Here is a 144,179-nt window from a genome sequence, read left to right on the forward strand (position 1 = left end):
ACTTATAGCTTTTATATTCTGAATATAGTTTAGTTAGGGGTTATATGTTTAAGAAAAAGTTTTACTTTATACAGCGTTTATTTCGTGGTGTGATCCATTCAGTATACATTTCTGAATACATTCAGTACATCAGTATGGTCTCTCTGAGGTGCATAATAGTTATATGCAGCACGCAAAAACATATCTTTTTGGCTTGTTCAATTAAGAACCTTAAGTAACTGAGTATTGTCTCTCTTTTGCCATAGCTATATCAAGTAAATGAATTGGTATTGTTACATGTTGCCACATTCAGTACAGGCAACATGGTTTCTCTTGTTTTCTATCTCTTATTTGGATCACATTGGAGTACAGCTGCTGAATGATATTTGGAATGCTTTTCAAGCATTTCTTTTCAAGTATCTCTTTCTGTATGCACAGACATCTGGCTGCTCTCCCTTTGAGATTCTCACGGGATGACCTTTCCCCGCCCCATGGGTAAATTTTCCCTTGATACAGGAGGAATATGTCTAAAAGCTAATTGAAATATTAGGGCTTGTTCAAAGAAACGTGTCTTGCACTTCTCCTTTCTCTCCACAGATTCCTACCCATTTTTTCCAGCCTGGTGATTGTCCAGAAGCTTTCCAAGGATCGGAAGCAGACAGATTTCCCCTTTGGCCTTCCCACTACTGTGATCGCTGTGACCAGGCCCGCTGCACTCACTGAGGAGTTTCCTGTTTGGATCCACGCAAGTCGCTTGAAGAGGGTTAACCTAAAACCCCAGAAGCAAGTCTTCTCTGCGCAGATTTCACCTCCTCCAGTGGAACAACATGATGATCTCATTGCAACATTCTACCAACTTTATCATTCTCTTACTGGCAACGCTGCTGCTAGTTTTTTCTCCCTGTATGGATCATTTCTAACTGGGTCTACAGGGATGATGTGTTCTGGATCCATGACACTTTCTGCCCATACCCATCTGTAAATGACACTCCTGCTGTAAACAGCACCCCCGACACCTCTTTGCGAACACGACGTCAAGCTGGACTACTCCCTCGCAAAGGCTGTCCTTCAATTGGAATCCAGAAAAGACCGATAGTATGCTACCCTTTGGTATAATTCCAGTAGTGTGCAAGTTGCCACCTTCTCCTTTGAGTATTGTGACATTGTGGACTGTTCATCAATTGATATCCCAAGGCTGTGCCATTGGTCCTCAGAGATTCCTAAAACTAAAGACATATATATATATATATGTTACTGACTCACGTTGGGGGGATAAGTGTGCATTCTGGGGAGTGGTAGGGTGGAATATTGATACTGACTGGGCTTATAAACTAGAAAATACTCTGAAAAACAGTGGACCAAAATGGTAAATCACTGCTTACTTGTATGACCCTTCATAAGGTTGGACACTGTTATAGGAAAAGTGTTCCTGCATAAATTATTAAGCTTTCTCTTACTATTGACAACCCTAGACCTACTGATGAAGGTATGTACATTATGGACATGTGGTTTAAGGGTGGGTCTAACTCTCCGACCCATCAGTTTTCTTACGGGATCTATCTACCTCCACTCATCCTCTCCCGCCATTTTGTGGGGGCCCCAAAAAATACTAACCCACTGGCCCCTACATTCAATAAACTTACTGACATGATGGCTATTGCCAATCCCACTTTTGAAGATATTGTGGCTGTTGAGGTAGGGTTTTCAGAACGTAACCTTTGGTTAGAATGGATGAAATTCACTGCTGATCAACATAATAAGAGTAATTGTTACATATGTGCTCAAGCTAGACCCCATCTAGGAACCGTACCTCTGGACCTCCCTCCTGGTATCCAACCATGCTTTTTTGGGTTATTTACCAATATCTCCTCTAATTTTACCTATCCCCTTTGTGCACTGTAGTGTTCTAAATACCCTTTGTTGCCAGGACAGCAAAAGCTTGATATTGCCGTTACCACCTATAAGGGTAATTACACATGTCATGTTTCTAATCTGACACAGGGTAGTTTTGTAGGTAATTTACCCCCAGGTTATTGTTCTGTCTTGGCTCATAGGTATGCCCCATTGTTGCTGCATCAGATTTGATATTTACTGGCTTTATGGAGACTTTTGGCTCCCTGTTAAGCTACCCAGCCAGTGGATAGGCCAGTGCACTTTAGTTAAGGTTACCATCCTTCTGCATATTCTTTCTGAAAGGCATCCTTCCTATTCACATGGTTTTTCCTTTTATTTGTCTCGATATACATCTGATCGCATGTATACATAGATGCTATAGGGGTCCCAAGAGGGGTCCCAGATGAATTTAAGGCCCGAGCTCAGGTTAAGGCTGGGTTTGAGTTCCTTATTCCCTTTATTACTATTAATAAGAATGTTGATCGGATTAGTTAAAATTATTATAATCAGCAACGCTTTGTGAACTACTCTAGGGACGCCTTGCAAGGTATTACTGATCAATTAGGTTCCACTTCTCAGATGGTTCTCAAAATCATATGGCCCTAGATATAGCCCTAGATATGAGAATTCTGTTAAATTCTCCTCAGTATTTTATGCTGTTGTACTTTTCTTTCTGACAATATAGGTCCTACTATGGACATTCAGAAATTAGCAGACCTCTTTGCTGAGTTCAAATGTAACTCTGACTTATCTAATTCTTGGGATCAGCACTTTAGTTGAATGCAGGGTTGGGTAAAAGACCTTTTTATTGTTATAATCGCTATTATTATCTGCACTCTTGTTTTTGACTGCTCATGTACTGTGTTATTTGTATTACAGCTCCTAAAAAAAAAAACCCTCCTTGAGAGACATATCTAGAGTATCACTCCCTTCCAGCTCATGCTGTATATTTATGACGTCATTTTCATGACGTAAGAGGGGATTGAAGGGACACGTATCAGAACTTTGGTAATTTTCCTTAGGCATATGTTGTCTAAAGATGTAAAGGCAGGCCCTGTTTGTCTTTCCTTCCTTGAAGAGAGTACAAGGACATGTATGTTTAAACAGAGATGTTGTGAAGTGAATTCAATTGTTTTGTTAAGCCGTATTTACAGACAGATTTAGATTAGAAGCTCTGCTGGTTAAGGCTTTTTCTGACCCTCTGTGGACTTCAATCTCCAGATAGAAAAAATGCTGATGTGTTTAAAGTTTCATGTGACCTTTGTCCATATATGGTTTGTGTTTACGTCACATGCTGACACATGCTGACAAACCTGATTCATATAAAAGATGTGAAACTCATAATAAAATTTGGACATGTTTTGGAAGATGATTTCTGGTCTTTAAGATATGTCTCCAGGTACCTGACTTCCAAATGACAGAGACAGAGAAAGTATGGGGCAGGAATTGAGACCTAAATTCTTTTCACTCCTCCTACCGTCAAACCGGTACCTGAGCTTGCCCACCACCAAATCCTGCAGCCTTCCTTCTTCAGTCCCCCAACCACATTGGCACAACTTCTTTCCCTTGCAAGCATCTCGCATGTGCTGGAAACATGAAGCTGCTTCAAAAGAGGGCAGGACTTGTTACGGGCGATCTCCAGTAGAAAACCAGAGCTGGGGGACAGGAGCAGTTCCTACGGTGCTCACGTACGCGCATAAGAGCCTCTCTGTGAGCCCCTTTGTACCCAGGGTCCGATTCCCATTCACTTCTTTAAAAAAACATTCAGTGCAGCTTGCTGTCTATCTGGGCTGATGCAGCTAATACCCTCACTGACACGTGCACAGGCCGGTAGCATGAATTTCCGTGTATGACAGTGAGTAAATCTAACGCTATCGTAGGAATTTCCGGTTATGACAGTGAGTAAATCTAACACTATCGTAGGAATTTCCGTGTATGACAGTGAGTAAATCTAACGCTATCGGAGGAATTTCCGTGTATGACAGTGAGTAAATCTAACGCTATTGGAGGTGGACATTTTTCATTTGTTTTATTTTTACTCTAGAAAAAGTGAATAAAATATGGAAGATGATTATTGAACAGATAGGCAAACAGGAGGACACTTCGCCTTAGAGTATAAGTAGATAACAAAAAGATATGAGCGGGGTGGGGTGTTTAAAAGGTACTGGATTTGGAGGAGGAAAACAAGAAAAAAAAAACATTCTGCACCCTGTCCCCCCTCCCTGCCAGGCTCTGTACCCTGTCCCTACTCTGGTGGTCTAGTGGTAGGCTGGGACAGCATACAGAGCCTGGCAGGGAGGGGGGGGGGCATGGTGCATAATATTTTTTTTTGTTTTCCTCCTCTAAATCTAGAGTGCGTCTTATGGTCAGGTGCATCTTATGGAGCGGAAAAATATGGTAGTTACATTTTAGCAAAGCCTTCGATAGTGTTCCACACAGACGTCTAATAAATAAACTGAGTTCCCTTGGGATGGGCCCCAAAGTGATGACCTGGGTCAAGAACTGGTTGGATTGGAAGACGACAGAGACTAGTGGCTAATGGAGATTGCTCTGAGGAAAGGGATGTGTCTCAAGGTTCTGTTCTTGGATCTGTTGTTTTTAACATTTCTACAAGCAATATTGCTGGACTGTCAGGTAAGATTTGCCTCTTTGCAGATGAAACTCTGCAATACAGTAGACACCTCAGATGATGTAACTAACATGAAGAAAGACCTAGCAAAGCTTGAAGAATGATCTAAAATTTGGCAGCTAAGAAATGCAAGGTCATGCATTTGGGCTTTAAAAACCTGAAGGTACGGTACAGTTTAGGGGATGAAGAACTTAAATGCATGAGAGAAGAACAGGACTTGGGTGTGATTGTATGTGATGATCTTAAGGTGACCGAACAGGTTGAAAAGGTGACAGCGAAAGCTAGAATGATGTTAGGGTGCATAGGAAGAGGTAAGGCCAGTAGGAAAAAGGATGTATTGATGCCCCTGTGTAATACTCTGGTGAGACCTCAGTTAGAATATTGTGTACAATTAAGGAGACTGCACCTTCAAAAAGATATTAAAAGGATGGAGTAGGTCCAGAGGAGGGCTATTAAAATGGTGTGTGGTCTTCATCATAACGTATATGGGGACCAACTTAAAGATCTCAATATGTATACTTTAGAGGAAAGGTGGAAGAGGGGAGATATGATAGAGACGTTTAAATCCAATCTCAAAAAATATATCAATGTTATTAGCCTAGTGGTGAAGATACCCACTGAAGCACATTTACTAATAGTGGAGAAAAAGCTTCAACTGCATTAAAAAATGCTTTCAATATTAGATGGCAACCCAGCAGGTTATAAGCCAGTCAAATTCTGTCTCATAGGAAAAAAACGCCAACACAAGTACAAAATGCTGTTTTCAAAAATGGGTTAACCCACACCACTGTGCACAAGAAAACAACAGAAGAACGTTTAAATACCTACGTGGCATAAATGTGCATGAGTTGAGTCTCTTTCATTTGAAAAAAAGCTCTGGAATGAGAGGGCATAGGATGAAGTTAAGAGGTGATAGGCTCAGAAGTAATCTAAGGAAATACTTTTCTACAGAAAGGATGGTAAACATGCATGAACAGTCTTCAAGAAGAAGTGGTGGAGACAAACACTGTGTCTGAATTCAAGAAGGCATGGGATAGGCATATGGCATCTCTTAGAGAAGGAAGAGATAATGGTTACTGCGGATGGACAGACTAAATTGGCCATTTGGCCTATCTGCCATCATATTTCTCTATTTTTATCTGACCTGGGACTTTTAATGTGACATTCACTGCAGTAATACTTAGAGTTTCCCTCTGTTCCGCTGTGGAGATGTATATGAGCCATGTGAATCTGTAAAACAAGCTGAAAGTACTGTTTTTTTTCACATATTTGTGTGGTGGGAGGGGGCCAACGACTACTGAGGGTGTATCCCCAAACATTTAAATGGTGCCCCGGACAATTTGTTAAAAGTTTGATTATCTCTGCAGAATGTCCAAATACTAAGCCTGCCCTAAGCCCACCCAAAGCATGCCTCTAACACGCCCCCTTAAGATTTAGATGCACTGGAGAGAAAGTGACCAGAAATACGTCTAGAAAGTCTGTTTTGAGAATGCCCACTTGGAAGTTTTGACTGGGTGCTGGTTTATGCTGTGTTGTAGACATCTATATTTTTTGAAAATGAGCCCCATAGATTTCCTATACTCTTCATGGTGAATTTCACAAACAGATGGGACCACCAGGGCATTACTATTCAAGGAATGTAAGTTCTATATTGGTTGATAAATACTAAGGGACAAAATTGGAGATTTCCTACCAGTCAATTTTAAAAATAAGTAGCAACAATTTGTAACGAATACGATCAGTGCAATTCTTTAAGAAAAGGAGTGATCTGTTCAAATCTCTAGAAGTTTACCTAACTAACCTTGCCACAGAGTTCTGAGAAGCCTGTAGAAATACTACTACAGCGCTACCAGATGCACGCAGTGCTGTACAGTCACAAATAAGAAAACAGTTAAAATGGCAGCAACTGACAGAAAATGCTGGAAAAAAAAAATTAAACCAGGCTGCAATTACATCACAACCAATCAGAAAGCTGCTTTAGAGAAATGCCTTCCATTCAATTGCCATGTTGAGCACCCTTGGGATTACAGTCTGTAAATTAAAGATCCAGCATTGTTCTTTCATCCACAATTTTTTCCTTGTCTCCCCGACATTGATCCTAAAAAATGCATTGTAGTACCACACACTGAAATGTTGGAAAACTATGATCTTTAGCAACACAATGCTCAACAAGTGGCTCTGTAAGTTTCTTAACAGAGACATAGTGCCTGTGCTCAATTAATCTAGTTCTAAGCTGTCTAGAGGTTTGTCCAATATATAACAATTTGCACGGGCACAGAGCATAGATGACATTGCAAGAAGTACAAGAGGTCACAGACTTCGATTTAATATGTTTCTGTGTATTGAAATTTTTAAAAAAAAAAAATCCAGAGGTCGCAATCATCAAAGAGCAAACAGAGCAATGCCCACATCAAGCAATGCCCGCATCACCTACATGACCCCTGAGCCACCCTCATCTGTCCCTCTTTACACCAGATTGTAGCAGAGCATAAAAGATCTTTCAGATTGGTATTATGTTTATATGAAAATAATATCTTTGAATCCCTAAACACTGGAAGAGCTTGCAAAATGTACAGATGTTTTTTAATCACTTGCACCATTCTTGGAGTATGCGTATTGTATTTAAAAATACAGGACACAAAATTAGCCTGCTCAGCCTTCCTTTCTCTATCCAGCAAAAGATGTTCACAATGATTGTATCTCACACATGTTGCTTCTCCCCGCAAAAGAGACTGAGGGTAACCGCTTGCTTTAAACTTTGCCATCCCCTTTTCCGTATTCTCCACAAAATCTTTATCAGAAGAACATATGCATCAATAACGTAAAAACTGAGAAAATTGAATATTTTTATGCATATGCCTTGGATGCATACTAGAAAAATGCAATGTTGTATTATGATCAGTAGGTTTCTGATATAACGTCATTGTAAAACAATTCTGATGATAACAAGCTTGTATATCATGAAACTTCAATATGTGTTCATGGTATTGCATCTCAAAACTGATGGTATAGCGACATCCTTTCAATTACTCCACGAATAATAATAAAGTATCCACTGTTCCCATCCACAGCAGAAATATATTGTCGATATATCTCCACCAACAGTTCACATGTGGAAACCAAGAGGGGTACACCCATTGGCGCTCAAAATTGGCCATAAAAAGATTGGCAATTGAAGGCACAAATGAGGCACCCCTGGCCAGCCCTCTTCTTTGAATATAGTATTTTCCATCAAACAAAAAATAATTGTTTGTCATAGCCAGTGTGGTCAATGCAAGCAAGAAGTCAGAAGGTACCATCTGAGGACGTGGGGCAGTCTCCAACACATTTTGAATCACAATCAAAGCCTCATTCTGGGGGATGTTAATATAAAGAGATACCACATCTAAAGAGAGTAGCAAAAAAGGATGGGATATATCCATCTGAAGCCCATCTGAAAGCTGTAAAAAAATGAGTGCTGTCTTTTACATATGAAGGAATTGAAATCACATGGTCAATCAAGAAAAAACTAAATTGTAAACTCGTTCCAATAAAGAGTCCCATGAAGAAGCGATAGGGTGTCCTGGGGGGGGGGGGGTTATGAATTTTAGGAAGCATGTATAGCATAGAAATCTTGAACTTAGGGCTCCTTTTATGAAGGTGCGCTAGGGGCTTAATGTGCGGAATAGCGAACGAGCTAGCCGCTACAGCCTCCTTTTGAGCAGGCAGCAGATTTTCGGCTAGCTTGCGCTAATCCGGTGCGTGCGATAAAAACACTAGCGCACCTTCGTAAAAGGAGCCCTTAGTGTACTGCAAATATTTAATCTCAGCTTTTGTTAAAAATCCTTGTTTCATCCCTTGCGTTGTCAGTTTCAAAATATCTGCAAAAATTCCATCTGACGGATCATTAGGGACCTCACAATAGGTGGTAGCATCCGCCAGTTGTCTATAAATTTCATTTTTATACTCCGCCATATTCTGCAAGACAACTGTACTTCCTTTGTCTGCTTTCTTGATAACTACGGAGGCATTCTGTTGCAACCCCTTCAATGCCTGTGATTCCTCTGGTGTTAAATTGCAAGGTATCTATGACAGGGACTTTTCAACCACTTCAACTTCCTGCAGGACTAACATTTTAAAAGTCAAAAGGATGGGATCTAGAATGCAGAATGGTGCAGAAAGGGTTACTAGGCCGAGATCTGGTTTAGACCAGGTCAGAGCCTGGAGAAACAGCCAATCAGGGAGCGAGACACACCTGGGGTTGGGGGTGATCACATTACTGCTGGGATAGAAAAGGGAGGTTCCTACACCACTAAGCAGAGCAGCAAAGACAGTCGGTTGCCAAACCCAGAGGAAGCAGCACTCGAAACCTAGCTTGGAGAGGCAGCAGAACCCAACTGAACTAGAGCCACAGGTATGCCCACTGAATAAGGAGATGCAGTGGGAGGAATGGTCTGGAAGTTCTGAGTCTGCTGAATCTATGGTATTAGAAGAGGGCTTGGGCTGCTCTGTAGGCAGTGATAATGATTTAGAAAACAGTTTCCTTAAAGGCTTCATAATTCTTGGCTTCATCTAGCACAGGTTTTCTCACAGAACATTAGCTTCACTTTCCAGTGCAAAGCAGTGCTTTAAAACCCATTCAGGCAGTGTCCATTTCAACAATCTCAGCATTGTCTAAATCAGTGGTCCCCTACCCTGTTCTGAAGGACCACCAGCCAGTCAGGTTTTGGGGATAGCCCAAATAAATATACATGAGAGAGATTTGCATATAATGAGGTGTCAGGCATGCAAATCTGTCCATGCATATTCATTAAGGCTATCCTAAAAAACTGACTGGATGGTGGTCCTTCAGGACAGGGTAGGGGACCACTGATTTAGACAATGCTGAGATTGTTGAAATGGACACTGCCTGAATGGGTTTTAAAGCACTGCTTTGCACTGGAAAGTGAAGCTAATGTTCTGTGAGAAAACCTGTGCTAGATGAAGCCAAGAATTATGAAGCCTTTAAGGAAATGTTTTCTAGTTTGCCTAGAGCAAGCTCACACTGGTAAAGACTTAGTACCAAGGAAACAATACTGTGTGAAGTAATTGGCCAATTAGGCAGTCAGAGGCAAGTCAGTGTTTCTGACGAAAAAAAGACTGTGCTTAATCTGTTTGAGAAAAGTTTATTTCTGTTGGCAAAGGAAAACTGTGTGTTAAGTCACTCATTGCTATAAAGATCAGATGGGACAAAATGTTATATCTTTGGGTGGGATCTACAAGCAGATCTAAACCTGGAATGATCCCATGCACTGGTTTAATATACACTTCTCCCAACCCATTCGTGGTTTCCCTATTCGCAATTTCACATAATCGCAATTTTTTTTTGGGGGGGGGAGGAGGGGAAAAAAAACCATATTTTTGTCTTCCCCCTGGCATCCTGGCCTTACCTGATGGTCTAGCTGGTTTTCGGGGCAGGAGCGATCTTCCTATGCTCCTGCCCCGTGCAGATAGCCATTAGGAAATGGCTGTGGGGAGTTCCCGTATTCTCGAGAGAGACTACGGGAACTCCCCACAGCCATTTCTTAATGGCTATCTGCACGGGAGAGGAGCGAAGGAAGATCGCTCCTGCCCCAAAAACCAGCTAGACCACCAGGTAAGGCCGGGATGCCAGGGGAAGGCGGAAGGGAGGCGGGTGGGTCAGAGCCGGATATTCGCATTTTTTCGCCATTCGCGGTCTGGCTCTGCCCCTATCCCCCGTGAATAATGAGGGAGAAGTGTAGTGTTTAAATCAGTGGAGTGCTTAAGTCATATGGTTAAAGCTTTGAGAGAGACTGCAAGGCTTAAGAGCTGAGAAATTGAGCCAGTGCACTAGAAACATAAACGGCAGATCTAAAGCAAGTGGCTTAGATCTGGCCAGGGCCCTTTTCTCCAGTGCTCATCCTTTTGCTCTTAAAAAAAAGTTTACCCTATTCTCAATTTTTGAGAATGAGAAGAATATGTTCCTCCACTACTGAATTTAAAAAACAGGCGGCTGCGTTGAAAGTAAAATTCCTTCAACGAGGATATCCACCGAAGATAGTTTCAGCAGCCTATAAAAGGGCTTACTACAACCATAGGGAGAGCCTATTGACCCCTAACGACGATAAAACACATAAAGTGTCCTTACATATTCAGGGGATTGCCACAAAACCGTCCGATCCCTTAGGAAACACTGGGAGATTCTAAAGATTGCTGGGGTGTTTCAGGATTTCCATTTACAGATAGCATATAAAAGAAATCGTAACCTGAGAGAAATCTTATGCCCCTCCACTTTCCTAGACACTGATAGGGAGGCTAACAAGACTCATTTGGGTCCAAAGCAGCTAAACAGAACAGACAAATCACCACTCTGTTATCTTCAACTACAAACTACAAAACCTTCAAGAGAGATATTAAAGCCATACTCTTCAAAAAACACATAAAACCTATCCAGCACGAGCAATCCCAACCCAACATCCAACATTCTCTATACCCTTAGTACTCTCTAATATTCTTCTATCTACCAAACGTTATCTAAAACCCCATAATTCACCCTATTCTTATCTCCTAAAGACCTCTACTTCCCGTTGGTAACTCTTTTTCCAACGTTTTTTATTACCTTAAAAATTTTATGTCATTGCTTATTCTATTCCTTCAAATTTTGAATGTAATTCTTGTTTTAGTTTGGATGTAATCCGCCTTGAACCGCAAGAAGACCACTCTGTATCCCTTGATGATGAAACAAACTATCGACCAATCGCCAATCTTTCGTTCCTCACCAAACTTACAGAAAAAGTAGTCTTCAATCAAATTACAGACTTTATAGGAAAAACACAGGCAATACATCCTAACCAGACAGGTTTTAGATCTAACCAGTCAATGGAACATTCATTGATTAGATTGACAACTAGCATTCTATATTTTCTGGATCACCATACGTCTGTTCTGCTTATTTCTTTGGATATTTCTGTAGCTTTTGACACCATTGATCATTCTCTTCTCCTCAATAGACTCACTTCAATAGAGATCTCCGACCTCGCACTAAATTGATTTTGCTCATACGTCACAGATCGCATGACTAAAGTGAACTTCAACAATTCATCCTCCACATTCTTCCCTAATACTTTTGTAATACCGCAGGTCTTAATTCTATCACCTCTCCTTTTCAATATTTTCCTAGCTCCCCTAATGGCACTTGGCCAATCAATTTTATTTACAATATATTCTTATGCAGATGACATACAACTCCTACATCCACTTGATAATGATAACCCTGAAGACATAATCACAATAAATTCAAAACTTGAACAAATCAGTAGTTGACTGAGCGATAATATGTTGGCCTTAAATGTTGCTAAAACATAAATAATGTTATTCCCGTGGAAAGATGGTCTCACTCTCACAAATCCAATAAAGTTAGATAATTCTATTGTGCAAATGGTAACAACAGTTAAAATCCTAGTAGTAATAGACCAGAAGCTAAGCTACCATGACAGATCAGTGCATTAGTTAAAAATTGCTTTTGGAATCTACAGATGTTCAGATCTATATCAAAAGGTCTTAGAACCTGCTACCCTTAATATTCTAGTTCACTCTCTGATTATTTCAAAACTTGACTACTGCAATTCCCTGTATAAAGGCATATCATATACTTGGGATCTTTTAAGAAAATCATCAAACAACTGAGAATCGTCCAGAATGCCTCAGTCCGTCTCATTTATGGCCTCAAGAAATCGGATCATGTGAGCTTGTATTACAAAAAACTACACTGCCTGCCTGCGGAAGCAAAGGTCATCTTTAAGTTTGCTTGCCTTTGCTTAATAACCATAAGAGGTTCATCCCCAATCTATCTGTCTCACCATTTCGAATTTCACAGCAGAACATGTACACATAGTGCTTACTTGTTCACCTTTCCATCCTTGAAGGGCTGTATCTACAACAGATTTCTTGATCTAACACTATCATTTCAAGCAGGCAAATGGAACAAAAGTTTAACCAACTTTATTTCAAATGCACTTTCTTAGCAAACTTTCAGGAAGTCAATCAAAACTTATCTCTTTGACAAATTTCTCTGACTCCATTTCTGCCTTGATGTATTCTAAAAATCTCTCTAGGATAAACTCGATCAATCTTAACATGCTAATGTAATTTCAAAAGTTTTTTGTATTATTGCTGTCTGTATACAGTCTCTTCCTCTGTAAACTGCTCTGAACTATTTGTGGTATTATAGTATATAAAAATTAAGTTATTATTATCATCATCATCATCATATCCCAAAAGGAAATAAGGTGTCTGCAAATAATCCAAAGTATAGCAATAAAAATCATTACAAATTCTAAGAAATTTGACCATGTCATGCCACTCCTAAAATAAGCTCATTGGTTACCGGTTCCTTACAGAATTTCTTACAAACTAGCCCTAACATTTCAAATTCAACAGGCAAAATTACCGGTATTTTTGGACAGGCTTCTTATTCTGCACACTACTCCAAGGACTCTAAGATCTACAAACCAGCAACTTCTTACAATTCCTTCTTTAAAGGTCGTAAATACGAGGCAAACCAAAATCTTCTCAGTTACAGCTCTCCAGCAATAGAATTACTTACCAATTCATCTTAGAGAAGAAACATTAGAAAGATTTAAAAGTTCCCTCAAAAGCTTCCTTTACATTGATGCTTTTGATAAATAATTAAGACCAAATCAACAGATAAACATTACTCTACACCAGGGGTGTCCAACTTGTGGCCCAAGGGGTGCATGTGGCCCCATGAAGTATTTTGTGCAGCCCCGATCAAGGGCAATGCAGTGTTTTCCTCTACTGCCCCCGGGTGTGTACCGTCTTGTCGGCTCCCTCCTCTGTCTTGCTGCAGCATTTGCGCGTTTGTGCGGGCCCAGAAAACATTTTTTCGGCCGATGCGGCCCAGGGAAGCCAAAAGGTTGGACACCCCTGCTCTACACGATCATTATTCTATGATGTTTATAAATTATCCTTTCTAGGCAAACCCTTATCCCTCCCCTTAATGTTTTTCCCTCAATTGTTTCTCTTTTTTAACAAAATTGTAGTTCTACCCTTTTACCTGAATTTCAAGTTAGTTATGGTTTATGTCAGTCTCTTATATGTTTCTATATGCCTATTTTTATTAATGTAAATCACATTGAAATTTTTTATAAGTGTTTTATCAAATTTTAAATAAAACTTGGAAACTTGGAGACAAAACTTTTTTAACAGTAACTCTCAAACAAACAGAAACTAGTTATCTGGCATCCACCAATCCCCATGGGTGCCAGATAACAGAGTGTACTGTATTACATGTGAAGGGGTATTTTCAAAAGGGCATCTAAGTCTGAGTTTGGATGTTTTGGGAAAGACATCCAGAAATCCAGTAGAGAAAATGTTCTTTTTCAAAACTGGTATAAAACAGGAGAACCAAATCCACAAACTCAAAGACGTGAAATAAGGAATGGAAATGTCCTATAAAGACTGGTGGGCTCAATCTATTTCAAAAGTGTCTTTTTATTCATCCAAAAACTCAATGACTCAACATGTACATGTTTCAGCCAACATTGCCTGCCTCAGGAGTCTTGTGAGTCTTCAAATTGATATAAATCAATGTATCCACTACTGAACTAAATTCCAAGTCGTTGATATAAAACTGTGAGTAATCAAATAATATGACAAAGTCACTGGAGCCAAAAATGGTAGGACAGAATTTATGATTGTAGGAAGAGTTAATGAGCATCTTTTGCATCGTGTGTAAAGGATAATTTGATTATAGTTAAGAAGGAAACCATGTTATCATGTTGGGGGTGATACTTGATGTGAAATTGACAATGAGTATGCAAGAGGCAAGAATAGTTCATATGCCCAGTTGAGAACAGTGCTTACTGGCTGGGATTTTTGGGAAGTATTACAGAGTATGGTTATGTCAAAATTCGATTACTGTAATGCTTTATATTTGGATATAACAGGTATCCTGGCACGAGCTTTGCAGGTTGTACAGAATTCTGCTGCTCGCATGTTGATGGGGGTGTCAGGCTTTATCATATCCCCTTTATTAAAAAAGCCTCATTGGCTTCCAGTATAATTTCATATACATTATAAGACTTTGAAATTGGTCTATCATGAAATCTATGGTAAATTACCCAGGTATTTCAATGACATTTTGCAAATACGAGATGTGATTTAAAAAAAAAAATAAAAAATACAGTGAATGCTGCTGCTGAGCTCTATCCAACAGAAAGGCAGGGATCCTTAGTAACCTTAGTAACAATGTGTGACAAGTTTCAACTTGTTTGGTGCAGTTGATCATGAGCTACAGTTGAGAGAAGGTGTGTTTTAAAATATGCCATAAATTATAGATCACAAAAAAACATGAAATTTTGTTTTAAACTGCAAAACAAAAATGCTAAAGAAACACACAAAATATTAAAATTAGTTTATGGTGATGCTGCAATGAACATGAAGATGGTTTACAAGTGGTTCAAGCAATTTTGTAATGGTTGTTGTTAGCCCAGCCTTAACTTGCTGGTCTTACCAATGTCAGTAAAGGCCTATGGGAGATCATATCAGTTTATATCTGACCTTGGGGCATGTCAGTGCAGACAGCCTCAGAAAATTACATCTAAAGTATCAGCGAATAACAAACCTGAGATTCTAAAGATGTGCTAAGGTCTGGTACTTAAGATACTAGCCCCAGCTAAATGCTCCTACACAGAATTCACATACATTAAGCATCAGGCCAGACTAGACTATTTATCAAGAAGATAGGCTACTTGAATGGGACAAAGAAGCTAGAGACTAATCCTATCTACCATTCCTGTGTTACACCTTCCTTATCAATTAAACTAACCATTGTTTCAAACAGTTTACAAATTATAAACTAAAAGACAGTAGCGTACCAAGGGTGGGGTGGGGGTGGGGGGGCGGTCCGGAAAATTCAGTGGTGAATTTGAACAGCTTCCTTTCTCCCTCCCTGCCCCTTACCTTCGTGGCCGCGAGTCTAAATTACCTTCTTACAGTAGCTGGAGTTGCGTGTGGCTGCCGTAAAGGTCATCTCTGACGCAACCGGAAGTTGCATCAGAGACGATCTTTACTGCAGCCATACAGCAGCCGGCTGCTGTATGAAGGCAGTTTAGACATCGCCGGCCACAGGGCAGGGATGTTTGTCGGACCAGGCCTGTGGTCCAGGGGGGGGAGGAAGAAAGCACCACGAGGTAAGGGGCAGGGAGGGAGAAAGGGAGGAAAGGTGGGGTGGAGAGGAAAAGACGCTGAAGGGAAATGGGTAAAACAAAGGGGGGAGAAGGACGCTGAAAGCACACGGGGAAGACAGGGGGGTAAAGGACGCTGAAAGCACATGGGAAAGATAGAAGGGGGAGAAGGACACTGAAAGCACATGGGGAAGACAGAGGGGTGAGAAGGACGCTGAAAGCACATGGAGAAGACAGAGGGGGGAGAGAAAGATGCTGAAAGCACATGGGGAAGACAAAGGGGGGAGAGAAAGACGCTGAAAGCACATGGGGAAGACAAAGGGGGGAGAGAAAGACGCTGAAAGCACATGGGGAAGACAGAGGAGGGAGAGAAAGATGCTGAAAGCACATGGGGAAGACAGAGGGGGGAGAGAAAGACGCTGAAAGCACAAGGGCAAGACGGGGGGGAGAAAGACGTTGAAAGCACATGGGGAAGAGAGAGGGGGAGAAGAAAGATTAAAGCACATGGGGAAGACAGAGGGGAGAAGGACGCTGAAAGGACATGGGGAAGACAGAGTGGGGAGGACGCTGAAAGGACATGCACCATGCGACTTCTAGTCAAAATGACCATGAAGGTTTTTAATCAATTCAGGACATCAAGGCAACCATGACAGCACAACTAGAGACACTCGCAAAAGACGACTTCCAGAACTGCTTCAGAAAGTGGCAAGAACGATGGGATAAGTGTGTTCAAAGATAGGGGGAGTATTTTAACGCTGATTAATGGAAATGTGTCTTTTACTGTAATAATTTATTTTTTTAATTTAAACATTCATTGTATTTTTTTTTTTTTTTTTTTACCACACCTTGTATATAAGCCAGAGCATATATTGAGGTCTGAAAAATGCATATTGTTGGATGTGGGAATAAGAGGAGAGATACATTATGAAAATACAGCCCAGCAGAGCATGGAGTCAAGGAAGTGGCTAAGGCTTGATGACCAGTGATGGAACAAGTGAAGAAGGATCCAGGTGGTGGGGACCCAAGAGGCCAGGGAGTGAGGGACTGGTGGTGGCCCCACAAGAGGCAGCTGGAAGAGCTGGCACAGTCCAAGGCTAAGGGGGTGAGATGGCTAATTTGCGGTGGGACCGGCAGGGCCGGTGGTGACTGGTTGAGAAACTGTTCATGACACCGACAGCTGTTTAAAGACTCCTTGTGAAGCAGCCTGAGCGACGCTGGGAGCACTGGGAAAGATCCAAGGGGCATCCAGTGGAGGGACTGGCTGGGAAGGTGGCAACCGGTGGAGTGACTGGTAATTGGCAATGGAAGCTGACGAAGATGGAGAGGGCCAATGGAGGGTCAAAGCAAGGACTTGAGAAGACCTGGAGGAAATGGAGTCCAGAGAGAATCTGGGAAAACTACGGAGTTCAGGGAGTTCAGATAATGACAAGGAGTTGGGATGACCTTGTCATGGATTTTAACGGAATGTGAGCTGTATGTGTGCGTAATCGTGTTGAATGCCGGAAGTTGCCTGGGGACAGATATGTAATGGGTAATACCGCTCAGCCCGGTCACATGATGACAAGGGTGCACATCCTTTACAGAGTAATGCTTAGTGTTAAATTTTTCTAGTGCATAATTTGGAGCAATATTTATAGAATCTGGCCCAAAGGGGGAAATTCTACAACTGGCGCCTTAAACTTAGGCACAGCTAGGTGCTCTACTGGTGAAAAATGTCATCTTAAACAGCATTTTACTATACTTTTGAAGAACTTACCGGTGCCAGAATTGTACCTCCAGAGGAGCCTATCAGCGCCTATCTCCACTATAGTCGTGACTAACGCCGGAAGTGGCATTAGACACTAGTAGGTACCTCTGGAGATGCAATTCACATCAAAGATAGGCTCTGGAAATGTAGGCCTTGGAAACCCCAATCTACATTTCTAGCTCCTATCTTTCCCAGGAGATCCTGACAGTTGGTAGGAAGAAAATTGGTAGGATCTGCCTACCAATTTTTGTCCTACCCTGTCAGAAATGGCAAAATTTAAAATCTAAATAGTCCACAGCTTGCCATCAGCTAATTGCAACACGGGAATCCCCGATCAGCTGAGTGAACAGGACTCCCTGAAACTGCAGCTTCAGGGAATCCTACCAGCTCAGCTGATTGGGGATTCCCCTGCCGTGATCAGCTGAACCAGCAGGGAAATTCCCGATTCCTCTCTATCTCCCTCCCTCCAATCCCCCATCACTCCTCCAAAGAGAGCCACCTCCTGTCAAGTCTGACATCCCACCACACACACATCTGCCATCCCCACACACACTTCCACACCCCTCTGCATTGGAAAGGGAAAGGACTGCCATTTTGAAGAGGTGACTATTGGCAGGAGGAGTGGGCAGGAGAAATTTTTCATCCAAAGGTACAGGGATATGTGGGGATGTCGGGGATGTGGAGGGGTGTCAGGGGGTCCTTGAAGGGGCTTAAGGCCCTGGGATGCACTGGGCAGGGACTGTCTATTGAATGTTAAAATGTACAACGATCGCTGCATACGCCTTTCAGCACTATAGAAATTATAAATAGTAGAAGAACCAGTGGGATGGGATGGGGGCTTGTACAGTATACTGCCTTTTTGTAGTTATACAACCACACTCAAAGCAGTTCACATATATACAGGTACTTTGTATCTGGGGCAATAGAGGATAAGGTGACTTGCCCAGGGTCAAAAGGAGCAGCCCTGGGATTTGATCCCACTACCTTTGGGTACAGAGACAGCAGTTCTACCTGTAGGCCACTCCTCACCTCCATTAACAGAATGCCTGCACAAAAACTAAGTTTTTAACTTCTTAAACATCAGACCATTACTGCATAAATAGTAGTGGTAGTAGTAATAATGTACTGGCATAATGTGCCACATCTCTCCCTCCCACATCCAGCAAAATTACATTTTCAGACCACAATGAATGACCTGGCCGATACTGATGTAAGACTGTATTGTAATACTAGGGCAGCCTTCCATACACCCAATGATGCAAGAGTATTTTACATGAAATGCTTCTAGTAACCAATGCAGCCTTTTCAGGACCAGCAAAATGTGAGCAACCGTGACATACCCATCAACATAATGTTTATGTTTAAGTTTTCATAGGGTTATCAGCCATCCGGATTTACCCGGACATGTCCTCTTTTTAGAGGGCATATCCGGAAGGCTTTTCAAAACCTGGCACTTTGTCCATGTTTTGTAAAGCAAATCGCAATGGAAGGGGAATGCATGGATGCCCTACCAATCAAGACAAGCAGACTGAGGGGGTGGGGCTAAGGGCAAGGCTGGGGTGTGACGTGGGCGTAATGGGCGGAACTGAGGGAGCGGGACTAGGGGTCCGGATTTTACACACATAAAATCTGGTAACCCTAAGTTTTCATTGGATAAAGGCAGGCTACAACACAACATACACAATTATATAAGCTCAAATGGAGCAATTAAAACAATAGCAGCGGGGCACAGGTAAATCAGTTTGAGTTCAAGGCTTGGCTTAAGAGAGAACATTTTAGCTTCAATTTAAATGACTCAATGTTTTGTTGAGATTTCAATGCTAATGGCAGTTTGTTGTACTCTGAAGGGCCAGCTACAAGAACGCACCAGTTCTTGTGATGTCCAAGCGCAAATGTCTCAAATTCAGTATGGCAAGCGCTCAGGCACTCGCTGAACACAGTACCAAATGGCACAAATCATTGCAGAGCATCACACAGGTAAAGTCTTGGTATAATCCCAAATGAACTAGCAACAGCAATTTAAATTTGATTCTCTGCACTACAGGATGCCAATGCAGCTGTCGCAGTAAAGGTGACATATGTTCATAGGACAGTCTGGAGATCCCTTACTTTGCACTCAGCTTTCACTAAAGAAGAGTCATATACTGGTTTGCTTTGCTAATGTCTTTGGTTGTGAAAATAATTTCTAAAATCCACACAGATTAATTCAATGCTTGACTAACGTGACAAAATATGGATTGACTTAGTTGTGGCTTATTTTTTAAAAAGTGCCCAAATGTTACAATATCTAGTTTCCTCTAAGTCAACATACACACACCATTTTTGGGACTATCAAAACCATGCCCAGAACACATACCCTCCCCACTTTGACTATATTTGTCCCACAATAATTTTACATGTACTGTGAATATCACTCAGGAATTCTAAAGTTACCTGTTATTTTATTATGGTATGTAAAATGTTAATGTTTTACAAATGAGCCCTGCCTGGGGAAAAAATAAAAAATAAAACCCAAGCTAATCCTCAAAACAATGCTAAATACAATTAAAAGCACAAAATCTGTGGCAAACTTATTTTCTCGTTGTTTTAACTGTTTATTAAATTTTTAGAAAAAAAAACAACTAAATTAAAGGGCAAACTTATTTTCTGTCATAAAATCTAATAAAACTAACTACTGCATTAAAATTTAAGCTAATGTTGCCTGTTTTTCTTTAGCTGGGAATACTTTTATCCAGAAATAGAGGAAGTAGAACTGACCTGCCCCTTGCTATTGGAAAATTCATATTGAAGCACCACCGCCACCATGTGGAATGTGGGCAAAGGACTCCACTGTAGTCTAGAAGGAGGTATGTTGGAAGGAAATACTGGTGACTCATACCTGTTGATCAAAGAGGCCCATAGGCTTCCCTCTGACCTGGTAATGGTCCTTATATGGAAACAGGAAGTTGCATCAGAGGGAAGGTTCTGGGCTGGCTTGAGCAATGGGTATGAGCTACTTCTTGCTGCTGAGAAAGAACCAAGAGGACAACAGAAGAGGGGGGCTGGCCTCGAAAATAGAACAGTACAAAAGAAGAGGCTAGAGCAGGGCTGCCCAAGTCCGGTCCTCGAGATCTACTGGCAGGCCAGGTTTTCAGGATATCCACAATGAATATGCATGAGAGAGATTTACCTGCACTGCCTTCTTGATATGCAAATCTCTCTCATGCATGTTCATTGTGGATATCCTAAAAACCTGGCCTGCCAGTAGATCTCGAGGACCGGACTTGGGCAGCCCTGGGCTAGAGAGATGTCAAAACCAGCCAACAGTTACATTTATTTAAAACATACTGTAGGTCATAACATATAAAGCCCCAAGAAATGGAATCCTAGGAAAGTCCCAACCAGGATCCAGGTTCGGCAACTTTTGTTCTTGTATGGATAGCAGCCCATGCACATTGTAATCTGGTGTTTGCATTTTCTGCCGTTAACTACAATACTTTTTCAAGCGGTATTTTACTGATAACCACCGTGTCATCAGATCAAAAGTAATGCTAAACATCACTATACAATCATGAATCATTAATGACATTCTGTCACAATCTCTCCTCAATTAGATTTCAGGTGACATTCAGTATTGAAAAATTGGATGATATTATAGACTAGATAGACACAGATGTTAAAGACTGAGGAAAGCACCAAACCCTGAGGTACTCCAAAGCTTACATACTGTCCCCTGAGGAAGGCAACTTCAGTTGTCAAAATCTGGATCCTGGTTGGGACTTTCCTAGGATTTCATTTCTTTGGACTTTACATGTTATGATCTATGTTTAAAATAAATGTAACTGTTGGTTGGTTTTGACATCTCTCTATTTAAGGGAGTGTGCCTCCTGATATTTCAGGTGTGCCACGATACACTGGTGAGAAGGAGAATCGTCCACGCCAGCTGACTGCCTACAGGACGTGGCTCACGTGGTGAGAGGCATGTCCTGTAGGAAGTCAGCCGGTGCAGATGACTCTCCTCCTGGCTGGCGTTTCTCCTCCTCTCCCTGCACCTTCCGGATCCCTCCTCTGAAGCGGGTCACAGCCAGATGGGCCTCCACACATGCGCAGACGTTGACGCGATAACATCACGTAGGTGTGTGACGTCATTGTGTCAACATCTACACACTTGCAGGCAGGGCACTGGAATTACTGTGCCGCCGGCCAGAAAGTTTGCGAGACACTGCTCTAGCCTCTTCTTTAGTACTGACAAAGAACCAAAGTATTTACAAGGTATGGAAGAGTAGAGCTGAGAGACACCATGGAGGAGGGGGGGTAGTGGGAGGGTGTAGGGTTACCAGATGTCCGAGTTTCTCTGGACATGTTGTCACAAGCCCAGCACTGCAGCTAGCCTTGTTCCTGCTAGAAAACAGAAAAACTTAGCCCTGAAGCTTAACAGAGCTGATCAGTGCAACACCTCTCCAACTGGCAGGGAGCAGGACTTTGTTTCTAGAGAGATTTCCCAACAGCAGGAGCCTGGGGAGGAGTGGGAGCAGTTTGAGGACAATCACTCCTTTAAACCTAGCATAGCTTCCAGGAAGACTCAACCTAAGAAACAAGATCTAAGCCCTTTAGGCACACACCTGTTGAGGCTGATTGAAGAGCAGGAGAGCTCAAGGAAAGCTGAAGCCTGCCCAGCCCCCACACAGGTGTGGGCATGGCTCTCTCAGAGCAAGGCAGGTAGAGCAGAGCAAGCCCAGGAGAGTTAGTGCTGAGCTCAAAGAGGAAGCAGACATATGGCTGGGTGCTCCAGAGTCAAGGCAAGGGAATGAAATTGAAATGCAGGATTTGGAAGATTCCTCATTGCTGAACCAGCCAAATGAAGCCATGGACTTTTGCTCTGAACCGTTGGAAGAACGGATAGAGGAAAATTAAGTTTTCTTTTTTCTTTGAACTGCAATGTGTTGTTGAATGAAGGAACTAGTGCTGGCTGTGGGAGAATTTAGAGGCACATTGCAGGGAAAATCTACCCTGTTTGTATGGACTTTGAACTGTGGTTTTTTTTGTGCTGTTTTTGAAAGCTCAGCCACTGAGTGTTATAGTGGGGATGGTGGGGTGAAACCACGTAAGATCCACAGGGTTGGGATTGCGGGGCCAGTTTGGCTGGTTTTTTTGATAGTGGATTCAACAATTCCCCAACCCCACCAACTTACTAGAGTTGGGAGGGGCTGCCTGATTAAATCCAGGCAGACCAAGTGTGCTTTGCTAAGACAAATTGACTTTTGACAAGACTGTGAAAGACTCACCAATTATTGTTTTCCTTTTTGCCCAGAAGAAGCTGGTGAGGGACTAACAATACTTACCCTGAGGTAGGGTGTGAACAGCAGTATGCTGACTTAGCAGTCAGAAGGACTGTTGGGCTTATTGCCAGGACAAATGCGCTGTTTGCCTTTGTTTGCTGCTGTTCTTTGAACATTTCGAGCGCCAGGACAAATGCGCTGTTTGTGTTTGTTTGCTGCTGTTTTTTTGAACATTGGCTACTTTGCTAAATAAAGCTTTCTTATTTGGACCATTGGAAGAAAGAGAGCCTTATTATATTGGGAGAACTCTGCTATTCTGACTACTATTTTCTCCTTATTACTATTATCCCAGCAGGGCTTTCAACCTTTGAAGGCACGCCAGAGTCTGTATTTTATGCATTGCCCGGTAGCCTTCCCCGAATCCGGTACCGGGAGTGTGACAATGTCCTCTTTTTGAGGACTGTTGGGAGTCTGGGTGGTTTTTTTATTTTGCTACTTTTGTCTGGGGAAACCGGTCATCTAGTAACTCAACAACAGTTTGCACACCTATCCGGAGTCCCTTCCCCTCCCTAACCTCCCACCCCAGCAAGATCGGTGATTGCTCACCATTCTTCCCAGCGGTGCTGCTGTAACTCTTCAGGCTGATGGCAACATGTGTAAAGTAAAAACGCTGCCTTTGGCGTCCTGGAATCTATCTATCTGCTACTGCTTCCCACCTATGCAGGGGCAGGAAGCAGTAGCAGAGAGAAAGCTTCTGGGTGGCTGATGGTGGCATGTTTACTTCACTCATGCTGCTGTCGGCCTGAAGAACTACAGCAGCACCACTGGGAAGAATGGTGAGCAAGTGCCGGAGAGGGAGGAAAAGCATGGGGAGGGTAAGAAAGGTGTTGAACCGCAGGGAAGGGGAGGAAAGAGGAGTGATTCTGTAACCGCCATCGTCGCGTGATTGACACGTGATTGGCAGCCACTTTGACAACAGCACCAGTTGGAGAATCCGGCCCCTAGTGTCTGCCAATTCCATTAGTGCATGCTAAGCTTTAGAAAAAGTGCCCCTAAGTCTTAGCTAAAGCCCTTATTAGATTAGGTAGTAATCTAAGCTCATAAAAATCTGTGAAAATGTTAAATGTGGTTAAACATAAAGCAGCATATTGTATTAAATTCTAGGGTAGTGGTTCTTAAACTTGTCCTGGAGGACCCCCAGCTAGTCAGGTTTTCAAGATATCCCTAATGAATATGCATGAAGCAGATTTGCATGCCTGTCACCTCTATTATATTACATTACATTACATTACGGATTTCTATTCCGCCTGTGCCTTGCGGTTCTAGGCGGATTACAATATAGAAATTATCTGGGCAGTTCCAGTAGAATTACATTTCAGGATAAGGGTAAGTTACAGGAACAGTAAAGGATTATGATACTTCAATTTCACAGAAGATAATACATATCACAGAAGATAATACATATAACAGAAGATAATACATATCACAGAGATAATACATGTCAACTGAATCAAGTTAAATCGGGTGTAGTGTAAAAGAGTTACAGTACATTCTGGATCACAGACAAAGAGATACTATAGGTGGGTGTTTCCAAAGGCGTTGATTGGGGACTCATTGGGTGGTGGTTAGAGTGATGGGAGATATTTTTTGAACAGTAGTGTTTTTATTTCTTTACGGAACTCTTTTATGTCTGTTGTTTTGGTCAGAAGTTTTGAGATGTCAGAGTCGATTTTAGCTGCCTGTGTCCCCAGAAGGTTGTCGTAAAGTTTCTTAAGATGAGTACCGTTGAGAGGTGGGTAGGTGAAAAGGTTCTGTGTTCTCCTTCTTCTGGGTGAGAGGTAGTAATGAAAACGGTTGTTTATGTAACTGGGTGCCGTGCCGTGGGTTACTTTGAAAATGAGACAGTAGAGTTTGAATTGTGTTCTTGCTTTTATTGGTAGCCAGTGAGATTCTAAGTATGCATTGGTAATGTGGTCGTGTTTGCTGAGTGAGTATATGAGTCTGAGGGCTGTGTTTTGGATGGTCTGTAGTTTTTTTATTGTGTTGGTAGAGCAAGGTAAGTAAAGGCTGTTGCAGTAGTCTACAATACTTAGCACAAGGGATTGGACAATGATCCTGAATTGGTCTTTATTAAAGAATTTTCTGATTTTTCTTAGATTTCGCATTGTGAAGAATGCTTTTTGGGTGATTTTATGGATTTGTGTTTGCATTGTGCAGCATCTGTCTAAATGTATACCTAGGATTTTGAGGGAGCTCTGTATTGGGTATTTGATTGAGTTTACTTCCAGTTCAGTTAGGGATGGTTTTTTGTCCTTCTCTAGTAGTAAGAATTTAGTTTTGTCTGAGTTCAGCTTCAACTTATGATTTGTCATCCATTTTTCTACTGTTTCCAATGTGGTTTTCAGGTGTCCTGTGGAGATTGGGTTGTGGATGTCTAATGGAAGGAGGATGGTTATGTCGTCTGGCTTGGGGTCCCCAGGACAGATTTAAGAACCACTGCTCTAGAGGGTAAAACTAACTGACCTGTATTTTCCAGTATTTTTATTTACTTTGACTTTCTTGAAAAGGAGTCGCATGTCTGTGTATTAAGTCCTTCAGAACCACTTATAACTCTAAATAAGTGTTGAATAGATCAGGCATTTGACATGTTAGAACTTCCCTAAGTTCATTTTCAGTTGCTGGTCCAGTCAAATGGAATAAATTATCTGTGGTGCTGATCCAGTGTTCCCTCTAAGGTGAGCGCATGAGCGATTGCTCACTATTTTCAGTGGCGTTGCTCATGCGCTTTCTCCTGTCGCTCACTCGAGGGTGAGGTGAGAGGAAGCGGCGGCGGCCTGTATTTTAAAGTTGAAATATGCAGCGGCGGCTCCTCTCAAGATCCCTGACTGCATCGGACTTCCGACGCAGGTGGAGATTCATGAGAGGAGCCGCTGTCATGTCTTCAGTGTCATATGGGGGGTGGGGGCGGTCCGCCCTGGCTGTGCACCCGCCCTAAGGCTGCAGTCGGAGAGGAAGTTCGGGCCAGCCAATCGCTGCCTGGCTGGGCGGAACTTCCTCTCCGATGGCAGAATTGACGTCGGGGGAAGCAAAGAGAGCTTGGGACAGCCGCGGCAGTGGCTTTGGGGCCTGTTTCCCCCGATGGTTGCAGCGGTGGCTTTGGGGCCTGTTTCCCCCGATGGTTTCAGCGGTGGCTTTGGGGCCTGTTTCCCCCCATGGTGGCAGCAGTAGCTTTGTGGAGGGTAGGGAGAAAGAAAGGGGCAGGCACAGAGACAGAAGGGAAACAGAAAAAAAGAAAGGGGGCATCAAGAGGAAAAAAAAAGAAAGAAAGGGCAAGGAGAGAGGAAGAAAAAGTTGGGGGAGGGAATGAGGTCTGAAGGAGAGGAAGCATACAGGCTGAAAGAAGGGAAGAAAGATTGGATGCACAGTCAGAAGATGAAAGTGCAACCAGAGACTCATGAAATCACCAGACAAGGTAGGAAAAATGATTTTATTTTAAATTTAGTGATCAAAATGTGTCTGAATTTATATATGCTGTCTATATTTTGCACTATGGCCCCCTTTTACTAAACCGCAATAGTGTTTTTTAGCGCAGGGAGCCTATGAGCGTCGAGAGCAGCGCTGGGCATTTAGGGCAGTTCCCTGCGCTAAAAACTGCTATTGCGGTTTAATAAAAAGGGAGGGGGGTATATTTGTCTATTTTTGTATGGTTGTTACTGAGGTAACAATGCATAGAGTCATCTGCCTTGACCTCTTTGAAAAAACCCCAGAATAGGAATCATAATTAACATTTTCTCAGCGTATAATGTGCTTTGTGTGTTTTTTAATTTTATTGTTGGTAGATCATTTTGACTTGGTCATTTTAAAATAGCTCGCAAGCCCAAAACGTTTGGGCACCCCTGAGCTAGAGCGTTGAAGCTGTGTATTTCTATTTTATCCCCCCTTTTACAAAACTGTGGAGCGTTTTTTAGCGCCAGCCGTGGTGGTAGTAGCGCTGATGCTCAGAATTCTATGAGCATCAGAGCTGTTACCACCGTGGCTAAAATCCACACTACAGTTTTGTAAAAGGGGGAGGGGTTAGTTTGTGATGACATATTCCATACTAGGCGAAGGTGTTTTCTGTGTTCTGTGTGTTCGAAAGACACGGTTTTCTGTTAGGATTGACATTGTAGGATTGATCTGTGCTGGTCTGGCTTGTTTAGTTTTACAATGGGTGTATTGATGTACTGCTCACTGCAATATTTAAGATGCTGCCTTTTCCTAGGTACTCATGTGTGACGTGTGGCTTGTTACTAAAAATCATGTTTTTCGTACAGACGGGGGGGTGCCAAAAAATGATGGGCCCTGGGTGTTACATATGCTAGGTACGCCACTGTATGTAAAGATACCAGAAAGCTGGCGAAGCAAAAACTTTAAGTAAATTGTTATTCTTCTAAGTTTTGAGTATTTAACCCTCCCACAATCTCACGGGCACTCGTTTCAAGTTTCAAGTTTATTGAGATTTTGATTTAAGCGCAATATCAAATATTTTCAATGCGTATAACAAAAATAAATTTGGGGAAATAAATTAAACCATTTGAATCATATCCATAGATGAATAAAATACATAAGGAGTACAAGGATAAACTACATTTGTTTAAAAATGCGTCCTCCGCGCCTGCTCATAAATTTGTGGAGTATGTAACTTGTCGCTCATGCATATTTTTTTTTTGCACACACCTCATCAATCCTTAGAGGGAACATTGGCTGAGACTATTGGTAATGCTGCCTTATTTAGGAAATAACTGAAAGCACCATTTTTTTTTTTACAGTGGCATTTCCAGTTTAATAACTATTAAACTGTAGCACTGCTCCCAACGTAGAATGGCTTCTGTTGTTGATAGGAAGTACTTGAGGTGATCAGTAAAACTTCTCACTGACAGTCTGTAAGATGGGATGTGCTTTATGTTGTAAGAATATTTTACTCTGTGATTTTAATGTTTGTGCATGCAAATTGCTATCTGCCTAGAACTGTGGATGGTGGAGTGGAAACATTTTAATGTATAAATTAGTAATATCTGTACATGAATCCTAACCAGCCCTATTGATTGATCCACTTCTAGTTTACCTAGCTCCACTCAAACACAATTTTCTGAAAATTGTGCTGATTTGTATCACTATCTGTGGGAGCTTTCTGTAGTACTAATTTAAGTCCTTCCTTGGCGAACACTGAACAGAAATATTTTTAAGCAATTCAGCTTTCTTCTTGTCAGCTTTAAAATATTTCTTCTTCACATCTGACATGTAGGATGTCTTTTACTAAACTGTAAAGCAGTTAACATGGGAGCACAAGAGATCATCCCCTTTGTGTTTTCCTTCCCTGTTTTTCTATATACAGTGGTACCTTGGTTTACCAGCATAATTCGTTCCAGAAGCATGCTCATAATCCAAAGCAAAGTTCCCCACAGAAAATAGTGATAACGCAGACGATTCATTCCACAATCCAAAAGTAGCTATAAGGAACTGGGAGGAAGTGGCAATGGGTGGCCCAAGGGTGGGTACCTGTCTGGATGATGCCCAGGTGCCGCAACCCCTTCTACAGTTTGTAGGTAGCCAGGCGCTGGCAACCCTCAGGGTCCCTGTACAGTTGCAGGCAGCGCCGCTTCAGGGAGATGCCTCTGTCGTCCGCTAGCCTTCCACACCACGTTGGAGTACCTCCAAGCCCACGTAGCCGAGCGCTGTCCCACATGTGTGTTATGTATAAACGCACATGTCAATGTGAGCGTAATCGACGTGCGTGCTTACATGTGATACGCGCGTACGCGCTCGTTTATTGGGACGACGCTCGTCTTGTGAGTCAAAAGTTTGCTGGAGTGTTTTGCTTATCAAGCAAAACACTCGCAAACCACGTTACTCGCAAACTGAGGTTTGACTGTATATATTGTAGTTCACCCTATGTTCCACACTTTCATGTTACGTCCTAACACAAATTTATTTTTGTTTTATAGCTATTTTAATATTTTATATAAGCCGCTTAGACATCTTTTTGATAGGGGGAATATCAAATTTTAATAAAATTTGAAAACTTGGAATTAGCATGCAACAACCTCTACTATAGAGCCATGCTCACAGTTAGAGGCTTGATACATAGAGAGTAGTACTATTAAGAGGTGCATAGATTTAGTTGCTAGTAAAGTACCTATTAAAAGCCTATTTTATTTATTTATTTTAAAACTTTCTACACCGCCTAACACCTAAGCGGTTTACAAAGTAAACATACACAATCATGTATACACACATAATCAGTAAAACATTATCTACTCACTCCTCCAAAATTGTCTAACTTACTAAAACTAACATATGGCTAATAAGACTTCAGTAAAACAGATTGTCAAAATCTGAAACAACATCACTACCTAGTAAAAGGCTTTCACAAACAAATATGTTTTTAGTTGTTTCTTAATAGACATCTTGTCTTTACATAGCCTCAAATATCCTGGCAAAGCATTCCATTTCAGAGGACCTGCCACAGAAATGACTGTTGCTTGTGTCTTTTTGTAATGAGTTTCACCAAGCACCTCTATTGATAGCCTCATGGCAGATTCTGATCTTAACGTTCTAGAAGGTATGTAATGTTTCAATATCTGCTTTAAATATCACAGTGTTACCCCATAGATTGCTTGTTGGAAAAATAATGGAAGTGTTGCTGAAAGAGAGGATAGTTAACTTCCTAGAATCTAATGGGTTACAGGATCTGAGGCAACATGGCTTTAAAAGGCAAACTGTGTCAAACGAACCCGATTGAATTTTTTGATTGGGTAACCTGAGAACTGGATCAAGGACATATGCTAGATGTCATTTACTTAGATTTCAGCAAAGCCTTTGAGACGGTTCTTCATAGGAGGCTGTTGAATAAACTTGATGGGCTGAAGTTAGGACCCAAAAGTGGTGAACTGGATTAGAAACTGGTTGTCGAACAGATGCCAGAGGGTGGTGGTTAATGGAAGTCGCTCAGAGGAAGGCAAGGTGAGTAGAGGAGTCCCTCAGGGTTCGGTGCTGGGGCCGATCCTGTTCAGTATATTTGTAAGTGACATTGCTGAAGGGATAGAAGGTAAGGTTTGCCTTTTTGAGGATGATACCAAGATTTGTAACAGAGTAGACACCGTGGAGGGACTGGAAAACATGAAAAAAGATCTGCACAAGCTAGAGGAATGGTCTAATAGCCCTTATGGCTGAATGGCACCTATATAGTAATAGAGTTGGGTTTTGGTGGGCTCACAATTTCCATCATAAGTGTTCTGGTTAGAGTGGATTATGGGCCTTGGTCCTCTTCTCTATGATTCACGAGAGTTAAGAGAAGACAGAGGAACGCAGAGACAAAGACCAACATGATTAAAAAAGTTGAAAAAGATTGTATTTTTAATTTTGAATAAAGTACAAAACTCACAACTGAAAGTCTGATATATCATAGGGAAGAAGGTGGAGCAGTGCAGAAAGGAAGGGATGCAATTATAGCTTGCTATGGCCCTTACTGCACACAGCAGGCAACCGCCTAGGGGAGGGGTGAAGCTAGGGGTGGGCTGGGATGGAACTGGGGGCATGGCCATGTGTCCTTTTTTTTGTCTTCACAAATATGGTAACCCTATTTCTACCTCACTCCTCTCTCTCTATGCCCAATTTTCCTCTTTCTTCCTTTCCCCATGTGCACTCTTTCCCTCTCACTCGCACAATCATGCCCAACAATTTTCCCTTTCTATTCCCTCCCTATGTCCCAAGTTAGTGCCCCCAGGGCTGCACTAGCTTCCTTCCTTCAGGGCTGTCCAGCTGGGCTGCTCCTTTTGCCTTCAGCGGCACTTGTTGCAGGGATGCACGGGTAGATCCACCGCTGCAAGTGCAAGAGCCACTGCCCATGTCCCTGCAACACATGTCACTGAAGGCAGGAAAGAGAAGTCCACCTCGAAGGAGGTAACCGGGATCCCCCTCTGACCTGTAAGGCTTCTCTCCGACGTCAGCTCTGACATAGGAAAGAAGTCTTCCAGGTTGGCTTCGATGGAAGGGGGCGGGCAGGAAGGACATGGGATCTCTGGTGGTGGTAGCCATTAAGGAGGAAGGGGGGGTGCAGGAGACCCGCGCAGTGTCATATACCCCCAACAAGTGACTCGCATACCCCTAAGGGTGTGTTGAAAAACTCTGCCCTGAGGTGCCTCACTGCCCTGATGGAATGTCTGTATGGCCAGTCTGTTAAGATGCTGGACCCTCCCAGCTTGATTTGGACATTTTGAACAAGGACTTTTCTGTATTCGAAAATGGCCAAAAAAAGTTAGACGTCCTAAGGGCCAAAACATCCAAATAGGTCATTTTCAAAAAAAAGTTGGATGTCTATTGGTTTCGAAAATGGTTGCGAGAAACGTCCTAAGTCGGACTTAGATGCACTATCGAAAATGCCCCATGGAATCTTTAATGTCACATTGGAATTTGAATAGCTCTTCTATTATGATTGTTTGAATAAACAAAACGGTAGCAGAAAAATCAAAGGCTATAGTCAAAGTACAATGTCTGGACTTAGGAATACTCTCTCCAACCACGAGCAGGTAGAGTAATTCTTTTGCTTGGTAAGCTTTATAACTCTTAACCTATGGTCGTTTCCCATAGGTATCCTTATTATATAGTCCATTAACAGCACCCTGAATGTTTCTAAGCCTGAAATGCCAAAAGCTATTACAGACCCTCCAACAGACAATATATCTCCATCCCCCTTGTACCATGTAACCAGACAACAGGCCTGCAAACTGCTCAGCTGCAACTGTTCCAAGTCAAATAATTACAACTTGTCAGAAAGAATTAATTTTCCCATTTCTCATAAAGATGTGTAAAAATTACCATGTTATTATACACTGACATTCTCTGGAGGCAGACACAAAATTTAATTTTGAATTCTTTCCGCATATTAAATTAAATTCATAAATAAGAGTTTAGGCATTCACTCGGAAGCATATGTTCTTTGTGAGTGAAAGCCAACATGCGCCTGGCTGTAATGGCTGTTGTAATGTTTTAATAGCTCGCTTCTTCTAAGCACCAATAAATTTACATGATCATAACAGTCGTGGGCATACAAGAAGCCCATTACTGTCTGGGCACAGGCAGCAGTGTTAACAGGATGGAAAAATGGAAAGAGAAAAAAAACTCTTAAATAAAATTAGGCAACTGCTCTCATCAGCTGCTTCATGATTGAATTTTTAATATTGTGGTCAATTGGTCAAAACATATAATGGGATAAAATATTTTAATGTATTTAGAACCTGAATCTTTGGTTGGCACACAGAATTCTTTAATGTAGTTTAGGCAGCCATGATAGGAATTCATTTTAAACAAACAGATAATATATTTCTGAATGCTCAATGTTTGCCTGTTTGCTTAATTAAAACAAACAAGCTAGAAGTGGGTGGGGTTTTACTCTTTATTTCTTTGGAAATTACTTTCAAGGGGGAAGGTAGATCTGTGTTTCCAGGAGTAAAGCAAAGCTGCAGGTTCACTTTCTGCTTCTGGTGGGAACAAAGTGATATTTCACAGGTACGCATACATACATATGTATCTGGTTGAAAGTTACAAGTGGCTTTAATTTCCCAGCTTTGGGAAGCAAAGCTATATTTAGGAGTTATTTTAGTAAAGGTGTTTCTTGACTTTCAAAATGTTGAAAAACTCCAAGCATTTTTTAAAAAAGTGTTAAAAGTTATAAAATATGCTGCAGGTTACTGACAGGGCCGGCGTTAGTGGGAGCAAACAGGGCAGCTGCCCTGAGCCCCGTGGCTCAGGAGGGTCCCCTGTAAACCGGCATGTCTTCTCCCTTCTATATGCACCGTCTAATGCTGTCCTTATCTTCCGTCGCTGACAAAATCCTTTTTTTTTTTTTTGTGCAGGAGGTTTCTCCAGCCGCGGCAGCTGCTTCCCCTGCTTTCCTCTGCCCTGATCCTCCCAGGCGGAAACCGGAAGTGGCGTCATTCCCAGATTGGGCAGAAGGAATGCAGCGCTTCAGCTTGGCTGCCGCGGCTGAAAATCCCCTGCAGCAAAAAAGGATTTTTCAGCGATAGAAGGTAAGAGCAACATCAGACCGGCGTGGATAGAAGGAGGAAGGCATACGGGTGTGGAAATCCCCGTACAAGCTGCAATTTTTTTTAAGTAGAAAGAGGGACTGGGGGGAGGGAGTTAAAAGAAATGCCAGACTGAGTGTGGGAGTAGGTAAAGGGGAAGAGCTTATGGGAAGAGGAGGAGGGAAGGAGGGGAGATATGGTGGACAGTGATCTGAAAGGAGAGAAGAGAAATAGAGAAGTTGGATGTGGGGTGGAGTGAAGGAAGTGGAAAGTTACTTGAAGAGATAACTGTTGGGAAGAGAAAGGGAGAGATTGTGAACCTGGGGAGGGAGGGAAAGATAGGGGGAGGCTAGTTGGGAAGAGAAAGGGAGAGATGGTGGACCTGGGGATGGAAAGAAAGGAGAGAGGGAGAAATGTTAGGTCTGGGGATGGAAGGGAGAGAGAGATGCAATATCTCTCTTTCCCTCCAACTCATTGTTCAGCATTAAGGGGGGAGGGATGAACACAACAATAGAAGCGAGAGGGAGCAAAATGTTGGACCATGAGGAAAGAGGAAGAGAGTTGAACCCATGAGAAAGGGAAAAAAATCTATATGTTAGAGACAGGCATAGTGAGGGAAATGGAGCAACAGAGGACAAAAAAACATGAACAACAGACACTGGAAAGAGAATTAGTAAAAGACAAAAAGCAGAAAGAGGAACTGGGATCAAGATGATGGAAAAACAAATTTTCCAGACACCAAGGTAGAAAAAACTGTTTTATTTTGAATGTATTAACTGGAATATTTTATCTTTGGGATGTGTTCATCACAAATAATTTTTATTGTACACTCCTCTCTCCATATTTGCGATGGTTATGGGCAAATATGGGTAGCCGCAAATACGGAAAAACCGCAAATAACTTTCTCATATGTTATTTGCGGGTTTCTGTTTAAAACCCTCAAGAATATGATAAAACTGCAAATAACATATGAAAAAGTTATTCGCCTTCTCCCCCTGCCTTCCCGGGTCTCTCCTTAACCCTGGCCCCGTCTACAGAGCAGGGGAAAGAGAGAAGCCTACCACCACCTCCCGTTGCATTGCTCCAACCCCTCCCACCCCACCAAGCTGCCACTCTTACCTCCAGCCTGTCTTCTCAGAGCCGCAGACCCAAATTCCAGCGGTGCTCACGTGACGGTCTCGGCCAATGGCTGGGTGGTGCTCCAATCCAGGCCATGGCAACAGGAACTCGAGGGGCGGTGGCAACTGCCGCTGCCTGGCGTGCAAGGGTCCTGGCGAAGATGAGCTGCGGTTGCACTTGGCCAGGTGGAAATGAGGCTTTAACCCACCCCTTTGAAATGGCAGATATATGCACCCCTTTACTTGATTTGGAATAGGAGTTGGTGGCAGTTGTATAAATTTTTGTTTCTAGTTGTATAAATTGGCCATGGATGATGTAATTTGGGGGGAGGGGCCAGCACGCTAAAAACTGCGACTAGTCGAAATCACGGGTACCGAAACCATGAATAAGAAGGGAGGAGTGTAGTCAGTGGCATAGCCATGCAGCTGTTTTGTGGGGAGGGGCTGGAGCCCAAAATGGGTGGATGGGCACCAAATATTTTCCCCACTTGAATGCAAAATATAAATCCTTGAGCTGGTGGAGATCCCCAAGCCCTGGCAACTGAAGAGCTCTTCCTCCAGTCTGGCAACCAGAAGTCTCCAAACTTTGCAGCTAATGACAGTATCCTCAAGCTGCCAATTTTTTAATGCATACATGAGAGCCAAGTGGAAGAAGGAGGGATAGAAGGCAGTGGCTCTGTAATACTGCTGCCAGCTATAGAAAGCTCTGGTCACTGGACCTGAGGAGGGGGAAGGATGTGGTCATCAGCTGATGAGGCTTGGGGATCTCCACCAGCTATATCAAGGGAAATGTTCATTTTGAGGAGGCCTAAGCTCAAAGTGGGAGGCTCAGCCCCTTCTCATGGTTATGCCACTGATTGTGTTCAGTAGAAAATGAAGTTAATTTTTTGGGTTTCCAGTTCAGTTTTGGTATTCATATTTCTAATTTGTGATCCATTGTTCTGTATTTGGTGAAGGTCTGTCTGTGTTTTGTGTGTGAAAAAGTCATTTAAAGATGGCTGGGGAGATGGATAGGTAGAAGAGGGCCTCCCTCCTTAATTTCTGCCCTGGGCCCCTTTATAACTAAAATTGGCCCTGGTTACTGTACATAGTTTAGTAGCCTTAAAAAGGCTTTAAGCACCTTAGGACAAGATGCTGAGGCTTGGTCAAGAACAGGTCCTTTCATTTTTGGCTCTGGCTTTAAATAATCCATGACTAGAGGCCAGCCCAAATTGCTTTTTTTGCCTTTTCAGCTAAAACAAAAACTGCTACTGGTCTGGACAAGCACATGGGATTTCTTAGAGAGGAGAGAAAATAGTGTATGCTGAGGAGAGGCAGACTGGATGGGCCATTTGGTCTTTATCTGCCATCATACGTTTAAAACTGAAAACTCATTTTTGGTTGTTTGAATGTGAATCAGTGAAAAAATCTATGGATTATCAGAGTTTACAGTCTACATCCATCCCTCTGCTAAACCCACAGAGGTACATAATTGAAACAGAAATACATCTCAGATCATGCCTAAATCAGCACTTGGACGACCTAAAACACAGGTCATCCAAGTGCCAATAATCGAAACGGGTTTTAGACGTATCTAGAGACAGCTTAGGCCTTTTGACTGCCTCTGTGAGCCCAAAGTGAAAAAGGACGTTTTTGGAGGAGTGGTTAGGGCGGAAGGTGTGCGGGATGTGGGCCAACCAAGCTTAGTTGTCCTGCAGTAATTATCAAAAGTTTGACAAGACTGCCTAGACGGAACTTATACGTTGTGACGTAGGCAATCTAAAAACAGGTCTAAGTGCCCAGAAGATATCTAAAGTGACCAGATAACCACTGCAGACACAAAGTACAGACCCCCACACACTCCCCCAGTGATCACTGACCCCTCCACACACACAGCCATAAAAATCGGAATAAAAATGTGCAAACCTGACTCCAGAACATCAGCACCTGGCATAGGAAAGCCTAGTAGAGCTGCACAGAGGTGGCTTAAGTAGTCTAGGGGGGTGGACTAGTGAACCATAGAGAAGAGGACCCAGGCCCTTAAGCCACTCTAACCACTGCATTCATGGTGAAAAATATGAGTCTACCAAAACCCCAAAGCCTACTGTACTGCCATATAGGTGGCACCTGCAGCCATAAGTGCTATTGGGGTGGTAGACAGGTGGGTATAGTAGGCTTTGGGGGGCTCACCATGACCTGCAAGGGTGTTGTGAGAGGTTTATGTGGCACCCTTTTTGTAAAGTTCACAGCAGTGCCCTGTAAGGTGCCCCTCTACTGTGTTGCCATGTCTGGGTGGCCATTTCATCTCTTTGCTGATCCCTCCCACATCCAAAAGTTTTTCTAGGTGTTTTGGACTTGGACTATATTTTGGACGAGAATGCGGTATAAAGATAGATGACTTGGTGGTCTGCACGATCAAATGGCTAGACTTATACTTAGACGACTCACAAAAAAAAAATTTTGGACGCATTTTTCAAGAATGGACTTTAGACGCTGCCAACTTTGGGCAACTAGCGCTCTAGGCCCAAAACGGACTTAGATTTTTTTTTTTTTTTTTTAAATTATACCACTCACAGTATTCAAGTCAGAATATAATGTAAATCATGAAAGGTCTCCAAGCAAACCTTCATATACATGAACTGCAGCTAATGAAAACTGAAATTAAAAGCAATGGTGCTTTTACAGTGGCTGACTTTGGGCCACCTTCAGAGTGACAGCTGACATTATAACTCCACATAATTGCATTAATTGCTATCACAGTCGGGGAAAAAAGAAGACTACAAAGAGTAGATTTCTGCCCACCCCCCCACCCCACCCAAATTACCTGGTGTAGTCAGGAAAGCAGCTATGCCCTAGTCACAACTACCATTTTGAGATAAAGCAAAAGTGGCAAGGGATTGCTCCTGCCCCAACTAAATCCCTAGACCATAAAGGATTGTAAACTAGGCATTTGAGGAGGGATAACTCATGTTCGTCAGTGCTGCCCGATTTGCCAAAGGCCTGCATGTTTCCCCCTTCTCTCTAGCATCCTTCGGCTTCCTCTCTGGCCTCCCGGTCTCACCTTTAAAGCTAATTACAGCAGCCTGCAGATGATCGCCAGTGGGTAAAATGATTTTATTTTCAATATGGTGATTGAAATGAGTTAGTTTTGAGAATTTATATCTGCTGTGTATATGAAAAATGAATTGAAAAAATTGCATTACAGTTAGTAAAGGGGATGGGATCTGGGGCAGAGCTTGGGTAGGCCTAGGGAGGTCTGTGGTTGGGGTACTCAGTTGATATTTGTTAGATTTAGGGAGTACTTAGCTTGAAGTAGTTGAGAAACACTGCTGCAGTCAATCAGCTGTCACCACTGCCTCTCCTTCTCTCCGGCCCTCTTCCCTGCTGGCACTCCCTACTGGCGTCTCAGGGGCCATCTTGAGGGCCTCTGCACATGTGCAGATGTCATCACGGCAACGTCCGCACACTTCTAGGTGCCTCAAGCCATGGCCACTACCTTTAGTATGCCCTGGCTCAAGAAAGTTTGAGAGACACTGTTTTAGGGGATAAATTTATACATTGGATAGTCAGCCTTTATTTATCTCCTAAGGCTGTTATAAAGATTAATGGGGGTTACGATGAAACATTTTTATTAGAAAGAAGAATCTGTACCACTGCTTTTTGCCCTCGTCATACAGCCATTGGTACAGTGCATTAGAGACAACCCTGATAATAAGGGATTATTGGGGGGGGGGAGGAGACTATAAAATTTCACTATTCACAGATGATCTTCTTACAGTGACTCAGGTATTACTCTCCATCCCTAATTTGCTGACTGAACTTACCTCTTATGGGAGTGTTTCTAGATAAGATGGAAGCTCTGAATATAAATGTTTCTGATAGAAAATTGTCTCACATAAAGGCTAATTTTCTGGTGGGTCCGCTCCTCCCTAAAATATCTGGCCATTCATATCCCCGCCAAGCTGGAGGAGCTCTTTCAGGTTGTGTTCCTTTGATTAAAAGGTACACTTGGACCTGTCACATTGGTACAGGGAGGATGAAATGATAAAAATGAATATTCTACCCAGGTATCTGTTTATTTCAGTCCCTCCCTCTGGTTATTCTGAGAAGCACCCTTAAGCAATGGTGACAAGATCTCACTAGATTCATCTGGAAGGGTAAGTAAAGCACAGTTACTTACCGTAACAGTTGTTATCCAGGGACAGCAGGCAGATATTCCCACATATGGGTGACGTCACCGACGGAGCCCCGCAGCGGACAGCCTCGAAAGCAAACTTGCTTGAAGATCTCGAACTTTCGAGTACTGCACCGCGCCTGCGCGCGTGCCTTCCCGCCCGAACTAGGGGGCGCATCTCCTGAGAGGATCCTCAGTTCAGATACCTAGCCAAGAAGCCAACCAGGGGAGGTGGGAGGGTTGTGGGAATATCTGCCTGCTGTCCCTGGATAACAACTGTTACGGTAAGTAACTGTGCTTTATCCCAGGACAAGCAGGCAGCATATTCCCACATATGGGTGACCTCCAAGCTAAGTAAAAAGGGATGGAGGGAAGTTGGCAATTTACGAAAAAAGATTTTGCAAAACAGATTGGCCAAAATGGCCATCCCTCCTGGATAAAGTATCCAGACAATAATGAGAGGTGAAAGTATGAACCGAGGACCAAGTGGCAGCCTTGCAGATTTCCTCAATAGGAGTTGATCGGAGGAAAGCTACAGATGCCGCCATAGCTCTAACTTTATGGCCCGTCACTCGACCTTGCAGAGGAAGACCAGCCTGAGCATAGCAAAAAGAAATGCAAGCAGCCATCCAGTTGGAGATGGTACGCTTCGATATAGGACGACCCAATCTGTTTGGATCAAAGGATATGAAAAGTTGAGGAGATGTTCTGTGAAGCTGAGTGCGTTGCAGGTAGAAAGCCAAAGCACGTTTACAGTCCAAGGTATGAAGAGCCGCCTCTCCTGGGTGAGAATGAGGCTTTGGAAAAAATACAGGCAGAACAATAGACTGATTGATGTGAAATTCTGAAACAACTTTAGGCAAGAATTTAGGATGAGTACGGAGAACAACCTTGTCATGGTGAAAAACTGTGAAAGGTGGATCAGCCACTAGCGCTTGTAACTCACTGACACGACGAGCAGAAGTGAGGGCGATCAGGAACACAGCTTTCCAAGTGAGATACTTGAGATGAGCTTTGTCAAGTGGTTCAAAAGGAGATTTCATAAGTTGAGCTAAAACAACATTGAGATCCCAAACCACAGGAGGTGGTTTAAGAGGAGGATGGAGATTGAGAAGTCCTTTCATAAAACGAGAAATCATAGGATGTGCAGAAAGGGATTTTCCATCCAAAGGCTGATGAAAAGCAGCTATAGCACTAAGGTGGACTCGGATAGATGTAGTCTGAAGTCCAGATTGAGATAAATGAAGTAAATAGTCCAGAACTGATGTCAATGAAGCAGATCTGGGTGGTAAATTATGTGTAGAACACCAAGCAGAGAATCTTGTCCACTTTTGACCATAACATTGTCTAGTTGATGGTTTTCTGGAAGCAAGTAAAATATCTTGCACGGACGGAGAGAATTGAGAAAAGTCTGTTAAAGAGAAAGGTACCAAGCTGTCAAATGTAGAGACTGTAGATTGGGATGAAGCAAAGATCCTTGATTCTGCATGAGTAGAGAAGGAAATATTGGTAGAAGTAGAGGCTCCCTGGTGCTGAGTTGAAGTAGAAGGGAGAACCAAGGTTGCCTGGGCCACCGAGGAGCTATCAGAATCATGGTGGCATGGTCTGATTTCAACTTGACCAGAGTCTTGAGAATCAGAGGAAACGGAGGAAAAGCATAAAGGAACTGATTCCTCCAGTCCAGTAGAAACGCATCCGCTTCGAGACGTTGAGGAGTATAGATGCGGGAGCAAAATTGAGGCAGTTTGAAGTTGAGAGGTGACGCAAACAGATCTATCTGCGGAGTCCCCCAACGAGCAAAAATTTGGCGAAGAGTAGGAGAATTGAGTGTCCATTCGTGAGGTTGTAGAAGACGACTCAATTTGTCCGCCAAACAGTTGTGTTGACCCTGAATGTAAACTGCTCTGAGGAAGATGTTGTGGAGAATCGCCCACTGCCACAATTTCAGAGCCTCTTGACAGAGGGAGTGAGATCCCGTCCCTCCCTGTTTGTTTACGTAATACATGGCTACTTGATTGTCGGTACGTACTAGAATCACCATGTCGTGAAGTAGATGCTGAAAAGCTTTGAGAGCATAGAATATCGCTCTGAGTTCCAACAGATTTATAGGACACCTCCGGTCTGCTTGGGTCCAGAGCCCCTGAGTGCAAAGACCGTCCACATGGGCTCCCCATGCATACATTAACGAGTCGGTTGTGAGGACCTTCTGATGAGGAAGAGGGTAAAACAGTAAACCTCTTGAAAGATTCAAAGAGAGCATCCACCAACGGAGAGACTTCTTTAATGAAGGAGTGATGGAAATCAGTCGGGTTGGTGGATCCACTGATTGTTGCCATTGAGATGCCAGTGTCCATTGAGGAATGCGAAGATGAAGCCTGGCAAAAGGAACCACATGAACTGTAGAAGCCATGTGACCGAGCAGAACCATCATTTTCCTTGCTGGAACAGTGGAAAGTTGGAAGAATTGTTGAGAAATTTGAAGGAGTGCATCCTGACGTGGTTGTGGAAGGTATGCTCTCAGATTGATAGTGTCCAGAGTTGCTCCTATGAACTGGAGAGACTGAGAAGGAGTCAGTTGAGATTTGGGAAAATTGATGTGAAATCCCAGACTTTGTAGAAAAAGAATAGTCTGTTGGGTCGCTACAATAACCCCTGAAAGAGAGGGAGCCTTGATGAGCCAGTCGTCTAGGTATGGAAATACTTGGAGACCCTGGTTGCGAAGAGCTGCAGCCACAACCACAAGGCATTTGGTGAAAACTCTGGGGGAAGAAGCCAGTCCGAAGGGGAGAACTCTGTACTGAAGATGAAGATTTCCTACTTGGAATCTGAGGTACTTGCGAAATGCTGGATGAATAGGGATATGAGTATAGGCCTCTTTGAGATCGAGGGAGCACATCCAATCCCCTTGATCCATCAAGGAATATAGAGTTGGCAGAGTGAGCATTCGAAATTTCTCTTTGACTAGATATTTGTTGAGAGCTCTGAGATCCAAAATCGGTCGCAAATCCCCCGTCCTTTTGGGAACTAGAAAATAACGGGAGTAGAATCCCGAGTTCCTTTGGGAGAGAGGAACTTCCTCCACTGCTCGCAGGAGAAGAAGAGCTCGAGCTTCTTGGAGAAGAAGAGGAAGATGCGACTGATTTGAAAGACACTCTCTTGGATGGCGATCTGGAGGCACCTGAAGGAGTCGAAGAGAGTATCCCTCTCGTATGATGGTAAGTACCCAGATATCTGATGTTATGAGCTCCCATTGATGATAAAATGTGGACAGGCGACCCCCTATGGGGAGGGGAGAATTTGGAAACAGAGAAATTTGAATGCTCAGGTCGAGATTGTCAAAAAGACTGAGCAGGCTTGGTGGCAGCAGGGGTCTGAGACTTTTGTTGTCGTTGTTGTGGAGGAGGCCGACGAGCAGGAGGTCTAGAAAAAGCAGGAGTTGATTTCTGCGGATAGCGACGTGGAGTTTGTTTGAAACCTCTAGTTGGTACAGGTTTAGGTTTTGGACGAATGAGGGAAGCAAAAGAGCGTTCATGTTCTGAAAGACGCTTTGTAGCTGCCTCAATAGAGTCATCGAATAATTCATTTCCTTGACAAGGAAGATTAGCCAATCTATCCTGAAGGTTAGGATCCATGTCCACTATCCGTAACCATGCTAATCTACGCATGGCTACTGCAAATGCCGACACTCTAGAAGAGAGTTCAAAGGCATCATAGGAAGCTTGTAGCATGAAAAGTCTCAACTGAGAAAGAGTCTTAAGGATATTTTTAAATTCTGATAGGCGATTGGTAGAGATGTCTGGGTAAAATGAAGATAAAATCTTTAAAAAATGGTTGAAGTAGGACGTAAATATGTAATTATAATTAAGAACTCTATTTGCCATCATAGAGTTCTGGTATAAACGACGTCCAAACTTATCCATGGTACGGCCTTCCCTACCAGGAGGGACCGAAGCATAGATTTTGGAGGGATGTGCTTTCTTCAATGATGATTCTACAACTAGAGATTGATGAGAAAGCTGAGACTTTTCATACCCTTTACAGGGGACCGTTCTATAACGAGATTCTAATTTGGATGGAATAGCCGTGATAGAATAAGGAGTTTCCATATTGCGAGAGAAGGTTTGCTGTAGAACAGGAGTCATAGGTAATCTGAGTGACTCTTTTGGAGGATGGGGAAGCTCCATATCCGCTAAGTACTCAGGAGTATATTTTGAGTCTGAATGAAGGTCTATTTTGAGAGCTTGGCCCATGTCAAAGATAAATTTGGCAAAAGAAACTGATTTTGGATCAGATGTGTCCTCAGGAGAACCACTGCGTGATTTATGTTGAACTGAATAGGATGGAGAAGCCTCTCTAGAATATGGTGAAAGGTCTGATTCCAAACGCAGAGTGACCGAAGAAGCTGCACTATGAGTTGGAGTAAGAGAATGCTTCCTTTTCAAACTCCTGGAAGGAGAAGTAGCAGGTGTACGAGTTACAGAATGAGTCGAGGTATGTGTAGGACTGTCTCGACGGACTGGCTTCGACGGTGTTCTGGATCGAGAAGGGCTTCGAGTCGAGGCTCGTCGAGATCCATGCTTCGACTTTGACTTCGAAGAACAAGGTAAAGAAGCCTCGGTATCCAATGTCGAAGACTCCCTCCGAAGCTTAGAAGTAACAGGTCTTGAATGCTTCGATCGATGCTTCGGAGGAGGTGAGCCCGGAGAAGACTCTGATGAAGAAATGTTCTTCGGTGTCCGGGATCGGCCTCGGGAGACTGGAAGCTCTGGTTGAGTGACAGGCTGATCAGTCCGAGGCAAGGTCGAGGTCGGGACCAATTGAGCTACCAAGGAGGAAATCTGAGTGGTAAGGATAGATTTCAGCATGTTCTCCAGCATCGGCACCGAGACAGAAGATTCTGACCTCGTAGGTGCAGCAGTACGCTCCGAAGAGGGCGACCTCGAAGGTGAGTATTCCCTTATCTTGGAGGTACGCTTCGAAGGTGTACGTGCCGAGGACTCTGGTGGCTTCTTGGATACGGCACCTGAAAGGGAACTCGGAGACTTACCCCCCGTAGAAGACTTCGTGGATGGCGTCGTCTTCGAGGCAACCGAGGCAGAAAAGGTCGAGGCCTTCGAGACCGAAACTCCAGCCGGAGTCTGGGTCGAGGCCTTCGAGACCACAGGTGTCGAGGTCGTCGGAGTCGAAGCCTTCGAGACCGGAGCAGCCGCTACGGTCGAGGCCGGATCCGAAGATTGCTCCATGCCAAAAAGTTGAAAAAATTGAGCACAACGTCGTCGAAAGGCCCTTGGAGTAAGGGTGAAGCAGCGATGACAATCTTCTGGAGAATGAGAAGAACCCAGGCACTGTAAACAACGGCAGTGGGGATCGGTGACAGAAATCACCCGATTACACTGTCGACAACGTTTAAACCCGGTAAGAGGCCGGGACATGGAAAAAATAAAGTCCGTGTCGAACGAAGGAGCCTAGGCCTAGGCCCAAAGCTCGACGACCGAACAAAAAAGAAAAACAATATTATTATTATTTTATTTTTTTTTGAAAAGAAAAAGAAAGGAAGAAAGAAAGAAGCACAGCGACCGACTTTTAAAAAAGAAACAGCCGCGGTGATGAGAAGGCAATTGCTGCAGAGAAAGAGAACGTGTCTTCTTGTCTCCGCGGAATTAAACGAACTGAGGATCCTCTCAGGAGATGCGCCCCCTAGTTCGGGCGGGAAGGCACGCGCGCAGGCGCGGTGCAGTACTTGAAAGTTCGAGATCTTTAAGCAAGTTTGCTTTCGAGGCTGTCCGCTGCGGGGCTCCGTCGGTGACGTCACCCATATGTGGGAATATGCTGCCTGCTTGTCCTGGGATAAGGCCTTGATCCCAATCAACCGCTTAGTTTTCATTCTATTGTTTGTATCATCTTAATTTCTAAATTGCCAGAGGCTTGTGGCTAATCAATTTACTACCACTGGCTTTTACAAAGCCATAGAAAAAGTTTCTACCATAGCCTGGCGAAGTAAATGCACTGACACTCATAGAATTCCTTCTATTTTTGGCAGTTAGGTGTAGCTAGCCAGATGCTGAATAGCCGCTTGGCTGGAAATTCAATGCTGGTGTCAGTTTCGAACATGCCCACTTGGACGTTTTGACTAGAAAGATGTCCAAGTGCCGGTTTATGCTTTTAGACATCTGTCTTTTATGAAAATGAGCCCCATAGGTTCATAAGGTTAGCTGAAAACAGAACACATATTTAGGAGCCTAAATTTAGGAGTTCACAATAAATATTTTTGGTTTATTTATTAAAGTATGACAAATACATGATATGTTTTAATGAATTATAATGCTTCAAAGAGATTGACACTTATACAGAACACGGCGGTCCGCCTGATTTTTTGGGTCGAAAAAATATGACCATATTACTCCATTTTATCGACAGTTGCATTGGTTGCCGTTCGAGGCAAGGGTATTGTTCAAGTTCGGTTGTATCTGCTTTAAAGTGTTGTTTGGTATGGCGCCTATTTATCTGTCTTCATTCTTTGAACGATACAAACCTAATAGTATTACTCGAGGGCAATATTTATTTGTCCTTCTGACTATCAAGTCGTGTTGTTACAAGAGATTTTTTGATAAATTGCTCGGTTTTCAGGCAGGTAAAATGAATGTATGGTTAAGTACTATTATTTTTCAGGCACACTCATATATGTCTTTTAGGAAACTACTACAAACTGATTTATTTGACAAATTTATAAACTGATATTTTATAAATTGATAGGTAAATATTCTCTGATTTTACAGTTAGCACATTTTATTGGATATTAATGTTTTTTATCAAATTGTATTGTATTCATTGATTGTATAATTTTTTAATGTATGTGAACCGCCTAGAACTATGTGTTAGGGCAGTATATAAAAATAAAATTATTGTTATTATTTTAACATCTGCAATTGCTGTACCAGGCATAAGTATGGAAACATCCCAGAATTGCTTAAAAGTAATATATTCACAGTTATACACCAAAAAGATATTTGCGTTCTGAGAATTTAGCTTTACTGAAGACATCTGTGAACCCAAGACTTGTTGAGACCGGTAAAATGACTTTCTGCTGTGCAGGAGTTAAGTTATGGAACTCCTTGGTGGGTCTGATTCGAAATTGTTGTGAAAAAGGCAGGTTTAGAAAATTCCTTGAGATGCAGCTATTCATAGATGCCTTTTTTTTTTTTATAGCTATTTTGGAAAAGTCGATGAACTATCCATGCTCTTTATTGTCCACATTATGGTATTTTTCTGAGGACTGTTTGTATGTCTATTTTATCACGTCTATTTTGTTATATATTTGTTTATTAAGTATTTATTTTAAATATTGTGCATGTAAATTATGTAAACCGTTTAGTGTTAAACGGTATATAAATTGTTTTAAAAAATATACATAGACAGCGGAACGCTGTTTAGTTTGGGGGGACCCAGAAGCTCTGCCCTAGCCCCAGCGGAATCCTATGGCACAGCCCATCACCAGCTCCTGACTCCATCTCCTACCTCCTCCCAGCGTTGTGCTTTAAATCTTTGGGATAGCCGCCGTGCAGTGTCAATGAGCAGGCCTGCCCTCATAAGTAGAATGAAGGGTTCCGGGGCAGGCTTGCTCATTGACGCTGTGCGGCGGCTATCCCAAAGATATAAAGTACAACCTTGAGAAATAAATGGCAGGGTGGGCACCAATCGTTGACCGCCAATTTTTGGAGAGGCCATGGCCCCTGCAGCCTTACCCGTTCGACGCCTATGATAAATATAGATATATGAAACACCATGGGGTCTTTTTACTAAGCTGCAGTAAGCACCAGTGTGTGCTTACCACAGATTAAAAAGGCACTGCCGCGGGACACGCTCAGGCATCCTGCGGTAGTTGGGGATTGGTGCTCACTTCCCATGCAATAAAAAATAGATTTAATTTTTTTTTAGCACAGAGGCATGTTTGGAGACGGAGAGTACCGTATTTTCACACATATAACGCGCACGTTATACACGGTTTTTACAAACCGTGCATAACCTTGCGCGTTATATGCGTGAGCGCGTTTTACAAATTTTTTTTACATAGTTCCCCCCCGACGTCCGATTCACCCCCCCCCGCAGGACCGCTCACACCCCCACCCCGAAGTACCGTTCGTACGCACCCGCACCCCCACCCCGAAGGACCGCTCTCACACACTCCCACCCGCACCCCCACCCTGAAGGACCGCTTGCACCCCCACAGCCTCCTGACCTCCCCCCCCCACTCATCATGTAGAAGCTCCTACCGGTGTCTGCTCCTTCCTCTTGGCGGTCCCGGCCCTTCTGTGAGCCCTGCATCTGCGCTGCTTCGTCTGACATCAGAGAAAGGGCGGGACCGCCGGAAGACGAAGCAGCGCAGACGCAGGGCTCACAGAAGGGCCGGGACCGCCAAGAGGAAGCAGCAGGACACCGGTAGGAGCTTCTACATGATGAGCAGGGGTGGTCGGGAGGCTGTGGGGGTGTGAGCGGTCCTACAGGGTGGGGGTGCGGGTGCGGGTGGGAGTGCGTGAGAGCGGTCCTTCGGGGTGGGGGTACGAGCGGTCCTGCGGGGGGGTGAATCGGACTTCGGGGGGGGGCATCAGGCTTTCAGGGTGGGGACAGGACTTTAAGGGGGAGAGGAGAGTCGGGGCGGGGGAAAGGAGAGTCGGAATGGCCAGAGGAGAATCGGGGCGGGCGAAAGGAGAGTCGGGCGGCGACGGGAGAGTCGGGGCAGCATGCGCGGTATACGGGTGTGCACGGTATACGGGTGTGCGCGGTATATAAAATTTTTTAAACATATATGTCGGTTTCCCGCGCGCTATACCCGTGTGCGCATTTTACACGGGTGCGCGTTATCTATGTGAAAATACGGTAGGTATACAATGTGCTAATCGGTTAGCCTGGGAGTCCTTGCTGCCTATTAAGTAGATAGGTAGGGACTCGTGTGTTAATGGCCACACGCTGCCATTTTAAAGCCATGCTCTAAGTGGCCTCAACAAGTGGGAAACCCACTTGCTAATAACAGCGCAGGCCACTTTTTAGCAAAGCTAAAGGGCCCTTATGATTTTTGATGTCTTTAATTCTTTCTTAGGATGCTGTTCTAGTTATTTCTGAGCCATGGTCTGGTGCTAGGTCCAACAGGTTTTACAGATTCATGAACACATGTATGGAAATATATCCAAGTTACAGTAAATGTTAGCCTATAAACTATGGGGCTCATAATCGCAAGAGAAAAACATCCAAAAACCGGCCTAAGTCGGCACCTGGGACGAACATTGTCAAAATACGTCCAAGTGCCGATAATAAAAACGGGTTTTGGACGTACTTCTAAACAACCTAGGCCTTCATAGTGCCGCTGAATGACCAAAGCCAAAAGGGGCGTTTCAGGAGGCGTGTTGAGGGCGGGATTTGGGTGGGACGTGGGCTGGCTTAAACTTAGTCATACAGCATATCTAACCGAAAGTTTTACAGCACAGGATCGACGGAACTTGGACGTTGTGACTTAAACCTTTTAAAACATGGTTTAAGTCACAAAAAACCCACCTTAAGTCACCAGATAAGCACTGAAAACACATAAAACAGACCCCTACACACTACCCCAGTGATCACTGGACCCCCCCCCCCCCCAAACCTCGTATAAATCGTAATCACACCTTTAAAATTCAGCCTCCAGACCATCATCACCTGGCAGCCTGGCATAGGAAAGCCTAGTCGTCCAGCACAGAGGCGGCTTAAGCCATCTTGGGGATGGTTAGGGACCCAAGGAGAGAAGGATTCATGCCAATAAGCCCCTGTAATCACTGCATTGATAATGAAACGTGCACTTCCCTATACACCCCCAAACCCTTTTCTACTGGCATATAAGTGGCTCCTGTAGCCATAAGGGCTATTAGGGTGGTAGATAAGTGGGTCTAGGAGATTCTGGAGATGGTTTGGGGGCTCACCATGACCTATAAGGGAGCTGTAGTGAAGAGAAGACATGGCATCCTTTTTGTGAAGTTCACAGCAGTGCCATGTAAGGTACCCCATTATTTAGGTGCCATGTCTGGGTGTTCAGTCCCTCACTTTGCAGACCCCTCCCATGTCCAACAAGGTTTGTTCTATGCGTTTTTGACTTGGACGAAAATGTGGTATAAAGATGGACAATTTAGCAACTTGGACGATCAGATCGACAGGGCGTATAGTTAGACGATTTTCAAAACAAAAAAATTTTTGGACGTATTTTTCAAAAATGTGTCCAAGGCTGTTTTTTACTTTAGACGACTTGCGACTTAGACAAAAACGGACTTAGACGTTCCTTTCGATTATGCCCCTCCATGTATTTACTGCCTGTACTGATAATATAAAATGTAGAAGAGAACTTCATCTATTAAAAATATAGGTCAGAACACTCGCATCACAATATACTCTCAACAAAACTAGATATCATATCCACCTACAACAGAACAAAATACACATATGTATTTGCTGGTTAAAAGGCCTGCTTAATACAGGTTAAGTCTGCTTAAAAGCCTATACAAGTTGATTAATAGATTTTATCCTGAACGTAAACCCTGACGTCTCTTTTCATATTTACATTAGAATGGCATATGCTATATTCAATTTACATGTTTGCAGAGACAATACTATAACACCAAAGAAAACAGAGCACTTAAACCATTCTGCCGTGGAATTAAGAAAAGCAGACAATAGTAGTGAAGTACGGCAGACGTTAACAAGGAAAACTAATCATATCTAATTAGTGTTCAAATAATGCTTCCATTTGAAACGGGCTCTGTTTTATTACACAAGCATTCTTGAAGCAGAGCACACTGCGCTATAAGAATCTGATGAGTTAAACAGAGCAAAACGCTCTGATACCCAATGTGGGGCAAAACCTGACAAGGAGTGGCTGTTATTACCAGATGTCTGGACCATCAAGGAACCCCATGCTGTTTACTGCAAACAGCAGGCTATCATTTCAACCTTTGTTGTTACTACTGAAGCCCCCCATTGAGCTTTCAATTTAACAGTATCCGAGAGCAGGCAGAATACATTTCTTACAATATGCCCTTCAGTTCAGAGACAAATTCTTTTGAAATCTAACCTCTTATAGCATAATAGTTATTTGTTGCTGTTTTCTGTGTTGTATCACAACACTGCCGATTGTAAGAGGAATGGCTGCCGTTCAGTGTGTGATCATTCTATACCAGACCTAAGGCAAATCTACAGCAGGGCTGTCAGATGCTTACAGCAAATCTAATTATACTCATTTGAAAAATCGGTATCTTAAAAACTGCATCAAAATCAGGGAGGGGGGTGCATTTTATTTTCACGAAGGAGGCTCAAATAGAAATTTTACTTTCCCCCTCCCGTAGAAGAACCTCATCTGGTATTGCAAACTGCACTATGAGTTACAGTGAACAGAGCTTCTATAAATGGATTATCAAACGGGGACAAAAAAATTAAATTACTTTTTATTTTTATAATGCTCTTTTGAAAAGAGCTGACGAGAGGAGAACTTGGGTTAATACAGGTAAGTTTTCACAGGAATTTCCAAAGTCTGTGGGTCCCAGAAACTTAAAAAAAAAAAAAAAAATAGCACAACGGGCTGGATTCAACAAATGGTGCCGATATCAGTGGCTGCCTAAAAGACAACCTCCGATCGAGTGCTAATCACACAATGGCGCCGTTTGTAGTATCGCAGCTGCTTCAAACATAGGCGCCGTAAATGTAGGCCAGTGTTTGAGGCCTACATTTCCGGTGCCTATGTATGACATGAATCGCGTCTACAGTGGCGCCTGAGGTTGTTTCCGGTGTTAGTCGTGCCTGCTTCAACTTTAGGCATCCTTAGTCGCCGCTGTAAATGCGATCTAGGTGCTTACTGGCACCTAACTTATGGTGGTGTTTACAGAATATGAGCTAAAATGCTTGGCAATGTACAAAAACATTAAGGGCTTCTTTTGCCAATAAGTGGCACGCTGAATGCGAAGAAACCCGCTCAGTTTCCATGAGCTTCTTCACGTTCAGCGCATGCTCATCAGTAGCACTGCTTTGTAAAAGGAACCCCAAAAGAGGAGCCTATTCTATAAAGCACAGGTGTCAAACTCAAGGCCCGCGGGCCAAATCCGGCCCGCCTGATCGTTTTATGTGACCCACAGTCCGATGCCCCCAGTGTTACCTTGTGGCCGGCTCCCTCCTCCTCACAGCCGTAGTGTGCACAGAGCCGCGTGCAGTGGCCCCTCGCACATCCAACACCTCATCCAGAAGCATTCCCTCTGACGTTGCGATGTCGGAGAGAAGTCTTCCGGTTCAGGTGCAGGACGCACGAGGAGCCGCTGCACACGGCTTCGTGAGGAGGAGGGAGCCGGCCACAAGATAACACCAGGGGGCATAGGACCGTGGGCCGCCTAAAACGGCCAGGTTGGGGCCGGCCAGAAGGTGAGGCACAGCATGGAGGGAGGGAGGCATCAAAGGTAGGGGGAAGGATTTTATTTTCAAGTTAGTGTTTGAATTGTGTCAATTTTGAGCATTTTAAACTGCTGTCTATCTTTTGCACTGCTCAGGAAGAAATACATTTGTTTCTTTTTCTCTGGGGGTTGTACTGCATGCAGAATCTTGAATCTTAGGGTGTTTTTTAAAAATATATTAGTACTTTGAGTTTTTGATCCCGTATTTGCACAGGGGTTATCTGTGTTCTGGTAGGAATGAATGTTGAGAAGCATACAGTGTGCTTTGTGTATCTTAATTTTGTGGTTAACCATTACCATTATATGTTCATAAGATCATATTGTGTGTGTATATATGAAAAATGAATGGAAAAAATATTAAATATGCACATATGTATGTAAGTTTGAATCCCAGCCATTCTTCACCCTGCAAACACACCCTTGCAAACATTTGTTATATAAGTTAAGCAGCTTTTATTCAGAATAGTGCTTAGATGGAGATTGTTGCTGTTTTCCGGGTCTCTCCATGTCTGGGTAGGTAGAACCAACGTTTCAGCCATCATGCTATGGCTTTTTTCAGGGTATGCTGTGAGGTCTGCAGTTTGTCTTTATATATATAGTGGATTGGCTGATCTGATTGAGAACAGGGAGGTCTGTTGGTCTGATGAAAGCCACAGCATGATGGCTGAAACGTCAGTTCTACCTACCCAGACGCGGAGAGACCCGAAAACCAGCAACAATCATAACACCAGCCACGGAAGCCTAAGAGAACAGTGCTTAGGTGGAATTTTGGCATTTATGCACACATAAGCACACTGTGTGACAGTACACTTTTGGTCAAAGTCTGCTTCATATGTAAATGTTTGCTGTGATGCAAAGTCAAGCACCAGGCCCATGGTAAGCTATAATTGCATCCTATATGACTTGTTCACTCTATCACCTCCTGCCAAATTTCCACCCCTTACAGAGGGAGAAGGGTTTTTTTGGAAAGGGAGATGGATGCTCTTTGTGACAGAAGGGATCTTCTGGGGGGAGGCTTTCAAGAAGGGAGTGGATGCACATGGTCCGGGGGGGGGGGGGGGAGGGGGTAGTGGCACGGGTGCATAGGACATACATCTATAAATTTAAATTAAATCTCGGAGCTGAGACCTTGATGCTTCTTCCTCATCCCTCCAGTATTTTCCCCAGTGAACTTCCAGATCCGCACTAGCTTCTTCAGAAAATGATTTACTAAGACTCCTGTTCTCTGACTGTCGATAAAGAAACAGATGATTACGGTACATCACAGTCACAGAGGTGCCAAGGGTGAACCACCCCAAAGAGTGAGATTTACCGTACCAAGGAGTGAGGTTGAAAGCCAAAAGTGTGAGGCTTTTCTGATGGTACGTCTAAGATATAAATCCAGATTTAAGTGTAGCATTGTTTTACAAATTAATTAAAGCAGCTTAAAATGATATTGGCTTTTCTTTGAAGCCTCTGAAAAAAACAAAGTGAGGAACAATTTTCGTAACTTTTTTGAGCTGAAAATTGCCTTCTACCCAATAGTAAAATGTATGTACATTGGTGTCTGAGCACCAGGGCAAGGGGAAGCAGTCAGCAGCAAGGTGTACTCAGATTTCTTCCTATTGGTTAGACCATTTGGTTTATTTCTCTAAGGTTTCCTTCTCATAAAAGCAGTGATTAAGATTAGTGCAGTGGCACTGAAACATATTTGTTTGAAAAAAGCTGTGGAACTGACTAAATGAACCTTTACATCGTGTCTATAAAACTGAATACCATATTTTTCGCTCCATAAGACACACTTTTTCCACCCCTAAAAAGGGGTGGAAAAGTGGGTGTGTCTTATGGAGCGAATACACCTTACCCCCTCCACCCCCGGTACCTTTTTAAAGTTGTGGTGGTGGCTTTGGTAGCAGAACGACACGACAGAACTTCCCGCCTGGTCCCGCGCCAATCAGTGATTGGCTGATGTCAGATACCGGGGGACTGCGGGCGGGCGGGCTCCTTCGGGCTTCCCAGCACCAGACCAACCCCCCTGTAGAGGAGAAAATTTTTTTCCTTGCTTTTTTCCTCCTCTGCATGGGGGTGCGTCTTATGGTCTCAGTTTCACCTTAAAGAGAACTGAATTGTGCACACATGAGAGAAGCACTATTTTTGAGGCAACTCAAAAGGCATTCAGCGCATGAAATCCCAGGTTCAAGTGTCAGCAGGGGAGTTAACCTATGGAGCGCAATTTAAGTATCCCTGCATCCCTTATGCTTTGTGCAAGCATACAGACTTTGCTAAGGTTCATTTATGTAGAAAAATGTAAAAAAAAAAACCTGTTTTTGCTGAACAAATAAGTACAGCTCATCTGTAGTAATTTTTCCACAAAAAAGTGCCCATTACATAGAGGGGAGTGTGTGGCGCAGTGGTTAAAGCTACAGCCTCAGCACCCTGGGGTTGTGGGTTCAAACCCACGCTGCTCCTTGTGACCCTGGGCAAGTCACTTAATCCACCCATTGCCCCAGGTACATTAGGTAGATTGTGAGCCCACCGGGACAGACAGGGAAAAATGCTTGAGTATCTGAATAAATTCATGTAAACCATTCTGAACTCCCCTGGGAGAACGGTATAGAAAAATTGAATAAATAAAATAAAATTTTTTTAAAAAATGGTGTGGTAAGCCCCCAATTATGGAATACTGTCCCAGACACTGTTCATCTGATCTCTACCTTTTTATCTTTTTGCAAGAGTTTAAAGGCCTACTTGTTTCAAAAGGCTTTTTAGGTTTAGAGAACTGTTTTATTGTTTTTAGTTTTTGAATTTTGGAAGACATTATATTAAGTAATTTAAAGTATGCCATGTTTATGTAAACTTTTTATGAATGTTATTTTGTAACCCGCATGGTTTTATGATATGCGGGATATAAATGTTTTAAATAAATAAAATAGACCCCAAGATCCCCTCCTCCAGGCAGAACCTCAAATCCATAATGGCCCAAAGAAAACAATGCCCTCCCCACTTCCCCCACCCAATCTCAACTGGGAAATAAATATTTTAACCTCCTCAAAGCTCTGTCCCTTAGTATCTTTAATTTGAGGATCTGACCACTCTGACCATTCAAAGTGGTTTCATACAGGTACTTGAAACATTTTCCCTCTCTACCTCGTGGGCTCACAATCAATCTAATGTAGAGATGGGGCAGGCCATCACCTCAGTTTAATGTTGGTAAGGGGTGAGGCTTGGGGGGAGGGGTTTATATCATTTTAGTCCCTAACTGGAATGAAGAAGGAGCACAGGACCCACAGGGACATGGGCTCCAGGTAACCTCGAGTTCAGGCTACTAGGCCCTGTTGCGTAAAGGCTCCTTAAAAAAAAATATCTCATTGCATTGCTATAGCCTGGAATGTGAAAAATATGAGCAGTTTTTTCTAAGGATGTAAATCAGCCAAGAGCCCATTTGCATTTAGATTTCACTGAACAGACAATAATCTGCAAATATTTTTGCAAGTTAGTAAATCTGGCCCTAAATTTGCATATTGACAAAATTATTCATTGTCTCATTTATTTATTTATTTATTTTTTATTCTCTACTAGAGGGACATATGCTCTTAGAGGTGGCTAAGGAATCCAAATATTTTTCCTCTGACTAGATTAGTCATAATGGGGCCCTTATACCAAGCTGCGTGCTTAGTGCTACACAAAAGGCCTTATTGTGGGGCACGCTCAGGTGTTATGCAGCAATTTTGGGATCGGCACATGCTCCCCAAATGCTAAACAACCAAAATAATAACAATCGGTATCCTTTTACCGAATGTTGCGCAAATGATTAGCAGTGCTCTGAACATAAAGAAGCCCAGTGGACTAGAAATGGGCTTCTGCATGTTTAGCAAGCCACTAATTAGTAGCACAGTTTTGTTAAAGTTCTTTATTTTATTTAGCCGCCAAATGGGGGAGGAATTGGGGGTGGACAGTGGGCATATTCTGTGCTACAGTCAATTCTCTTAAGTGAAAGTCAGTCAAGCGCACACTTCAGTTATCCGCAGCCTACCACCACGGTCCCGTTTTTTTTTACATTAAAGTCAATGGACATAAACTATGGATAATTGCAATTCTGATAAGCACTGATGTTATAGGTCCCACCTCTATGCGTTCACGTCACATTCATTCCAGTTAAAAGCAATCATGTTCTCACGTTGATGACCTACGTGTTTTGGATCAGCAGTCTAGGCCTGGCCAGGTGTTTGAACTTTCAAAATTGCACCTTGGCGACTCGTGGAGAAAAACCTTTCTTTGGATGAACGTGTCGATGTCTAAAGAGACTTGACCAACGGGAGAGTCAGGTCTCTATTGCAAAACATTACAGCATTCATCCTAGACAGATTTCTCGGATTCACAAAAAAAAGCAAGCCATATTGAAAGATTGGTTAAAAAAAAAAAAAAGCAATCCTACCAGGAAACGGAAAAGAATTGGGAAGGCTGGAGACGTTGAACAGGCGTTGCTGGCAATGGTTTCCTGAAGCTAGAAGTCGTCAACTGCCAATCAGTGGGCCTCTGATGGAGAAAGCAGCACAGCTATCCGAAGAACTGGGCATAGAAGACTTCAAAGCAACAAACGGATGACTAGAAAGGTGGAACGTTCGTAATGGCATAAAATTTAAGAAGCAGCATGGTGAAAAACAAGACGCGGATGAGTTTGGGCAAACTCGAGGCAGTCAGGATTTATGGTGGGAGTAACTTATCAGCTGGCTCACTTTCATCCACATGTTTATTCATACCTTCAAAGAAATGAAGCGAATTGGTGAGATGAGACCTCCCTTCGCTCTATGCTGACTCTATCCAATTAAACCATGTTCGTCTACATGTTCCACAAATTTATTCTTTGCAATAGTTTCAACTATCTTGCCAAGTACTGAAGTCAGCCTTTTTGGTCTGTAATTTCCCAGATCACCCCTGGAACCCTTTTAAAAATATTGATGTTATAATGGCCACCCTCCAGTCTTGAGGTACTATGAATGATTTTAACGATAGGCTACAGATTATAGAATGGGTCACAACACTCCAAACAAGGATTTAAGTTTTAAATCAATGCATTTAATTTCAGTATGCACTTTTGTCTCTGTTTCTATAAAGATCTATAAATCTGTGGTGTCACACTTGGAGCTGTACCACATGGAACAACCATTGATACCACTCCTTACACAATTTATGCAATGTGCTTTTATCTCTGCTTTAACAAAACTTTCTATATTCTCCCCAAGTAGAGAATAATACAGGTACAAATTTGTCCCCACAGAATTGATATGCATCCCCGTCCCATTCCTGCGAACTCTTTCCATATCCCTGCAAGTTTTGTCCTCATCTGTACAAGCCTCAAACACTTTAAAATCATAAGTGTACAAGGCTTGTGCAGATCAGGATAGTCAAGAAACAAAAAGTCGTCTCTCAGTAAATAGCATGCTAGTTAGCACGGGTTCAAGACAAGATGGCAGTGTTTTTAACAAAGGTATATTTAGTAGTAAAAGAATCGTTTTCAGGTGTTAAGCTCTGGGGTGAACATTATGGGCTCCTTTTACTAAGCTGCAATAGCGTTTTTAGCGTGCGCTGAATTGCCACGCGTGCTAAACCCGTGCTATGCAGCTAGAACTAACGCCAGCTCAATGCTGGCATTAGCGTCTAGCGCACGTGGCAATTCAGTGTGCGCTAAAACCGCTATCGCAGCTTAGTAAAAGGAGCCCTATATTGTTCTGCGTGTGGTATCAATAAAAAAATATTTTTAGTTAGTTTGTTTTATGAATTGATTGACTTTTTTTCTTCCCCCCCCCAATGAAGATCCATTGTGGATTGAATCGCCCACATATAAGGGGACGTTAGCAGTTTTGAATCTATATCGGTGCTGGTGTGGTTTGATCCACCCAAGATAAGTGTTGCCTTTCCATGCAGGGATGTTTGAATCCTTTGTGATATAATTGTTTCTCCAGCAGTTTTTCAAACATTGCAGTATTGTTGCTTATTAATAATTGGTACGTTATATATTTTTTTGGTTCATGTTTGAAAAATTTTTAGTGCAACAAAGTTGCTCTATCTTAGAGACCAGTGATTAGGTATATTTTTAAAAATAAATTGTAAGGGGTGGGAAGGAGGAGTGGGCATAAGTGATTAAAAGCAAGGCTTTAGGATGTGAACTTGAAATGACATCCAGGTCATAAGAGGTCCTATGATCTGATGTCCTACGATATGATATGGCCACCCTCTATTATAAGAAACATGTTTGATGAGAATAGTGTATGAAATATGGAAGTTTGTCAGTATAAATTTAGTTGAACCTTTTGGGTAAGTCAGGATTTTGTCAGTAAGTTATAGCGATCATAAGGAAGTACATAGGAATATCATTATAAAATAATAGTTTATGATCATCTTTTTACCCACTTTTTCTATACAGATTAGGTTAGAGCTTGCAGGGATGGGGCAGGAACAGGGATTGAGATAGATCCCATGAGGATGGGGACAATTTTGTCCCTGTGTCATTCTTGATGCCCAAGTTCTATAAAAAGTGCTAAAAATTTCATGTGCAATTTTGGCTATGTTCCCAAATTGTTCTGCCCCCAGCAGCCTTACTCTGGTTGTATCAGGGCTCCAAGATATGCCTTATATAATTCAGTAATTTCACAGAACTTTATTACTGTAGCTACTTTTTGCCTGGATATGTGAGCTAGGCATTGTGGGCAATGTAGTCTCACACATGCTGCAGCCACCCTTGCTCACCTGTACAAACTGTGTGTCTAGTGGTCTTTCTCTGGCAAGATTTCCCTTTTCCTCTCAACTAAGCTTGTACTTCTTTGTCTCATTTCTCACTTCCTGATCATTTCTATATCTTTGCCATGACAAAGTCAGCTAGGTGTGACCTTTCTTCTGCTACCTGGGGGCTAAGTTCTGTCTCTATTGGTCTATCTCTTGCTCCCCCTCCCCTTGCCTTGGGTGCTCCTCTCTGTCCCTTTGTTCTGGGTCATTTGTACTCCTGCCTGCATCAGCTACACATGGCTGACAGTGACACCTCTATTCATCACATTCTGTAAGCATCTCGCCTCATGCAAGAATAGTTTGCATTTCTTTCCTGGTACCTACAATACTTCATTGTTCTGCCTTTTCCTCATCCCTGCTCTTCAATCTTCTCCCTATTTCTACATCAGATTGAAAACAAGAAGCCTGTGTCCAGAGGCTGCCAACTTTTGTGAAACTTGCTAATTGTGAGTATTATGGCAGGGAGTAGGGATAGCAGGCAGCTGGACCCTAATCCTCAGCACTGCACCAGCTGATCAGTTTACTGGAGTAGCCAAGGGGATTGCAAACTCAAAAAGGAAAAACAAAACACACGTGTAAAAAATAAAAGACTTTTATTCCCAAACTCTGGGGTGTTGAAGCAAGTGTAACCAAGTTCAGTCCAGTGCTTCCACCATGCAATGATTTATTCAAAACAACAGTCTCAAAAGAAAGCATAAACTTCTTGTTACAAATGAAAGGCAAATTGCTTCAAACACAATCTATACTGCAGACACAGGATTACTTTTCCTTTTAATTCCACTTTCAATTCAGCAACTTGATTACAACTCCCATGAGTCTTAGGTCCATAAAATATGGTGGCTTTCTGCCAAACTTTATGCATTTACTCTTCAGTATTTCACACTAATACACATTCAAACTAATACCACATTCATTCCTTATTTTAGTCCCCTGACTCCCACTGCATTTCTTCATCTCCCAACAAGCTTATTGTATCACATTCCCCTTCACTCATGTCATCAGTCTGGCTGAATATCACTTTCCCCAGATAAAGAAACTAGGTTTATATCTTGCCCACCTGCTGCTTGGGTTAAATCCTGACCAGACCTTTCTATAGAGCTGGGTTTGGAAAGTATCCTTGCCAGAAGTCCTGGCTTAGCTTTGGTTACTCCAGTAGCATGACTTCCTGAGGATAATAGGCTTCTGTCCTGTGACTTCTGTGCTGTATCGGGAATGAAGCTTTTGTTGGGAATGGAACTGGTCCTCTTTAGCTTCTGTTCTCTCGTCTGTTTATTTACAGCTGCAGGGATAGCTAGAGTTCTCATTGGCTGTTCCTTAATTAGCCTGCCTGCTTTTATTAAAGCTTTCCACAGTGTGTCCTTAGGTGTAATTGTTTCTACCCCACCCCCCTCTCTGGTCTTTACCAGGAAAAACTGGGCTTTGGAATAAATTGCTGACTCACAGGCTTCTCACCTGAAGGCAAATAAGTTTTTGTTACAGGGATATCTCTGACTTTTGAAACCTCATGTTTAACCTGAGTGACATTCTTACTGGGCTTCTCTTTAGTGACAGGGTTTGGCACAGCCTGCACCTTAGGCAATTTGCTGTCTTCGTGTTTTTACCTATCATAGTACGTTCACTATATTTACTCAATAAAGTATAATTCAGAAAATTATAAGGGCTTTCTGCTTGTGTATTAGTATGCTTAAGGTTTAACTTTCTGATAAGTATATCCTTATGTCTAGGACATAGCTGTGCGATATCAGTAAAACCAATTGTAAATGCAATTTAATTGAATACCAAGTCAATTAGAGCTAATAATTGGCTTCCTAACAAAACAAGCAATTATTGGTGCTAATCATAAGCTATGTGCATAAATTTAGGTGTGGGATCCATAACTAAATTATATACCTGAATCAAAAAAGGGTGGTGCAGTGATGGGCAAGTCATGAGTTGTTGGGGTTGTACTTTAAGTTCTGCACTTATTTATAGAATAAGGGCATCTGTTCCTAAATTTGGGTGCAGTCATTTGTACCACATTTTGTTGGTGCAAATTGCCACACATAAATTTAGTTGTGGTTCCTGGGCATTCTATAAACCATGCTTAACTTTAGCAGAACATATAGCTTATAGAATAGTACATGGAAAGTGACGTGAGTTGAAAATGCAATCAACGAAACAGAGAAAATGATGGCAGATAAAGACCATATGGCTCATCCATATCATTCACTATCTTTTCCTCCCCCTCAGAGATCCTACATGCTTGTCTCACAATTTCAGATACCATCTTTGTCTCTACTGCTTCAAGTAGAGGGTTGTTCCACAGATATACCTCCCTTTCTGTAAAGAAATATTTCCTTAGATTACTTCTGTATCTAAACTGATGTCACTTTCAGCACGAATCACTTAGAAGCAAAAGAAAATAAAAAAGTATATATCCTGCTGGACCGCTTAGAGGCCACATTCTCCAACACTACTAGCTTCATCAAGGTACAACAGATAAGTGTTATGAATTTTTAAATTTGCATAGAGTATACTAGTAGCGTTTTGTGGTGTATTAGAAATAACCAGCACAATATTGTACATCTGATGGGACGGAAAGGTGGCATGATGATCCCATATTTGTTCTCTTAGCAGTTCTGACTGTGCAGGAGGCAAAGGACACTGAGCACTTTTCATCAGAAGAATAATTTATTTAACTTTATAATTTAAATTGATTATTTATTGAAATAATATGCTGGCATAGTGATTAAAATCACAATTTCAGATACCATCTTTGTCTCTACTGCCTCAAGTAGAGGGTTGTTCCACAGATATACTTCCCTTTCTGTAAAGAAATATTTCCTTAGATTACTTCTGAATCTAAACTGATGTAAATGCACAGTTTTCCACAGGTCAGTGGCCTCGTTTGTGTGAAAGCTTGCTAGAGATGCAAATTAATTCCATATTAAACTCTTAAGAAATTTTGCTGTGGGGAAAATCACTATATTAAAAAAATAGTTATGAAATCTTTTTCACATACTTATTTTTGATAAACTCCTGATGGTATGAGGAAGGACCTAGCAAAGCTTGAAGAATGGTATGAAATTTGGCAGCTAAGATTTAATGCTAAGAAATGCATGGTCATACATTTGGGCTGCAAAAACCCGAGGGAATGGTACAGTTTAGAGAATGAAGAAATTTTGTACACAGAAGAGGAGTGGGACTTGGGAGTGATAGTATGTGATAATCTTAAGGTGGCCAAAAGACAACAGTGAAGGATGCTAGGTTGCATAGGGAGGGGTATGGCCAGTAGGAAAAAGGAAGTATTGATGCCCCTGTATAAGGCTCTGGTGAGACCTCATTTAGATTATTGTGTATTGCACCTTCAAAAAGATATAACAGGATGCAGTCGGTCCAGAGGAAGGCTATTAAAATGGTGCATTGCCTTCATCATAATTCTGTCCAAATTGGAATATTGCACATTTAGAATATAGTGAAAACATAAAGTGGAGCCATTCCATTAATAATTTTATATATCAGACAGCACAGTTTGAAGAAAGTCCTAGTTTTTATGAATAGCCAATGAAGCTGAACATAACGGAATAATCCTACCAAATTTCTCTAAAGAGCAGGTGAAACGGATTGCCATATTTTGTATGCTTTCTTATCAGTCTATGAACACCCTAGATAAACTATAATAGAACTCATAACTTTTTTAAAAAATTAGCTTTTCCATTTTACAAGGGATTAAAATCTAAAAGAATTTTCTTTATATTATTTTTCCTTACATGAGTTTTTTTTCCTCTGGCTTAGAATCCTTGTCTCTTGTGATGGCAGTGTTGCACAACAATTAAAGTTCATTTTTAATCAGAATGCATGCATGCAACAGATGATGAGGGGGCAGAAATTGAGAAACAAAGCAGAGTTTTTAAATCTTTCTCCACATTTCTTATGCTCCTTTTTCTACATATATAATTACAGGTGGCTGTTCTGTCTGACCAGAAAACCTGGAAGGTAAATCAGAAGAAATGGAAGACGGTTTAGAACTATCTCTGGAGTTCCGGAATATCTGAGTTCTTTTGGTTGATGATGACCCATCAAGGATCAAAATGTTAGTAATCTCCTCCCCTCTTTCTCTAAATCATAACTTCCTCTAACTCATCATTTATTTGATGACCTTCCACCATCTACCTTTGTCTTGATCGCAGGATGCTTTATTGATTAGGGGGCCCTTCTAAGTTGCGATAAGCACCAGTGCATGCTTACTGCAGTTTAAAAGGATTTACCACAGGATTAACTCAGGCATCTTGTGGTAAAATTTCAAACTGCGTGTGCAAATTGCATGCTAAAGATATATTATTTAAAATTTTTTGCAGAAAGGCCATGTTGGGGGGTGGAGAGTAGGCATTTCTTTGACAAGGTGATAGGGCCATATGGTGTACATCCAAGGATACTAAAGGAACTTAGAGAAGTGGTGGCTCATCTTTTCAATGCTTTTCTACAGTCTGGAGTGGTACCGGAGGAATGGAAAAGGGTGAATGTAATCCCTCTCCACAAAATTGGAAGTTAGGAAGAGATAGGGAACTTACAGGCCTATAAGTCTGACTTCTGTGCTAAGTAAATTCATGGAAACGCTTTTAAAACAGAAAATAGTGAAGTTTCTGGAATCCAATGGATTGCAGTACCCAAGGCAACATGATTTCACTAGAGACAGATCTTATCAGACAAATCTGATCAATTTCTTTGACTGTGTAACCACAGAATTAGTTACAGGGAGAGTAATAGATGTGGTGTATTTAGATTTTAGCAAAGTCTTTGACAGTGTTCCACACAGGCGTCTAATTAATAAATTGTGTGTCCTCGGTATGGGACCGAAAGTGATGGACTGAATCAGGAACTAGCTGAGTGTAAGGTGGCAGAGGGTAGAAATCAATGGAGATTGCTCTAAGGAAAGGGATGTTACCAATGGTTAACCAGTGCTGCTTTTGACCATAAAGTGCTTCTCTCCTAAAATCTTAAAATAGAGTCTTTTATCAATAATAATATTTTTTAATTATTTTTTTGCTTTTTTTCTGTTAATTCAAAAATTTAAGATGAATACAAATTAATATAAGCATGCAAGAGTGTTTTTTTAGAATTGTGATAAGAGAAAATTACACATTCAAAACAAAAAATATCTCCTAAGTGCTAGACTCTGTGTGGAGCAGAGTAAAACATGCAGGCTCAGTGCAACCAGCCATGCTCTCTTTACCCTGGTCAAATTAAATAAATTCTTTCTTAGTCTTTTTCCCTATACTGCTCCTATTCTGTGAAATTATCTGCTTAAATTCAGGGGTGACATCCCTGAAAATTTATTACCATGGTATTTCAGCTCTCATATTTAGGCAAGTCTGCAAAAACATGTACTTCTCAAAGTTTCTTCAGGGTGCCAACATCTGGTACTGTCTTTTTGTCCTCACACATTCCACAAACCTTTTGAGTGCATCTGTGTTTTCTTTTAAATTCCTTCAGATTCATGACAATCATATAGTGAACATTATATTATAACTCCTTCATGGTGTGCTTCAAGGTTCAGTTCTTGGGCCTGTTCGTTTTAACATTTTTGTAAGTGATATTGCTATAGGGCTGTCTGGTAAGGTTTGCCTCTTTGTGGATGATATCAAAATTTGCAATGGAGTAGACACCCCTGATTGTGTGAATAACATGAGGAAGGAACATTGAGGAATGGTCCGAAATGTGGCAGTTAAGAAATGCATGGTCATGCATTTGGGCTGCATAAAACTGAGGGAATGATACTGTACTTTTGTACATGAAAGAGAAGTAGGACTTAAGTATGTGATAATCTTAAGGTGACCAAGCAGGTTGAAAAGATGAAGGCAAAAGCTAGAAGGATGCTTGGGTGTATAGGGAGAGGAATGGTCAGTTAAAAAAAAAAAAAAAAGGAGGTACCGATGTCCCTTTATAAGACTCTGGTGAGACCTCCATTTAGAATACAGTGTACAATTCTGGAGACCGCACCTTCAAAAGATATAAACAGGATGGAGTCGATCCAAAGGATGGCTACTAAAATGGTCAGTGATCTTAAGCATAGGGCATACAGAGACAGACTTAAAGATCTCAATATGTACACTTTGGAGGAAATGCGAGAGAAGAGAGATATGATAGAGATGTTTAAATACCTATGGGGCATTAATGCGCATGAGGCAAATGTCTTTCATTTGAAAGGAAACTCTGGAATGAGGAGGCATCACATGAAGGTCAAAGGGGAGGGATTCAGAAGTAACCTTTGAAAATACTTTTTCACATAAAGGTGAATGCTTGGAACAGCCTCCTGGTGGTGGTGGAGACAAAAAGTATATCTGAATTCAAAACAGCTTGGGATAAGTACTCTGGATCTCTAAGGGTGAGGAGGGGATAGTGGATGGCATGTTTGGCAAGACTAGATAGGTCATACGGTCTTTATCTACCTCCATTTTTCTATGTTTCTATGTTAATCAGTGCATCTACATTACTGTGTGCTAACTGATTGGCCCAGGATTAACACATGAGCCCTTACCACATACAAAACAGTTGTTGGTAAGTTTTCACATGCTAATTTTATTTACTAGCCACATACTGATTTCAACATTTAGTGAACGACCATTAATTCAAATAATGGAAAATCCGGAATTTGTTGTTGTGGAAAAAAGGCTTTGGCACACGGGAAAGACCCATGTAAAGGCACATTAAGGCCACTTTCTACAACAGTTTAGTAGAAGGGCCCCTTAATGCAGGACTTACTCAATGAGAACGACACGGGGATAAATTTGTCCCCTCTGGAATTCATTTTCCCATCCTCACCCCGCGAGTTCTTTTCCTGTTCCTGCTTCATTCCTGCAAGCTCTGTCCTCATCTGCACAAGCCTCAAACACTTTAAAATCATAAGTATTCAAGGCTTATGTGGTTAAAGCAGAGCTTAAAGGAATGGGACAGGAGCGGGGACAGGAAAATTGAGTTCCTGCGGGGATGGGGACAAATTTGTCCCCATGGCATTCTCTATTACTCATCTGCAGTATGTTCCTGCAGGTTACGGCCTCCTGTGGTAAACTAGACCATGGTAAAATGGAAATCCCTGATAACATCTCTTGATGAACTAAAAGAGAGTAAGTATAACAAATTCTTGCCAGTTTTCTGTTATGTAATAAAAAAAACAACTATATAATGAGCTTACGCCACAGAGAGAGTTTGACGAAAATAAAAGAATAAAAATAATGGAGGTTCTCCGTCGAGCCCCCTTCCCTTGTTTGAAAGCAGACTGAAAACTCACCTTGCATCCTTGGATGCAGAGAAGGCCTTTGATTGTGTGGAATTGACCTTCATGTATCAAGCAATGGATTGGTTTTGGTATTGGTTCTGGATTTATACAAATGATTCAAACCTTGTATAGTTCCCCTTTTGCCAGACTATGGGTTCCTTTTACTAGGGTGCGCTAGCGTTTTTAGCGCATGCACAAAATTACCGCTTGCTAAATTGCACAGTACGCTTCTAGAATAACGCCAGCTCAATGCTGGCGTTAAGGTCTAGCACGCGCTATTCCGCGCGTTAAGGCCCTAATGCACCTTAGTAAAAGGAGCCATATATATTAATAATACTTTTTCAGAATGTTTTCATCTGGAGAGGGGCGTTAGACAAGGATGTTCATTATCTCCTTTGCTTTTTGACATTGTACTGAAACCCTTATTATTGACTATTCAACAGGCAGAAGAGATACAGGGTATTCCTTATGCAGGTCGGGAATATAAAGTCTCTGCATATGCAGATGATATTTTGCTTCATTTGAAGAATCCTGAAACTACCATTCCACATTTACTAGATTTGATTAATAGATTCAGAAAATTTTCTGGATATAAAATAAATTGGAGTAAATAAGAGGTTCTTCTGCTAAATGTAGACTGTCCAAAAGGATTATTTGGCACATTCCCTTTTCTTTGGAAGGAAGAGGGTATAAAATATTTAGGCATTTGGCTTCAGAAAACATTGGAAGAAACGATGAAAGTAAATTAAAGATCCTTATTGCTAAAGGTCTCAGAAATGTGTGAGCAATGGAACCCATTACATCTGTCTTGGTGGGGGAGAGTCCAGACGGTTAAAATGATGATTTTGCCTGTGGTTTGTTACCAAATGGGTATGTTGCCAGTTTATTTTCAGGGGTCATTTTATAAGAAATTAAATTGTATTCTTACTAAATTTATTTGGCTGGGTAAAACTGCTCAAATTGCTTTAGTATCTTTACAAAAAACAATTGCGGCGGGTGGGGTAAATTTTCCCAATTTTTATAGGTATCATCAGGCCTATATACTACGTCAGGGTATGTATTGGATCCTCCCCAAGCTCATGGAAAATCTCCCTGATTGGTTATATTTAGAGTGGCAATTGATGTCCCCATTACGACTGTTTCATGTGTTGAGTATCGGATTACCCAGATATGTGAAGGACAATAGTATTTTATTTAATACCTGGAAAACTTGAAATTTATTAACAAATTAACAGATATTCCAGTAGAGACATCCATTTATCAATCTTTATGGCTAAACTCCAAGATTCAAATTGGCAAGTCTGGGATATTCTGGAAGCAATGGATGCAGGCAGGTATACGTACACTAGAGGATGTTACATCAAATGGGAAAATGCTTGATTTTTCACAACTGCAACAAACATTTGGTATTGCTAAGTCTCAAAATTAAAGTCTCAAAATTATAAGTGGTTGCAGTTGAAGCAAGCCATTCAGAAGGGGTTCCCTGATTGGTAAAATTTAAAAAATCATTATAGTTTGCAGGTCCTTTCCTTCAAGACAGATTTTTTAGGACATCAGGCTGCCTGGTGGTATAAATTAATATCTGATTTCTTGAATAAAAAAACAAAATCTAGTCTCAGAGACATTTGGAGCATTGAGATAAAGCAGCATGTTCCTGCATCTTGATGGCCACGTATTTGGACTTGAAAGATGAGATGTACAGCATCTATGAGACAAACACGTTTTTTCTTGTTACATAGATCTTTTTGGACCCCGGTTAGGTTACACGGGTTAGATAGTTCTAAATCTAATAGATGCTGGCACTGTCATCTAGACATTGGGACACTGGATCATCTGTTGTTCTATTGTCCTTTGATACTTAACTTTTGGAGGTCAATAGGGGTAAGATCAGTGGCGTACCTAGCATGTGTGACACCCGGGGCCCATCATTTTTTGGCACCCCCCCATCTGTATGAAAAACATGATTTTTAGTAACAAGCCACACGTCACACATGAGTACCTAGGAAAAGGCAGCATCTTACATACTGCAGTGAGAAGTACAACAGCAATACACCCATTGTAAAACTAAAGCCAGACTAGTACAGATCAATCCTGCAGTCAATCCTAACAGAAAACCATGTCTTTCGAACACAGAAAACACCTTCGCCTAGTATGGAATGTCATCACAAACTTACCCCTCCCCCTTTTACAAAACTGTAGTGTGGATTTTAACCACGGTGGTAACAGCTCTGACGCTCATAGAATTCTGAGCATCAGAGCTGCTACCACCACGGCTGGCTCTAAAAAATGCTCCACAGTTTTGTAAAAGGGGGGATAAAATAGAAATACATAGACAAAGGTTAAATTGAACCAGCAAGAAGCTGGACTCTGCATACAATGCAATACCACAGAAACAGTGACACATCCTAAAGCAATAAATAAATAGAAATCCTAAAGCAATAAATAAATAGAAAATTTTTGTTCTACCTTTATCTTCTCTGGTTTCTGCTTTCCTCATCTTCTTGTTACTCTCTTCCTTCCATCCACTATCTGCCATCTCTCTTCCCCTATGTGGCATCTTCTCTCCTTCTATGCCCCTTCCAGAAACTGTATGCCTCCCCCTTCCATCTCTCCTTTCACCCCCATTGATCTGGTATATGTCTCCTCTCCTTCCCCCCTGCTCTGGCATCTCTCTCTCCGCTCCCTTCCTCCTGTTCTTCCCTGGTCTTCCTTCTCAATTTATTTTCTGCCTCTGTCTAAATTCTTTTTTACTATTCAGTCCTCAATTTCCCTCTTTCACTGTGTCTACCTATAGCTTGCCACCTCTTTCCCTCACCTATTAACTAACTCTATCCTCTTCCCTCAATCCTGCATGTGCCCTTTTTTTCTTTCTCCTCCCCACTTCCTTCCAACATATGCTCCCCCTTTCCTTCACACTTCTATTCAGCAGCTGTCCTTCCTCTTCCCCACACTTCCATTCAGTGTCTGTTTCCCTCTCTCTTCCCCTTCCATCTACTGCTCACCCTCTATCTCGCCCCTTCCATATACTGCCCTCTGTGCTCTTTCTATCCAGTGTGCACCCTCTCTCTCTCTCTTCCATATGGCATCTTCCCTCTTTCTATGCTCCTTCCATAAACTATCTATCCCGTGCCCCTTCTCTCCTTTGTACATGATTGATTTTAACTCTGTCACCTTTCCGTTTTTCTCTCTCTTTCACCACCCCCTCCCCTATGCTCTGGCATCTCCCTCTTCTCCTTTCTTTCCTTCCCACCTCACAGTCTGGCATCATCCCTTCCCTGATTTCCGGCATCTCTCTCCTTTCCTTTTCTTCCATCTCTCCCTCCCCCTCCATGCTCTGACATCTCCTTCTTCCTTTCCCCCTTCCTTTTCCCATGATCTGGCATACCTTCCTCCTTCCCTCCATGCCCTTGCGTCTCTTCTTCCCTCCAAGCCCTGGCATTTCCTTTCATTCCCTCCATCTTCCTTCAACATTCTCCCCAATTCTCTCCCCCTCTGCTCCCTTTCCTCCTTCTGTCACCCAAGGCCTGGTGTCCTGAACTTCATCGGGCAGCAGCAGCATTCACAATTCACTGCTGTTGCCCGCTTCAGGCCTTCCTCTCTGTCGGGTCCTGTCTTCATGAAAACAGGAAGTAGGCAGGACCCGTCAGAGAGGAAGGCCTGAGAGCCAGCAACAGCAGCGAATTGTAAAAGCTGCTGCTGCCCGAAGAAGGTAATGGCGCCAGGCCTTGGAGCACCGAGGCAGACTGCTTCTCCCCCCTCTCAGCCGAACCCCCGCTGACCCTCCTATCTCCCCCCCAAGTGAACCTTTCTGACCCTCCTAGCGAGAGCAGCAAACCTCCTTCCAGTAGCGTTGGCTGCTTTGCGGCTTTCTCCTGCCGGTGAAGCGTCACTGATGACATCAGTGACGCGGCAGAGGGAGAAGAAAGCCGTGAAGCAGCCAACGCTACTGTAGGGAGATTTTCTGCTCTCGCTGGGAGGGTGGGAGCGTGATAGGGACCGGGCCGGCTATGCACCCCCCCTAAGGCTGCACCCGGGGCGGACTGCCCCCCCCCCCCCCCTTGGTACACTACTGGGTAAGATTAACAACATATTGGAATCATCATATATGGAGCATTACTACATGTTAAGCCCCCTATGGATCGATATAAATGCTGTCTTTTCCTTATCATGCAGATAAGCCATGCAGATGGTTACCCGAAATTGGAAGAATTCTGATCATCTAAATTTCCCTTTCTGGTATCTGTGCTCCAGCTATATAGGTATGAAAAAATGAATGCTTATAGTTTGGGGCAAAGTAATTTATTTAAATTGGTTTGGGACCCGTTGACATCTTATATTACTTCACTATAGTAGGTCTTTGATTATGAGTCAGTTTTTGTTTATTTTCGTACACATCCAGGGAAGGGTGGGAGGGGGGGATATTTCTATCCTAATTTTGACCTTTGAGTATTTACACTTGGGGAGGATAGGAGGATATTATTAATTTGAATAGGGTAAGGTTATTGGGAAAATCTATGTTTCTGTGTTTTATTGAATAATCATTGGGTGGGAGAAAATGGTTGGTTATTTATGTTTGTAAGTTGAATGTGCTTTTATTAACTTACTAGTCTTTAAGCCCGTTACATTAACAGGTGCTAGAATAGATGTCTGTCTGTCTGTCTTTCTCTCTCTCTCTCTCTCCTTGGTCGCTGTCTGTCTTTTTTTCTTTGTCTCTCTCTCCTTGAATGCTATCTGTTTTCCTTTCTGTCTGTCTCTCTGGCTCCATGGCTGTCTTTTTTTCTTTGTCTCTCTCTCCTTGAATGCTGTCTGTTTTTCTTTCTGTCTGTCTCTCTGGCTCCCTGTCTGTCTGTCATTCTTTCTGTCTGTGTCTCTCCCTGGCCCCCTGTTGTGCTATGCCTGCCTGCTCCATGGCCCCCTTCTGTTTCCTCCCCCCTGCCAGAGCAAAACATGATTGCTGTCTGGCCCCCAGCACAGCTCCCCAAAGCAGACCTATTTCCCTCTCCCCATGGCCCTCTGACTGCCTGTATTGCTCCCGTTCTTACCCTCACTCCATCCCAGATTCCTGGTGTCTTCTGGCCCACCGGCACAAACCGCTACCACCGCTGCTGCTCCTCTTCAAAGCAGCCTGCTGAGGATTGCGGCCGGCTGTAGCGAACCTCGCAGGCCACTCTCCATTTCGGTAACACATTCCCTCTGATGCGATCGTGTGGGATGAACACAGAGGATCTAGAATCAGAAAATAATAGTAAATATTGAAGAACTAAGGCCAGTACTGGGCAGACTTGCACAGTCTGTGTTTGTATATGGCCATTTAGTTGAGGATAGGCTGGGGAGGGCTTCAATGGATGGGATGGTGTAGATAGGCTGGAGTGAGCTTTGACGGAGACTTCAGTAGTTGGAACCTAAGCACAGTACCAGGCAGAGCTTTGGATTCTTGGCCAGAAATAGCTAAGAAGAAGAAGAAGAAAAAAAAAAATTAAATTGAATCAGGTTGGGCAGACTGGATGGACCATTCGGGTCTTTATCTGCCGTCGTCTACTAGGTTACTAGGTATTTGATATTTTTAAGTATTGTATTTGTATTTTATATTGTACACCGCCTAGAATTTTGATTAGGCAGTTTATCAAATTTTAAATAAAATTGGAAATTCAGAAACTTGGACACATCCCCCATCACTTTGACACTCTTCACTCCTTCCCAGGGTTCTTCCTCAGGCCACAGCTAGGGAAGTCTCTCCCTCAGGCCCTCTGCCTGAATGTCTTCCCTCTAGGACATTTGAAATCCTCCATGCCTGAGTTCCAACCCCCATCCCTCCCCCCTAACTCAGCAGTAACTCTTCTGGCAGTTTAGTGCTACCTGCTAGAGCATATTTTAACTGCCATGTTGGTGAACTTGCTCCCTCTTCTGTATAGAGGTATAATTGCAGTCTCGGTGAGGGAGTACCCTTTGCTTCCTCACAAGCTGTAAGTCATACTCTTGCAGGTCTCAAAATTCTGAGAAGCTTTAGAAATGTATCCAATTTAGTATATTCAGTTACTTATTTCATACCTGGGACAATGGAGGGTTAAGCGACTTACCCATACAGCAGTGGTTTTCAACCCAATCCTCAGGGACCATCTGACCAGGTTTTCAAGGAATCCACAATGTGCATGCATGAGACGTATTAGCATGTACTTTCTTCATTACATGCAAATATCTTTCATATATATTCATTGTGAGTACCATGAAAATTTGACTGACCAGTTGGTCCCTAAGGACTGGATTGAAAACCCATACTGTACAGGTACAATAGCTAGGGTTACCATATTTTGAGCCATAAACCCCTGTTCTGCCTCTGGCCCCGCCTGCCCAGGTCCCGCTCAGTTCTGCCTCCAGTCCCACCTCCACAAAGTCTCCTTTCTTCTTCCCCGATGGTCTCCGCGCAGATGTGTGTGACATCATTCATGCATTCTCAGAGGCCCTCCAGATGTGGACAGAGCTCATTGGGGTGTTCCAAAACCCGGACAAACTGCTGGGTTTTGGAAAACCGTCCAGGCTCCTGGACAGTTCTGTAAAAAGAGGACATTCCGGATTTTCCCAGACGTCTGGTAACCCTAACAATAGCAAAGAACACACATACAATCTTTTCTTCTACCCTATGGACGCCACACTCTGTTACTGTCAGCACTGAATTGTCATCAGCAATTAGACTGCACTGGTTTATTATCTGACACATATTGTAATAACGTGTCATAGGAGGGTAACGGACATATCCATCAGTCAAGCCACAATACTTCTTATCACCACTGAGTTTCAAGCAGTCAGAAGGCTAAGGCCAGGGCAACATTTCCATCACTGAAAAGAAAAGAAAGGCAACAGTAGAAGATGGGAGTGGCATGTTTTACATATTGTTGTTTCGGCAAAGAACACAGTGTGTCATAACAAATTACTGTTAATTTGCAACACCGATATTGTTAGACTGGGAGCAGCAAGCCATGTTCGCAGAAAAAGCTTGCAAGCTTTCATAATGAAAGGGCAAATAGCCTCACTACAGCCGCTTCACTCAATTAGTGGGAAAGGCTTTTAATGTCGCCATATTCAGCTAAAGCAATTTTGATCACTCAGAGTCAATTCTCCATTTAGAACCAGCAGAAAGTTTTATTTAATACAATTCATCTAGAAGAGTTCTAACAATAACATGATACGTGACAGCCTCGGGTTCTACCTAAGTAACAATAAAATAAAAACAGTTCAAGTGACAGAACTTATACCAGTAAATGAAATGTGAAAATGATTGTGTATTTCTACCTACATTACATGAACAGTAGCAATATGAACTGTGCCACTGTATAGTTTCTTTTGGTTTACTCCTAACATATTTTACATTGCCTAAATCTGTCTTTTTTTTTTTTTTTTTTCATTTACAGTCTTTTCATCTGTCAGAAACATAACCTAAAATACCACAGGTTTAGCAGCTTTCTTTTATCAAACTTTCTGCTAAAAGAAAGCTCCATTAGGTTCCTTTTTGTTTTTAACAGACTTTTTTTTCCCAATTATTCCTGCTTTTTTAGATTTTCAAATCATTCTGAAGCATGGCTAGGATTTGGCACCATGGGCCTTCATTCACAACTAGCTGGGGATTTCCCCCTATTTTATATTTGCCCTCCCAACTTACTTTATTTCAGTCATTGTATTTATAGTCCTCTACTATGGGGTGTGCGTTATGACTCCATGGCATTATCAGCCAATGAAGTCTAACCGAGTTGCTAGTTGAACACTTCTTTCAAGAATCCTTCCATCATGGTTCCCATTTCTGGCCACTAGTTTGTCAGCATTGCATAAATCCTGACCTCCAGGAACTGTGAACTTTGTCTCCTCAACATACCCAGCCTAGGCATACCATAAAAGTTACCTGAAAAGTAGCTTATTTGTTCCAAGGCCATTCCAGGTATGAGATATCTAACAATTTAGAGATGTGCATTAATTAGCTTGCATTGGGTTTAAGGTACAACATGCTGAGTGCAAAATCAGTTTCACATACATTAAAATTGAGGGATGGGCAGGACAAAAATTTTTATTTTGTTTCCTTTTCCATGTTGTTCAAGGTATTATTTGTTTAGCATCATGTTGGAAGTCTTTGTTTTTATTGCAGAGCTAAGGGCATTAAGACTGCACACACTTTCGGAGGAGTGCTCACTATCACGCGTGCAGACCTCCCATGCATAAGGGGATAGTGTGCATTTGTGGTAGAGATTTGTAGACCTTTATCATAGTACCTTGCTTGTTAATTGCTTCCAGTGTCTGCCTGCTTGCTAACCACTGCCTTGTCTGCTGCTGGTGACCAATACCCTTTCCTCTTCTGCTGCTGCTGCTGCTGGTACCTAGTGCCTTGCCTGCTGCTACTGGTGTCCACCGTGTGCCCACCCAGTGTGCCCTGTGTGGGAATGGGAATAGGAATCGCCTGAATACTAAATGTGCCTCTGGGCACTTTCTGCTCAACTGAAGGAAATCAGCAGAATTAGACTGCAATATTCAATGACTAGTGTTTAAGCCCGTTACATTAACGGGTGCTAGAATATATGGCTGTCTGTCTTTATTTATGTCTCTCTCCCTGCTCCTGTCTCTTTCTTCCTTTCTTTCTGTGTCTCTCCCTCCTGCAATTTCTCTCTCTCTCTCCCTGGCACCCTTTGTCTGTCTGTCTTTCTTTCTGTCTCTCCCACCCCCCATTCCCTTCTCTCCCCTCCCCCCCCCCCACTTTCCTTTGCAGAAGCAGCAGTGATATTTCCCTTCCCCTCCAGATCCCTGTGAAGTAGTAGTAGCAGCATTTTCCCCCACCCACCCCCCATTCCCTTCTCTTCCCCCCCCCAACCACTTTCCTTTGCAGAAGCAGCAGCGGTATTTCCCTTCCCCTCCAGGTCCCTGCTGAAGCAGTAGCAGTATTTTCTCCCACCCCCCATTCCCTTCTCTCCCCCCCACTTTTATTTGCAGAAGCAGCAGTGATATTTCCCTTCCCCTCCAGATCCCTGTGAAGTAGTAGCAGCATTTCCCCCACCCCCATTCCCTTCAATTCCCCCCCCACCACTTTCCTTTGCAGAAGCAGCAGTGATATTTCCCTTCCCCTCCAGGTCCCTGCTGAAGCAATAGAAGCATTTTCCCCCACCCCCATTCCCTTCTCTTACCGTGAGCTGCCCTGCTCCGTTCGGCCCCTCCCCTTCCCTTCTTGCGTGCTGAAGGTTCTCTGCTGCGGCTGAAGGTTTTTTTTCGGCGGCTCTTCTCACGATCCCCGTGGTGGCTGATCCTCCTGTTCAAAGCGGCCTGCTGAGGTTCGCGGCCGGCTGTAACGAACCTCGCAGGCCGCTCTCCAACTCGGTAGCATGTTCCCTCTGACGCGATCGCATCAGAGGGAACGTGCTACCATGTGGAGAGCGGCCTGCGAGGTTCGTTACAGCCGGTCGCGAACCTCAGCAGGCCGCTTTGAACAGGAGCAGTAGCAGTTGTTGCGGGAAGGGGAGGGGAGTCTGCGACGTGCAGGCCGCTGTGAACAGGAGCGGCAGTGGCGGCAGGACCATGAGCCCTCCTCCCGCCATCCGCCGCCAGCGCCACTCCTGTCGCCCGATGCACCTAACTGGCACATACGCCTCAAGCCGCGGCCACGGACGGACACAGCACACATGAGGTCCCCACAGGAGATGAGGCGCCGCTGCTAACAGCCAAGGTAGGTGCTGGGAAGAAGGCTGGGGACTCACGCATGCGCACTCCTGCGACCACAGACCTACAGCGCATGGAACACGCAAATAGGAGTGCGCATGCGCGAGTTAGCCTTTTATTATATAGGATGGGCCAGCCGACCAGAGTGTGGCAGGCCACCAGCCTTTAAATGGGTCATGGTCAATATTCATCCAGGACCTGCATAAGATACTTTTGAGGGTCTTGGGAGAATATCTGTTGGGACCCTGGTGAAGCCTGGAGAAGAGACGGCTCAGGAGAGATATGATAGAGGTCTATAAAATATTGAGTGGCATGGAAAGGGTAGATATGAATCGCTTGTTTAATCTTTCTAAAAATACTAGGTCTAAGGGGCATGTGATGAAGCCACTATGTAGTAGATTTAAAACAAACCAGATAAAATATTTCTTCACTCAACTTGTAATTAAACTCTGGAAATTGTTGTCAGAAAATGTTGTGAAAACATTTAGCTTAGCAGGTTTTTTAAACTCTGGATCGTTTCCTAAAACAAAAGTCCATAAGCCTTATTAAGATGGACTTGGAGAAATCCATTGCTTATTCCTAGGATAAGCAGTATAAAATTTGGTTTACTCCTTGGGATCTTGCCAGGTACTTATGACATGGGCTGGCCACTGAGCCTGATGGACCTTCAGTCTGTCCCAATAAGGCAATTCTTTTCTTCTTATTGTGACACCCCATAGTGGCAATGTGATGCAATTACATTTATCTGTATATCCAATTACTGTTATCTTTGATTCAGAAATAATGAAACTCCTCAGTAATTATATCTCACAGTCTCCTCATACAAAGCCTGCTAGTATATATCAGGAATACTGACTGGAAACAGCTCTGCACTATAGAACCTCTTAGAATTCTAAGACAAGAAATCACTCTTAAGGCTTTAGACCAGGGGTGCCCACACTTTTTGGGCTTACGAGCTACTTTTTAAATGACCAAGTCAAAATGATCTACCAACAATAAAATTAAAAAAAAAACATAAAGCACACTGTACGCATAGAAAATGTTAATTATCATTCCTATTCCAGGGTTTTTCAAAGAGGTCAAAGCAGATGACTCTATGCACTATCACCTCAGCAACAACCATACAAAAATAGACAAATATACCCCCCTCCCTTTTTACTAAACCACGATAGCAGTTTTTAGCGCAGGGAGCTGCGCTGAATGCCCAGCACTGCTCTCGACGCTCATAGGCTCCCTGCGCTAAAAAACTCTATTGCGGTTTAGTAAAAGGGGACCTTAGTGTAAAATATAGACAGCAGATATAAATTCAGACACATTTTGATCACTAAATTTAAAATAAAATCATTTTTCCTACCTTGTCTGGTGATTTCATGAGTCTCTGGTTGCACTTTCTTCTTCTGACTGTGCATACAATCTTTCTTCCCTTCTTTTAGCCTGTATGCTTCCTCTCCTCCAGACCTCATTCCTTCCCCCAACTTTTCCTTCCTCTTCCCTGCCCTTTCTTTTTTTTTCTGTTTCTCTTCTTTCCTTCTGTCTCCCTGCCTGCCCTTTTTCTTTCTTTCTCCCTGCCCTCCCCCAAACCACTGCCACTGCCATTGCCATCGGGGACCAGGACCCAAACGCCACCAATAACAGACCCCAAGCTCTCCCTGCTTCGGCCAACCAGCATTCATATCCCCGACGTCAATTCTGCCGTCGGGAAGAGGAAGGCTGATCAGCCCAAGATCGTGATCAACCTATTGGGGGAAATGCTGCCGGGTCCTGCCTTCGCGGAAACAGAAAGTAGGCAGGACCCAGCAGGAAGAAGAACAAATGCTTCACTAACCTGTCTCCCGCATTAGCCCGTAGCGAACGCTTGCTTCAGGGCTCTCAACATGTGCGTGCCGGCTTCTCTTCTCCCCCCCGCCCCGGACATAACTTCCGGTTTCGGAGGGAAGAGAAGAGAAGGCGGCACGCACATGTTAGAGCCCGGAGCATAAGTTCGCTACGGGCTGAAATCTCCAAGCCGGTTTTTTGTGGGGTTTTTTAATGTTCAGCAGCAGCAGATGACAGCTGGGCGGACCGCCTAGCTAAAAGGCCCTAGGGAGAACACTGGAGAGGAATGCTGATCGGCCCGTAGATCAGGACGGCAACACGAGTCTATCACGCGATCGACTCACGTTGCCTTCCTGAGCTACTGGTCGATCGCAATCGACGCATTGGGCACCCCTGCTTTAGACCTTCAGTTCTCAAAAGAACATGTGAGCTTTCAAAAATAGTTTCAGTTCTCCAAGCTTCACACAACTGTGTATACTGGTTAAGGTCTCAACAGATTAGTAATAAGAAAAGATTGCAAGAATGCACTCCAGCAGAAAAACAGCTGAATACAATATTAAATACAAAACATTTGCTTTAAACACCAAAAATACATATTAAGCAGTTTGAGTTGAATCAGTGGTCTTACACAGTGAAGGGATCAAAATTCTCTATTTCCTTGTACTTAATACTTCTTTTTAGCAACAGGCATTTGGAGTTATTCTTCTAATTTGCTTTTATGCCATATTTCACATTAACATACAGGAAGTATATCTATTTGATTCAAAAAGGTACCTTTTTTGATTCCCTTACATTTATACAACACAAAACATCCAAGTGCACAGTTCTAGTACCTGTGTTGGTTCTGGAGAAAATAAGATTATCGGTGGCCTGGTACACCTTTTATCAGCACCCTTCTACTATGTAACAAGCTCTTCAGAATAGAGGATGAGAAATAAGTTTATGACACTGTCACTGCACAAACTAAATAGACATGTTAAATACCCAATATAAAGGGAAAAAAACATCAGAACCCCACCCACACCACCTTGAATAGAACAAAGTGTGGGAAAATTACCTGGGGTAAGTTACCTCATCGGCATGAAAACGTTATATTCCCTTATATTGCTCCATGTCACCTTGAATACTGTGTGCAATTTTTGTCACCATAGCTCAAAAAAGATATAGTGGAATTAGAAAAGGTACAGAGAAGGGCGACAAAAATGATAAAAGGGATGGGATGACTTCCCTTTGAGGAAAGACTAAAGCGGCAAGGGCTCTTCAACAAGGGGAAGAGATGCTTCAGGAGTGTTATTATAGAGGTCTATAAAATACTGAGGGCTGGATTCTCAAAATTTACCGTGCCATTAACAATGGTCGCTAAACTGGTTCCAGCCAGTTTAGTGTGCCCGTATTTTACGTGCTGATTATCAGGTCGGCTCACTGGTCTTTTCTAAGCATCCTAGCAGACTCCGACTCTGTAATGCAAATGTAGTACAAGTTCATTCATATTAAAATGGTATTACAATGAGGTCATTAATATTAAAACAAGCACTCCGGGCGATTCTCTAAAGAGTCCAGGTGATTCTCTAACCTAGGGATCTCAAAGTCCCTCCTTGAGGGCCGCAATCCAGTCAAGTTTTCAGGATTTCCCCAATGAATATGCATTGAAAGCAGAGCATGCACATAGATCTCATGCATATTCATTGGGGAAATCCTGAAAACCCGACTGGATTGCGGCCCTCAAGGAGGGACTTTGAGACACCTGCTCTAACCTCATTGTACTACATTTGTAAGCAAAATTTTCTGACAGGGTCTGAGCTGTTGTAGCCTTATTTTCTGGTCAGTGCTTGAGCACTGATTGCTCAGGCACTGACAGGAAAGTAAGACTTGACAGCTCAGACCTTACCACAAAAAATCCCCTCCTGTCCACAAATGTTTTTTAAAAAAAGACCCCTGATTCCTCCTTTCCTCCCACTGATCTTCCCCCAGGGCCTTTTGGTGCTCTCTGTTTGGCAGGAGAAATGCCCACTCCCTCCTGCTGCTGGGGTCCCCCGCTTCCCAGAGAGCCCCCCCCCCAAAGGACAGCAGGAGGGATGCCACCCAACGCCCCGTACCTTTAAGTCGAAGAATGGCCAGAGAGATATCCACTCCCTCTGGCCAGTGGGTCTGCCTCTTCAAATGTACTTGGAGGGGCCTAAGGCCCTAATTGACTTTGGTACCTAAGTTCCCTCCCCGCCTGGTGAATCCTGGGATAGGGGAGCCCTTAACCGCCTGAGCCAATCAGGCCCCTCCTAGAGCATCCCAGGATGCTGCTTTACTAGGATTTCACATAATATCTGTAGCTGTCATAGAGGCTGGTGTCAGCCTAGCATTATGTCCCATAGACCTCTGCTAAACAACAAGAAAAATCCAACAGTGTCTGCTGTACAGAAACAGCAAGCAAAAACAAAAGAAACTGCAGACAATATGTACAAGATGCAGGTTATGTTTATTTTACCCAATATTAAATGCGGTAACTAATACCATCTTTTTACAAACCAAAAGATTCAACATGGTCCGTGTTTCGGAAAACACACCTTCTTCAGGGGTCCATGGTAAGAAAGGTAAACAACAAACCACAATTTAAATGGATAACGAGCAACAGCCTGTATTTACAATGAGCCGATAATACAGCACAAAATGGATACCGGAGCAAAACGAACATATACCGTACATTAGCCATTTGGCTAGCATAAGTGTTCATGTCTAAAATTAGGTACGGAACTGTGAACCTATGCTAATATTCTATAATGGAAGTAATAGAATAGGAAATGCTGTTATTAAATTTATGCTTGGCATGCATCATCTCAGAACCTAAATTTTAGCAGCCTTTTGAGAATTTACCCCTAAACCTCTTCTTGCTAATGTACATTGTTGTAGGTCAGGAAAAAAAAAAGGTTTTTCTCCTATGAAGATAATGTGATCCATTCCTCTCATTTTTATCAAACATTTCCTGGTTATCCTAGAATATGCAGAAACAAGCAAATTCGTAATATTTCTGGGTTTTTTTTTTCTAATTCTCCTCTATATGCTGGAAATTTACTCCATTTTAGGATATTGGTTCACTCTTTTGCAATGACTACAAGACTAAGCCCCTCTTTTACTAAGGTGTGCTAACTGATTACATAAGAATTGCCGCTGCTGGGTCAGACCAGTGGTCCATCGTGCCCAGAAGTCCGTTCACGTTGCGGCCTTTAGATCAAATACCAGTGCCCTGAGTCTAGCCTTACCTGTGTACGTTCTGGTTCAGCAGGAACTTGTCTAACTTTGTCTTGAATCCCTGGAGGGTGTTTTCCCCTATAACAGCCTCTGGAAGAGCGTTCCAGTTTTCTACCACTCTCTGGGTGAAGAAGAACTTCCTTACATTTGTACAGAATCTATCCCCTTTTAACTTTAGAGAGTGCCTTCTCGTTCTCTCTACCTTGGAGAGGGTGAACAACCTGTCTTTAACTACCAAGTCTATTCACTTCATTATCTGAATGTTTCGACCTCTCAGTTGCCTCTTTTCAAGAGAGAAGAGGCCCAGATTCTCTTGTCTCTCACTGTATGGCAACTCCTCTACTCCTTAACCATTTAGTCGCTCTTCTCTGGACCCTCTTGAGTAGTACCGTGTCCTTCTTCATGTACAGCAACCAGTGCTGAACGCAGTATTCCAGGTGGGGGCGTACCATGGCCCGGTACAGTGGCATGATAACCTTCTACGATCTGTTTGTGATCCCCTTCTTAATCATTCCAAGCATTCTGTTCGTCCTTTCTGCCACCGCGCATTGCGCAGATGGCTTTATGGACCTGTCGACCAGTACTCCCAAGTCTCTTTCCTGGGGGGATCTCTCCAAGTACTGCACCAGACATCCTGTATTCGTATATAAGATTTTTGTTACCGACATGCATCACCTTACACTTATCCACGTTAAACCTCATTTACCATGTCAGGGCCCATTTCTCAACCGTGTTTGTCACATTGCAGGTCTTCGCAATCCTCCTGCGTACTCACTACTCTGAATAACTTTGTACCGTCTGCAAATTTAATCAACTCGCTCATCATACCAATTTCCAGGTCGTTTATAAATATGTTAAGAGCACGGGTCCAAGCACCGAACCCTGCGGCACTCCACTCATGACACTTTTCCAGTCCCAGTATTGTCCATTTACCCCCACACTCTGTTTCCTATCCGCCAACCAGTTTTTAATCCACGTATTTCACCCTCGATTCCATGGCTCGCAATTTTTAGATGTGGTGTTCATGAGGGACTTTGTTGAATGCCTTCTGAAAATCCAGATATACAATGTCGACCGGGTCACCCTTGTCTAGCTGCACTTCTTTGAGGGAGTAAACAGGCAGAAAGTTCATCAAGCAAGATCTTCCTTTGCTGTAGCCATGCTGGCTTGTCCCCATCAGATTGTGTCCATCTAGGTGATCATTGATGCAGTCCTTTATCAGTGCCTCTACCATCTTTTCCGGTACTGAGGTCAGACTCACCGGTCTGTAGTTTTCCGGTTCTCCCCTTGAACCTTTCTTGAAGATCAGTGTAACATTCGCCATTTTCCAGTCTTCTGGAATCCTTCCCGATTTGATCGACAGATTGGCTATTAGTTGGAGCAGTTCAGCTATAGCCCCTTTCTGTTCCTTGATTACTCTCGGATGGATGCCATCCGGTCCCGGGGATTTATCGATTTTAAGCCTATCAAACTGCCTGCATACCTCTACTAGACTGACTGTCAACCCTATCAGTTTCCCGTCTTCATTTCCTATGTATAGCCTGTCGGCTTCCGGTATGTTGTATTTATCCTCTTCGGTAAATACAGACACAAAAAATGTGTTTAGTTTGTCAGTGATGGCTTTGTCCTCCTTTAGCACTCCCTTTATTTCATGGTCATCCAACGGCCCCACCGCTTCCTTCGCAAGTCGTTTCCCCTTAATATATCGAAAGAACGGCTTGAAGTTTTTTGCCTCCTTGGCTATTTTTTCCTCGTAGTCTGTTTTGGCCCCTCTTACTGCCTTATGGCATCTTCTTTGATGTTGTTTGTGCTTTTTCCAGTTTTCATCTGTTTTTGATCTTTTCCATTCCTTAAACAATGTCTTTGTGTCTCTGATCGCTTCCTTCACCACTACAGTGAGCCTCGCCGATTCCTTGTTCTTTTTTCCTCTTGGATCTCTTGTTGATACATGATATATATAGATTTTGTGCTTCGATGACTGTGTCTTTAAAAATGGACCATGCTTGCTCTAGCGATTTTACAGTGCTTATCCTCTTCTTAATCTTCTTCCCCACCATGAGTCTCATCACTTCATAATTTCCTTATCAGAAGTTCAGTGCCGTGGCCGTCATTCTGGATCGATGTTTTGCCCCTGTGTCCAGGTTGAAGTGGACTATATTGTGATCACTGCTTCCCAGCATCCCTTCTACTTCTACGTCTTGCACCGGTCCTCATAGTCCATTTAGAATTAAGTCCAGGTGAAGAGCCTCCCCTGAAATCCCCTAACATATTAGGCCAATAAACACAACTAAAGGCCTAAGATGGCTGACTAAAACTGTCAAGCCTTTGCACAATCTATGTTTGCTGAAATCAGCAAGCCAAGCGAAAAATGAGCGAGTGAAACGAAACTTATTCTTTTACATGGCAACTAGTGTCACATTTGCAGTAATGCCAGGGAAGTGGATCTAAGAAGGATGAGAACATGTCTTAACCAAGAATATAAAAATACATTATTTTGCAAGAATACCTTGTGACAAACAGGCTTTTACTTGCCGATGGCTTGAAATTGCTGACATGATAAATTAAAACGGCATATGCGAGAAAAGATAGATTTTCTGGTAAACAGGACATGCGTATGGTATGACACAGATATTATGAACCAGTTAATAAACTGATAAATGTAATGACGTTTGTAAGTGACCAATAAAAACTAACAATATGATATGTGCCAAGCTGTCAAGAATTGTATAAGAGACAGTCTTGGTGATTGTGAAAACAGGACAGACATCCAGGTATACTCAAGCGCTTGAGGCATACTATCTGTCAGCTCCATATACTGTAAGATTTGTTCTTGTAACCTGTTATTGATTGTTAATAAAATAAATATATATTAATTATAACAGCATATTGAGTTTCCATGAAGCCAGTGGTATTGAAAGGCCGTAAACAGGCGGCTTTTCAGAATGTCGTCCAGTTGCCCACGAAGTGGAATCCTTCTTCCTCACACCAGCGCCTCATTCACACGTCTGCTTGTAGCTCCGTCTGCCTCTTCTCGTCGGTCCTGGGTACTGGAAGGATCTCTGAGAACGCTACCCTAAGCGTTCTGGTCTTCAGCTTCCCTCCTTGCATCAGGAACTGGTCCTTCAGTCCTTCTCTGCTGTAGTTCCTGATGCTCACATTGTTTGTCCCCATGTGGATCACCACTGCCGTATCTTCCTCTTCCACACTGTCAATGATCCTGTCAATGTGGCTCATTATATCTTCTATCTGGCTCTCGGTAGGCAGGTCACCAGCCGATCCTTTCTTTCTCCTGCTATGTGGCTGTCAACTTGTCTGATGATGGAGTCCCCCCACGACGATCGCTGTCCTCTCTATCTTCTCTTGTCTCTCCATCCGCAGGTCCGTGTCCCTAGTGTATGTCCGTCTCTTCAGCTGAAAGTCCGTGTCCTCTGCGCACTTCCATCTTCCCTCATCCTGGTGTTGGCTTGCACCAGACTTGTCTTCCTGTGGGTTCCCTCTGCTGTTCCAGGTCTCGCTGCTGTGTCACTATAGGTGTATCTTGGCAGTTCTACTGTTGCTGGTGATTCTCCATGGCCTTCCTGTGTGCTTCCTTGATGAACTTCTCTAACTCCCGGACTTCTTCCTCAATGGTTTCCTCTGTCTTGAAGTTATCTGCCTCTCTGTCTTCCTCCTCCACTACTCGAAGTGCTTCTAGTTCCAGTATTCTGCCTTCCAGGAGTCTGACTTGTTTCTTCAGGCCCTCCAGTTCCTCTCACTGAGTACATACATAAAACCGCCTCCCAGAGAGGAGGTAGTCATACATATGGCAAACGGTTCAGAAAACTGGGTAGCTCAACATCCTGCTTCTGTTAGCTGCTTCCATTGCTGTCCTCTCGCTGGTCTGCTGTCTGAAGTGACTTCTCCTTGTTTCCTTATGTAGCGTCTTTGATGTTACTGTGAAGTCCCTCTCCTGATTTTAAACCTGCTACCCTTGCTGCTTGTTGCTTGTGTGTAACTCTGTCTGCACTGGTTGCCCTCTGCTCTTCTTTGCAGTGACTCATCCCTGCTTAAGGCCCTTTGCAAATGCGCTCTCACCTTCGATGCGCACCAAATGGCTGAGTGCCATTGGCCCCTCCCCTTTTAAGTAGGAGCTCCAGTGGATGACGGGGGGTGGGCGTAGCTACCTCTCACCGATGCCCCTTTCTCTCTCCTGCCTCTTCCCCTCTCCTGTTCTCTCCTGCTTCTCTCTCCTTGTGCTACTCCTTTCCTGCCTCCTGCTTGCCTGCCCAAGCCTGATTAACTCAGCTCCGTTAGCCCCTTCCCTTTTATGGAAGAGCTCGGTGGATGATGTCGGAGGGTGGGCGGAACTACCTCTCGCCGATGCCCCTTTCCCTCTCCTGTCTCTTCTTCCCTTCTCCTGTTCTTTCCTGCACTTTTCTCTCCTGCTTCTCCTTTCCTGCCTCCTGCTTGTCTGCCCAAGCCTGATTAACTCAGCTCCATTGGCCCCTCCCCTTTTAAGGAGGGGCTGCGGTGGATGACGTCGGGTGTGGGCAGAGCTACCTCTCGCCAATGCCCCTTGCTCTCTCCTGCCTCTTCTTCCCCTCTCCTTTCTCTCTTGCACTTTTCTCTCCTTCTGCTTCTCTCCTGCTACTCCTTTCCTGCCTCCTGCTTGCCTGCCCAAGCCTGATTAACTCAGCTCCGTTGGCCCTTCCCCATATAAGGAGGAGCTCCGGTGGATGACGTCGGGGGTGGGCGGAGCTACCTCTCGCTGATGCCCCTTGCTCTCTCCTGACTCTTCTTCCCCTTTCCTGTTCTCTATTGCTTCTCTAATCGGTTAACGTACCTTAGTAAAAGAGGGCCATAGTTCTCTAAAAACACCTGTCACATCTTCCTATATAATAAAATGTTTTGGTATGTATATGTGTTATTGTGCATACTTCTTTTGAGAATAGGCCCTGTTTCACCTTGTATGCCGTTTTAACATCTTCATCTTTGCCTAACTGGGTTACTTCACGAATTCTGATGTTGGATCTCCTCTGCCAATTATCAAGGTCAGAGCGTGCTTCAAGTATTACGGCTGTCACCAGGGAAGATCATTTGCTCTAGTTAATTAATGATGGGAAACATCTTGTCTCCAGTTCAAGCCAATTATTAAATCTCTAGAATTCTGAGTAATAGCATTCACAATTAACCTTAAACTAAAAAAACCTATGTCAAGCCATAGTGGTATATGCCAGGAAATGTATGAACGTATAGGTGATAATTGTATAAAGACATTTTTCATGTTTCTGTTAATGTATATGTATAAAATGCCATTTTTTTTTTAGTTAACCACCCATTCACATCCATGTAATGACAAGAACATGCAAATTTGTAGTAAAGGAAAATTTTGGATGGATCAAGGGCAGAATCACAATTGACACATTTATGACGTGATTCTATAAATGACACCTAAAAGTTAGATACCAAGTTGGGTGGAGTTAAGCACGATCCTATAAAAGTTAGGCGCACTTTATAGAATTGTGATGCCTATAATGGGCTTAAGCAAAATTATGTGGTCAATAACTCAGTAAGGCAGGAGATTAAAAAAAAAAAATAGTAAGTTCCCACAATACATATATTATACTTGATAGCGGAACCAGTCAGAAGTGGCCATTATCTGTTATTGTTTTATACAGACAACTTTAAATCCACAATGCTTCATCATCGGTCCCAAATATTTCATAAATTCATCTTAGAAACATAGAAACATGATGGCAGATAAAGGCCAAATGGCCCATCCAGTCTGCCCATCCACAGTAACCATTATCTCTTTCTCTCTCCGAGAGATCCCACGTGTCTATCCCAGGCCCTTTTGAATTCAGACACAGTCTCTGTCTCCACCACCTCTTCTGGGAAACTGTTCCATGCATCTACCACCCTTTCCGTTAAAAAGTATTTCCCCAGATTACTCCAGAGCCTATCATCTCTTAAAGTCATCCTATGCCCTCTCATTGCAGAGTTTCCTTTCAAATTAAAGAGACTCGACTCTTGCGCATTTACATTACGCAGGTATTTAAACATCTCTATCATATCCCCCCTCTCCTGCCTTTCCTCCAAAATATACAGATTGAGATCTTTAAGTCTGTCCCCAGGATGTTGCTTCATATAATGTTATCAAAAAAAATCATAACTTATCTGCTTAATCATCCAGGAGAGCCCCTGCTGACATAGCTATGTTTCACTCACTGCATCAGGACATAGGGGTTATCACTCCTTCAAACCGTGTCTGCTCTCCTTCATTCATAGTGGGTTTAGGCATTGGTAGGCATCCTAATCTTAGGTGCACCCTATTTATGCCAGAGTTTTCTTGGCCTAAATAAGTGCGATTAAGTTAGTTGCCTCCTGGCGCCTACATGAAAAACCCACCCACAATCCACCCCTGCCTCAGAATGCTGTTATTTCTAGCACATTTTTATATTATAATAAGAAAATCATGTGGTGATTTTCATACCTACAGAAACTGCCAACAATCCTTATCCCCTCTATCTTACTCGGAAAAACAGAAAATCTTCAGTAAAATAATAGATAGTCAAGTTAGCAAATACCTTCAATCATGCCATCAAAACACCAACTAAAATGCATATTAGCCGGAATTATACATATGTGTTGGAGTATAAAAATCTAATCTGACACTATTTTTCGGCCTGATTGAAGTTGATGCATTTTACATCCATATGGCATTGAGTTAATCTGTTTTACATTACATTTGCATCATTCCACTTTCTCTTTGTGGACTTTTCTGTCTAATTTCTCCCTTTCCACACCTATCACCATGCTGGCAGTCATTATGCAGACACAAACTTCAGTTAAGCTTTGCAAACTATTCTAGCATAAGTATTATACACTGAGACATCTGGCATCTTTCGAAAAGCAGGAAAAGCAACTCAAACCCTGTGGCTTGACTACTGTCATTGTATAGCAGCCAGGAAACTTTAATCTTCTTATAAATACAGGTGTCTTCTGTGCTGTACCAACACATTGCTCCAAATTTGGCTTAAATATCTCTACATTTCAATTGCTGATAAATCCATTTTCACAATAAGAATTTTTCCCTTTTATAGTAAGTATGGTTATTTTAGTTAATCTAATCTATTCAAAGTAGTATTTGTATCTGACATAGAAGATAAAGAGCCCCTTTTACCAAGCTGAGCTAGAGGTTTATAGCACGCGCCGGCACAGTAAATGCTCCACTGCTCATAGAATTCCCTTGAGCGTCAGAGCTGTTAACTCACCTGCCCGCGCTATAAACCTCTAGCACAGCTTAATAAAAGGGGGGCAGTGAAGTCCATTTACAAATAGTGCCTTCAATAAATTGGGAAAATGTAAATGTTTTATAAAGAATCCATTATAATAAAACTCATAGCACGCATGTGCAGTTGAAACTCCGTGCGTCCGTGATTCCTGCCTCCATGCACCCGCATGCGCAGTAGGAGTCTGCGGCAGTTTCATTCTCATGCGTATATGCGGCAATGGCTTCCCCTCTCCCACACCCCATCCAGCCTGCGCCTCGATGAATGGCAAATGTCCAGGCCTCTAGGGGTCAAGGCACGGCTGCCAGGCACACAGACCGTGTGTGGAATATGACCGCAGCTCTTCACTGTTGTGAAGGAGCTGGAGGTAAAAGGGAGAACAGCTTGCCTGAGAGAGACAGGGGGAGGTAGAAGTAAGGGAGAAGAGCTACTTCTGGATAGGGGGGAGGTAAAAGGAAGGGAGAAGGGCTACTGCTGGACAGGGGAGCAAGGAAGGGGTGTTGCTGGATGGTGAGGTAAAAGGAAGGGAGAAGGGCTACTGCTGGACAGGGGAGCAAGGAAGGGGTGTTGCTGGATGGTGAGGTAAAAGGAAGGGAGAAGGGCTACTGCTGGACAGAGGGAGCAGGAAAGGGGTGCTGCTGGACAGGGGGGAGAGAGACAGAAAGAAAGAAATGCCTAAGTCTACACATCTATTCTAGCACCGTTAATGTAATGGGCTAAAAAACTAGTTTTTTTAATAAAGCCACTCCAGAATAATGTGACCAGAATTTATGTTTAAGTTTATCAGAGGTACTGTTTGAATAAGTTTGGCTAAGTTACACACAGATATCAGATTTAAAAACATCTTCAAAAGCTAGTTTTAAAAGTGCAAATGTTCTTTTGACTGGATAGAGCAGTAATGAGAAGCCTCCAAAACATGAATCCCACATGAAACAAGCTGGCTGATAGTCAGCGCTATTTAACTGGCCAGAAACGGTGCTGACTGGTTACATAGCTCTTACCTGGCTTAGGGGTCCTTTTACTAAGTTGTGCTAACTGATTTAGTGCGCGCTAAAGATTAGCGCATGCTAAATGCTAAGGTGTCCATTATATTCTATGAGTGCCCTGAGCATTTAGCTTGCGCTAATCTTTAGCGCACAGTAAATCGGTTAGCGCACGTTAGTAAAAGGACCCCTAAATGCAGATATTCAGTGTGAGATAACCAGTTATCTCGGCTAAATATTCATAGGTAATGGCTAAAATTTAACCAGCTAAATCAAGCAATAACCAGCAATTTTCAGCACTGACTAGCCAAGTTTAGTGGCCAAATTGGGCTGCACAAATAGCAGTCTTACTTTGACCACTATAAACGTAATCAGTCAGCACTGAATATTGACATAGCTGGTTAAGTTTATGACAGCCCAAAAAAAAAAAAAAAGGATATTCAATGCTTGTCACTGGAAATGGCTCAGCATTGAACATCTGCAGTCACTGATGACCACTGGAGTTAGCTGGCTTGTCTCCTGGAGTCTGAATAAAACATAACATAACATTGTTCTTATAAACCACATAACCGTAAGTTCAATGCGGTGAACAAAAGATTAAAAATAACATAACCTAAGGATGATTTAAATTAGTTCGCTAAATATTTTGAAAAAAGATGAGTTTTCAATTGAGTTCTAAAGTGCTTGTAAGAGCATGCACTATGCAACAGTGGCTTAAATTCCCTGTCATAGAAAGCAGCCTGAAATGCTAGTGTATGTTCCAAGGATTTCTTGCTCATACAACCTTGAGCAGATGGAAAATTAAACAATGCATGTGATTCTCTCCTATATTTATGGAATGCTATGAGAAATCTATCGGTCACATAGTTTGGAGCAATACCATACGCAACTTTGTAACAAAGACAACCCAGCTTAAACAAAACATGCGCCTTCACTGGTAGCCAATGCAATTCACAGTAGAAAGGAGTCACATGATCATATTTTTTTAGATCATAAATTAATTTGACCCCCGTATTTTGAATCAGTCTAAGCCTAGCCATCTCTTTCTTGGTACATGTCAAATAGACACTGTTACAATAGTCGAGAAGACTTAGAAGTAACGACTGAATTAAAAGTTTAAAGGCCGGAAACTCAAAATATGATTTTATGGTACGCAGTTTCCACAATGTGTAATAACCCTTTTGCACCACAGCATCTACTTGCTTTTTCATGGTCAAGTGTTGATCTATAGCAACTCCCAATCGTTGGATTGATCTTATAGAGTGTTGAGCCCAAATCTTATAAATTTTTTGCTTCTTCCTTCAACATCTATTGTTGCTTTTAGGTGCCATTGACTCGTGTTCAAGTCCTAGCGACCTGATGAATTACAGATCTAAAAAGAAACCGATTTTGTGCTAGGCTGCTAAGGTCCTCCAGTATCATCCCCATGTTTATTTTCAATGTGTCCAGCCATCTGATTGCAGGTCATCCTCCTCACCTGGTTCCTTAGATCTTCCTAAACATGATGTCCTCCAATGGTCTCTCTCTCTCTTCTGATTATGTGACCAAAATAAGACATTAATAACTTCATCATTTGAGCTTTGAGTGACATTCATTCGACTGTGTGACTCACAATAAACTATGGAGAACTCTAGCGCAAATGGAAATACTCGAATACATAACTCAACTGGTAAAAAGCCTCTATGAAAATCAAGAAGCTGCACTAAATATGGCAACACTGATTGGTTTCCAGTACAAAGTGGTGTCAGGCAAGGATGCATCATGTCATCTTACCTGTTCAATCTTTATGGCGAAGCCATCTTCTATTACATATAATTAAAGTTCCCCCCTAAATGTTTCCTTTCTTTCTTTAAAGATTGTAGTTCATCCCCTTCACCTTCCGTACCAGTCATGTATTAGACTGTATAGAATTTGAATGTAATTGTATAAAAGAGTTTTGTTTTGCCCCCCCTCCCCCCCACTTTTTAAAATGTTATACGCATTGAAGCTTTTGACATTGTGTACATAACAAAAATTTAATAAAACTTGAAACATGCATATTCATTGTGGATATCTTGAAAACCTGACCTGCCTGTGGCTCTTGAGGGCCGGAACTGCCTACCCCTGGTATAGACCAATATTAATGCATGGCCACTAATTCAGAAAATGGAAAACTGGCTATTTTCCAACTGCACTAGAAAATGGTCTTAGCATATGGGGAAGACCTGCGTAAGGGTACGTTATCCTGCAGCTTAGTAAAAGGAGCCCTTAGCACAGGGGTGGGCAATTCCGGTCCTCGAGGGCCGGAATCCAGTCGGGTTTTCAGGATTTCCTCAATAAATATGCATGAGATCTATTTGCATGCACTGCTTTCAATGCATATTCATTGGGGAAATCCTGAAAACCCGACTGGATTCTGGCCCTCGAGGACCAGAGTTGCCCACCCCTGCCTTAGCAAGTTCTTAGAGAAACCCTCTAGTGTTGAGGTATACCCATTTTCACACAGTGGACGGTGTCCTGGTTGTATTAATTGTTGAAAAGCATGATAAAAGTAGGGGAGGGGTAATGGACAAAATAGTCAAAATTATAAGAGAGGAGTGTGCCTAAAGTGACCTTGACAGTAAATATAGTAAACCATTTACTTCTAGAAGAATGAGCTACTGTATTACAGTATGGACTAGACTTAATAAAGCACACTCCCACATTAGCACCTACTAATGCCATTATTAACAAATAGGTTCCATTGCATAAAATGTACCCTGCAGTAAAACATACACATGAATTAACACAGTAGGACTCTTTAGTCATTTTAAATCATAGCAGGACATGCATGTATTTTGCATTCATACACTGCACCCACTGTTGCTGTGTTTTGCATCTTCATTATCCTTGCTTGCTTGCAGTATTATAGAAAAGGTAGTGACCTCACCATCTGGATGTAACTTTGCAAATACAACATCATTCTAACAGAGAAGCATACAGTAGCAGGGGGCTAATGCATGAGACCATTTAGTTCAGCACTAAATAGCACCAGTTTGATCCTCATTTGCTAAATGTCCAACTGAGAACTGCAACTCGAGGACGTTGTCATTGCTCAAATGGGTAGCTGGGAAAAAAAATCAAAACATCACAAACCCACGTAAAAAATAAATAAATAAAAGGTTTTATGAAGTCTTTCTGGATACATTGTAGTTAATAAAACTTAGTAATGCCCTGCAGTTATGAAACAACCATGAGATGTTTCATTTATAACTATATTATTACTGTCTATTGCAGGGGAGGGCAGCTTTGATCCTGAAAAACCAAAATAGGTCTAGTTTTCAAGATATTTATCGTGAATTGCTTGAGATGCGCTTGCATACAGTGGAGGCAGTACACATAAATGTGCAGTATATTATGCTTATATATTTCACCCCCTCCTTTACAAAGCCGCACTTGTGTTTTTAGCACCAGCCACGGCGGTTACAGCTCAGATGCTCATAGGAATTCTATGAGCGTTGGGGCCGTTACCGTAGCGCTAAAAACACTAGCACGGCTTTGTAAAGGAGGGGGGTCAGTTATCCTGAAATCCAAACCAGTCTGTGACTCAATGCCGGTGTTGTTCAAAGTACTTAAGGCCTCTTCTATTAAACTGCACTAGCAGTTTCTAGCACAGGGAGCTGCGCTGAATGGCCCGCGTTGCTCCCGATGCTCGTAGAGTTCCTGTGAGCTTCGGGAGCAATGTGTGTCATTCAGTATGGCTCTCTGCGCTAGAATCTTCTAGCGCAGTTTAATAGAAGAGGGGGTTAGTCAGAGTTCTTAAGTAAAAATAAAAATATTTTCATTCATTCAATTTTCTATACCTTTCTCCCAGGAGAGCTCCGAACAGTTTACATGAGTTTATTCAGGTACTCAAGCATTTTTCTCTATCTGTCCCGGTAAGCTCACATTCTATCTAATTAATGTACCTGGGGCAATGGGGGTTATTAAGTGACTTGCCCAGGGTCACAAGGAGCAGCATGGGTTTGAACCCACAACCCCAGGGTGCTGAGGTTGTAGCTTTAACCACTGTGCCATACTCACCCTCCTCAAAATAATTGGGGGTTTTTTTTAATACTTAAGTTAAAGTATAGTGAAGAACACATGAAAAAATTTACTTAAGTAAAAGTAAAAAGTTTATTGTCTAACTCTTTGAGTAACTTTTGAGAGTTATGAGTATCATAACTACAGTGAATGCAACTATTAATGCTTTTATCTCAATAATTTTATTGCTGTACAATGCAATCCACTTTGCTTTAAGTAAAACTAAATTTTGAGAATGATTGTCACTCATGTAAGTGTGCTTCTGAATCATTATTAAACTAGCACAGCTAAAAAGTTTCTCAACAACTGTGCTGGCAGAAAGTGGATTGCTCAGTTTGAGTAAAAAGATCTTTCAAATCAGGCCAGGCTGCAATATTATTGCATTATTAGCCAGGCTGACTCTTCACCCAAACCTTTAATATATAGGGTGATTGATTATGCCCTCATTCTGAACCAGGACTAGCTTTCCACACAAACGTTGGGTTTTACTAAATGGCAGTAGAGGTTTTTACCTTGGGCCAGTGAGGTAAACGCTTCAGCGCTCATAAAATTCCTATAAGAACATAAGAACATAAGAAGTTGCCTCCGCTGAGGCAGACCATAGGTCCATCCTGCTCAGCGGTCCGCTCCTGCGGCGGCCCATCAGGCCCATTGCCTGAGCAATGGTCTATACCTATCTATACCCCCCAATCCCTTTTTCTTCTAGGAATCTATCCAAACCTTCTTTGAAACCATTTAATGTTTTCTTGTCTACAACAGCCTCTGGAAGCGCGTTCCATGTGTCCACCACCCTCTGAGTGAAAAAGAACTTCCTAGCGTTTGTTCTAAACCTGTCCCCTTTCAATTTCTCCCAATGCCCCCTTGTGCTTGTGGTGCCCCTTAATTTGAAAAATCTGTCCCTGTCTACTTTTTCTATGCCCTTCAGGATCTTGAAGATTTCTATCATGTCTCCTCTAAGTCTTCGCTTTTCCATGGAGAAAAGTCCCAACTGCTTCAATCTGTCGGTATATGGGAGATTTTCCATTCCCTTTATCAGTTTAGTTGCTCTTCTTTGTACTCCCTCAAGTACCGCCATGTCTTTCTTGAGGTACAGCGACCAGTACTGGGCACAGTACTCCAGATGCGGCCGTACCATTGCACGATACAGCGGCATGATGACTTCCTTCGTCCTGGTCGTAATACCCTTCTTAATGATACCCAGCATTCTGTTTGCTTTCCTAGAGGCTGTGGCGCATTGCGCCGATGCCTTCAGTGTTGCGTCTACCATCACTCCCAGGTCTCTCTCCAGGTTACTAACCCCTAGTGGTGTTCCCCCCATTTTGTATGTGAACATCGGGTTCTTTTTCCCCACGTGCATGACCTTGCATTTCCCCACGTTGAAGCTCATCTGCCACTTTTCGGCCCACTTTTCCAGCTGCGTTAGATCCTTTTGGAGATCCTCGCAGTCTTCCTTGGTTTGAGCCCTGCTGTATAGTTTGGTGTCATCTGCAAATTTAATGACTTCACACTTAGTTCCCGCCTCTAGGTCATTTATGTAGATATTGAACAAGAGCGGTCCCAGCACCGACCCCTGCGGAACTCCGCTCGTGACCCCTTTCCAGTCTGAATAGTGGCCCTTTACGCCAACCCTCTGCTTCCTGTTTGACAGCCAGTTTTTGATCCATCGGTGGACCTCCCCTTGTACCCCGTGGTTCCATATCTTTTTAAGCAGTCTCTCGTGCGGCACCTTGTCGAAGGCTTTTTGGAAGTCAAGGTAAATGATGTCTATAGATTCCCCTTTATCCACCTGGCTGTTCACTCCCTCAAAGAAGTACAATAAGTTTGTGAGGCATGACCTACCCTTACAGAAGCCATGTTGACTCGGTTTTAGCTGCCCATTTTTTTCGATGTGCTCACAGATGCTGTCTTTAATCAGTGCCTCCATTATCTTTCCCGGGACTGAGGTCAGGCTCACCGGCCTGTAGTTTCCCGGGTCCCCCCTTGCGCCCTTCTTGAAGATGGGCGTGACATTTGCTATTTTCCAATCCTCCGGGATCTCTCCGGTTTTTAAGGATAGGTTGCATATCTGTCGAAGTGGCTCCGCTATTACGTCTTTTAGTTCCTTGAGTACCCTTGGGTGAATGCCATCCGGACCCGGTGATTTGTCGCTCTTTAGTCTGTCAATCTGCTTGAGTACATCCTCTTGGCTTACCTCTAAATCGACCAGCTTATCGTCTTGGTCTCCTATTACGATTTCCTCGGGTTCCGGAATGGTGGTTATATTCTCCATCGTGAAGACTGACGTGAAGAACTCATTTAACCTGTCAGCTATCTCTTTCTCTTCTTTTACAACTCCCTTTCTGTCTCCATCGTCCAATGGTCCCACTTCTTCTCTGAGCATCGGAGCATTCACCTCGCCAGTCCATGGTAGAAACCTCTAATGCCGTTTAGTAAAAAGAGCCCTAAATCAGTTCCTTATAGCTTCTTTAACTATATAAACAACTTGCCTTGAGTTTAGCCTCCCAAATGTTTATCCCAATGCACACTGCATTTGACCCATTGGCTATAGGGTAAGCTGTCTTATAGGAAAATATTAGTTGTAGTTATAAAAAAATATTAGCTGTATCTTAACCATGGAAGTACATGGCTTTGGTTACCAGACATTGGGATTTCCCAGCACAGTGGGTTGCCACTAGGATGTTTATGTCTTCAAATACTCAGGTGCATTAAGCCCTGCTGCTAACTGCAGCAGTCTTGTCTCCTGAAGATGCGACTAGCGAAATACCGTTGAGTGTTGAGCAAGACAATAGAGAAAGTTTTCATGAACTGTGAAACATCAGTATAGAACTGCAAGTGAACTTTAAGACAGTCAGTTTGTGACTAGAGATTGATAATGTTTATTGACTGAGCCAATTCTTAACGGCTATAAGATTCCAGATAAAAAAACTGTTATCTGGGATCTTTGACCCAGTTTTCACTTTTTGCACTTAGCACTTTGATTGTTATAGTCCTGTCGGGGGTGACTATGCGATGATTTATTGATGCACTTTGAAGTTGTATGTATGTATTTAACTGATGAAATTTTAATGAACTGATAATATTATATATATATATTTATTTATTTATTTATTTCGATTTCTATCCCATTCTCCCAGAAGCTCAGAACAGGTTACAAGTAGAAATTCACAATCGATTGAAAACAGACTAGTCATGACAACAAACAGGTTACAGTAGACAATAATGGAGCATATTCTAGAGACCAGACTGGTCATAGCGAAGAGTACTAGGAGAAGTATATTGAGGAGGCAGTTTTAATGGCCCCATTGGCGGAAGAGGAAGGTCTTTACTGCTCTGCGGAAGGTCATTAGTGAGTCTAGCGACCTGATCTGTGTGGGTAGTCGGTTCCATAGCTGAGGTAGGAAATGGCTGTAGGATCTTTTGTACGCTGTACTCATTCGGAGGGATCTCCCTGTGGGAATGCTGAATCTTTGTTCTGTTTTGGAGCGCAGGGGGCAGTTAGGAGTGTATAGCTTGGATGCTACATAGGCTGGGGTTTTTTGGTAAAACTCTTGTGTGTCATGACCAGGGCTTTGAAGATGGATCACTTTTTGAATGGTAACCAGTGAGCTGCATAGAGCGCTGGAGTAATGGTGTCATGGTAGCTGAGGTTATATAGGAGTCAAATTGCTGAGTTTGGGACTTTTTGGAGCCGTTTTAGATCTCTTGCAGTGAGGCCATTGAATAGGGAGTTGCAGTGGTCTAATCTAGAGAGTACATAGAGATATAGCAGTTGGGCTAGGTAGGGTTTGATCCTTCGCAGTTGGCGTAGGTAGTTTAAAGATGTGGAAGCTACCTGCGAGACATGGGTGGAGAGGGACAGGTAGCCATCCAGTATAATTCCAAGACTTCGTACCTGGTCTTTTGCTGTTAAGGGGGTGGATTCCCAGGATAGTGTTGGACGAGTGAAAGTAGTGTTCTTTTTCCTGATCCAGAGTAGTTCAGTGTTTGAGGCATTCAGCTGGAGTTTATATACATATATATATACCAAAAAACTATTCCAAATATTAAAAAATCTAACTAACACCATACCTATTTGACCACTAACAATAACTCCTCCCCTTCAGCCTCCCTCCTAGCTGAACACTTCAAGAATAAAATTACAAACACCAGAGCTACTCTCATTAGTAACCCAACCCACCTACTTGAAGTCACAATACTCCCCACAGAAAATGAATCTTGTGCTGCAGACAGATCTTGGTCCCAATTCCCTAAGATACATTGGACCGAATTCAACAAACTCTACAATAAGTACAGCCACGCATCATGTGAACTCAACCACTGCCCGCCATATCTTCTGTCATCAGCGAGCACTAAGTTCCGTACCTTACTCCTACACTGGATACAAACCATGCTCACAGATGGCATTTTCCCGAATGACCTCAGCGAAATCATCATCACCCCAATCTTAAAAGACCCAAAAGGACCAACAGACATTTCATCCAACTACAGACCAATAGCCTCAATACCTCTATATATCAAACTAACAGAAGGATTAGTAGCCAAATTCCTCACCAACTATCTCGAGGACCATAACTTACTCCATCCCACGCAATCCGGCTTCAGAACTAACTTCAGCACAGAGACACTACTAGTCTCCCTTATCGACACAGCAAGACAACACCTCAGCATTGGAAAAAAAAATGCTGCTCATACAGTTGGACCTGACGGCGGCATTTGACCTGGTAGACCATAACATCCTACTGCAAATCTTGGACTCAATAGGCATCTCAGATAAAGTATACTTATGGTTTGAAGGTTTCTTAAAATCCAGAACATACAAAGTAAAATCAGACAAAGAAAAATCCAAACCTTGGTCCAACCCCTGCAGCATTCCACAAGGGTCCCCACTGTCCCCTACTCTCTTCAACCTATATACGTCCTCTCTTAGTGTTTACCTGAACAAACAAGGCCTATCCTCTTATAGCTATGCTGATGACATCCCCATCCTCATTCCTTTCGACCAACCAATGCTCTTAATGTCAGACACATAACTCTAGCTACAGTTACGACTTGGATGGAAGACCACAAACTGAAACTCAACCCAGACAAAACTAAATTCATCCTCCTAGAAAATAACAAAATCCCAACCATAACCAACTTAGAAATCAACTCTATCAACTACCCTTTGCAAACCACCCTAAAACTTCTAGGTATGACTATTGACAGAGGCTGTACCATGCAACCACAAATTAACAAAACAATACAGAAATCTTTCGCAGTTATGAGAAACCTTAGACAAGTCCGAAAATTCTTCGAAAAAACACAATTTCAGCTCCTAGTACAATCTCTAATCCTAAGTATCCTAGACTATTGCAACATCCTCTACCTCCCCTGCCCTGCAATAATGATTAAACAACTACAGACAATTCAGAATACAGCTCTGAGACTCGTCTATTCATTGAAAAAACATGATCACATTACTGAGGCATTCATCAATTCTCATTGGCTTCCAATCCAGGAAAGAATACAATTTAAATTCTACTGTATACTATTTAAAACTATAAATGGAGACAACCCAACCTACCTAAACAACCGCCTCATCCAAACCACCTCTACCAGGCATAGAAAAACACACACCCCATTCACTTACCCCCAATCAAAGAAGTAAAACAGAAAAAACTATACAACGGACTACTGGCCACTCAGGCAGCGAAGATAGACAACCAAGTCTCCAACATATTGACAACAACCCCAGACTACAAGATGTTCAGAAAGGAAATAAAAACTATACTCTTCAAGAAATCCCTTAATAAAGCTTATTACCATGATAAAGCTTAACCCCCCCTCTTACCATCCCCTCCCTAACCCCAGATCCTACTTTTCCCTCTCTTGGAAACCTTCTCTGATCTAACGTTGTAACCCTTCTTCCATAACTCCTTTTGTAATCCGCGACCCCTTTGCGACCTGATTGTTCCCCGACCCAATCAGCACCCAATCTGATCAGTGCATGCAAATGAGGGAAATGGCATGCAAATTTTGTAAGGCAGCGATTCACTAAACAATTTATACAAAACCGATTGGGCTTGCCAATCAGAAAAGAAACAACTGCTGAAGACCAGTCGTTTCTATCCATCCTGGCCGACTCTCCTGCCCTTTAAAATCACAGACTTGCAATGCTTTTAGCAGAATATATAAAAAAAAATTTTTTCCTGTTTTATATATTCAGCAAAGTGCATTGCAAGCCCGTGATTTTAACCCGACAGTGTCACCCCCTCCCCAAACCAAAAAAACCTGCCCCCCCTCGCACTGATGCCTGCTCCCTCCGTCGCCACTGCTCACCCACTCCCTCCCCGAAGTGAAGGAATATGACAGGAGGGATGCCAACTCCCTCCTGCCATCACAAACTCGGCCAGGCCAATCAGGGATTTCCATAGACTCCTCCTTAAAGAAGTCCCTGATTGGCTGAGGCACCCCAGGCCTCTCCCAAGGGAGAAGCCTGAGGTGCCTCAGCCAATCATGGCCTTAGGCCCCTCCAACATCACGTGATGGCATAAGGCCAGTATTGTGTCACGGCTGGCAGAGCAGTAAGAGCAGGAGGACTTTGCGCTTCCTTCTGCTCCCGAAGATCACGGGAGGCCTGAGGAGCAGGAGAAACTGGGCACCCCTCCTGCTCCTAACATTTTTAAAGGGAGGGGGATGGGTTCGGCCTGGAACCGAAAGGGGGTGTCCCTTGGGTGACAGAAGGGCATCGGCATCCCTTCTGCCATTTGGTTTTGGGGGTGGGGGAAATAGTTTAGATGGCAGGAGGGAGTGGGAACCCTACTAACATAATTTTAAAAGCGAGTTACACAATTTGTTCGGGGAGGGAGGGGAGAAGGGGCACTTATAGGGAGAGGGAGAGGGGTTAATTTTTTATTTTTTTTTTAATCAGGCTGATATTTTGCATGTGTAAAACACACAAAATATCTGCCCGATTTAAAAAAAAAAATTTTAAAAGCTGGCAGAAGCCCTGACAGTAGTAACAGGAGGCTGCTTCTCCTGTCACTACTCTGAGGGCTCTAGTGATCCATGCAGTCAGTTGGGGGCTTGTCAACTATCATCCCCATTTACATACAGGCTTTTTGTGAATTCGTCGGCCTGCATGCAATCGGGCATGGATCAGACACAGAATCGGGGGTTAGTCAGTCTAGCCTTTTATGAAAAATTTAAGGCTAATTAGAAAATTTAGTTTCATTTATGTATAATTGTTAGAAAAATATTGGTGTCATATCTATATTATTTGAATGTTTTGATTTGTGCTTCATAAGTATTATGTCTCCCTTCTAATATGTATTATATCTTTCTTATTTGAATTTCAATGTTTATATAACTGTTTCATGCCAGTCCTATTACAGCATTAAGTTTTAATTTGCTGATTTTGACTTTACCTCATTCATTGTATTTATGTTTATATTTATTCTTTTTACTACTGTTATGCTATTAACAAAATTGTAAATTTTATGTTGAATTATACCTGCTGTACACCACCTTAGGTGAATCGCTTCATAATGGCGGTTAATAATTTTCCCAAAAAGGGACACAAACTGGATCTAGTTTTGATCCTGTTAGACATATCTCTATCTCCAATTATTTGTCCCCCTTCAACGGTATCCTGGTCTGACCATTTTTTAGCTAAGGTCTCATTAACCATCCCTACATCTACAGTATGTCTTCCCATTTGCCTATTCCCACCATTAAATTGAGTAGCTTATCTAAAATAGATGCGTAGCAAATTTCACCATCTCTGATTGAATTCCCCAATGAGTTCAAGACATTAAAATTGGATGCTTAGAAATTTTCCACAATACTTTAATAAATGCATTAGACAAAGTAGCACCTTTAAAATCTTGGATTCCTTCTATATCGTATTCTCAGAATCCTTAGTATCATTTATTGCAGGTAATAAGAAGACAACTGAACACATATGGAAAAAATCTAGATCTAACATTAATCTTACTAAATTCAGAATTATCCTTTGAAATTATAGTTTTCATTTAAGAAAGGCAACATCTCAATATTATCATCAAACCCATCCAAAGAAATATATTCCATTTTTTGCACCATCATTTTGAAACCTCACAAACCCTCCTCTTACTCGGGACCAACAGCTGAAACTTTTGCACAATATTTTACTACCAAGATCATTGATTTACAGCAAGCCTTAACTTCTAATTCTACTTCTCAAATCTCTTCATCAACATTGATTTAGGATACTGGGGGCTCCTTTTATCAAGCCGCGCTAGCGGTTTAACACACGTAATAGCGTGCGTTAAACCACAGGCTGCGCTAGCCGCTACTGCCGCCTCTTGAGCAGGCAGTAGTTTTTGGCCAGTGCGGAGATTAGGGCGTGATGAAACATCGCACATGTTAACCCCGCTAGTGCGGCTTGATAAAAGGAGCCCTAGGTTTCCCGATACTGAAGTTTCAATTCATTTTGTAGGTGATTTGACATGGGCTTCTTTTCAACAGAAGACTTTATTTTCTTTGTCAAAAATCTTTGTTAACATAAATAAAACCTTTTGCTCTTTGGATCATTTTCCATCTTCTTAGCAAGAGCAAAAGGTTTTATTTATGGTAGCGAAGATTTTTGACAAAGAAACTAAAGTTTTCTGTTGAAAAGAAGCCCATAGACAAACGGGAAGACATATGGTAGATGTAGGGATGGTTAATGAGACCTTAGCTAAAAAATGGTCAGACCTGGGTACCGCTGAAAGGGGACAAATAATTGGAGATAGTGATATGGCTGACAGGATCAAATTAGATCCAGTGTGTGTCTCTTTTTGGGAAGATTTATTAACCTATTAACAAATTATACGAGGACGCACAACATATATGTTCATATAATGAGTCAAAATGTTGTGTGATCGTGGCACCGAGGTACCCCCCACTCCTCTTCAAACCCAGCATACACCCCAAAAGAGGGAGAAAAACCTCATACTAATGTAGCAGAGAGACAGATAATCGCTGATCTTGAGAAAAAACACAATACCAGCAGCCGACTCTCCGACCCGCACAATACCCTCAAGAGAGCATTGCTACAGTTCCAATCCAACAAGATCAAGAGGTAAGGAACCTCCTCTCACACAAACACCACCAACATAAAAGCAATGGCAACTCACACATCTAGGTTCATACTGGTCCTCTTGCTGCTCTCCCTGTTCCTAACAAACTGGAAACTAGCAGGATACCACATATCTCCGATCCCAACTGTGACAGACAAGTCCAACCATCCAGGAAACTTCTCTCCCCCAGAATACTGATATCCTGCCCATCGGCTACCCACGAAAGCATTCCCCCTATCTGGGGAAAAAGGCCACCTCCAAAGCCCAAGACGACAACTCAAAAACCTTGGACACTTCCAAGAAACCTCCTCCATCCAAAGATTATCTCCACTCCTCACACAAAATTTACCTCAACAGCCTGTGCTTACATGAACATAAGATCAATTAGCCCAAAGGCAGACCTAATCAAAGACTGGCTAGTTAAAGAATAACTAGGTTGCCTCTTCTTAGCCGAAACCTGACTAACCTCCGACTCAGACCCATGCATAACTGAATTCTGTCCCAAAGGATACAAACTAGAACTAGTCGGTAGACAAAACAAGTGAGGGGGAGGACTAGCTATCCTAGTAAAAAACAACCTCAACCTAAAAGTCCTAGATAAACGCTCCTCCCCCCCACCTGGACCTTCTAGCCTGCCAAATATCCGATCACACACTCACAGGTACCATGACATGCCTTCTTTGCTACATTACACCAGGAAAATGGAACGCCTCCAAACACGAACTCGAAAACTTCATCTTCCAGAACTCTCTAAACTCAACACATAACTTGCTCCTCAGGGACATTAATCTACACCTAGAAGACCACACCTCTAAACAAGTCAAAGGTTTAATCTCATACCTCAATACACTATCCTACCAAATTCTTAACCCCGAACCCTCGCACGAAAAAGGCCACCAACTCGATATTGCAGCATACACAACCCAAAACTCCCTCACACCAGATATCCACATCTCTAACGGTGCCTCGCACCCCTCTTTCTGGTCAGACCATTACAAATATACCTTCAATATCAACTGGGCACAAAACAACAACAAACCCGAACCCCACAAAACCTCCTTCAAAACTCGCCAAAAAAATCGAACCCACCACATTCTGGGACAAAATAGACCCCGCAATAGGCTCTACAGATCCTAAAGAATTCATATGCCACTGGCGTACCTTAAGCGAAACAACACTGAATGAGCTAGCTTCATTAAAACCAAAAAACAGAATCTGCAGGCCATCTGACAAATGGTTCGACACCGAACTTCTCCAACTATAAAGGCACTGTAAACATCTCGAAAGAGCCTGGAAAAAACAGAGCCAAGAACAAACCAAAGTAGCATGGAGAAGCTTAATCAAACAATATAAGCTCAAACTTAAGGAGAAACAGAAAGCCTACTATTCCAAACTAGTTGGCACTGAAGCCCCAGACACAAAAATGCTCTTCAAATTAGTAAAGAACCTCACTGACACCAAACCTCTCCTAGCCACTCAAGGAAACCACCCACCAACAGCCTCCCAACTAGCTGACCACTACAAAAGCAAGATCACCATAATCAGATCCACCTTCAATAACTCACCAACCTACCTCCACGAGATAATAACTAAACCTACAATAGAAGAAGCCACAGCAGCCGACATGACCTGGACCAACTTCCCACTAGTTCAATGGTCTGATATGGACCATCTACAAAAAATACAGCAAAGCATCATGCGACCTGAATAACTGTCCCTCATATCTCCTAACAACCACCACCCCTAAATTCAGAGCCAACCTCATGCAATGGATTCAAACCACACTCACGGAAGGTCAATTCCCACTTGAACTAGGTGAGATTATAATCACCCCACTCCTGGTCTAACCCCTGTGGAGCTCCACAAGGGTCACCGCTGTCGCCCATGCTCTTCAACCTCTTCATATCCTCCCTTGGTATCACTCTAGATACCCTAAACATAAAATCTTTCAGCTACGCAGATGATATAACCATACTCCTCCCCTTCGACACCCAAGACCCCCACCTCATTATGCAACCTAAAAACTACACTGGAAGCAGTGGAAGAATGGATGTTAGACCACAAACTGAAGCTGAACTCGGACAAAACAAAATTTCTATTACTTGAAAAGGACAAAACCCCAAAATAACAGAATTAGAAATAAACGTCACCAAATACCCCATACAGCCCTCTCTCAAAATCCTTGGAATGTCGATAGATAGATTCTGCACAATGCAGGTCCAAATCAACAAAACTACTCAAAAAGCATTTTTCACCATGCGCAACCTACGAAAAATAAGAAAATTCTTTGACAAAGAACATTACAGGATCATAGTCCTATCCTCTACCTACCATGCCCCACAATCTTGATAAATCAACTACAGACCATTCAAAACACAGCCCTCAGACTGATCTATTCACTTGGAAAATTTGATCATATCATCAATGCCTACATAGATTCACCCTGGCTATCGATAAGAGCTCAAATTCAATTCAAATTTTACTGTCTATTATTCAAAGCAATAAACGGAACTGTACCCACCTACCTAAACAACCGCTTAAATCGAAACCGCACATCCAGACGAAGAAGAACCCAGATCCCATTGTCCTACCCACCACTCAAGGGAACTCAACGCAAGAAGATTTATGACGGCCTCCTAGCGACGCAGGCAGCGAAGCTGGACTCCTCCATCTCCAACCTGTTGACAACTACAAGTGACTTTAAATCATTTCGAAAAGAAATCAAAACTCTGCTATTCAAAAAAATCTTTCCAGTCTTCTTATCCCCCCTCCATGCAAATTTCCAGCTGACCTCCTACCCCTCTTCTGATATTTCCTCAATGACTCTATCATGTAACCAGCCACTAAACTGCAACTTCCCTACATGTAATCCTCAAATCTCCACCCTTCCTTCAATTTCGCCTCAGAGCCTCTACTATGTATCCAACTCCTAAATTGTAACTTCCTGGAAATGTCCAGCTATCTTCTGATGTAATCCGCTTAGAACTGCAAGGTACAGGCGGAATAGAAGTCACTAATGTAATGTAATGTAGCAGTATAGAACCAAAAGGTATAAATCAAAACTGCTTTAAATACTTTCACTGGCAAAAAAAACTCCCTCACAGAACAGGTTTAGAAAAGGGCAAAGTCACCTGGAGGCACGTTCAAGGACTTAGCTGACAAAAGACGACTTGAGCTCCAACACTGACATGTCTTCTCCAGTCTTCCCAACAAGCGACCTTGTTTCACCAATGTTTGGCTCATCAGGGGAACAAACAATACAGCCTTGAAAAGTGCAACCATGCTGAGACCAGCCCCAGGGGCTGCACTTTTCAAGGCTGTATTGTTTTAAGACTGGATAACTGGATACCCTGACAGAAGCAGAAGGATCATGGAAGGGCAACTATGGTATATCATGTTTTGAGCAGGATGTTGAGCACAGTTATTTTTGTGATTTTCTTTTTCACAATTCACAATCTGATGCTTATATTATAGCATGTATTTTGGCACTTATACCTTTGTAAGGTGGATCGATGGCTGGATTGAAAGACTTTGACAGAGTATCTAGTGGATCTTATTCCTGTGTACCACAAATATATATTTATTCAGGTTGTTCTAAATATATTTCCTTTTTATTTTCCCAAATATAGCCTGAATATCTAACTTTAAGCCACTGACTTTGGCTTTTGCCCACTATTCACACTTCAGAAGCCAAGTTTATACGAGCAAATCAAGTTCAAATTAGCAATGTTAGCAGACAAAATAACAAGTTAACCCGTTCCATAGTTACCTTCTATGTGAATTATTAGGTGGGAAAAACAAGATGAGGTAAGAATATGTATCTCCTAAGAGCGGAAGTGATAACAGAAATTGAGTATTTAGTTTATAAATATGTTTTAAGCTTTTAGCATTTCTAATTATAAATCAGCTTTGATGATAAAGATCTTATTCACAACTACATGTAATCACATTTCTGTAAGTCTAAATATATGACTGCCATTTTCAGTAACACACTAATAATTTCTGCTTTAATTTTATGGTTATACATTTTTGTGAAATTAGTAGAAACATTTTCACAGCTATAAATTTAAAATTTCTCCTTCCATTTATATTCTATAATGATCATATTTCTTTTATCTTATTTCACTACTACTAGCCAAAAGTACTTATTTTACAAAGTGAAATCAACAACAAAATCCCCCCTAAAATATTATAAATGAGTGGCTTGGATTGATAGTACATCTTTTCCTTGATATCAATCCTGAAACAACTGGTTTCACTAATTCCTTCCATGCTTACGTCTGGCCTTGAATTACCTCCTGACAGGCCTCCCATGTGCTTGGAGATGAAAGTATGTAATGGGGATCTGTTAATTAACTAGAAGCAAACTAGTGGTGGGGATCAAACACTGGATGCATCCTAAAATCTCCCACAGAGAAGATGAAATGCAGTCCAAACTTTAAAGACTTTCCATCATTAGCTGAGACCTTGGCTGCTCCTAGCTCAGACCCCTCCTGTTTCTGAGAACAATGAGGACAATGATGGCAGAAATGAAATAGCACAGTGAGGGACAAAAGAATCGGCTATTTGCCCACAGAGAAATATAGAAGACTGAAGAGAGAGAACCCGCCTTGTTTCAATGGCTCCTGTCTATTTTTAATTAATTTATGGATGCCAGGGACTTGAATAAACAGACAGTACACCATTTTATGTACACCCCGCCACCCCACCCTCAACAGAAAAAGAAAATTGTTGTACTAAGCCTGATGGGAAAATGATGTTGCTTTCCTTTTGTTTAAACTAATAGTTGTAAATGAAATAAATAGAAAATGACAAAAGGTTAGACTGTTTATTCATTGCTTGGAATTTTGGTTCCAAATAGAAGAAAACTAAGGAACCCTTTACTAAAGGGCAGTAAAGTTTTGCAGTTACAAAATCTTCTGTAGCAACTGTTGGAGGTGTTCCTAGCAGCTGCCCATAGTGCTACTTGCAGAGGGAAATCCTTTATCATGTGTTAAGTGCATTGATAGAGTGGACATACTTTGGCCCTGATTCTATAAACGTCGTCATTGAACACAGTTGTCAGTCACCTGCTAGGCGTCCTTTAAAGAATTGCGCCTAGCAGCAGTAGACATTGAAACCTTAGGTGCACTCCCGTTCTGTCAAACCACACCCAAAATTCACCCTGAATCTGCCCTTATCCATGTCCTCATCATCTCACTTCTCTCAGGCCTTTCACTTAGACATCTCGCTCCCCTCCAATCCATCCAAAATTCGGCTGCACAACTCATTTTCCATGAGAGCCACTATGCTCAAGTTACCCCTCTCTTAAAATCACTCCATTGGCTTCCCATCCATTTCTCAATACAATTCATACTCCTCTTACTGACCTACAAATGTACTCATTCGGCTGCCACTCACTATCTCTCTTCACATATCTCTCGCTATGCACCCCCCCCCCGAGCTCCACTCAGTTGGCAAGTCCCTCCTGTCTGTACCCTTTTCTTCCTCTGCCAATTCCAGACTTCGTCCCTTCTACCTTTCTGCACCATATGCTTGGAACAAGCTGCCCAAATCCCTGTGATGGGCTCCATATCTGGCAGTGTTCAAGGCCCAGTTAAAAGCCCACCTCTTCGAGACTGCTTTCAACTCCTAACTCCTCTCACCTTGGATTCTGCATCCTTAACCTTATCTGTCCAAGTTAGATTGTAAGCTCTTCTGATTAGGGACAATCCATTAAATCTCAAAATGTACAGTCCTGCATACACATTTCAGCACTATATAAGAAGCGATAAATAGTAGTAGTAGGCACCTACCAGCTAATTAATTTTTGTATTATTTTTAATGGTGCTTTCAGTTAACGGTGCTAATAAGCTAATTAAGAAAATTAAGTTAGGCACCTAGATTGGGGGACACGCCTAACCTTAGGCATCATTTATAGAATTAGAGCCTTACTGCCTTCTTGAGGTGCCCTATCTACAACAGTTAACATGGTAAATTCCTGTGCACTAACAACAAGAAGCAAGCCACACTCATTAACTTCCCATAATCCACTGCATTCCATGCTATGGAAGTAATTCTATAAGTAGATGCCTCCATTTAGGCATTCAGAGACTGTGTGGTAAGCATGTCTGTGATTTAGATGCCCAGAGTTAAACTAACCTTAAGCCTAAATGTGGCAGGGTTGTGTGTAACTTACAGTATTATGCAAGTTACTCACAAGGTGGAAGTCCTGCCAAAGTCCTGCTCATGTTTGGCCTTATGAATGCCCCCCCCTCCCCATATGCATTTAGGACCAGATTCTATAAACAACATCTAGCGGTGCCTACATTGTAGGAGCTGCTTGACACGGATGTTAATCAACCGCTAGGCACAGTCTATAAAATCCTACATAGTGGCACTTAGGCATGCTTATGCATTTCTAGGCAGTCTGGAGGAAGGCAATAGAATATTAAGCCAGGTGTTACTAAACCTAATTTACTGGTGTTTAACTCTGACGCCTTGTAATGCCTATGTCATCCAAGCCTAGTCTCAGACCCTAACCACGCCTACTTGTTAGGTAGGAGTCGTTAAGTGTTGGAAGGCACCACTAGGCACCGTGCAGAATTCCACACCTAACTTTTACATTTAATCTTTTTAAATTATTTAACTAACTTCAATGGCACGGTCAATTACCAGGCCATTTAAACTAAGTGATTTAATTTAGGTTAGATTTATGTTTATTATTCATTTGATACCCCACCAATGCAGGTGGTCATGGCGGTTTACAATAAATACATAAAAATGACATCGCTAGGTGGCCTCAATTACATATATTGTAAGCACGCTCGGCATGATTGTCAACCATTAGGCGTCATTTATAAAATCTTGCCTAGTAGTGCCTAAGGGCTAGATTCACTAACCTGCCTCTCTGTGCCCAATCCATGGAACATGCCATAGTGCAGCCCCGCTTTAAACCCACGGGTTCGCACTGCAAGAAAGGTGACGGAGATCCAGAATCAGGGCAGCAGAGAGCAGGGGAAAGTGGTAATTGTGAGCTGAGTTTAGCAACGGCATTTTGGGACTGAGCAGGGCTGGGAGATCGGGGCAGAGAGCAGGGCAAGATTGGGGCAGAGAGCAGGGCTGGAAGATTGGGGCAGAGTGCAGGGCAGCAATGGAGCAGGAGAGTCGGCAGGGATGTGTGCGACTGGTGCCCAGCAGTAGCTTCTTCTGTTGATCGGCCAGCCCAGTTGTTGTCCCAGATTTGTTTAGTGAATCGTGTCCCGGCCTACTTTGAATGCCGTTTCCCCTCATTTGCATGCACGGATCAGAATCGGAGTGGCACAGAGATTAGTGAATCATGTCGGAGGAAAATCGGGTCGCAAAGGGGTCGCAAACCGATCGGTACACGATCGGTTTGCTTAGTGAATCTAGCCCTAAGTGTGCTTAGGCATCACTAGACGCCCTGGAGGTAGGCATGGATATATTAGGCCCAGTTTTACCAGACCTAATTTACTGGTGCCTAATTCAGATGCCTAGTGACACCTAAATCAACCACACCTATTCTCCTACTTTTCAGGTAGGCATCATTAGGCATCGTCAGTTGCCTTGACTTAGGTGTCGCTAGGTGCCACATGGAATTCCGCGACTAACTTTTAAATTATTTTTTAAATTATTCCATTAACTTCAGTGGTTTATACCATTTAAGCTAATTGATTTAATTTAGATTAGTCACAGATTTTAGTTAGGTGTCACTAGGCATCCTCAATTACGGCACCTATCAGTACCTAACCAGGACGCCATTTATATTATCAGGCCCTAAGTAACTTATGTGACTACTTGTAGAATAGCAGGAGCTCTGCTGGCACGTGGGTATGTATGTATGTGCTAGCATTTTAAACATTTACTATGCAACAATTACTATTTTGAAGATCGCAGATTCAAAGTGCATTGCAAAAGAACATCATCATCCCCAATCATAGGATGTTCTGCAAGGCTCAGTTCTTTCTCCCCTTCTTTTCAACATCTTCCTTGCTCCTCTTTTAACCTTAGCCCAATCAATCGGATTCACCTCTTTTGCTTATGCCGATGATATTCAACTTCTACATCCCATCAACCCCTCAAACATCTCTGACATTCTCAACAAACTATACAAAATCAGTAACTGGCTCCGAACAAATAAATTATCCCTTAATGTAACTAAATCTCAAGGCCTACTCTTCCCAGCAAAAAGTAATGAAACCCTAAAAGGGCAAATCTGTCCAATTCAAATGGAATCCAAAATAAAATTGCTAGGAGTCATCCTTAATAAAGATCTTACATATCACAATCAAATCAGTTTAGTGACCAAAAAATGCTTCTATAAACTCTGCCTCATTTGTTCCATAACTTCAGTACTTGACACCGCCTCTATTCAAACCTTAATCTACTCACTAATAATCTCTCACCTAGACTATTGCAATTCTTTATACTACGGCATTACTCAAAAAGAAACACATCGACTACAACTCATCCAAAATTCTGCTATCAAACTAATCCATAAAGCTAGAAAGTATGATCATGTCTCTCCTCTCCTTCGAGAAGCACACTGGTTGCCAATTTCACATCGCTTGACATATAAAACTCTTTTGCTTGTTTCCAAAATCTAACTTACCCGTTCTCCAGTTTTCCTCGATAAACACATCATTCCTTTCTCCTCATCTAAGTCCCTCAGATCAGCTGATCAAAACCTGTTAATTGTCCCTTTGATTAAAGATCTTTTTATGGTGGGGCGCTGTGGAGCCCGATGGAAATGGCAACTTGAACATCGTGCTCCTTATCACAGAATTGATATCAGTGACTTAATCTGCGAAATCTGCACTGCACTGCTTAAAACTACATACACACTTGTAGTGTTCGTGCTTCTCCTCTTGCCTGTCTCTTCTTGACATCATTTCAGCAAATAAAGTGGGGAAAAGGCACAAGCCAGAGCCTGCTTCCCCATCTAAGATGCCATTACCGCTCTCTGACGACATTAGCACAAAAGAGCTGATGGAGAACATAAAGGCTGTGAAAGAATTGCTGGTGGAAATGAGAACTGATATTGCTTAAATGAAAGAAGATTTGGCCTCCCTGAAATAATTCCTCTACAATCCAAGCTAAAATGGAGTCCAACACCAATTGCATTTCTGACCTCAGGAAACAGATGAACCACATTACACTACTGGAACGGGAGATGCAGGACGCCGGTAATCGTTCCCGTCGATGTAATGTTTGTATACTCGGCCTACCTGAGGTCATCACGACAATGATTTGATTAACTACTTAACCACTAACCTGCCTAAAATGCTTGACATCGTCTTCACAAAGGATTTTGAATCAAAAGAGTCCATCGGGACCCCTCACATAAAATCTCTGGGCAAAAATATCCGAGGCCAGTAGTGGTCAAGCTTCTGCAATACAAACAAGCCATCGACATCTTGCAAAAGGCTAAGTCTAGTGCACCCATTAAGCATGAAGGTCACACTTTGCTCTTTGTTCTGGACCTACATTAAAACATTGTATGTCATCGGAAGCAACTCCTTTTATATCGGCCCCAGTTGAAAAGCATGAATGCTCAAGTTGGCCTTCTTTTTCCAGCTCAGATAAGGGTTACCTTTAACAACTAAACAAGAGATTTCCTAGAACCCGCGGACCTAGCTGATTTTCTAGAACAATCCTCTCTTATATCTATCAACAAAATGTGAGCAATATTATTAGGACTTGGGCCTAATGCATGTATATCTCGGGTCCTCAACACATGGGTGCCTGGGTGTTTTCCTTCTCTTGCTTTTTGAGACATTGATGTTCTCACTGATATGTGGTTATTATGTGCATAAATATGATACTTTTCTCCTTATTTAAACATTATTACATTACTTTTATTAATGATATGTGGAGGGTTATGGTTCTATTACAAACATACTATGCCATTTTTTATCATATCCTTCTTTCACTCAATAGTGGGGCTGCTTTGTGCTTTAATATCAGGTCTACCTGACTCCTTGTTACCTCTCTTGTTGCTCCCTCCTGGCTTCATTTTCCCACGCTACGATATTAGCGCTGTTTACACAGTTATGGTCCCGTCTTAGTATGGCATAGAAGCGCTTTCTGCGACTTATTGTATTGCTTGCTATGATTATTATTGTTCCTGTTGCCCACTCTTAGGCATTTCTGTCTGTTCTCGATATTGATTGTCTCGGATATGGTACAATTTCTGCATACATTTTCATGCATGTGTGTCTGCTATCTTTGTAATTGCACCTTCATCTTTTCTCCTCTTGTTATATGTCCTATGGTAATTGTTATATTACATTGCTGATGAGCTATTGTTATCACGCTCTTCTGTATACACGACTGTGCTCATGTTGCCTGGTTTAGCATTGTGTCTGGGTTATCTGTTTTAGTGCTTTACTATGTGCTATGTCATGTGATGGTAGTACCCTTCTGTATAATCTCCTCTCTATATGGTGTGGTCATGCCATACCTCTCTCATGACTTTTTCTCATTCTGTGGGTCTTACTATACTTGGATTACTGCTTTCTATTTTATATTACGTACTCCACTGTGTGTTCACAGGATTACTCCCCTACTTCTAATCTGGCTCTCATTGTAATGTACGGTACACTTTTCAGATTTTTTATGCTATTCTACTTGATTATTTTTAATGTAATCCATGTGTTCTCATTTCTTTGTGCATAACCTTACTGTGTAATTTGCCTGCTCGCACTGGTGCTTGTATGTCACATATAAGCTTACTATACCTTGGTTTTATTTCCAATAATCACTATACATGTACTTATATGTTACTGGTCTTCCTTCTACTAACAATAACTGGTTGTTACTTGTCAGCATTCACCATTATGTGTTATCTAGACCACTGTTCTTCAACTGCTGGTCCGCGGACTGGTGCTGGTCCGCGCAGGGCCGGCAATATTGGATTGGGGCCATCAGCAGTGTCTAGGCTGCAACGGCGATGAGCAGCATCGGCGGCTCCCCTCTCCTGCAACGCAATTTAAATTCGGCAACAGGCTTCCTCACCCCGGCATCAACAGCACTTCAGATCGGCAACGCGGTGCTCAGCTTCCTGTTTCCACCCAGGCAGTTCGAGTCAGAAGCAAGCTTAGGACTGAGCACCCCGTTGCCGATCTGAAGTGCTGTTGATGCCGGTGGGAGAAGGAGGCCCGTTGCCGATCTTGAGTGTCATCGTGGGGGGGGGGGGGCGCATTGCCAATCTTGTTGCCAAATCGGAAAGAAAGGTGAGAAGAAGGGAGAGAGATGAGCCTGTAGTGGATGGAGAGATTGAGAAAAGGGGGCAGATGATGGAAGTGGGGAGAAGGGGCAAATGATGGAAGTGGGGGGAAGAGAGAGAAAAGGGCAGATGATGGAAGTTGGGAGAAGGGAAAGCAAATGCTGAATGGAAGTGGAGAAAGAGAACACATACTGGATGGAAGGAGGGATAAAGAAAAAGGGCATATGCTGGATGGGGGAAGAAGATAGAGTTAGTGAGATAGTGGAGTGGTGAAGGAAAGGGCATGCTGTGGGTAGACACAGTGAAAAGAGGGAAACTGAGAACTGCATAGTAAGAAAGAATTTAATTTAGATGGAGGCAGAAAATAAAGAAGGAAGACCAGAGAAGGAAAGGGAAGAGAGAGAGGAGAAAGAGAGATGCCAGAGAACGGGGAAGGAGATAAATTGTGGTTCATTGATCTTCAATGAACCACAATTTATCTCAAAAATGATTATTCCATATAACTCCGCACGCTCCCTACGATCATAAGAACATAAGAACATAAGAATTGCCACTGCTGAGTCAGACCAGTGGTCCATCATGCCCAGCAGTCCGCTCACGCGGCGGCCCTCTGGTCTAAGACCAGCACCCTAACTGAAACTAGCCCTACCAGTGCACGTTCTTGTTCAACAGAAACTTGTCTAACTTTGTCTTGAATCCTTGGAGGGTGTTTTCCCCTATAACAGCCTCTGGAAGGGCGTTCCAGCTTTCTACCACTCTCTGGGTGAAGAAGAACTTCCTTACGTTTGTACAGAATCTATCCCCTTATAACTTTAGAGAGTGCCCTCTTGTTCTCCCTACCTTGGAGAGGGTGAACAACCTGTCCTCATCTACTAAGTCTATCCCCTTCAGTACCTTGAATGTTTCGATCATGTCCCCTCTCAATCTCCTCTGTTCGAGGAAGAGGCCCAGTTTCTCTAATCTTTCGCTGTACGGCAGCTCCTCCAGCCCCTTAACCATCTTAGTCGCTCTTCTTTGGACCCTTTCGAGTAGTACCGTGTCCTTCTTCAGGTATGGCGACCAGTGCTGGACTCAGTACTCCAGGTAAGGGCGTACCATGGCCCGATACAGCAGCATGATAACCTTCTCTGATCTGTTCATGATCCCCTTCTTTATCATTCCTAGCATTCTGTTTGCCCTTTTTTGCTGCCGCTGCACATTGTGTGGACGGCTTCATCGACTTGTCGATCAGAACTCCCAAGTCCGTTTCCTGGGAGGTCTCTCCAAGTACCGCCTCGGACATCCTGTATTCATGCATGAGATTTTTGTTACCTACATGCATCACTTAACACTTATCCACGTTGAACCTCATCTGCCATGTCGATGCCCATTCCTCGAGCTTGATTATGTCACGTTGCAGATCTTCGCAATCCCCCTGTGTCTTTACTACTCTGAATAACTTCGTATCATCCGCAAATTTAATCACCTCGCTCGTTGTACCTGTGTCCAGATCATTTATAAAGATGTTAAAGAGCACGGGTCCAAGCACCGAGCCCTGCGGCACCCCACTGGTGACGCTCTTCCAGTCCGAGTATTGTCCATTTATTCCCACTCTCTGTTTCTTATGCTCCAGCCAGTTTTTAATCCACATGAGTATTTCACCCTCAGTTCCATGGCTTGCAATTTTCCGAAGTAGTCGTTCATGCGGAACATTGTCTAACGCCTTCTGAAAATCCAGATATACAATGTCGACTGAATCGCCCTTGTCTATCTGTCTGTTTACTCCCTCAAAGAAGTGCGGCAAGTTCGTCAAACACGATCTGCCTTTGCTAAAACCGTGCTAACTGGTCCTCATCAGCCCGTTTCCGTCAAGGTGATCAATGATGCTGTCCTTTATCAGTGACTCTACCATCTTTCCCGGTACAGAGGTCAGACTCACCGGTCTGTAGTTCCCCGGATCTCCCCTCGAACCTTTCTTGAAGATAGGTGTAACATTCGCTACCTTCCAGTCTTCCGGAATCTTTCCCAATTTGATCGACAGATTGTCTATTAGTTGAAGCAGTTCAGCTATGATCCCTTTCAGTTCCTTGATGACCCTTGGATGGATGTCATCCGGTCCTGGGGATTTATCGCTCTTAAGCCTATCAATCTGCCTACATACCTCCTCTAGACTGACCGTCAATCCTGTCAGCTTTCCGTCTTCATTTCCAGCATATAGCCTGATGGGTTCCGGTGTGCTGTGTACATCTTCTTCGGTAAATACAGATGCAAAAAATGTGTTCAGTTTGTCAGCGATTGCTTTGTCCTCCTTTAGTGCTCCCTTTATTCCATGGTCATCCAACGGTCCCACCACTTCCTTTGCAGGTCTTTTCCCCTTAATATATCGAAAGAACATAAGAACATAAGAAGTTGCCTCCGCTGAGTCAGACCATAGGTCCATCCTGCCCAGCGGTCCGCTCCCGCGGCGGCCCATCAAGCCCATTGCCTGAGCAGTGGACTATATCTATCTATACCCCTCAATCCCTTTTTCTTCTAGGAATCTATCCAAACCTTCTTTGAAACCATTTAATGTGTTCCTGTCTACCACAGCCTCTGGAAGCGCGTTCCATGTATCCACCACCCTCTGAGTGAAGAAGAACTTCCTAGCGTTTGTTCTAAACCTGTCCCCTTTCAATTTCTCCGAGTGCCCCCTTGTACTTGTGTTGCCCCATAATTTGAAAAATCTGTCCCTGTCTACTTTTTCTATGCCCTTCAGGATCTTGAAGGTTTCTATCATGTCTCCTCTAAGTCTCCGCTTTTCCAGGGAGAAAAGTCCTAGCTGCTTTAATCTGTCGGTATATGGGAGATTTTCCATTCCCTTTATCAGTTTAGTCGCTCTTCTCTGTACTCCCTCAAGTACCGCCATGTCCTTCTTGAGGTACGGCGACCAGTACTGGACACAGTACTCCAGATGCCGCACCATTGCACGATACAGCGGCATGATGACTTCCCTCGTCCTGGTCGTGATACCCTTCTTAATGATACCCAACATTCTGTTTGCTTTCCTTGAGGCCGTGGCGCACTGCGCCGATGCCTTCAGTGTTGCGTCTACCATCACTCCCAGGTCTCTTTCCAGGTTACTGACCCCTAGTGGTGTTCCCCCCATTTTGTAAGTGAACATCGGGTTCTTTTTCCCCACGTGCATGACCTTGCATTTCCCTACGTTGAAGCTCATTTGCCATTTTTCGGCCCACTTTTCCATCCTCCTCAAACTTACTATCTATTCCCTCCTTGAAAATTATCGGCACTAGAAGAAATGACATATTTTCCGTTATAGCCCCTACATTATGGAATTCCCTACTAAACTATATAAGAAATGAAAAAGACCTATTATCGTTCAAGAAAATTTTAAAAACTTTTCTATTTCAAGACGCATTTGATACGTGACATGACACACTTAAATTTCTTACGTTTTATTACGACCATCAAATTTACCAATTCCCTTTGTTCCTTATTGTGTTTTCCCTTTTATGTAAATTTCAACAGATATTGTAACTTTTCCCTCCTTTCCTGCCCATTCATGTCAGTCTCTATCTTAATTGTTTTAAGGTTAATGGATTTATATTGGCTGTTTTTTTCAATTGTTACACTGTTTTATATTGTTTGTCTTATGTCTAAATCGTCTAAATTGTACGTGAAACCACCACCTGGTGGCTTTTAAACTATACATCGCTTAGATATTTTTATAAGCGATTCATCAAATGCTAATAAACTTGAAACTTGAACTTGAAACTTGAGACGAAGATATCAGATCTTAGCGGAGGAAATGAGAAGAGAGAGATGCTAAAAACCACAGGGAGAAGGGAAAGAGAGATGAAAGGAGAAAGATGCCAGACCATGAGGGAACAGAGGGAAGATGATGGATGCCAGACCAAAGGGTCTACAGGAGAGATGGCAGGGGGAGACAGTGGATGGAATGGGCAGATGCTGGATTGAAGAGACAGGGCAGACGCTGGAAGGAAAAGAGTGAAAAGAAGATAAAAGCAGAAACCAGAGACGACAAAAGGTAGAAAAAAATCATTTTATTTCTATTTTGTCATTAGAATATATCAGATTTGAAATATATATCCTGCTAGAGACATAACTGGAGACTACAAAGCCCAGGCAGTGATTCTTTAGCTTCCAGCTGGCTTAGGGCTCTCTCGGACCAGGGGGCAGTTGCCCTAGTTGCACTCCCCTAACACTATTCCTGCAGTATTCTGTTAGCGTGATATTTCTGTGTAATATTCTGTAATAATTTGGCTTGTTCAGTTTTCTTGATAGTAGAGGGGATATATATGAAGGTGAGGGGAGACAGGTGATTTGTTGGTCCTTGCTCTGTATATTTGTATTTATAAAATCACAATTGTACAGAATATTGTTTCCTTTTATACTTTAATAAAATGCGTTCAATATAAAATCTTAACTGAGGCTTGTGCGGATGGGATCAGATGGTTTGCGGGGACCGAGCTCGCAGAGACGGGGCGGAAATGTGTTTTGTTTATTTCAGTCTTTGTAGTTTGCCGGTCCACAAAATAATTCTTTTATTTCTGCCAGTCCATGGGTGTAAAAAGGTTGAAAAACACTGATCTAGACTGACTTGTCTTCTCTGGTCATCCCATTCCTTCCTTCATATTTCCCATTTTTCTTTGAACCACCCAAATAAGGTCATACCAGAGTTTGTCTGTATACATTTCCTTCCGCTAAATTATGCTGTTACAAAAGATTTCTGGAGAGAACTCTCTCTTTTCAAGCTGCCAAATTGAATGATTGGTTCGGTAAAATTATGCTAGGATCCTCTTCTTATCTTGATTTTAGAAAACTATTGAAGACCCAACTGTTTGAAAAATTTGTATCCTAACTGGTTGTTTTGTTTAATAATTCTATGCTTCCGTCATGCAATGTATCTTCTTTAAAATTGTATTTTTACTGTATGGTCAGTTCTTATTTGTTGTAATCTGCTTAGAACCATTCTTTTAAATTGCATTTTTCTTTTAAATCATATTTTCTACTGTAGGACTAATTCTTATTTATTGTATTTTGTTTTGAATTGGTTTTTTCCTTTTAAAATTACTCTCCACTGTATGATTTGTGCTTATTTGTTGTAAACCGCCTAGAACCATTTTTTGGTTAGGTGGTATATAAAAATAAAATTATTATTATTATTATAATTAGGGCTCCATGTTGCTTGTTTAAGTATATGGCTGTATGGTTTAACAGTATTACACCATCTCGCACCACCTTGTAGGCTCTACTATATGGATTTGACTATTATATTACAGTTGTGCTTACTGTAAGTGTTATTTGACTAAATCTGCCACAAGCTTTATCATTTTCTATTACATGTTCTTATTTTTACTCATGTCATTTTTCTAATGCAATGCTGTGATAAATACTACATCCTCCCTGCCTAGAGTAATAGCAAACGTTATCTACTTCTGTTCACATATGTCATGTGTCTTTATTATGCCATAAGTTGACTCCATTCATTTATATTGCTGGCTTTGACATGTCCTTTCCCTTCTCAGTGTGCAGATATATTATCCATTGACTGTTGTCATTGTACCAATCTCTTTTACAAATGAGCACTTTCTTGCTGCCTCCTCTATGGCCTCTCGTCTGTTATTCTTGTTGCTGTTTTGATGACTGCCTCTTTCAGTCATCATGTTTTTGTCACACATAAGGCTTGTTCTACTATATTTTCACTCACATCATCTCCAGTTCCTACACGGGTAACTGTCTGACATACAATGTTAGATGCAATTAACATTGATATATTATTGCTTTATTTTAGATGTCTCTAAAAATTATATCTTTAAATACCAATGGTCTAAATCGTATTAAATTGAATAAAATAATGTTTTACTTAGAGCAAGATTACCCAGATATTATATTACTACAGGAAACCCATCTTAGTATGGCCATTTCAAAAAAATTTCAGAGATCCTGTCACATCTGGTATTTTGCTCACCAGCCATTGACAAGAGGGGAGGGATGGCAACTTTGATTCAGAAATAACTAAATATAACTGGTTTGGCATTCACAACAGATCTTAACGGCAAATGGATTAAAACTGATTTTTGCTATTAACATCAATCCTATACGTTACTCAACATATATGCTCTGAATGCTGATTCTCCATCTTTCTTTGATGAGATTACATCTATTATGATGGCTGAGGTGTACTCGTCCTATATTATTGGGGGGATTTCAATTTGATTCTGGACCCCAAAATGGACAGAAAATCCCAATTACATTATAGGAAATCAAAGGTCTGGTTCTCCCTCCAGCATATGATAACAGACCTCTAGCTGATGGATATATGGAGAGTCATGCACCCCTCATCTAATGAATTCTCTTTATTCACATCCGCATTTATCCTATTCATGTATTGATTATATCCTCACCAGGTGATCAATGGGACCCTCTGTCACGTATTCTGAGATCAAACCCATCACAATATCGGACCATGCTGCTATCTCCTTGTCTGTTAAATGTGGTTTACCTACCCCCTCCTATGAAACAATGGAGGTTCAATGCTTCCTTGCTATAGGAGAATGGATTTAAAGAGCTTATCACTAAAGAAATCAATGGCCTGAAGCTGAGAGGGGAAACGGCCAGGACAAATGTCAGAAAGTTCTGCTTCACACAACGAGTGGTGAATGCCTGAAACTCTCTCCTGAAAGAGATGGTGGAGAAACCACCATTCTAGGATTTAAGGGAAAATTGGACGCACATCTTCTTGCAGGACACATTGAGGGATACGAGTGACTAATGTATTCGCCAGGGTACGCCTGGCTGAGCAGCCGCGTGTGCGGATCACCGGACTGGATGGACCCCAGGTCTGATCCGGTGTAGGCATTTCTTATGTTCTTATGTTGTTAATTCTTTTTATTTAACACACCTGAGCATACCAATTGGCCCTGCCTGTGGGACACCTTCAAGGCCTTAATACATGGTGTCATTATTGGTTTCTCTGTCAATCTACGTAAAACTCGGAATGCTGAAGCAGCTGAGGTTGAATTGTCTATCCGCCAACTGGAATACTTACACCACCAGAACCCTCTTGACATTAGAGTATTGGAGGATCTTCAGAAACTATGCCTCTAATATAATACTATTCTTGGATCCTCAACTGCCAATGCTGTTTTTCTTCAATCGGCTACCTATTTTTGAGAAAATAATAAATGTGGTCATTTACTAGCCACATACCTTAAAAAAAGAGAGGAGTGCAAGTTCATTTCATGTATCCATAATAGTTCTAATATCCTTATATTGCAGCCTGTGGAGATAGCTGGGGAATTTCAAACTTTCTATCAAAAATATACAAACTGTTTTTCATCAGATACTCCACACCCTACAATGGGCTCTTCTGAAGCTGTGTCCTTAAACAAGACTATTACTCAGGATGAACTTCTTGCTGTTAATCCTGCCCTGGGCCTAGCATGTCCTAAAGCAGAAATTTCCCACATACTAATGCCATTTCTGTTGTGGCTGTAAATTCAGACTCTTTCAATTATCTCTTTTTCTGGTCATATGCTAATGTTAACATTAGAGCAAGACCACTGAAAAATGTTACATTGAGAGCACTTACAACCTCCTGTGCATAGGGAGAGGAATGGCCAATAGGAAAAAGGAGGTATTGATGCCCCTGTATAAGACTCTGTTGAGACCTCATTTAGAATATTGTGTACAATTCTGGAGGCCGTACCTTCAAAAAGATATAAAAAGGATGGAGTTGGTCCAGAGGAAGGCTATTAAAATGGTGAGTGGTCTTCGTCATAAGCAGTGGCGTACCTAGGGTATGTGGCACCCGGGGCCCATCATTTTTTGACACCCCTCCCCCGCCCCCCCCCCCCCCATGTAAAAAAATTTTTTTTTTTTTTTTTGCAATAACCATGAAATGGAATAAATGGTCAGAATAGAAACAGGCAGTGAAAATTTTCTTTTATTGAACCTCATATATGTAACCATTATTCCAAACATAACATAACATAAATTATGTCTAAATTGTCATGACATTAGAAGTACATATGGAGTAGTTGCAGGTGATGCTTGGGACAGTTCTGATTGTGTTAGTTCGGTTTTATGTGTTTTTTGAATAGAAGGGTTTTTATTTCTTTTTGAAGGTTTTGCAGTCTGTGGTTGATATCAATTGGTTGTAGAGTTGGGGGTCGAGTGTTGCAGCTCGAATGGCTAGGAGGTTGTCGAACAGTTTTTTTCTTTTGACGTTTTTGGTTGGAGGGTGTGTGAATGGTGCGTGAGTTCTCCTATGTCTGTTTGAAGTGGATTGAATTATTTAGCTGAAGAAATTAGTTACCCCCCATTCCACACACATTAATTCTCTTCCATTTTTGTTCCCATTATAAAAAACACTGATAAGTTCCCAGAAAAAAAATACATTAAAATAAGAAGTGAAAACAAAGGCCCCTACAGATGAGAACATAACATAAGAATAGCCTAACTGGGTCAGACCAATGGTCCATCATGCCCAGTAGCCCATTCTCATGGTAGCCAATCCAGGACACTAATACCTGGTCAAAACCCAAAGAGTAGCAACATTCCATGCTACCGATCCAGGGCAAGCAGACACTTCCCCCATGTCTTAATAACAGATTATGGACTTTTCCTCCAGGAATTTGTCCAAATCTTTCTTAAAACCAGCTACACTATCTGCTTTTACCATAACTTCTGGCCACTTCATTTTTAAGTTTAGATCTTTCCTTTCAAACAAAGACCTTGCTAGATGTCAAATACAGCACAAGGTAACTTCACATGGACTTAGCTGTGCAGGAAATGTGAATCTCCTCATACACCCACCATATAGTGCAAAAATGTGCAAAGGTCTGTTTTTTTCTTTCGATCACTACATAGCCTAATGCCACACAAGCAGCGCTGTTACAAACATATTCTGTAGGTCAATGCTAAGGATAACAAAGTTTCCTTCCTTGGACCAGAAGGAGATAAACCACTGGAAGAGATCCCAAAACAACACCCAAAGACCCACTCAGTGTGTGAATCAGTTGAGTGGAGTGGACTAACTGGGGGGTGGAAATGGGCCCGGAGTTTGCTCAGCAGAATTTCCCAGACCACCTCTTCCTCTCAACACATTGACACGCTGCCACCATCACCACTAGGAACACCTCACTATGCTATAAACTTTATAAAACACATTATTATATTTTCTTATAAAGCACATATTTTAACTGACCTCTCTGACATCCTCAGCCTTTCCATTCACAAAAATAGAAGGAAGAAAAGTTCCCATTTCCTGCTGTCTCATGTCCCCGGCCTATACAATATTTTTTTTCTGCAGACCCTTCAAAAGTCTGACCAAATCCTCGTTTCACTTGCATTATAAAGTACTGAGGATGCCATCTCTCCCCAATCCCAGGTCCTAAAGTCTAAGACAGTAGCGCAAACTAATGCTGCCAGATACAGGAAAAAAAAATTTTGATTCGATTCAGCCCTATTGAATTGGTTTTTCAATTCGATTTTCCTGCCCAGTTGGGTGATTTTTTTCAAAACTCCTGGTGGGTTTTATAGCTTTTTCACCCCCTTTGGCTTCTCCTAACCACACTGGCGCTGTGGTGTAAATAAAATAAAGAAACAAAAAGGACTTTTCCTCTTTCTGTTAAATCCTAGCTCACGTTTGCAGTCCAACACCAGCTCTGGCAGGATACACATTTCAAATCTGACATGTTATAATCACAAAACAGAAAATAAAATTAATTTTTCTACCTTTTGTTGTCTGGTTATATTTCAAATCTTGTTGGTCCAAGGCTCTGGTTTTCTTCTGATAACTTGCTTGCCAGGGTCTCCTTCTTTCTGCATGCTAACCATCCATCTGCCAACTCTGTCCTCCCTTTTCATTTCCCTTCCCTTCCCAGGAAGTCTGGTATCTTTCCTTTTTTTCATCTCCCTCCACAGATCCACCTTTTCTTAAATACCCTTTCATCCGGCATCTCTCCCTCCTTCCCCACCATCCCAGAGTCCACCATTTCCTAATTACCCTCCTATCCAGTATCTCTATCCCTCCTCCACACCATCCCTTGTGTCCAATTTCTCTCCCTTTCTGTTCCTTCCCTCCCTAAATCCCATGGTCCATCATCTCTCTCCCTCTCCTCTATTTTCAGACCCATTATTTCTTCCCCCCCCAAAGTTTGGCATATGCATGTCTCTTTGAACACCCCCTTCCCTCCGTGTACTTCTAAATCATGGTCCCCCCCCAAAGGCCTGTCCCCCCTTAAAGGTCTGCCTGTCCCACCTTGAAGGCCTGCACCCCCCTTGAAGGCCTGTCCCTTCCCCTTGTAGGCCTGTCCCCCCCTTGAAGGCCTGCCTGCCTGTCCCCCCCTTGAAGGTCTGCACCCCCCGAAGGCCTGCACCCCCCCGAAGGCCTGTCCCCCACTTGAAGGCCTGTCCCACCCCCTTGTAGCTTCTCCCCCCCCCTTGTAGGCCTGTCCCCCCTTGAAGGCCTGCCTGCCTGCCTTTCCCCCCTTGAAGGCCTGTCCCCCCTTGAAGGCCTGCACCCCCTTGAAGGCCTGCACCACCCCCCTCGAAGGCCTGCACTCCCTTGAAGGTCTGCACCCCCCCCGAAGGCCTGTCCCCCACTTGAAGGCTTGTACCACCCCCTTGTAGCTTCTCCCCCCCTTGAAGGCCTGCACCCCCCCTTGAAGGCCTGTCCCCCCCCCTTGTAGGCCTGTCCCCCCCCTTGTAGGCCTGTCCCCCCCCTTGTAGGCCTGTCCCCCCCTTGAAGGCCTGCCTGCCTTTCCCCCCTTGAAGGCCTGTTCCCCCCCTTGAAGGCCTGCACCCCCTTGAAGGTCTGCACCCCCCCAAAGGCCTACACCCCCCCCGAAGGCCTGCACCCCCCTGAAGGCCTGCCTGCCCCCCTTGAAGGCCTGCACCCCTTGAAGGTCTGCACCCCCCCCCCCGAAGGCCTGTCCCCCCTTGAAGGCCTGCCTGCCTGCCTGTCACCCCCTCCCCCTTGAAAGCCTGCTTGCCTGCCCGCCCGCCCCACCCTGAAGGCCTGATGCCCCGACCCACCCCGAAGGACCGCTCGCCCCCCTGGCCTCCCCGCACCACCTATGAACAGCCGCAGCAGGATCGCGAAGTCAGCGTCAGCGATCCCTGCGCTGCTTCCTGCGCCACGGTCCCGCCCCTCCTCTGACGTCAGAGGAGGGGCGGGATCGCGGCGCAGGAAGCAGCGCAGGGATGCTGACGCTGACTTCGCGATCCTGCTGCGGGCTGCTTCACAGGTGGTGCAGGAAGGTCAGTGGGGCGAGCGGTCCTTCGGGGGTGGCGGGGGACTGAACGGCAAGGCCGGGAACACCCCCTTAGGGCTGGTACCCGGGGCGGCCCGCCCCCCCCCTAGGTACGCCACTGGTCATAAGGCATTTGGGGGAAGACTGAAAGATCTCAATATGTATACTGTAGAAGAAAGGCGGTAGTGGGAAGATATGATAGAGATATCTAAATACCTACATGGGATAAATATGCATGAGGTGAAGTCTCATTTGAAAGGAAGCTCCAGAATGAGAGGGCATAGGATGAGGTTAAGAGGAGCAATCTAAAGAAATGCTTTTTTATAAAAAGAGTGGTAGATGCATGGAATAGTCTCCTGGTAGAGATGAATTCAAGAAAGTGTGTGACAGGCACATGGGATCTCCTAAGGGAGAGGAAGAGATAGTAGATGCTGTGGATGGGCAGTCTGGATGGCCATTTGGCCTTTATCTGCCATCATGTTTCTTTGTTTCTAGATGCTAAGGGCTCCTGCATTCTGTCAAGTTATTCAGTTACTCCCTGATTCTATATACTGCGCCTAAAGCTGAATGTGCAAATCTGCCTGCATTACAGATTTGTGCGTGAAACTTAATTGTTTAAGAAACCAATCAGTTACCAAACAATTATATGCACTAATTAGAATTTATCTTACAGCTTTGCCAACCTTCACTCAGAACAGTTTCAGAATTTATTATTCACTGGTCCTCAGCGGGCCACCACACACTCAAAAGCTTTCATTGTGTATGGCTTTACGCTCCCACTCGTCATAGGAGCCAGTTCGACTTTCAATTTATATTCAAATATCTTAATAATTAGAAAATTTAAAGTACTTAGCTTCTAATAAGATGCTATGCAGGGAGAATTTGTTCTTAACATCAACATGTTTCGCCCGTTTGAATCGATGGGCTTTATCAAGATTCCTGCTCCCTCCTAATAACTTTCAACCACCATTGTATAAATGTGAAAGTTGAAAGTTATTAGGAGGGAGCAGGAATCTTGATAAAGCCCATCGATTCAAACGGGCGAAACATGTTGATGTTAAGAACAAATTCTCCCTGCATAGCATCTTATTAGAAGCTAAGTACTTTAACTTTTCTAATTATTAAGATATTTGAATATAAATTGAAAGTCGAACTGGCTCCTATGACGAGTGGGAGCGTAAAGCCATACACAATGAAAGCTTTTGAGTGTGTGGTGGCCCGCTGAGGACCAGTGAATAATAAATTCTGAAACTGTTCTGAGTGAAGGTTGGCAAAGCTGTAAGATAACTTCTTTCAGCCGTGTGGGCTATCTGATATAATCTTCATTCTTAGCTAAATTGTACTTATATAGTGCTGGTGTTTACTAATTAGAATTTATGCACACAACATTCTAGGCATATTCTATAAAGTGGTGTGCATAAATTCCAAGGTGTTGATCTCAAAAGGAAGCATGGCTAGGGGAGGAGCATGAGTGGGTTGTGGGTATTCCTAAATGTTAGGCAGGAGGTTGGTGGGATGCTCTAGTTGCCAATGCTGGCACTTCTTTGCATGCTCAAATCATATATTGCACTGATCATGCATGGAAGTGCTGGCATTGGCTTCCTCACTACTCAGGCAGCAGGCTGGGAACTCCAGGAAAGAATCTCTTAGGCTGACAGGGCTTGAGCATCCCCACCAGAAAAGGTTTGGTTTGGCTGTGGGGATAAAACTGAGAGAAAATGCTTGCCCCACCCCCACCCAAAAGCTCATGGGCTGTTATATGTTCCTGGTATTATGTTTTTAAGAGTTAAAAGTACAAGAGGTAGACATCTATCAACAAATAGGTATTTCTGGAATGCAGGTATGTAGGAAGAGGGAGAAAGGGTGTTGGCTCGGGAGTAATCAGAGAAAATATTTCTTTATTGAGAGGGTGGTGGGTGCGTGGAATAACTTCTTAATGGAGGTGTTAAAGACAAAAACACTCTCTGAATTCAAAAGGCACTGAACAAGAACAGAGGATCGCTAAAAAAGAGGAAAAGATTATAGAACTGAACAGTTTTTTTTAATGGACAGAATATATATACCACTAGTTTTTTATCCCGTTACATTAACGGGTGCTAGCAGCCCTTCTTCCTTACTTTTTTCTCCCCCCTGTCCAGCAACAACCCCCCTTCTCTGCTCCTACTGTCTAGCAGTAGGCCTTTTCCCTTACTTTTATCTCCCCCTGTCTAGCAGCACCCCTTCACTGCTCCCCCTGTTCAGCAGTAGCCCTTCTCCATTGGTTTTATCTCCCCCTGTCCAGCAATAGCACTTCTCCCTAACTTTTACCTCCCCCGTTCAACAACACCCCTTTTCTGCTCCCCTTTTCCAATATTAGCCATTATCCCTTCCTTTTACCTTCCCCCTGTCTAGCAGCACCATTTGTTCCAAATTCCAGCAGTCTCTCCCTATCATCCGGATCATCGGGCCCTCTTCTCCTATTCCTGTTGCCGGGGTGCCTGCAGCGCTGCCTTATGTGGAGCTATCTCCAACATTCACACTCTCTTCTTGTCCTCCTGCTCCAGGGTGCTCGATTTCCCCCCCCCCCTCAAAAAATTAAAACAGACGGGGGCAGGTGAGGGAGAAGAGGGATTCCAGGACACCAGGGTGAAGAGGAGGAGGGAGGGATAATGAGATAGAGATGATTGTGTGCGGCGGTCCTTCATTTCCTGTTTGTCTCCATGGGCAGCATTTTTTTTTCCGTGTAAGCCGGCATTGTTGATTTTTTTTTTTTTTTCATTGCGGCCAGCTTCCAACCGCCGCTGAAACCGCTGCGTGCGCCGCTCGCCCCAAAAAGCTGCACACGGCGCAAATGGAACACTGCCACAGAGGCACAAATCACAGAGGCAGGGATCACGGTGTTGTAAGTGTGCATGCGCGCTTAGGGTTTTATTTTAGAGGATGTGATCTATTTCTGCCATCAGGTGATTTCTGCGTCTCAATGGCCACAAATTTGGACTTGGAGGATGAGATGTACAGCATCAGCATCTATGAGACAAACTTGGTTTTTTGGGTTGTATAGAAGTTTTTAGACCCCTGTTAGATTACAAAAATTAGATAGTTCTAAGTCAAATAGATGCTGGCACTGTCACCTCGATATAGGGACACTGGATCATCTGCTTTTCTTTTGTCCCTTGATACTTGGATTTTGGCAATCTATTTGGGGTCAAATTAATAGAATACTGGAAGCTTCATTGGCATTAATGTATGACGTAGTGCTGTTTGGTACATTATTGATGGCCAAGAGTCCAATAACTTCACATAACAATAGACTTCTTTTCATCATGACGGGAGTTGCCATACAACTTATTCTGAAAAATTGGGACAATTTAAACTGTAGTTTTTGGTGGGAATCCTTGTGCCAAACTTATAAACATGAACGTATGAGAGCAATACAATTGGGACATTATAAGAAAATCAAGGAGGTTTGGGACCCATTGACAAAATTTTGTAAAGATTGATTATTGGTTTTAGCCCTTTGATTATACACATCCAGGAGGGGTGAGATATGCCTTTAATTTATTATTTGATTGTAATTTGTTGGTCTTGATTATTTGTATTACTCTTGCTTATCTTTATACTGTATGAAAGGATGGGTGGGGAAGGGATATGTATTTATTAGAAACATAGAAAGATGACGGCAGAAAAGGGCTATAGCCCATCAAGTCTGCCCACTCTACTGACCCATCCTCTTAGGTCTATACCTAGTGACCAATTCTTCAGATCGACCCTCGTAGGGATCCCACATAGGCATCCCATTTATTCTTAAAGTCCAACGGTCAACCACTCTTTCTGTGAAGAAATACTTCCTGATGTCGCCATGAAATTTCCCGCCCCTGAGTTTGAGCGGATGCCCTCTTGTGGCCGAGGGTCCTTTGAGAAAGAAGATATCATCTTCCACCTCGATACGTCCTGTGATGTACTTAAATGTCTCAATCATGTCTCCTCTCTCTCTACGTTCCTCTAGATTGTAAAGCTGCAATTTGTTTAGTCTCTCTTCATAAATTGCAGCTTTACACTCTAGAGGAACGTAGGGAGAGAGGAGACATGATTGAGACATTTAAATACATCACAGGACGTATCGAGGTGGAAGATGATATCTTCTTTCTCAAATTATATCATTTGATGGAATTAAGTGCTGTTTATTTTGTAAATTGTTTGATAATATGTTACCCTTGATGTTATTTTATAAAAATATGGGAAAAAAAAGATAAAGGATACCTAAAAAGTTAATGTCTAAATAAAGGACGCCTATCTTGGACATCCAAATGGCGCCTAACTTTAGACGCGCTTTGCAGAATCAGAGCCTTAATGTACAGTTTTCAGAGATGGTGCAGCTAATCATTGTGAATCCAAGGAATGGAGGGAGTGGGTTGGACTATAAGAGATAATCAATGTAGAAAGGTAAGAGGGAGATCCTGAGTATAAAACCTTATGGGCAATGGTTAGAATTTTAAACCAAACCTGGAATTTCATGGGTAACCAATGCAGCTGGAGTGCAATGTGATCATATTTCTTTGCCTGGTAAAGTAAACAAATTGCTGAATTTTGAAGTGTTTGAAGATGCTGAAGATGTATCTGAGAAGTACCAGCTTACACAACGTTTCAGTAGTCTAGTCAGGAAATGATAATAGCACAGATCAGAGTGTGTATTGAAGTAAAGCCAAGATATCTACGGACTGGTGTTAGTGTGAGGGCATTGACTAGGAACCCTTCTGGGCTTGGCAACATGGTAGAAGTCTCAGGGCTCTCATCTTCCTCTGCTTTCTCCAGCTCCTGCTCTGAGTGGAAGAACTAACCTTCTTTTCTTTATCCTCCTCTTCCTTTACCTTCATTTCAGCTGTGACAGGAAACAACTCATAAGAATATAAGAATAGCCTTACTTGGTCAGACCAATGGTCCATCATGCCCAGTAGTCTGTTCTCATAGTGGCCAGTCCAGGTCACTAGTACCGATACAGGGCAAGAAGTGGTTTCCCCCATGTCTTTCTCAATAACAGACTATGGACTTTTCCTCCAGGAACCTGTCCAAACCTTTTTTAAAACCAGCTATGCTATCCGCTCTTACCACACCCTCTAGCAATGCGTTCCAGAGCTTAACTATTCTCTGAGTGAAAAAAATTTCCTCCTATTGATTTTAAAAGTATTTCCCTGTAACTTCATCTAGTGTCCCCTAGTCTTTGTAATTTTTGACAGTGAAAAATCGATCCACTTGTACCCGTTCTACTTCACTCAGGATTTTGTAGACTTCAATCATATCTCCCCTCAGCCGTCTCTTTTCCAAGCTGAAGAGCCCTAACCATTTTAGTCTTTCCTTATTCAAGAGGAGTTCCATCCCCTTTACTATCTTGGTTGCTGTTCTTTGAACCTTTTCTAGCGCCGTTATATCTTTCTTAAGATAAGGAAATCGGAATTGAATGCAATACTCCAGATGAGGTCGCACCATGGAGCAATATAGGGGCATTATAATATTCTTAGTCTTGTTAACCATCCCTTTTTAAATAATTCCTAGCATCCTGTTTGCTTTTTTGGCTGCCGCTGCACATTGGGTGGAAGGTTTCATTGTATTGTCTACGATGATATCCAGATCATTTTCTTGAGCACTAATCCCCAAGGTGGACCCTAGCATCCGGTAACTGTGTTTCAGGTTATTCTTCCCAATGTGCATCACTTTGCATTTGTTCACATTAAATTTCATCTGCCAACTCAGATTAATTTTAGAGGCAAGTGCATGGCACATTTCTGCAACGTGTTTGGCGGATGCAACTCTGGTTCCGCTGACCTGGATTTCTATCTTCCTGTGCCTCACCCTGTCCTCTCCAGCACCCATGGGCATCTGTCCTGTGACCCTCTGGGACCTCCAGTTATGCCTTTGCTGTCAGTCAGTGTGGCCTACATATATCAACATTGCAGGTTGGGGGCTACCAACATTGACTCTAAATTGAAATAGGATGTTCTTGTTATCTTTGGGGACATGCTGCATCATCAATCACATGCCCCAGGTATAGGGAGAGTGATACACCTCTGATAGCAGCACTGTGTTTCCAAATGCAGGAGCAGATGTGTACTATACAGGCATTATGTGCACAATGCATCCCTTATCCCCTCCCACCATTACACATGTCTTCTTTAATGCTCTGCGGAAGGTCATTAGTGAGTCTAGTGACCTGATCTGTGTGGGTAGTCGGTTCCATAGCTGAGGTAAGAAATGGCTGTAGGATCTTTTGTATGCTATACTCATTCGGAAGGATCTCCCTGCAGTATACGGTATAAGTCCTTACCTTGCCAGAGTCTTCCAGAGCTCCTTCTAGACGAGGGATCTCAAAGTCCCTCCTTGAGGGCTGCAATCCAGTCGGGTTTTCCCCAATGAATATGCATTGAAAGCAGTGCATGCACATAGATCTCATGCATATTCATTGGGGAAATCCTGAAAACCCGACTGGATTGCGGCTCTCAAGGAGGGACTTTGAGACCCCTGTTCTAGACCCTTCTTGTTGATGCTTGAGGGACCCATCATCTGCCCTTGCTGAAGAGGTGCACCTCATTTTGTAGCACAAGGTTCTCCAAGAGTTTACTTTTCTTCTCTGAGTAACCTCACTCCCTCTTAGCCTCCATCTTGCACATGCATTTGGCAGGTCTTGATAGTGGTATGTCCAGGAGAAAAAAAAGAAGGCAATAGTGCCTCATTTAAGTCTCTGTATATATTGCAGGTCCGTTACATGATTCCAGCTTTCGCCATCAACATGGCTGCCCTGGGCATTGCCTTGAGAAGCTGTCTACATCCTTTGTGTATCTCAATGTTTACCACAACTAACAGAGCCTGGATGGATGATATTGTGTGGCTAGCACTTCACATTTAGTCCTGCTGTTTGTCCAGCACTGCACATCTATTGTTGCTGCTGGATCCCAAGTACATGTTTTTCCCTGCAGGTAGTACACAGCTAGCTTCCACAGTCACAGGGCTTCATGACTGTTGAAAAGTGCATGAGTGTTGGAGCAGTATGCATGTGTTTGCCTATATGGACCCTGTGTCTGCATATTAGGCACCTTTTTGGACACTTCTGAATGTGTATGTGCACCAGGGTAGTGTTTTGTGAGATCCATTTATCTCCTATACATTTATTTCACTTTTCAGGCATCTTTGGTGGAAGGTGGAAATGCACTGATTTTACTAGATACATACATGGTCTTGTGAAATGTCACATGTTCTGCATGTTTTCACCAACACCCCAATATTCCCACATCCACAACCGATCTAAAATAGTGCTATACATGACTGGTGAGATAGTGAAAGGCAAAACATAGCCAGTGTGGTCTTAAGCTACTCTATGCACAATAAGATTGAGAAGAGTTAATATCAGGAAAAGAAAATGTAGTGGAGCAATAGGAAATAGGAGGAAAAGAGGAAATACAAACCTAGTGAGACTTTATTTAGAATATTGTGTGCAATTCTAGAGACTGCAGCTTCATAATGATATAAACAGAATGGAGTCAGTCCAGAGGACAACTACTAAAATGATCAGTGATTCATCTTAAAGTGTATGGGGAAAAACTTAAAGATTTCAATATGTATACTTTGGAGGAAAGGTGGGAGAGGGGGGGATATGAACTAGGCATTTAATGTCCTATATGCTACGTGAGTCTCTTTCATTTGAAAGGGGGCATAGGATGAAGGTGAAAGGGGATAAACTCAAAAGTAACCTCAGAAAATACAGTACTTTTACATGAAAAAAGTGGTGAATGTTTGCAATGGCATCCTGATGGATACAAAAAAATGTATCAGAATTTAAGAAAGCTTATGGCAAGTACATTGAATCTTTAAGGGAGTGGAAGAGATAGTAGATGGCATGGGTAGGCAGACTAGATAGGCCATATGGTCTTTATCTGCCTTCATTTTTCTATGTTTGTGTTGTTATAATGTTACGTGCTCCTGAAAGAGCATGGGGTAGTAGGAGTGGATGCTCAAATGGTTTGGGGTGGACCTGGGAATTGCCATGGAGAATGTTGGGAGGAACATGCAGATAGGCTGCAAAACCTCCTCATCTCCTGGCAGGCAGCTGAAAGAAGCATGAAGTAGCAGGAACAGAAGCCTTGGCTATTCAGGGTGGACCCGGGGGTCATTCCTGAGGACATTGGGAGGAATATGCAGTTGAGCTGCAAAACCTCCTTCAGGAGGGACATAGTGGGAAGAAAAGGATGAGGAGTATTGCTAGTATATTAAAGATAATATTAAAGCAACAAAAGGTAATGGTAAATGGAGTTCGCTTTAAGGAAAAGGATGTCTGGAATCTATTCTTGGTCCAGTCATATTTTAACATTTTTTTAAGTGAAATTGAAATAGGGTTGTCTGGTCAGGTTTGTTTTCTTGAAGATGATACCAAAATCTGCAATAAGATAGACGACACCCCAAACGGTGTGGATAAAATGAGGAGGCATTTAGCAATGCTTGAAAAATGGTCTAAAATTTGACACCTAAGTTTTAATGCTAAAAAAAACCCCAAACAAATAAAAAAGAACAAAGAAGCAGTACAGTATAGGAGGTGAAGTACTTCTGTCCACCAAAGAAGAGTGGGATTTGAAGGTGATCATAGCTGATTATTTTAAGGTGGCCAAACAGTTTAAGAAGGTAATAGTAAAAGCCAGAAGGATACTTAGGCAAACAGGGAGAGGAGTGGCCATTAGAAAATAGGAGGTGATACTGCCTTTTATAAGTCTCATGTAAGATCTCATTTAGAGTATTGTGTACAATTCTGTAGACCACATCTTCAAAAAAAATAAACAGGATGGGGTTGCTCCAGTGGTCTTCATCATAAAGTGCATGGGAACTGACTCAAAGATCTCAATGTCTATGCTTTGGAAAAAAGGTGGGAGAGGGGAGATATCATAGAGACATTTGATGAAGGTGAAAGGGGATTCACTCAAGAGTAATCTAAGGAAATCCTTCTTTTTTGAAAGGGTGGTAGATGTCTGACATGTCCTCCCATTGGAAGTGGTAGAGACAAAGAATATGGAACAAGCAGAGAGGACTTCTAAGAGAGAGGAAAGGATAGTAGAAATTAGTAGGTGGTATGAATGGACCGACTGGATAGGCCATATGGTGTTTATTTGCCATCATTTTGTGTGTTTCTATGTATTTTTTCCACTCAATATACAATCAAGCTGTGGAATCTTTTACAAGAGAAATATAGTGTAAACATAGAAAATGATAGCAGATAAAGACCATATGGCCTATCCAGCCTGCCTAGCCATACCAGTTACTATCCCTTCCTCTCCCTTAGAGATCCTATGGAGAATATAGTCAAGGCACCAGGCGTGGCTGGGTTGCAAAGAAGATTAAACACGGTATTGTATTAAAAGTCAATAAAGTGAGCAATAGGGAATTGATCTACTCTTTGGTACCTGCTGGTATATCCCTATCTTTTGTCAGTTTAGTTTTAGTTTGATTTTATGTAGCTAGCTGAAATTGTACCCTAGATGTTCATCCAGGATAGGTATTGTTTTTTCCAGGTCCAGACCAACTTGGGACCAATCTCTATATGTCAAACACATATGTTGTGTAGTGAAGGTCCCTGGCTTAGGGGGGGGATTTTGTAGATATCAAATACTCATCTTAGGATAGATTATTGTGGCTACTCTGCAGAAGTGAGAGTGACAGTGTAACAATACTGACTCCAGCAAGACAATCTGGTTGCAATTAGGAAGGAAGGACTTAAAACCAGGCTAGCTCTGGGACTGCTAGCCCCAGATCCTTTGAACATGTTATAAGGAATTCATGGTTGAGAAATACCAACATGACTGCCTGCTCCACAATCCATGTATAATCATATTTCATCTACTAGACTTAACTAGAACAGTCCCTATGCTAGTGTAGCTTGGAGCTAGAATGAAATGGGTCTAGACAATTGTTTAGTTAGAAAGAAATCTGCTAAGATACTCCATTATAGATTTCTGAATAATCTTATCTAGAAATGCTAAGTTTGAAAATACACTAGAATCTATGTGGCAATGCTAGAAACAAAAATTGAAGGACTGGATGACCATGTGTGATAGACATTATGCAAATGCAATCTATAGGCATTGCATTCTACATAACAGTTCATCCAACTCCATATAGTTTGAGAAAGAAAAAATGAATATTCTGATATACATGTCTAATTTGGACAGAAGTGCCCAGTGAAGATGTGTTAAAATCAAGATTGGCCTACCAAAGACAAGAATGCTTCAGAGATTCATAAGTGATATCAAAGGCAGAAGCAGAAATGATCTAAAGAAGTCTAGAATATTCTTCTGTGCCATGGGCTGTCCTTAAAGACTCTGAGATAATATAAGCACTCAAATTTATGTAGAGTAAATTCTGTTATGATTTGGAATTTGGATTTCATTACTAACTTATTTGCTCATGAAGACTGTATCTTGTGGTGAATTTTGCCATCTAGTGTCCAGTGGGAATATGACAACATTCTAAATGGTCAAGAGCAAAAAATAAGTATCTTATCTATCTATCTATCGGACACTTATTTATAAATGGAGATAAAAGTCTAGAAGTGGATTTCTTTATTATTATCATCATTATATTATGATTATTATTCAGCTGAATGGCACAGTCTTAAACTGGTTGTTCTCCTGTGAAGTCCTAACCAAGGATCTAAGAATCATGGAGGTAGCACCATAATATGTAAGCAGTTCCAGGTAGTGTTAGTTGTTTACAAAATCAGTGGTGTCAAGTCCAGGTGGTTACCAGTGGTATCAAGTCCAGCTTGAATGCTTCCACACCCACTCGATCTAGTAGTACCTTTTGAAATCAATCATCAGTAGCTTGTTACGTGCCTTGCAGCCCCACAGACCAAAATGCAGGCACCGGCAATGAACTGTTGATGAGCTGACACTGTCATGACACTTTTCTGACCATTGATGCAGTAGGTGAAGTGAGGTCAACTTGTGATTGGTCAATGAAATGTGTCGAAGTGCATAGTATTGACAGGACGTTGATGTACATGGATGACTGGACTGAGGCTTGTCTATCACTGAACCCATCACTTTTTTCTTTTGTACAATCTTTACTACTGCACTGTGACTGCAGCCAACTTTGCTGGTGATCTGGCAGCACAAAAATCCTTCCTCACTCATCACCAGCACATAGATACGTTCCTTCAGTGTCAGGTTCCAAGTCATGTTCATGGTTGATGCAGAAAGTATATGAAACCCAAAAAGTCCACACTTTTTATAGCTGTCCTGTTACCTAGATGTTTGGACTGACAAAAGTAGCCTCCTGATTGGTCAGAAATAAAGTGTGCTGATTGGCCAATCTCAATCCAGTTTTGAAGCATGATTTATAAAATTTATAGTAGCTTTGTTCCAGTATCAACAAAATTGTAAAATTAGAAACAAGTGGATGTTTTGAGCTTGGATACTTTTCTTTTCAAAAATGGCCAAAAAAGTTGGACTCCTAAGGGCCAAAAAATCTAGATAGGTGATTTTCAATAAACAAAGATAGACATCTAACGGTTTCAGAAATGGATTTTTCCACCTCCTGATTTTTGGATGCATTTCTCAAGACATTCAATTTGGACTTAGATACACTATCAAAAAGGCCACCTTATGTACACAAGCATAGGAGCATAGAGAGTTCCTCAACTGAGCCACAGCCCTTGATGATATCACCCAAGGAGCTGGTTAAGTGCCAGCATGGGCACTAAAGGCATCCACTGCACTTTCATGAAGAAATATTTGCTGATGTAGTCTTTGATTCTACCACCTTATGGCCTCAAATCATGTCCTCTAGTTCCAGAGTTTCCCCTCATTTTAAAAGGGCTTGTTAATTTTGTAAAAGCCTTTATTATATCTCCTCTGTCCCTCTTCTCCTCTATACTATAAATATTTAGGACTTCTTGTATCTCTTCTCATATGTTTTCTGTTGGAAACGTCTTACTATTTTGGACATTTTCCTCTGTACCAACTCCAACCTCTTTATGTCCTTAATGGCATACAGCTACAAAAACTGAGCACAATACTCAGTGGTGTAGTAAGGAAAGGGCAGGGGGCAGGCCACCCCGGGTGCCGTCACCTCTCTTCCTCTCCACCTCCCCCTATACTTCTTTGGATCTCTAGCCAGCTCATCAGGTAGGGGTGGTTGCCCACCTGACACCAGGGCTCACAAAAAGATAATCAATGTCTTATTGCAGCAGCAGCAACAGGGGGGTAGTTGAGTCACTCACTAACTCACACTCAAGCTTGGGCGTAGGCCAGGACCCAACAACTCCAGGGGTTTTCACTCACTCCACTTAGATCTCTTGCTTTCTCTACTGGGATGGAACAACAGCTCAGTCTAAGGTATGAGTGAACCAACAAGAACTTTAGTTAAAGTTGATTAAACCAGTCTGAACTATTTACAGTGGCTCAGTGAACAGACAGATAATATCCTCAGATTTTCCCCGTCACTTCCAATTCTCTTTATAGTCTTCACCATCTACATAGAAATGTCCATAGTCTCCTTCAGTCTTGGGCTTTGGCGGGAGAAGAAACAACCAAAAACCAGGATTATACTCCTTCCCTCTCTTTTATAGCCTCCCCCTTCCTACAGGAAAAAAAGGCTTTTCAACTCCTTCGCTCTCTTTTATAGTGGCATTGGCTTTCACATCAGCTAGGGTCTTCAGACAGCTTAAGATTAGAAATTCTATCCTTAGCAACCATGAGGCTTGCGGGGAACCACAAATCTATGCTTTCTATGCAGGGCCCTGTGTTGTGGAATGCTTTACCTTTGTTGTTGCATCAATCGAACATGCTCTGGCATTTCAGAAAGGGGGTGAAAACTTTGCTGTTTGAGCGTTTTTTTGGAGCAAGTCATTTGACAGTTTGAGTTAGATTAGTTCTCCTAACGCTGTTTTGTATTTGGGTTTTTTGTTGTTGTTGTTTTCTTTTTTACTTTGTATGTAATTATTGTTTCCCACTTAGATTTGTGGATAGGCAGGTTATAAATAATTTTAAATAACTAAAATAAATAAATAAATATACTAGCCACAAACTGAAACCTCAGTGACTACCTGAAAAAATCCTCCACCACTGCTTTCATACCAGAGGCATTTTTCTGGGGGTGGGGGTCACAATAACATGATCAAATTTGATATAATCCCTGGAATAAGTTCACACAGGAAATCCAATACAACAACATTTAACTTTAAAAAAGGAGGAACAGCTGCAGAGGGCAAAAATTTACATCAGGTGTGGATGTTATTCAAAAATACAATCCTGAAAGCCCAGACTAGATATATTCCATGTATTAAAAAAGAAGGAAGGAAGACCAAATGGCAGCCAGTGTCTGTTGAAGGAAACTATTAGAGCTAGCTAACAGAGAATCCTTCAGAAAATGGCAAAAGGATCTGACTGAAAATAATTGTAAACAGCACAAAGAATGGCAAGTTAAATGAAAGGCGCTAATGAGGAAGGCAAAGAGCTTGAAAAGAAGATTGCACTGGAAGCAATAACACAATAAAAACGTAAATCTACTATTTAATAGCTACATTTAGGTATATTAAAAACAAGAAGCCAGGAAGAGAATCATTTGGACCATTAGATGACCAAGGGATAAAAGGGGCTCTCAGGGAACACAAGGCCATAGCGGAGAGATTAAATGAATTCTTCACTTTGGTCTTCACCAAGGAAGATGTAGGGGAGTTACCGGTGCCAAATATGATATTCAATTCTGATGAATCAGAGCAACTGAAACAAATCTCTGTAACAATGGAAGATACAATGGGTTAATTTGACAAACTGAAAAACAGCAAATTACATGGACCGGATGGTATATATCCCAGAGTGCTGATAGAATTGAAAAATAAACTTGCAGAGCTATTGTTAGTAATTTGCAATTTTTCTTTCAAATCCAACATAGTGCTGGAAGACTGGAGGGTGGCCAATGTGACACTGATTTTTAAAAAGGGTTCCAGAGCTGATCTGGAAAATTTATAGACTGATGAGTCTGACATCGGTGCCAGGCAAAATGGTAGAGACTATTATAAGAACAAAATGATAAACATATACATAAGCATGGATTACTGAAAGAAAGTCAACATGGATTTAGTCAAGGGAAATCTTGCATCACCAATCTACTGCATTCCTTTGAAGGAGTGAATGAACACGTGGATAAAGGTGAGCCTGTTGATATTGTGTATTTGGATTTTCAAAAGGTGCTCGTACCTCATGAAAGACTTCTGAGGAAATTAGAAAGTCATGGAATAGGAAGGAATGTCCTGTTGTGGATTAAAACTGGTTGAAAGACAGAAAATAGAGAGTAGGTTTAAATGGTCAATATTCTCAATAGAGAAGACCACTGCTTTGTAACATATGTATCAGTGATCTAGAGATGGGAATAACTAGTGAGAATTAAATTTGCTCATGACACAAAGTTGTTTAAAGTTGTTAAATCACAAGAGGATTGTGAAAAATTGCAAGAGAACATTGTGAGACTGGGAGACTAGGCATCAAAATGGCAAATGGTGTTTAATGTGATCAAGTGCAAAGTGATGCATTTGAGAAAGAGGAACCTAAACCAGTGTTTTTCAACCTTTTTTGGGCAAAGGCACACTTGTTTCATGAAAAAAATCACGGGGCACACCACCATTAGAAAATGTTAAAAAATTTAACTCTGTGCCTATATTGACTATATATAAAATAATTCTCTTGAATAGGAATCAAATAAACACAAAGAAAGTATTTTATAATGCTGCTACCGCCACTGGGGAATAGGCTGCCACTGCCGCCATCGGGAACAGGCCGGCATCAAGTTCTCCCTGCTCCTCTTCCCCGCGGGGCCGACCAACTCTCGCCACCCGTCGTCAATTCTAACGTCGGAGAGGACGTTCTAAGCCAGCCAGGCAGCGATTGGCTGGCCCAGAACGTCCTCTCCGACGTCAGAATTGATGCGAGTGGCGAGAGTTGGCCGGCCCCACAGGGAAAAGCAGGGAGAACTTGGCGCCGGCCTGTTCCCGATGGCGGCGGTGGTACTCAAGTGGCTAAAGAGCCGCAGTTTGCTGGCCTAGGGACAACACTGGAGGGTGGCCACCTGTGCACCCCCTTGCGACGTAAACCCGGGGTGGGGCAGACCGCCCCCCCCACCCTGGTATGCCACTATCTGTACCTCACTCCCTCCCTATGACCAAAAATTCTCCTTTCTTCTATTCCCCGTGTACACAACCATCTCTTTCCCTCCCTTCCTCTCTCCAAAGTCCATGCCTTCTGTGTCCAAACACTCATTCCCTCCCCCACCTCAGCATCTCTTTCCCTCCCTTCCTCTCTCCCAAGTCCATTTCTTCTGTGTCCAAAAATGCATTCCCTCCCCCACCTCAGCATTTCTTTCCCTCTCTTCCTCTCTCCCAAGTCCATTTCTTCTGTGTCCAAAAACGCATTCCCTCCCCCACCTCAGCATCTCTTTCCCTCCCTTCCTCTCTCCCAAGTCCATGCCTTCTGTGTCCAAAAACCCATTCCCTCCCCCACCTCAGCATCTCTTTCCCTCCCTTCCTCTCTCCCAAGTTCATGCCTTGTGTCCAAAACGCACTCCCTCCCCCCTTTTGTGTTCCGTGTTTGCCTCCCAGCCCATCTTTGCAACTTTCTCAGCAAAACGAAGCTCAAGCCGCGAGGCTTGTCTTCTGCTTCCTGCCTGCCCTGCCGCGCACAAATAGCCGAACGGAAGTATTCTCCGACGTCAGCGCTGACGTCGGAGGGCAGGCTTTGCTTAAGCCCTCCCTCCGACGTCAGCGCTGACATCGGGGAACGCTTGCGATCGGCTATATGTTAGCTGCAGGGCAGGCAGGAACAGAAGACGAGCCTCGCGGCTCGAGATGTATTGAACTCCGCGGGTCCTCCGTCCAGCTCTCTCCTGTCCACGTGGGCGGACCGCCCCTCTCCCTAGACTGTGGCCTAGGACCCTGGGGGAGCCCGGGCCCCCTGTCAGCTCCAGGCCCCTGAATGCAGGACTGGTGGTACTGCCCTGATGGCGGCCCTGACCATACGGCACACCAGGCAACATCTCGCGGCACACTAGTGTGCCGCGGAACAGCGGTTGAAAAACACTGACCTAAACTATAGTTATGTGATGCAGGGTTCTGTGTTAGGAGTCACTGCCCAGGAAAAGGATATAAGTGTCATTGTTGAGGATATGTTGAAACCCTCAGTTCAATGTGCGTCAACTGCTAAGAAAGCAAATAGAATGTTAGGAATTATCAGGAAAGGAATGGAAAACAAAGATGAAAATGTTATAATGCCCTTGAATCACTCTATGATACGGCAGTACCTCGAATACTGTGTGCAGTTCTGGTCAGCATATCTCAAAAAAGATATAGCGGAATTAGAATAGGTACAGAGAAGGGCGACAAAAATGATAAAAGGGATGTGATGCTTTCCCTTTGAGGAAAGGCTAAAGTGGTTAGGGTTCTTCAGCTAGAAAAGATGACTCAGGGTAGATATGATAGAGATCTATAAAATACTGAGTAGAGTGGAAAGAGTAAATGTGAATTGCTTTTTGTAGACAATACGATGAAACCTTCTGCCTAATGTGCAGCAGTGGCCAAAAAAGCAAACAAGATGCTAGGAATTATTATAAAAACAGGGATGGTTAACAAAACTACGAATGTTATAATGCTTCTATATCGCTCTATGGTGCGACCTCACCTGGAGTATTGCGTTCAATTCTGGTCTCCTTTTCTCAAGAAAGATATAGCGGCACTAGAAAAGGTTCAAAGAAGAGCGACCAAGATGATAAAGGGGATGGAACTCCTATGGTATGAGGAAAGACTAAAAAAGGTTAGGGCTCTTCATCTTGGAAAAAAGACAACTGAGGGGAGATATGATTGCAGTCTACAAAATCCTGTTTGGAGTAGAATGGGTACAAGTGGATAGATTTTTCATTCCGTGAATGAAGTTACAGGGAAATACTTTTAAAACCAATAGGAGGAAATATTTTTTCACTCAGAGAATAGTTAAGCTCCAGAGGTTGTGGTAACAGTGGATAGTGTAGCTGGTTTTAAGAAAAGTTTGGACAATTTCCTAGAGGGAAAATCCATAATCCGTTATTGAAAAAGACATGGGGGAAGCCACTGCTTGCCCTGGATCGGTAGATGGAATGTTGCTACTCTGGTTTTTGCCAGGTACTAGTGACCTGATTGGCCACTGTGACGATGGGCTACTGGGCTTGATTGACCATTGGTCTTACACAGTAAGACTATTCTTATGTTCTTGTTTACTCTTTCCAAAAATACTAGGACTAGGGGACATGCAATGTAGCTATTAAATAGTAGATTTACAGCAAACCGGAGAAAATATTTCTTCACACGTATAATTAAACTCTGGAATTTATTGCTGGAGGATGTGGTAAAATCAGTTAGCTTAGCAGGGTTTAAAAAAGGATTGGACAATTTCCTAAAAGAGGAGTCCATAGTCATTTATTGAGATGGCTTTGGGAAATCCACTGCTTATTCTTAGGATAAGCAGCATAAAATCTATTTTACTACTTGGGATCTAGCTAGGTACTTGGGACCTGGGTTGGCCACTGTTGGAAACAGGATACAGGGCTTGATGGACCTTCTTATGTCCTTAATAGGCATAAGATTGGGACCTCCATTTTATGCAAATCTTTTCCATTATGGATATCCTGAAAACCTGACTGGCAAGGGTGTATTCCAGGACCGACTTGAGAAACACTGATATAGAGGTCTTTAATTGCCCACCCCACCAAGATCCTAGCACTGAGGGGGAAGTTCTGAGAGCCAAAACAGGAGAAGTTTGCAGAGCATGGAGTGTGAAGCCCCTTCCACAAGGCAGAGGGTGCCTGCAAAGTGTTCCAAGCTAGGGAATGAGTAGGAGTGCCTCGAGGAAAAGATACCCTAAGTAGGGGTAAGAGTGCCTCACTTCTGGAAAGACATTCATATTGCTAATGAATGACCCCTGTGATGGGACAAAAGCTTTGAGAAGTTTGTAATGAAAATACTTTGGATTGCTGATTCCTTTACATTCTAGCTGAATAGACTGAAACTGGACTGGCATATATTTTTCCCCACAGTTGTGATATTGGAATAGAGTGTGTTTAGAGATGAAATGACCATCCTGATACGTTGAATTGTACAGTCATGAAGGGATAGTATTAGGTCTTATACGTTATTCACCATGATATTTTGATTTACCAACTTTCCGAGATAGGTATTGATTCCACAGCCTTAGACTGGTTTTAAAATTCTTATGATCTTGTTCATATACTGTTAATATGAATGGCACTATGTCATCCTCTTGGAAGCCATCATGCGGAGTCCCACAGGGATCACCTCTATCATCTATTCTTTTCAAAATCTACATGACTACTTTGAAGCTTTTCCTTTATCCCCCTGAGAAATACTATACAAGTATGCAGATGACATTTTTGTTCTCCTTAAGATAGACTCAAATCTCACTAACCTCGTTGGGAATATAATAGAGTGTATAACGAAACTTCAGTCATGGGCCCTTACTGTATAAACAAAGCTGAATGAGTCCAGAACAAAATTACTTTTGCTTGGCCCAAAATTAGAACAGCTGCCTTCATCCATTCTGTTGCCCTCAGGATCCTCATTGCAAATTGATTCCTCAAGTAAAGTTTTGGTTATCATTAAAGATTCAACGCTTTCATTCAATGACCATCTTAATTCCTTGGTAAAAAAAAATGCTTTTTTAGTCTCCATATGTTGAGGAAAGTGAGATCCTGTTTCCATTAACAACATTTTGCTGTTCTTGTTCAATCAATCATTCTTTTGAGGCTGGACTATTATAATTCGGTCTATTTAAGCCTGTCCAAGAAAAGCCTTCAAAGACTTCACTTGATCCAGAACACTGCGGCCAGGCTGATCTTTGCAAAAAGTAAATTTGGTCATGTCTCTCCGCTTCTGCAAAAACTTCATTGGCAATAATTTCTGCAAAAATTTCATTGGCGGCCAGGCTGATCTTTACAAAAATATATTTGGTCATGTCTCTCCGTTTCTGCAAAAACTTCATTGGCTTCCAATAATTTCCAGGGTTTACTTTAAATACACCTGCTTAACATTCAAGATCTTGCATGGTATCCTTCCTCCTTTAATTCCCCTGTCTTGGAATTCTGTAAGATCTGATATCACCAGGTCTACTCAAAAATTTAAATTGTCCTTTCCAACGTCGAAAGGCGTTATCTACATTGGCAAATTAGGGAAATCTCTACTTTTCAAAATTACTGAGTTGTGGAATAATTTTTCTGTTCAACTGCGTGAGCTGGACTCTTTCCAGCTATTTCAAAAACATCTGAAAACTTGGCTATTTTCAAAGTTATAAATTCAGCTCTTCTCCATACCATCCCAAATTTGTGGAGGGGCACAATTGAAAGAAACATCTAAGTCTGTTTTGGGCCTAAGTTGCTAGTCACCCAAAGTTGACAGTGTCTAAAGTCCATTCTCGAAAAATATGTCCAAAATATGTTGTTTTTTTGAGAGTCATCTAACAGTATGTCCAGCTGTTTAATCGAACTAAATGTATTAGGAAATACAATCGTATATGATCAAAATGTATGTGAAACGAATTGTGAATGGTATTTAGTAGCAGGGAATCATTCATACCACATTTACAAAAATTCTTGACATCACACCATCAATATGGAAAATTATAAAACAACGGAGAAAAATAAACCTCAATTGTGAGGGGCCGGGACTACACAAGTACCCGAGCCCATTCACATCATCACTGATTTATGATAAAACTCCGTGTACATTTAAATAAATAGTTTCCATTCATACAAGGTTAATGTTTTTCAAAGATTTTTTAGTGTGAGCAATATAAGCAAAATCCAAAACCATTTTGAGAGGAGCCAGCTTTACAACTATCGTGTTGGAAGAAGCGGGGTGATATTTGGACATTGGATTTATCCCCTGAAGTAGCCTTCTAGGCGAAACAGAAAGACTTTTCTGTCGGGACAAGGAATTGAGAATTTTTTGAGTCACTTCACACCTTCAGATGAGTGGATGTTTTTTCTCTTATTATTGTTCTAGACCCCACGCCTTAACAACTGCTTATATCAGTAAAGTTGAGCTGTAGCCCTCGCTAATATTTTAGTCAGTTTGGGATCCTGTTCATCCTGTTGATATGTTCCAGTATATTGGATTTTGCTTACATTGCTCACACTAAAAAATCTTTGAAAAACATTAACCTTGTATGAATGGAAACTATTTATTTAAATGTACACGGAGTTTTTTCATAAATCAGTGATGATGTGAATGGGCTCGGGTACTTGTGTAGTCCCGGCCCCTCACAATTGAGGTTTATTTTTCTTCGTTGTTTTTTTCCATATCGATGGTGTGATGTCAAGAATTTTTGTAAATGTGGTACTAAATACCATTCACAATACGTTTCACATACATTTTGATCAGCTGTTTAATCGCCCAGACCGCTAAATCATCTAACTTTATATCCCATTTTCGTCCAAAAATTTGTCCAAGTCAAAAATGCCTAGGACCTTTTGGACGTAGGAGGGGCCAGCAAAGTAATGGACTGGACACCTAGACATGGCAACAGAGTAGTGGGGCATCTTACAGGGCACTGCTGTGAACTTCACAAAAAGGGTGCCACATAAATATCTCACCACCCTTATAAGTCATGGTGAGCCCCCCAAAATCTACTAGACCCACCTGTCTACCACCCCAGTAGTACTCACGGCTGCAGATGGCACCTATATGGCAGTACAGTAGGGTTTGGGGGGGTGCACATGTTCCACCATAAATGCAGTGGTTAGAGTGGCTTATGGGCTTGGGTCTTCCTCTCTATGGATCACTAGCCCACCCCTCACACTACTTAAGTCACCTCTGTGCTGCTCTACTAGGCTTTGCTATGCCAGGTGCTGATGTTCTGGAGGCAGGTATATAAGTTTTTATTCCGATTTTTATGGTGTTGTGAGGGGGTCAGTGATCACTGGGGCAGTGTGTGGGGTCTGTACTTTTGTCTGCAGTGCTTATCTGGTCACTTTGGATACCTTTTTGGCACTTAGACCTGGTTTTACATGGCCTCAGTCACAACATACAAGTTCCGT

At 42.5% G+C, this 144,179-nt stretch overlaps 1 long non-coding RNA gene across 1 annotated transcript; it reads left to right on the forward strand.

Annotated features, from left to right (window-relative positions):
* The first annotated feature begins 8,807 nt into the window (after positions 1-8,807).
* On the forward strand, positions 8,808-68,738 carry LOC117363469. Its single transcript, XR_004540066.1, has 3 exons — positions 8,808-8,894; positions 61,184-61,313; positions 68,670-68,738. It is a non-coding gene; the product is annotated as an uncharacterized LOC117363469 (long non-coding RNA).
* The last annotated feature ends 75,441 nt before the right edge of the window (positions 68,739-144,179 follow it).

The sequence above is a fragment of the Geotrypetes seraphini genome, chromosome 7 (genome assembly GCF_902459505.1).
Source record: "Geotrypetes seraphini chromosome 7, aGeoSer1.1, whole genome shotgun sequence".
Classification (NCBI taxonomy): domain Eukaryota; kingdom Metazoa; phylum Chordata; class Amphibia; order Gymnophiona; family Dermophiidae; genus Geotrypetes; species Geotrypetes seraphini.